Raw genomic sequence first — 123,543 nt, 5'->3', positions numbered from 1 at the left:
TTCCTTCTATCTGTCCAATGTTGAGCTATATAAATTGTCAGTTAGAATGACATCAGCTACAATAATTCACTTCATGTTCCTTTATATTTTCTTTGTAGAGTACATATTCTATTATACAGTTCAAGTATTTCACAACAGTATTGTGATTCAACTGGGTGAGACTATCAATGGAGGCTGCTGAGGGAGGACGGCTCATAATAATGGCTAGAACAGAGTCAATGGTGTGGTACCAACCATATGGAAACTACGTCTTTTATGTGTTTGATACTGTTCCCTTGACTCCATTCCAGCCATTATTATGAGCCGTCCTCCCCTCAGCAGCCTCCATTGCTCTCTAGAACAGTTTGCCCTATGCATACACAATACATACACAAGGCCAGTATTTCTCAGATGTCACCAGCTAAAAACAACCGGCTGTTCCAATGTCCTAGTCTGTAACCAAAGTATGGCTCTTTATCATACAAATTAGCCTGCATGCCACCCTGTTTCATCCAGCCAGTGGGACACCAGCAACGGTAAGTTAGAGGGAGTACGGCATAGCACACAAAACATAGGCATCTCATTATTGAGTATGTTACAATTTAATGTTTAATTATGTGCTTATTCATGCATATAAATGACCATTTAAATGAATGTTTAACTCCTGTAGGAGGACTGCAAGCTAGATAAAATGTGAAACATAAGACTACATATTGTAGAGACTGTATAAAATGTGAAAACTCATAAGCATATATATATATATAGGAGTGGCGAGACACTCTTAGATGCAAAATCTATGCTGTGTGACAATCTCTCTCAGTGTGATATACGGTTGAGCATTTCTGTGGCACAGAAGCATCATTCTCTCCCATGTATAATGGATATGGATTAGATGGCGCCTTAATCCAAATCAATCTACTCACCTCACACATCACCTCGTCGCTATGTGTGTGGTAGGCAACATGTAAGCTACTATAAAAAGACACTTTGATGACTAATTTCCAGACTCTTTACTTTTAGTAATATATTTATCATTTTCTTATAAAGTGATAGGTATTTGTCTATCTGTTCTAATGAGTAAGCAGTAAGATGAATGGTTGTGTCAGTACATGCAGTAGGGCGATTTTTCTACTGAACTTGACCAGTTTTTCTTCTTGAGTGCATTACCTTTAAGACTTCTGTACACATTGGTGGGTGATAGTCATGTTTATTCATGGTTTTGAAAGAAGAAAAAAACACAGTAGGCACATTTTTTGAATTTGTCACCTGAATGTGGTGACATTCTAACAGTGCAAGAGTAATGCAATAGATACAAATGTTCCTCTAACAAAACAATCAATAAACCAATATTGTTCGACATTGCACTTATTGGCGTCATTAAGTCTACGTGCTGACTCACAAATCTATACAGAATCTATATAAACGATATGGTTGTTCCTCATGTAGAAATATGAGTACAAGTATGGTTTTACAAACACCATGTCGTTTTTGTAGAAAATAATGTGTTTTCAATTACTTAAATGCTTAAATAAAGGCAATTAACACCATGTAGTATATGTAGAACAGACATAAACACTGAGTATACAAAACATTAAGAACAACTGCTCTTTCCATGACAGACTGGCCAGATAAATCCAGGTGAAAGCTATGATCCCGTATTGATGTCACTTGTTAAATCCACTTCAATCAGTGTAGATGAAGGGGAGAAGAAGGATTTGTAAGCCTTGAGACAATTGAGACATGGATTGTGTATGTGTGCCATTCAGAGGGTGAATGGGCAAGACAAAATATTTAAGTGGCTTTGAACGGGGTATGGTAGTAGGTGCCAGGCGCACCGGTTTGTGTCAAGAACTGCAACGCTGCTGTGGTTTTTACGCTCAACAGTTTCCCTCATGTATCAAGAATGATCCACTACCCAAAGGACATCCAGCCAACTTGACACAACTGTGGGAAGCGTTAGAGTCCTTTTTTATTGATTTGACCTTTATTTTACCAGGTAAGTTGACTGAAAACATATTCTCATTTACAGCAATGACCCGGGGAATAGTTACATGAGGATTAATGAAGCAATTGGATGCTGGGGATGATTAGGTGGCCATAATGGTATGAGGGCCAAATTGGTAATTTTGCCAGGACATCTGGGTTAACAACCCTACTCTTACAATAAGTGCCATGGGATATTTAGTTACCACAGAGAGTCAACTGTTTAATGTCCCATCCTAAAGACAACACTGTACACTGGGCAATGTCCCCAATCACTGCCCTGGGGCATTGGGATATTTTTTTAGACCAGAGGAAAGAGTTCCTCCAACTGGCCCTCCAGCACCACTTCTAGCAACATCTGGTCTCCCATCCAGGGACCGACCAGGACCAACTCTGTTTAGCTCCAGAGGAAAGCCGGGAGTGGGATGCAGGGTGTTATGCTGCTGTCTGAACATTGGTCAATATGGGCCAGCATCCCTGTGGAACACTTTCGACACCTTATAGATTCCATGCCCCAACGAATTGAGGCTCAATATTAGGAAAGTTTTCCTAATGTTTGGTACACTAAGTTTAGAATACCTAGAATATCCATATACAGTGCCTTCGGAATGTAGTCAGAATCCTTGACTTTTTCAACATTTTATTAGGTTACAGCCTTATTCTAAAATGTATTAAATCGTTTTTTTCCCTCATCAATCTCCACACAATACCCCATAATGACAAAGCAAAAACAGGATTTTAGATTTTTTTGCTAATTTATAAAAAAAATATATATTTTTTTTACATTTACGTAAGTATTCAGACCCTTTACTCAGTGCTTTGTTGAATCACCTTTGGCAGCAATTTCAGCCTTGAGTCTTCTTGGGTATGACGCTACAAGCTTGGCACACATGTATTTGGGGAGTTTCTCCCATTCTTCTCTGCTGTTCCTCTCAAGCTCTGTCAGGTTGGATAGGGAGCGTTGCTGCACAGCTATTTTCAGTTTGGTTGGGTTCAAATCCGGGCTCTGACTGGGACACTCAAGGACATTCAGAGAGGACGTTCAAAGACCACTACTGTGTTTTCTTGGCTGTATGCTTAGGGTCGTTGTCCTGTTGGAAGGAGAACCTTCGCTGCAGTCTGAGGTCCTGAGCACTCTGGAGCAAGTTTTCATCAAGGATCTCTCTGTACTTTGCTCCGTTAATCTTTGCCTCAATCCGGACTAGTCTCCCAGTCCCTGCTGCTGAAAAACACCCCCAAAGCATGATGCTGCCACCACCATGCTTCACAGAAGGGATGGTGCCAGGTTTCCTCCAGACGTGACACTTGGCATTCAGGCCAAAGAGTTCAATCTTGGTTTCATCAGAACAGATAATCTTGTTTCTCATGGTCTAAGAGTATTTAGGTGCCAATTCCAAGCGGGCTGTCATGTGCTTCCGTCTGGCCACTCTACCATAAAGGACTGATTGGTGGAGTGCTGCAGAGATGGTTGTCCTTCTGGAAGGTTCTTCCATCTCCACGGTGGAACTCTAGAGCTCTGTCAGAGTGACCATTGGGTTCTTGGTCACCTCCATTTTAGAATGATGGAGGCCACTGTGTTCTTGGGGACCTTCAATGCTGCATATTTTTTTTTACCCATCCACAGATCTGGGCCTCGACCAATCCTGTCTCAGAGCTCTACGGACAATTTTTTCAACCTCATGGCTTGGTTTTTGCTCTGACATACACTGTCAACTGTGGTACCTTATATATACAGATGTGTGCCTTTCCAAATCATGTCCAATCAATTGAATTGACCACAGGTGGACTCCAATCAAGTTGTAGAAACATCGCAAAGATGATCAATGGAAACAGGATGCACCTAAGCTCAAATTTGAGTCTCATAGCAAAGGGTCTGAATACTTATTTAGGTTTTTAATTTGTAAGAAATGTAGAAAAAAAATTAAAAAGCTGTTTTTGCTTTGTCATTGCGGGGTATTGTGTGTAGATTGCTGAGGATTTGTATTTACTTAATCAATTTTAGAATGGATTAAGATAACAAAATTAGGAAAAAGTCAAGGGGTCTGAATACTTTCCAAAGGCACTGTATGTTCTTGCAATTTCTAGTGTATTAAATTTCAGATTTATATATGAGAAGTAGTTTCTTAAACGATAGGATTCATGAGTTTTTACTCACCAATGTAACAACACATTGTGGTCAAAGACATAGTAACTTAGTTTAAGTCATGATTTGGTTTCCTATAAGTAAAAACACAGTTATGTTTTTGGCTATTACATTTTTATGAACTAATTTCCAGAAATCTTCTACACTATTCACAATACACAATTTCTGAACATCATATGGAGGATTTCCTCTGTGCTAACGTGTTCGTATGCTAGCTCGGTAGCTAGCTCAAGCTGGCTAACGTAAGCCACTAACCATACTAGCATGTATTTACATTCCAGACCAAGTGTTGACGGTGGTGAGCTACAATCCACCGATCACAGGAAATGGAATCTATCTATTTGGGATTTCCCTGACTCTCCAATGACCGGTGACCATTATTAATTATTAATTATTAATTAATTAACCATTATTAATTTCCAAAACTTTGGTTTACTTTAATGTAGCTGTAAACTAGGTGTTGATAGCAACTGGCTGACTCATGTAGTGCTCACATAACGTTAGCAGGCTGGTATGGCTAACATTAGAATGCTAATTGGTTAGCAATCTTGCATGTTGATTTGTAACAGTAAATGTAGAAAGTACTGTATTTGCTTGTAATTTGGCTGAAAATGAAATTGAAACTAGTAGTCATGAGTGCAAACAATTTGGCTTAATTTGAAGTTATACATAGGAAGTTATTTTGGTTGAAATGTACTTTATAGGGAATAGGCTGGCTTGTCAGTTCCTCCATTGTCACGCCCTGACCTTAGAGATCCTTTTTATTCTCTATTTTGGTTAGGTCAGGGTTGTGCCTATGGTGGGTAATCTAGTTTTTGCATTTCTATGTTGGCCTGGTATGGTTCCCAATCAGAGGCAGCTGTCTATCGTTGTCTCTGATTGGGGATCATATTTAGGCAGCCTTTTGCCACCTGTTGTTTGTGGGATCTTGTTTTTGTGTAGCTGCCTGAGAATTCTGAAAGGTTTTATGTAATAACAAAAAAAAACTGAGGTGTAACTTCGCATTGGGATTTTTGATGTGTATACTATTGCAAATCAAGATGTTACATGTGGTTAAATGTATGCTACCTACCCTTCAGCTTTAGTGTAGCTTAAAACTTCTTCCATTATGAAGTAATTGGTAGCTCAACACTGCAGATACACTGAAGATACAATAGTTGGCCATTTGAAAGATTGTAAATTTATGAAGGGTCACTTACATTTGGAAATGTATGTACTAATACAGTAACAATAACAATATGTATGTCGATAACAATTGACAAAGTGGACATATCATGTTAGAGAATATGCCGAGTATGGCTAGGCTACTAGTGGACAAATAACCGTGTAGACAAAATTTGCCTGGAACATTTTACATCTCCTCCCATACATGATCTGTTGATAGCAAATACAATAAAATATGCTAAATGTTAGCGTAGTTTGCTGTAATAAACTGGCAACACTCAGAAATATGTTGAATGTGGAGATTGTGTGGAAAGGGGTGAGAAAATACTGTATGTCATTTTAGAGACGTGGTTTAATCTAACGCAAGAGAGCGCGGACCAATGAGAACCTTTCACGCGCTTCTCTAATACCTGCCTCTTTCATCCGCCTTCATACTCTCACAACTGGTGTCGAGCAACTGCCGTTCACATCTGGCGCCGCGTTGAATATTAGGGTTAACTCTTTAACTTTGTGATTTATTTCGAAAGGAGGCTGCCTTTTTAGATTTAGGTGGTTCTGAAAAAGCTGAAATGCATCAGAGTTTGGTTTGTCACAAATAGCGTAAGTGTGATCTTTATAGCCTGGTTTGCGATTTCCTTGGACTGTCTACACCACCATGCGTAAACAGAGCATGGTTACGTTTGTAGATTTGATACATCCACATAGAATGAATATAAGTATGAAGTTACACTTTTTATAGTTCGATACAATGTCTAGAATAGTTGGTCATTCGTATGCATGGTCCATCATCTATTCAGTTTAGAAATTAATGTCTGGTGGGACAGCCTACACGATAAAATGTTTCGTCATAGCACGAATCTTATTAGAAAAAGTTGATAATTCTATGACTAACATGACGCTTTGCCTTGAGATGCACTTTTCATTTTAACACGGCTTCCCGAGAAAAGATTATGTAATTCAATTGTCCATAGTTCTTCACTGTGACAGATGACATGATGAACCATGCGTTTGTGCACTATATGTAAATTATCTTAGGTCATATAATAAGTGACATTTTCATACGATTTTGTCCACTTAACAAGTAACATTTGGACGGGGTTCTTGGGAAGGAAATTTGGGATATGGCATAAAGGCGCACAGCTCCATACTGAAGTGTTTAAGTTAGTCTGAAGGGAAATTTAAAAGACCTAAAAATACAGCGCTGGTTTCTTCTCCACAAAGAATCATTTGAACTTCCCACCGCAGAACGAGAGCGACATAAATAGTTCTGACATGTGGATGTAATTTCAGAAGAAGTAAAAAAAACACACAAAAAACAGACATGCAGATAAATAAAGTGAGTGGGCTCAGTTTAAACGTATTACAGATTTAAAAAGAGGGAGGGAAAGCGAAGAGATTATAGTTATGATTTTACAAGCCACTATCAAGACCATAATGAGAGGACAGATAGTGAAAGATGACTTGCTCTTTTGAAGACAGTTTAAAGTAAATTAAGTCATTTTAACTGAAGCATCAACTCAACCTTGCTTTCTGAAACGACTATTGGAGGTTCGGCATGGTTGTCTCAGGGATGGGCCCCCCTCTAGTGTTCCACAGTGTGGGCTTTCTTTTCTTCAGCTTGGTCGTCAGTCACGTCTGTCTGGTAAGTTATTAATTTCATTATAGAACATGTTCTGCATGTCATTCTTGTATTTTACCACATGTGTAGGCAGTTCACCTTACAGCCTATTCAGTTGTAATAGGTTGAAGCTAGGCTATATATTTTTTTATAATTGTGACCTTCATTGAACATACCAGCCTATTGAAGCTGGAATTATGTTGACAGATGATCCACGATATGAATAAACTGTCTCGAAAAATGTTTCTTCATAATGGAACAAATTAAACAGACACATTCCTTAACATCTCTTCCCATAGCACTTGTAGAGCAAGGATGTTTTGATAGACATTGTACCTACAAAATTATATTCTGACCTATTCCACTGCCCTGCTCAGAGCATACTGTGGATACATATACTTTTAGAAAAAAGGGTTCCAAAAGGGTTCCAAAAGGGTTCTTCGGCTGTCCCCATTGTAGAACCCTTTTTGGTTCCAGGTAGAACCATTTTTGATTCAAAGTAGAACTATTTTGGGTTTCATGTAGAACCCTCTAGGGAATGGTTCTACCTGGAACCAAAAGGGTTCTACCTAGAACCAAAAAGGGTTCTCCTATGGGGACAGCCGAAGAATCCTTTTAGGTTCTAGATACCACCTTTTTTTCTAAGAGTGTACCCACCCACTCAGTGTATTGCATTCACTCAGGTACATAATGCTATGCAGTGAAATTTCCATGAATTAATGCTATTAAAGAACCTCATAAAATGTAGGCATTTACTTAATTATATGGGAAATTGTTTTACTACAGTAGACTATAATGTGTGTCATTTCAATTATACATGAATCCTACTGAAGCCCCATCACACTGAGAGATAGAGTGCATGTGTTAAATCACTTTTCCAAGCCTAATCAATAGTAATGTTGACATCTCTGTTCAACTATGTTGGATACAGTAACTGCATGTACATCATCAGGGGAGACAGAGAGAGTCTAAATACAAATGTAGGTTTTTACCATTCTTTGTATCCGGCATGGGTATTATATTAATGAAAACATGCATTCACATGTCATTTCAGTGTGGTGTTTTCCAAAGGAGAATGCTAGTGTACATGCACCGCATGGGGGCAAATCCTCATTAACATTTTATGTCTGTGTAATATCATGCTCATATAGGTATTCTCATGTTGATAGGTGATGTTAACTTATTAGTAAAGCCACAAGGTTGATGATGCTATTTTCTAAAGTCAGTATAACAGTAGCTCTACTCTGTAGACTACACAGTGGCTTTACCGACAGCAGTACAGGCAACTGCAAGTAGCACTGCTGGTCGTGGTTGTTCTGTGTTTTTTGGCTGAGTGTGTTGAGCGTTCAACAGGCAGTTTGCTGGGGCTGTGAGGTACAGTGCCTTTCCCTGGTGATGTGGTACATCACTGTGCCGCAGCACTGCTGGCATCATTGGTTTAGATGGCAGGGGGAAACAATTCTAACATAGCTAACTGCATTTATAGCTGATTCAACATTTGGTCGTTAAAGGCTGTGTCTGTAAATTTTGTTTACCCTTTCAGTTTTGATGTTTTGTTGTGTTGTTTTTCTCAAAAAAGTTATATTTAAGAGTTGTGTTTTTTTTATAGTATATGTCCAATGATGATATCCAGGTAACTGCCAAAATGATGGAAAGACTTGAGAAAGTGAGGGATACACAGTATATTGAAAGCAGGTGCTTCCACACAGGTGTGGTTCTTCAGTTAATTAAGCAATCATGCTTAGGGTCATATAAAAAAAAGCTGTGCAGGCCATTATTTTGGCTACCATAGGATGACAATGCCCCCATCCGCAGTGCATGAGTGGTCACTGAATGGTTTGATGAGCATGAAAACGATGTAAATCATATGCCATGGCCGTCTCAGTTACCAGATCTCAGCCCAATTGAACTCTTATGGGAGATTCTGGAGCGGCACCTGAGGCAGCATTTTCCACCAACCTGAACAAAATACCAAATTATGGAATTTCTCTTGGAAGAATGGTGTCACATCCCTCCAATAGAGTTCCAGACACTTGTAAAATCTATGTCAAGATCATTGAAGCTGTTCTGGCTTGTGGTGGCCCACCACCTGATTAAGACGCTTTATGTTGGTGTTTCCTTTATTTTGGCAGTTACCTGTAGATATCCCCCAGTTTACGTAGGCTGAGTAATGAAGCACTAACATCTAACATCTATAACTATATTAAGAAAGTCTAAGTCCTATGTCAGTTAGTACTGTATGTATCCTTCCATTAAGCTATACTTCATTTGAAATACTTAAAAAAGAAAATGTACGTTGATATAAACTGATGGTGCTTGCTGTACAGAGGAAGGATCTTAATTTCAGTTTCAGGAAGCTAGGCGTATGTCGCACATCATTACTTCACAGGAGAGACATTTCAATATATATATTTTTGTTGTTGATCAAAATGCGTTTTTTGGTAGAAATGCCTTCTGGAACTTGTGAACTTTCATGTGCCTTAATAACGAACTTGTATTCCATCTGTAAATACGAATAGAATTGTTAAGTTAGGAGCCTAGTTGGTTTAGCCACGGAAAAAGACAGGAACCTTACCACTAGCCATGATTAGCTGAGGTAATGGATGGGCTGGACATGCCAAGAGATGAGTTTGGATTGGTCTTCTATGTAGCATGCTTCTGTCTATAACGTGAGCTACTCAGTATATGTTGATAGTCCTTTCTAACATGGTGTTTTTTGAAAGATTTAATGTTATCCATCGAGAACCATAATAGTTTTGCGTCTTTTCTCATCAACATTGATGCCCTGATGGGCTACTTTCTGCACACGCCACGGTCAGTGTGAACCAGAGTGACTTGACTTAACGCTGCCCAAACAAGACGTAGCTACAAACAAAACGGAGTTAAATGGTTCCAGTCTGCTGTGAAGCATTCATCCATGTATACGGGTAAGAGTCTAGCTACATTTTCAGATTTTATACGTTTCTAATTGTGTCAGAAGTTAAAGTGTAATGTTAGCTAGCATGTGTATGATCTGTGTCGTAATATTATTCTAATCAGAACTCCATTTGGATTGCTAGTTAGAGCCTAATGTAAGCCTGCTAACATTGAACCTAGTTGGTTAGCTTTAGCTACCTGCAGATTCATACTACAGCTATGACAATGTTTATATTGGTAGTAGTATGAGTTGGGACTATGCCGCCTCATTTTTTAGCCAGCTAGCTACATATCTAAACAAAATACTTTGCCAGATGATTACATGACCCATCAATTTAGCCAGGTGTGGCTGGTGGTGATTACGACCATCTATTGTATTTCATGAACGTGTGTACAGTACATGTCTAGACAATAGTGACCCATCCACCTAGCTAGATGTGGCTGGGAGGGTGGTTATAGCATTTCTTTCACATGACCCATTAATTTAGAAAAATGTGTCAGGTAAGCTTCATCTAATAGTTATAAAATATCCTGTGCATGTGACAAATACATTTAGATTTTATTTGATATAGTGTGTGTGTTTACCAGAGACGATAATGTAAAGAACAACATGACCTGTACCAAAGTCAGATTAGGATATAGGCCAAGGACTAGATACATTGTATTTTTACATGGAGTTTTTCCTTACTGTAGGCTACTACTTTTACCACTTTTAGTCTTGAAATCTTTGATTTTTACTACACTATTCACTCTGATTAGCACATGGCCTCACATGTGAATGCTTAAAGAGATGGGTGGGGCTAAGGCTTAAGAGGGTGTGAACGATGCTGAATGGGTGTAGACAAAGAATAACTCTCCAGTAGGTGTACCAAAACATTCAAGGGCAATTTTCTCAAAAGTGGGGTTACAAGTTTATCAACTTTCAAAGCATAATTATTTTCCCATTGTTCCTCAACTATTGTGCAAATATATTTCGTTTTTCTAGCTCTGAGTCTCTACTTTTTCCAATGTTAAAAACACAATTTCAAATGACATAGGACCGAATCCAGGTGGTAGGTCATATTTGATTAGTATTGTCGTAGCAAAAGTATACTGCAGCAAGAGGATTTGAGCGTTTAATCCATAATATTGCTTGATCGGTGTTTAGGGTATTAGCTGGATGAAAATGGGCTTCAAGAAAAGTGCAGTAATGTTAATAAAACCATGTGTTAACATTCTCAACAAAAATGTTATCAAATTAAGATCCTACATTGTCATTCTCTGCTTTTTATTAACCTTGACACTCATAGTTTAGTGCCAACTCACAGACATGGCCAACACACTGCTGCCTGCCTGGTAGGATTGTCTGTTATCAGACTGAGTGACTCAGACTCACTGGGTTATTGAATTTATTAACAGGAAATGCTTCTTTCAGTAACCGCGGTCGGTGTGCATCGCCATCTAATTCCTACCTCATGACTGTGTTTTGGCTGTCTGATGACTTGCAAGTGTCATGTCTTCCTCCCAGAGTGAGAGTTAAACACATAAAGTATCTGTGAAACAGAAGGTAGCCATGTAGGATATGTGATTCAGTCAAGATGTTTATCCAAGAAGCAACTTCATTGTAAGCACTAGTGACAGGGAAAAAAACACTGTTACATGTCGGGATATTATCTTTGACGATATATCGTATATTATCATTTTGACAATATCGCAATATTAATTTGGGGCTAGTTGGCTCTACCTCTTTTTAAACAGGGAGCCAATTATTTTCAGCACTTTTATTTCCATGACTGATCAAAACTTGTTTTCTCATAGGTCTCTCTTGTCGCTCTGCAGCAGACATATCGTGAGCAATATGTTTGGAACATTGAATTGCAATAAAATCACAGTATCGAATCGTAATACATAAAGAATCGTGAGAATCGCAATACAGATCATATTGGCACCTAAGTATTTGTGATAATATCGCATCGTGATGGCAATTCCCAGCCCTGGTAAACATGTTTACATACAGTCTTGCAAAAAAGTATTTAGTCAGCCACCGATTGTGCATGTTCTCCCACTTAAAAAGATGAGAGAGGCCTGTAATTTTCATCATAGGTACACTTCAACTATGACAGACAAAATGAGAGAAAAAATCCAGAAAATCACATTGTAGGATTTTTTTATGAATTTATTTGCAAATTATGGTGGAAAATAAGTATTTGGTCAATAACAAAAGTTTATCTCAATACTTTGTTATATACCCTTTGTTGGCAATGACAGAGGTCAAACGTTTTCTGTAAGTCTTCACAAGGTTTTCACACACTGTTGCTGGTATTTTGGCCCATTCCTCCATGCAGATCTCCTCTAGAGCAGTGATGTTTTGGGGCTGTTGCTGGGCAACACAGACTTTCAACTCTTTCCAAAGATTTTCTATGGGGTTGAGATCTGGAGACTGGCTAGGCCACTCCAGGACCTTGAAATGCTTCTTACAAAGCCACTCCTTCGTTGCCCAGGCGGTGTGTTTGGGATCATTGTCATGCTGAAAGACCCAGCCACGTTTCATCTTCAATGCCCTTGCTGATGGAAGGTTTTCACTCAAAATCTCACGATACATGGCCCCATTCATTCTTTCCTTTACACGGGTCAGTCGTCCCTTTGCAGAAAAACAGCCCCAAAGCATGATGTTTCCACCCCCGTGCTTTACAGTAAGTATGGTGTTCTTTGGATGAGTTTTTACCAAAAAGTTATATTTTGGTTTCATCTGACCATATGACATTCTCCCAATCTTCTTCTGGATCATCCAAATGCTCTCCAAATGCTCTCTAGCAAACTTCAGACGGGCCTGGACATGTACTGGCTTTAGTGGGGGGACACGTCTGGCACTGCAGGATTTGAGTCCCTGGCGGCATAGTGTGTTACTGATGGTAGGCTTTGTTACTTTGGTCCCAGATCTCTGCAGGTCATTCACTAGGTCCCCCCGTGTGGTTCTGGGATTTTTGTGATCATTTTGACCCCACGGGGTGAGATCTTGCATGGGGCCCCAGATCGAGGGAGATTATCAGTGGTCTTGTATGTCTTCCATTTCCTAATAATTGTTCCCACAGTTGATTTCTTCAAACCAAGCTGCTTACCTATTGCAGATTCAGTCGTCCAAGCCTGATGCAGGTCTACAATTTTGTTTCTGGTGTCCTTTGACAGCTCTTTGTGCTTGGCCATAGCGGAGTTTGGAGTGTGACTGTTTGAGGTTGTGGACAGGTGTCTTTTATACTGATAACAAGTTCAACAGGTGCCATTAATACAGGTAACGAGTGGAGGACAGGGAAGCCTCTTAAAGAAGAAGTTACAAGTCTGTGAGAGCCAGAAATCTTGCCTGTTTGTAGGTGACCAAATACTTATTTTCCACCATAATTTGTAAATAAATTCATTAAAAATCCTACAATGTGATTTTCAGGATTTTTTTTTCTCATTTTGTCTGTCATAGTTGAAGTGTACCTATGATGAAAATTACAGGCCTCTCTCATCTTTTTAAGTGTGAGAACTTGCACAATTGGTGGCTGACTAAATACTTTTTTGCCCCACTGTAGACTTGTACATAGACATTTGAACTGGTCAATGCTCATCCTATCACACTGCCAGTTGCAATTGAGGAGACATCAGTTAGTGTCTGTTGGAGAACACTTTGAATGTGTCTCAAGTTAACTGTTTTAGCTGTTTCAATAGATATGTAATTATTTTTTACAACACAGTGTATATACCATGTATATTTCATAAAATAACACATAAGGCACTCAATTATTTCCCATGAAGGCAAAAGAACAGCTGTGAGTTAACAATAGGGGTTTGTTCCCCCTAGTTAAGTGTACCACAGGAGGTTGGTGGCACTTTAATTGGGGAGGAACGTTTCGTGCTAACGGCTGGAGCGGAATTAGTGGAATGGTATTAAATACATCACACACAGGGTTTCCATGTGTTTGATGCCATTCCATTCCCTCTGTTCCAGCCATTATTATGAGTTGTCCTCCCCTCAGCAGCCTCCCCTGAATTGTAGAGTAATTGAATGGTGATAACACTGATAGGATACGAAAGTACAATTATCTACTTACTACCTGCGTTTAGTCAAAACAATTAGCACCTGGCTTGTACCTGCTAACACACTGTCCATTTAGTCAAAACAATGAGCAACTGGCTTGTACATGCTAATATGCTGTTTGGACCACATTACTGTAAGTATTATTAAGCCCCTAAGCTCTTAAGTAAAGACCCATTTTCTCTGCTTGGAATATTCTTCCAATATGTTAGCTTGTGTGTCTTTCGATTCTACACTGAACAAAAACAGGAACGCAACATGTAAAATGTTGGTCCCATGTTTCATGAGCTGAAATAAAAGATCCCAGACATTTTCCATACACACAAAAAGCCTATTTTTCTCTAATTTTATGCACAAATGTGTTTACATCCCTGTTAGTGAGCATTACTCCTTTGCCAAGATAATCCATCCACCTGAGAGTTGTGGCATATCAAGAAGCTGATTAAACAGCATGATTATTACACAGGTGCCCCTTATGCTTGGGACAATAAAAGGCCACTTTAAAATGTGCAGTTTTGTCACACAACACAATGTCACAGATAAATTGACTGATTTCCTCATATGAACTGTAACTCAGTAAAATCTTTGAAATTGTTGCATGATGCGTTGATATTTTTATTCAGTTTAGTCTAATAATCAGCAATATCTGAGATCGATAGAGTGGAATGTTATCGCTAACCATGTTGTTATTACTGTTTTAGAGCCCTAGGCATGTCATATCCCGAGATGCTTTGGGTGAATATTAAAATACAAGCTGTGTTAAAAGTTGTTGCCAACATTTAACCCTTTCGGAATAAGTTACACAATACACTTGAGTGCTTGAGTGCTGAAATGGGATTCACTGTACAGCAGATGTATGATGGACAAACAGTGTTCCACAGTATTATCTGGTACTGGATTGTTTGTTGTCCTTTCAACTGAAGTAGGAAGGCAATGCAGTATCATCAGATGTGCACCAGACAGACATCATTGTCTCATAGCTGTTTCTCTCTTTATCATTATGTGTATACTGTAGGTCCAGCTTTTAAGGTGCATGTAAAGTGTAGTTTTGGAAATTATTTTAATGGGTCAGAAGATTTCTCCCAGACAAAAAAACACAAATGGAGATCTCAAGTGCCTTGAAAATATCTTCCTCAGAGAGGAGAGAGCATAATACATGTAATGATCATGCATCACTGATCATCCTTTGACCAGCATCAGTACAGGTACACAGATTGATTTCTACTGGAATTGCTATAGTAAGACTTCCTGGTTGTTCTCTCTCTATTCTTCTAGAGGCCTACAGAGGATGGCGATGTTAGGACAGTACTAGGTAGTCATCTGTTGCACCATGTTTCTATGGATGCTACTGATAATAGCATCACTGTCTGCACATTCACAACAAGAATAGCTAGGCTTTTCTGTATACATTTGTGTATTGTCATCAGACAGTCACCGTGGACAGTTTAGAACCTGGGTGAGAATTATTCTTGCTTGATTGGCGTTTCCATTTTGTGCATTAATTTCAAGGTAATGATGATTGCGATCAGACTTTTAAATTGATAGCTGGTAACCTTGCTGGCACTTGAGCATTTCTGAGGGAGCCTGTTGGATAACCCTGAATTGACAATGGATGTCACTGAGACAGAGGAGGCCATTTTTGGTTCCAGGTAGATCCCTCCGTGGAAAGTTTTTTTTAAAGGGTTCTCTATAGAGCAAGTGCTTTGTGCTTTTCTTTAGTTCTCTGTCATCATACAGAGTTATTTTTTATCTTTATTTAACTAGGCAAGTCAGTTAATAACAAATTCTTATTTACAATGACGACCTAGGAACAGGGGCAGAACGACAGATTTTTACCTTGTCAGCTCGGGGATTCAGATCTAGCAACCTTTCAGTTACTGGCCTAACACTCTAACCACTAGGCTACCTGCCACCCCATAATTATGTTGTGAATTATAGAAAAAACATCTTCCTGAATGTAAGAATATATAATAAGTGTACTAGAGACTGCCCTGGCTGGCACACAAATGTGTGTGTGTGTGCGTGTGTGCGTGTGTGTGTGTGTGTACGTGTGTGTGTGCTGACAAAGTGAAGAGGACAGGAGGTAACGAAGTAGTCTTCAATCTGTATCTATATAGTATTTTGTGACAATTTTACTGATGTAAAAATGGCTTTACAAAATACATCTGATTGATTGATTTAATCGGCATGGCCGATTAATTAGGTCCGATTTCAAGTTTTCATAACAATCGGTAATCTGCATTTTTGGGCGCCTATTATGGCCGATTACATTGCAATCCACAAGAAGACTGCGTGGCAGGCTGACCACCTGTTTACGTGAGTGCAGCATCAAAAGGACCTGGTGGCTGCAAGGAGCCAAGGTAAGTTGTTAGCTAGCATTAAACTTATCTCATAAAAAACAATCAATCTTAACATAATCACTAGTTAATCACTATTTAACAAAAGCGCATTCGTGAAAAAGCACAATCGTTGCACCAATGTACCTAACCATAAACATCAATGCCTTTCATAAAATTAATACACAAGCATATTTTTTTAAAACTTGCATATTTCGTTAAAAGAAATTCATGTTAGCAGGCAATATTACTAGAGAAATTGTGTCACTTATCTTGCTTTCAGTGCAAGCAGTCAGGGTATATGCCGCAATTTGGGCCGCCTGGCTCATTGCGAACTGTTTGAAGACCATTTCTTCCTAACAAAGACCGTAATTAACTTGCCAGATTTTTACAGAATTATGACACAACATTGAAGGTTGTGCAATGTAACAGCAATATTTAGACTTATGGTTGCCACCCGTTCAATAAAATATGGAACGGTTGAATGTATTTTTGTATTATATTAAGTTAAAATAAAAGTGTACATTGTTCATTCAGTATTGCTGTAATTGTCATTATTACAAATATATATTTAAAAAATTGCCCGATTAATCGGTATCAGCTTTTTTTGGTCCTCCAATAATCTGTATCGGTAGATTTATTGATTGATTTAATGGATGTGACACTAAACACTTAATTCACAACCACACAGCCTAACATATTATGTCTTTAATGGTGCAATAGAAACAATAAAGGTGGAGAAATGTAACCACTCTCAAATTCATAAACAGAGCTGTGGATGCATCCATTATATGTTCGGCCCTAATTTATGTATTTTCTGTCACCTGGAGCTGCATTGAAAATGATTCAGGAACAAAAGGACAATGCCCAACGACTAGTCAGCCCTTCCCCCTCTGAGGGGCCAAAATGTATCACTCTGTTACAGTATCCAGAGGACTGACTATTGTGACAGAATAATGCTATAGTTTCCATGTTTGATATCTATCTGAAACTTGTTCACTGAGGATAACTCTGATGCTATCTTTAAGGATGTATGATCTCTGTGGTTACTTGTATCTATACAGGGTGAACTCTCAATTACTCTATTATGCAAAAAGGTTTTATGGTCTTCTCAGGAATTCTGTCTTATGTACACTGGTCTCATCCCCACACAAGCACCTAGATGCTGTAACATCCTGTAAAACGTTTACAGGTTACTCTGTAAACTTGGTATCTTTTGATTGGTCAATTGTGGTTGGTTTTTGGTTAAAAGGTTACACCTTCAGATGTTATAAATGGAATGAAATGCCTTTGTTCTCTCTCTTATCCTGTATTCAGTTCATGGAGGAAGGTTGTATGATCAATTCTCATTTACTAGGCTTCTAGGCCTTTGGCCGAATAGGCATTTCTTTGTTCATGCTTCGTCCTGTAAATTAACCGTAGAATCTATATTAGTGATGCACCGATATGGCATTTTTGGCCGATACCGATATCCGGTATTTTCCTTGCCAAAAAAACCTGATACCGATAAACGATATTTACAATTTTAATGGCCTTTTAAGCATTCTAGTACAGTTAAATAGTTAACATACACATGGACACAGAGGTCTAAGGCACTGCATCTCAGTGCAAGAGGCGTCACTACAGTCTCTAGTTTGAATCCAGGCTGTATCACATCCGGCCGTGATTGGGACTCCCATAGGGCAGCGCACAATTGGCCCAGCGTCGTCCGGGGTAGGCTATCGTTGTAAATAAGAATTTGTTCTTAACTGACTTGCCTAGTTAAATAAAGGTTACACACACACACCACACTGACCAAAAATATATTTTGATGGCATTTACACTACGGTTCAAAAGTTTGGGGTCACTTAGAAATGTCCTTGTTTTTGAAAGAAAAGCACATTTTCTGTCCATTAAAATAACATAGAATTGATCAGAAATACAGTGTAGACATTGTTAATGTTGTAAATGACTATTGTAGCTGGAAACGGCAGATTTTTTATGGAATATCTACATAGGCGTACAGAGGCCCATTATCAGCTACCATCACTCCTGTGTTCCAATGGCACGTCGCGTTACTTTCAAATAGGTACTTGTATTTTGAATGCAAACCGCAAATTCCACTATTGTGCCTAATCCTTATTGTGGCTAGCTTCACAACACATAACAACGGTCAGGTCGAGCCTCACTAGCCAGATGAAGCTAGCTGACTGCTTATAACATTAGCTTTGGGGAACAGGGTTAAGTAGCTGGCTAGCTTTTCATGAACGGAAGTTCAATTTCAATAGGCGAGCAACAAGTGGCTACCTAGCCAATACTTACTCACAAGGATTACTAAATCATTGCGAAGAATAGTGAAAATGACTGCAGTTTCTACTGGTTATTATTTTCAGGCTGGTTGTATTGGTGCCAGCTACGTACCAAGCTTAAGCTAGCTAGCTACCCCAGAAGTTGCCGTTGAACAAATCATGCTTTATTACCAACGTGGTATTGTTAACACATCGTTCGTGGCCGGTGTTAGCCTGTTTGCAGACTTTTTTGTACAGCTTTGATAGTGCTACTGATAGTAGTGGTGGCACTTGGCTTGTACATGCAAATTCAGAACACACAACATTCTATAATAGAACTGTGTTATTTGACGTGTCAAATTAAAAGCTTATTTAACGCGTCAAATAATGTTATTGTCAAAGACCCAAAGGCATTCCATAGTATGTCGTGAAGCTAATAGCAGTGACTCTATTACTGTGTAACTCCGGTAGGGCAACATCTGAAAAATAGCGCAGTTGGTAACGTTAGTATGTACTGGGGCTCGACCAGTCGTGAAAGCCAACATCACCCACGACAGAGAACGGTTGATTGTCAAGGGCAATGAATTCCATTATCTTGGCATTAATGGGTTTCACCTTTGAGTTGTCTCGCTGAAATGTTCTTACTCTTTGAAATGACTGCTCGACTTGTTGACTGCTTGATCCACACAGCAGACATTGTAGGCTAGGTTAGGAATGCTGTGTTGCACGTGTAGCGCAACATTTTACGCGGCGTCATTACATCATGTACCTACGTTATATAGGTATGCACGTCAGCTTTGACATCGGTGTTGCACATCGACGTTAAACTAGACATCGGGCAGATACCGCTGTTGGCATTTTTAGCGAATATCGACCGATTCCGATAAGTTCACCGATGTATCGTGCATCCCTAATCTACAGTGGGAAGAACAAGTATTTGATACACTGCCGATTTTGCAGGGTTTACTACTTATAAAGCATGTAGAGGTCTGTAATTCTTATCATAGGTACACTTCAACTGTGAGAGACGGAATCTAAAACAAAAATCCAGAAAATCACATTGTATGATTTTTAAATAATTCATTAGCATTTTATTGCATGACATAAGTATTTGATACATCAGAGAAGCAGAACTTAATATTTGGTACAGAAACCTTTGTTTGCAATTACAGCCATCATACGTTTCCTGTAGTTCTTGACAAGGTTTGCACACACTGCAGCAGGGATTTTGGCCCACTCCTCCATACAGACCTTCTTCAGATCCTTCAGGTTTCGGGGCTGTCGCTGGGCAATACGGACTTTCAGCTCCCTCCAAAGATTTTCTATTGGGTTCAGGTCTGGAGACTGGCTAGGCCACTCCAGGACCTTGAGATGCTTCTTACGGAGCCACTCCTTAGTTGCCCTGGCTGTGTGTTTCGGGTCATTGTCATGCTGGAAGACCCAGCCACGACCCATCTTCAATGCTCTTACTGAGGGAAGGAGGTTGTTGGAGATCTCGCAATACATGGCCCCATCCATCCTCCCCTCAATACGGTGCAGTCGTCCTGTCCCCTTTGCAGAAAAGCATCCCTAAAGAATGATGTTTCCACCTCCATGCTTCACGGTTGGGATGGTATTCTTGGGGTTGTACTCATCCTTCTTCTTCCACCAAACACGGCGAGTGGAGTTTAGACCAAAAAGCAATTTTATTTTGTCTCATCAGACCACATGACCATCTCCCATTCCTCCTCTGGATCATGCAGATGGTCATTGTCAAACTTCAGACGGGCCTGGACATGCTCTGGCTTGAGCAGGGGGACCTTGTGTGCGCTGCAGGATTTTAATCCATGACGGCGTAGTGTGTTACTAATGGTTTTCTTTGAGACTGTGGTCCCAGCTCTCTTCAGGTCATTGACCAGGTCCTGCCGTGTAGTTCTGGGCTGATCCCTCACCTTCCTCATGATCATTGATGCCCCACGAGATCTTGCATGGAGCCCCAGGCCTAGGGTGATTGACCGTCCTTTTGAACTTCTTCCATTTTCTAATAATTGCGCCAACAGTTGTTGCCTTCTCACCAAGCTGCTTGCCTATTGTCCTGTAGCCCATCCCAGCCTTGTGCAGGTCTACAATTGTATCCCTGATGTCCTTACACGGCTCCCTGGTCTTGGCCATTGTGAAGAGGTTGGAGTCTGTTTGATTGAGTGCGTGGACAGGTGTCTTTTATACAGGTAACGAGTTCAAACAGGTGCAGTTAATACAGGTAATGAGTGGAGAACAGGAGGGCTTCTTAAAGAAAAACTAACAAGTCTGTGAGAGCCGGAATTCTTATTGGTTGGTAGGTGATCAAATACTTATGTCATGCAATAAAATGCAAATTAATTACTTAAAAATCATACCATGTAATTTTCTGGATTTTTGTTTTAGATTCCGTCTCTCACAGTTGAAGTGTACCTATGATAAAAATTGGAGACCTCTATATGCTTTGTAAGTAGGAAACACTGCCGATTTAGCAGGTTATCAAATACTTGTTCTCCCCACTGTATTTGTTTGAAATAATGCCTTGTAATGCTTGTTAAAGGGGTAATCCACCCCAAACCACTAAATCATATTATTAACGGTGTAAACACTGTTATAATATAATATGTGACAACAATATTTTTTCGTGAACAAATGTAGAATTTTGTTGTGATAACAAGATTGGTAGAAACTTGCATTTTTGAACTTGCAGCTCAAGTCTACTACAAACCCCCAAATGCAATGGTCCCATATTGCTCAGTTGGTAGAGCATGGCGATTGCAACACCAGGGTTGTGGATTTGATTCCCACGGGGGACTTGTATGAAAATGTATGCTCTCAATACTGCGAGTTGTTCTGGGTAAGAGCCTCTGTTAAATGACTAAAACGTAAATGCAATGTTCTCTATTTCGGCTAGCTAGAAAACATAGCTACATACAATAATCCCAAAGTTAATATCAGCATGTGAAGGAACAAGCTAGCTGTAAAATCGCTAAACAAACTGAGCTATCAATTCAAGAGTCTTGCAGTTTTTCTCTGCCACTGGGCTATAAACGGCGTCTCTGCCGAGAGCAGCGTTATGTTGCTTTCACACAGAGACAGTTTTGAGGACATGTGAACTCCATTTGAATCGGATTGTATGATGATTAGCTTAGCAACTGCATGATGCAAGCATGACAACATGAATGCGATTGGTCGACAGTCAGTTGGGTGGGGCGTTTCTCCATTCATTGCGCAATGAGATTCCTCCTATCTCCTCCTGTAATAGATCTGTTTCCTATAGACAGGGCAAATTGCGACATGGTACTTGAAGGAGGAACAGAGGTTAATAATTTGGGACACTGTTTAAATTGAGCACATCTAAGGGAAGTCTATGCTTTGTAATGACGATATAAACTGATGGATGTCTTCTAAACATTTATGGCCATCCATATTGGCTGATTTGACAATCTGGAATGCAGGTCATTGTTTTTAAAGCGTTATGAAATGTGATAGTGTGTAATCCCCTCTCTCCAGTTTCAAGAATTATGTAGTTCCTACACAATTTCCTGATTTTCACAGAAGTTAAATCATGGGGATTTTTTTTACCCACAGATAGAACATAGGCTTTCACCAAATTGACAGGAGTTTCATGATTTTTATTTCTGTGGGTGGATTATCCCTTTAATGCTTGTAAATTAATCTTCATGCCTTGTATGTGAATCCATTCATTCTTACAAAGTAATTAAATAGACTTGTATTTACAATTCCACTCTCAGACATTTCTTGATGGCCTATTACTGTAACTCAACTATAGTGTTTCTGCATATTGCTGATTATATTTATGGAGTCAGATAAACATTTTAATAGGTTAATTGCTTGGTCTTAGTACGAGTCACATGTGAAGTAGATATACTGTATATACACATATCAAATATTATTACTGTACACTATACCATGATATAAAAATTATAGTTTTAACCATGTTTTGAGGCTGTATTGTTTTTGTTGATATTTTATTCATTTACAAAAGTTGTAGTAAAACCAGCTAATATTTGGGGTTCTGATAGGGTATGACAGTTGAACAAAGCTTATCAGACATTTGTAAGTTATATTATTCAAGAATCAATGGGCACATATTATTATTTATTAGTCCAAAAATGGATGTAGTAACTGCTGATTGTCCGTTTAAGAGTAAATGTTAATTATTAGTCAACATAAAGTTTATAAATAATTAATAAATATTTATAGCTGAAATTGTGCGATCATCATTGGGTGCTTGCCTAAAAGTGATTGTATGTATTGAGAGTTAGTTGTTGACAGAGTAGAAGCATACAGTGTTTATGAAGATCTTACTGTAAGATTGAAGGCCCATTCTTGGGTTGGAGAGGAGGACATTTCTTATAGGTGTGAGAAAGTCACCCACAGTCGTCATTGCCTGGTCTCTTGGAAACGCGAGTTTATGTGATTCTTGGGATGAACTTTAGATTCCTCACACACAAGTAGACTTTTATGGGGTTAAACACTCCTTAGACATGGTTATACAAAACAACTTAGATAACAAAATAAAAATATATATTTTTTTTACTGTTCGTTCCATTTCTTAAAGGGAAATTCTTGGTGTTTGTTTCATTACTCCACTGTTGATTCAGTCTCGAATTGATTTCAGTCAGTTATCAAGTTTTCAAGAAATATAATTAGCAAAGTACAGAAAGTGTCACAGCATGATGCGTTTTGCAAATGAGTTGTATTTTCCTTTAATATTTGTAATTCTTTATTAAGAAATGTATCCTCAGCTCTCACACAATTGTTGTTTTTTATGTTGACTCACACATAGCAGGGCTTTTGAGAAGGCCCCTGACTCAGTCTCATAACAGACCTGTTAATAGTCAAGTCTTCAGTTTCCTTGGCATGGTAAGGTTATACCATGGCTGTGTTTGACTCAGGAAAGAGCTTGTTTTCTTGACTTCTCTTGACCTTCTCTTTTTTTCTCAACTTTTCCATTTAAAGAATGCAGGAGTGTGAGTAACTCAATGCCACTTTTACACCCCACTGAAAAAGTTACACCACTAACACGGATATTTTAATGATGTCTCTCTCTTTGCCGTAGTACTTTTGGAGGGTCTCTCTAATGCTCTTTCTAGCAAAGGTAAACCTGTTATTTGGGGTTTTGAAGGGACCATTTTTACAGTATATTTATTGACATTTCTTGACAGGATTACTCATGGCACCATACCATATTTTGGGTAACTGACTAAATTCATATATTTTATTACAGTATACAGTACATTTTGGAGAAATGTTGTTGCTGAAACCAGTACAGCAAGAATAGTGCTGATGGTGTTTACCTACCAGAAAGTAATGTCACAAAACTACTCACTCAATGTGCTCCCGCATTGTCTTGTATTTCCACCACCAGTGACTGCATTGCACACAATTATGTTAAATCATCCCTGTTCTAATATTTAACATTCCCAAAATCATAGCACGCTGCATAGGTGCATTTTAAGAAGTTAATACCCAAATCATAGTTTGAACATCATGAATTTAAAGCCTAGGAAGGGCCACCATCTTTATTAATACCTGTATGAAGAGCCAGGAGTATGTGAACAGGTATATAGTGAATATGACTGGACTGGTCTTTTGTACAGACAACCTATTGGAGGTATAGAAATAAATAGGTAAAGAAATGAAAAGAGTGGTTTTGTCACATGGGCAGTTGCCGTGTTTCAAAATAATAACAAAATGTATATGTGGGGCTGGTTATCTCTGAAGCTGTAAATGTGTGTGTCAATGGTTTAACTAACTTGTAGGAATTATCACTCTTTCAGTGTGAATATTTGAGTCATTTAGCAGACATTCTTATCCGGAGTGACTTCCAGGAGCAAGGGTTAAGCGCCTTGCTCAAGGGCACATCAACCAAATTTTCACCTAATCGACTTTGGTATTCGAACCAATAGGGCCAGTAACCGAATCCGACTCGCTTAACCGCTAGGCAACCTGCCACCCAATATTAGATAAGATATCCTGTGTTCATGATCCAGGATTAATTGATCTTAAATTGTTCCAAAGATACCTATGAACAGTGTTATTTTGTTTTACAACATGAAACAAAAGAATATTACATTTTGTATTAGACTATGAAATAAACCATTTTTGATGAGTTATTAATAATCACTAAGCTAATGTCTTGTCCTGTGGGGCTCTTCTTCCCTCTACCTAGCTACCGGATGAAAATGCTGCGATAGATTCCATGTGGTGTGCATTCCATAACTCCCAGGGTACCTCAATTGCGTGTTCTTAGCCATGTTGCTGCCTTCCACATTGACATAAAGTCCTGCAACGCCCTCCCCCACCAGCAGCGCAAGGGATAACATTTCAAACACATAGGAGAACCCATGACATATTATGACATAGCCTCCCACCCCCAGCTCTCGTCACAACATCAAATGGGCTTTCACAGAATCCATTTCTCAGATCAATGCAGCACCTGAGATCTGTGGTTACTAGGAATTCTCCTCAGTTATGATCCAGTTGTTGTTGATGTGATTTGAAGGCAGCTCTAGTTTTGGGCAGGTCTAACCCGCTTTCCTTGGCTGGCACATGGCTTATATGCAGAGAGGAGGGAGCATTTCTTAAAAGGACCTTTATTAGTTTCATTGCGAACCTCTGGGGTTTATGGGTTAGTAAGTATGCAGTTCACAGCTCCCAGATTTTCCAGCAAAGAGTAAGAACAGCACATTACAGATCCAAGCCAATTCAAATTAAGATAACAGTGAGAGGCCTTGCCTGGATTGCTGCAGTAGCGCAATTGCATTTAGCACATGATCCAAAGTGAAAAGAAAATATACAAGCTGATGATCCATGTTTTTGTCTAGGGAATATATTGTAATTTCTTGAGTAAAATGGTACTTACATAGCATTGTGTTCACAATGTGAATGATGTGGATGGTGCATTGCATCAGTGTTAATCTTGGAAGCTATTTTTGTTTTCGTCTTAGTTTTAACTTTAAAATGCAATTTAGTCTTAGTCACATTTGAGTGATTTCATCCTCTGTTCGTTTTGTCTAGTTTTAGTCACAGCCATTTTAGTCACATACTATTAAATAATAAATATTCACGCTACCTCTACCTCTAACCTACTATCCCATCATATACCTTAACTGGCAACATTGATATTGTGGCAGATTGTAACCAATGACAGCCTTATTCTAAAGTGGATTACATTTTTGTTTTTTCCTCATAAATCTACACACAATACCCCATAATGACAAAGTGAAAACATAAATACCTTATTTACATAAGTATTCAGACCCTTTACTACGAGACTCAAAATTGAGCTCAGGTGCATCCTGTTTCCATTGATCATCCTTGAGATATTTTTACAACTTGATGGAAGTCCACCTGTGGTAACTTCAATTGATTGGACATGATTTAGATATGACAGTGCATGTCAGAGAAAGAAACAGGAAGGAATTGTCCATAGAGCTCCGAGACAGGATTGTGTTGAGACACAGATCTGGGGAAGTGTACCAAAACATTTCTGCAGCATTGAAGGTCCCCAAGAACACAGTGGCCTCCATCATTCTTAAATTGAAGGAGTTTAGAACCACCAAGACTCTTCCCAGAGCTGGCCGTCCGGTCAAACTGAGCAATCAGGGGAGAAGGGACTTGGACAGGGAGGTGACCAAGAACCCAATTGCCACTCTGACAGAGCTCGAGTTCCTCTGTGGTGATGGGAGAACCTTCCAGAAGGACAACCATCTCTGCAGCACTCCACCAATCAGGCCTTTATGGTAGAGTGGGCAGACGGAAGCCACTCCTCAGTAAAAGGCACATGACAGCCCGCTTGGAGTTTTCCAAAAGGCACCTCTCAGACCATGAGAAACAAGACTCACTGGTCTGATGAAACCAAGATTGAACTCTTTGGCCTGAATGCCAAGTGTCACGTCTGGAGGAAACCTGGCACCATCCCTACTAGAGGTCGAACGATTAATCGGAATGGCAGATTAATTAGGGCCGATTTCAAGTTTTCATAACAATCGGAAATCGGTCATTTTGGATGCCGATTTTGCCGATTTTTTTAAATATATTTTTTACAACTTTATGAAACGAGGCAAGTCAGTTAAGAACACATTCTTATTTTCAATGACGGCCTAGGAACGGTGGGTTAACTGCCTTGTTCAGGGGCCGAACGACTGATTTTTACCTTGTCAGCTCAGGGATTCAATCTTGCAACCTTACAGTTAACTAGTCCAATGCTCTAACCACCTGCCTCACGAGGAGCCTGCCTGTTACGTAAATGTAGTAAGAAGCCATGGTAAGCTGCTAGCTAGCATTAAACTTATCTGATAAAAAACAATCAATCAATCATAATCACTAGTTATAACTACACATGGTTGATGATATTACTAGTTTATCTAGCGTGTCCTGCGTTGCATTTAATCGATGCGGTGCGCATTCGCGAAGAAGGACTGTCGTTGCTCCAACGTGTACCTAACCATAAACATTTCTTCAACAAAATCTGAATAAAGGATCTGAATATTTATCTAAATGGGATAATTCTGTTTTAATTTTTAATAAATACATTTTTGCTTTGTCATTATGGGCTGTTGTGGGTAGATTGTTGAGGAAAAAACTAACATTTAATCCATTTTAGAATATGGCTTTAACCTAACAAAATGTGGAAAAGGAATAATGAATCATTTCCGAATGCACTGTAAATGTAATGGTTGGGAGCAACTCACTGAAAAACACAATTTCAGTGATGTTGTAGGAAAACACTGGGTCTCATTTATCCCGGGCAGTGGGAGGCTTCATATGTTTCAATTACTGGCTGCAATGCTGTGTGATTGTCACTTGAAAATAAAGTATTGCAATCAAGCCAAAACATGACAGGCATTGCACTCAGTTTTCTGGCCTTTGAGAAGAAATTCTCCAATGAAGATTTATGGAAGTCTTCAAATTGTTTGAGCATTACTGTTTGATTGAAGCTGGTATGTCTGAAATTGTATTTTTTTACACTTTTCTTTTTCTCTCATGCTTGAAAAGTAAAATCTACTTTATAGGGGCAGTGCAGTCAAAAACTTGATTTTCCAGTTTTTTTTTCTTCTGATACTTCTACAATATGAGGTCAAAATAACACTCTGAAATTGTGAAAATTATGTTGATGCCCTTTTATTAAAACATTTTGAGTGGAATTTCAGCCTGCTCAGGTGGGATGGAGTTTTTGGCCCACAGCATGACATCATAATCTGATCTGATTATTCTGACCATTGACCAATCATCTTTTTATTTTGCATATATATTCTCCTATTTTGAAGGGGTAAGTGGGGTAGGCTCTAGAGTTTAGAAAATCCTATCTTCCAATGGGCTGTGTATGTAAATATATTTACATTTGTATTAACACACCCAGACTGAGAATTTAAATTGCATAAGGAGGCTCAAGGAAATAAATTATCAAAAATATATTTAGTCATTTTCATGAAATTAACACACACAGTGATTTATTAGGCATACAGTGATGATTTAAAACATTTAATAAAAAATACTGCATGGGGGCTTTAAAGACTAACATTTATGAAAATAACTAAATGAATCAAAAACCAAATATTTTAGGCTTATTTATAATGATACATGTCAATTCTGGTCTTCATTTTGACAGTCCTTTGCAAAGGTGATACATTTAGGTATTTTAATAGAAATCTAGCTCTTTTTGCCCCTAGCGGTTCAACTCTACCATTGAAATTGTGATGTAGCTGTACCCCTCTCAGTGGAGGGGTTCGGTATGAAATACACTACCTTCTGGATGTGCTGGGTGGTGCTGGGTGATACCACCTCAAGGCTTACTATAAAAGCAGGTGACAGCGCGCCTTATTTGGCAATGGTCTTGGTGAGTGGAGGGCGCCAATATATTTTGCATGATGCTTCCTTGACTAGACTACTGACGTTACACAAAATATAAAAGGAAGTAAGGCACATTTCCACAGATGACCAAATTCAAAGTTTTTGCTTACCGTTTCATACACATAGCTTTTTCAAATAAAACAACAGGTAGGCTATGAGGATTATACATTTATACTCATAGCTACATCCATTACAACAAGAACTAGATGAGAATGGAGGTCATGTCAAGTTGGTATATTTTTTCTCAAACTGCTTTTGGTTGTGCAGTCTGCTAAGAAAGTTGGCTCATAGTTCAATTACTGTGAGTTCTAACCCCCAGATATCTATTTTTTCTTCAAATCCTGCTGAGCTTTCTACCTTTCTACCCAAGCGCTCTTTCTTAATTTGAGCTTTCACATAAATAAACCATCTTTGATTTGACTCCTCAGTTTTAGTTGGTAAAGAGCTCCTGTGTAAGCACTCCAGGCTGCGTTTGACCTTCCCATCAAGGTTCACTTGCAAAAGACCCTTTAACAAGCTAATCAAAGGGGCGGGATGTTTGGGGAACAAGAGACACCTCGGATAATTAAGCAGACGCTGATTATACTCCAATTTGGGAAGCTGTCGCTTATTAGCGAGGCAAGCAGTCATAATTAGGGGCCTTACACAAATGCCTGGCCCTGTTCGGCTCCTCTGCTCTGCAGGAGTTTGTGCCCTTGGATGACAGTGAAAAATGTGTATTTAAGTAGAATTTTCACTGCTCAATTCCCCATTTTTCATCCAACAGTTGGGGCATAAACAGTTCCAAGGAATTGTTCCATACGCTTGGCCCATTCAGAGAAAGAGATGGTGATGGTAAAGATGCCGACAAAACATCTTGATTGATAAAGCAGTGTCGTGAGGATTGTGGATTGTGGAGGTTTAAGATGGTTAAAATATTTCATTTTCTCTATAATGGGCATGTTGGCATTGCACCGTTGCTTTTATGGGTTATCGCTTATCAAATATTCCAAACAATGTGCATAGCACAAATTCCATTATGGGGAAAAAAACTGAGATTACCAACAACATTTTGTATGTGCAAAAATCTGACTATTCTATTAAAATTTTGGGTGCCATTTTAGTACTAGCTCAGTTATGGTGGTAATGCCAATATATTTAAATTTTTCCTTTCCTGAATTATACCCTTGAACATGTGGAATCCATGTAATTCTGAAAAGCATGAACAAAGATAACATCTCACACGTTCTGAGGAATGTTTTGAAACATATGAACTTAAAAAGCATGCTTGAATTAAATCAACCTTAATGTACTGTAAGGGGTGTGTTCATTCATCTGAAATCTTCTCTGGAGCATGACCTAATGCTCTCTGGTGGAAAATAGCTTAATATTTCATAATGTCCTATAGTGTTCTTCCTCTGGTTAAAACTACCTGACCACACATGATATCTGAACAATCTATACTGAATAAAAATATAAACGCAACATGTAAAGTGTTTCCATACCAAACGCTTATTTCTCTCAAATTTTATTCACAAATTTGTTTACATCCCTGTTAGTGAGCATTGCTTCTTTGCCAAGATTATCCATCCACCTGACAGGTGTGGAATATTAAGAAGCTGATTAAACAGCAGGTTCATTATGTAGTTTTGTCACACAACACAATGCCACAGATGTCTCAAGTTGACTGCAGGAATGTCCAGAGCTTTTGCCAAGGAATTGAATGTTCATTTCTCTACTATAAGCCACCTCCAATATCGTTTTAGAGAATTTGGCAGTACTTCCAACCGGCCTCACAACTGCAGACCACATCTAACCATGCCAGCCGAGGACCTCCACATCCAGCTTATTCACCTGAGAGATCGTCTGAGACCAGCTGATAAAACTGAGGAGTATTTCTGTCTGTAATAAAGCCCTTTTCTGGGGGAAAACTCCTTCTGATTGACTGGGCCTGGCTCCCAAGTGGGTGGGCCTATGCCCTCCCAGACCCACCCATGGCTGGGCCCCTGCCCATTCATGTGAAATCCATAGATTAGGGCCTAATGAATGTATTTCATTTGATTTCCTTATATGAACTGTGACACAGTAAAATCATTGAAATTGTTGCATATGCGTTTATATTTTTGTTCAGTATATTATAAACACTTACTACACTGAGTGCCCCAAAAACAGACATAGAAAACCTTTTAGTTATACTTTAACAGTGAGTTACGAACTGGCTCATAGCTCGTAACAAAGAGGAAGACAATGTGGAGATAGAGAAATAACAAACATATTTATTAAATTAAGTAAACTACATCCATGTAACAATGGTGTGTATGTAGTCAGTAGTGCGAGTGAGTGGATGCGTGCATAGATGGTGATAATGAGGGTTGTTGAAAGGTGCCAAAACAAATGAACACCAAACAACAGTGTCTCTGCGTGGAGAGAGTCTCCTCGATGTATGGGGGAAAGGTGTATTTATCCCCGGGACACACCCGAGCCCACATGTATCCCATTTCGCTGACGACCCTCCCAGCTCCGTCCCCCGACATCCTATTAAGGAAAACAAGAGCAGAGAGAAAGGATTCGGCAGACAGAGTGGGATGGTCGTCACACATGTAAACTTATTACAGTTACGTTACAAGCAAAAATATTGTAATAAGATTACAGATACTTTTGAAAAACTAGATGAGTCGTTTTTTTTGTAATTATGTTTTTGGAAAAGTACATTATGACACCTTTCTATTTTTTCAATGACATTCAATTCAGCATTGAAAAAAAGTTGAAGTCTGTTCCACCTGAGCGAGTCTGACCTTAAGTCAGAGACCACTATGAGGACACACCAAAATGCATTTGATGGATTCTTTTTGTCTTCTAATGCCTTTTTTCTAATGCCTTTTAAGGGTTATATAATGCATTTTAAGGGTTATATGATGCCTTTTAAGGGTATAATGCATTATTACTAGTTATACGCATTTATGACTCTTTATTACTCTCCTTATGGGACTAATTATACTGTATGTTATGTCTCTATGTAGCAAATTCATTATAATTTACACTTGAAAGTGTTACTAAGTTTTTCAAAACAGGCATCCTAGAAATGTGTAAAATCCCTGTTAAATATGACAAGTCTGAGAAAGCAGTATGATACCGCTCAGCTGCAATAGAGCGACAGGTAGCCTAGTGGTTAGAGCATTGGACTAGTAACCGAAAGGTTGCAAGATTGAATCCCTGAGCTGACAAGGTAAAAGTTTGTTGCTCTGCCCCTGAACAAGGCAGTTAAACCATCGTTAAAAAAATTGAAATGGCTGTTGGAGGCCTTTTCATACAGTTAATGGCCTGTGGAATTACCTGTTTTTTAACAATGTGGACAACCCTTCAGAGTCACAAAGTGTGAACTGTTGCAATTTTGGCTAGGTCGCCGTTGTAAATGAGAACTTGTTCTCAACTGGTCTACCTGGTTAAATAATTGGTCTTTTGACCAATCACATCACATATTTTCACATCGGATCTTTTTCAGAGCAGATCTGATTGGATAAAAGACCAATTTGGGAAACTAAATATCAGAATTGGGTTGTGTGAACGCAGCCTTAGAGACTAACCTGGAACGCTAATGGACTGGTAATGTGTTTTTGTCCTAAGTACACACACAAGATACCACAAGACTTATTGAATTAGACTGAGCCAGCAGCAGAATGTTGATTGGTTATATTGTGGTCTTGGATTGTCAGTAGTGGGAAAATCTGATGAAATGAAAAAGGAAGTGAAAGACATTGATCTCAAATGATGACAATGCTGTCGATGTGAATGGTGAAAATGAGTTATGATGAAACTTGAACCATTTGGGGATATTCTAAATTGAATTATCGTTAACCTTTGAGTTCCACTGTCCTGGCACTGGGCGTTCATTCACTGTCATCATTCATTTATGGTATTTTCTGTAAGGTAAAAAAAACTACCTGTGGAAAGCTTTCAGATATTTCAGGCGTCCTCTTTTTTCTTCTTAATGGGTTCTTTTTTTTATTTTTACATAACTATCTTTAAAAAATTGATGGAGCTACTAGAACTCACCTGCTGTTCATCCATGGTAAATATTGTAGCATCTGGCTTTCTGACTCACGTATTGTAGTTCTTTTTCACAATGAGGCCATGGCTATGTGCAAGCGATTCAGTGAGTTTGGTCCACAATAGTGTCTCTTTCCTCTGTTATCTCTGTTTCAACCAGTCTCCCCTACATATAGTGTACTGAAACGCACATTTGAACCATGGCATCATTCATGTTGGGAATAGGGCTCTGATCATGTACAGGTATATCACAGCAAAGAAGATAAACAAGAAAAAGAAAATATACAACGGATACGTCTGTAACACTTTACACTAATTAGCAGATATACTTGTGCAGTAATGCTATTATTACTTCAGTATCAACATTGAATTTCACCAATGGTGTAGTAATGGAGTTTTTCTGTCATTACAATTATGTATCTTTCTCAAGGTGTAATGCCATTTGTATTATGCTTTATCTTGGCAAGGTCACAGTTGTAAATGGGAACTTGTTCTCAGCTAGCCTACCGGGTTAAATAAAGGTGAAATATTTAAATACAAAAACGTATGAATATTTATATGGAATCGATAACATACTGACCTGTATGAACAATGTCATTTGAAGGTTGATTTATGAAACGTAATGGGACACTGTGTTTCGTTTCTATCAGAAATGACACACAGAGATGTATGATCTGAAAATACAGTTAGAAGGTAATGGACTGAGGTGGTAATGTTGTGTTACAGTGTCACAGTATCAAGAGTAAAAAGACCAGGATCTTAAAATAGAAAGCTTTTAGGAATATAAATAAATAAATGTAAATATATTTCATCCATAATCTAGATAATCTGTCAAGTGTATGTCAAAAGGATCACTCCCCTTAACAACATACTTTGCAGATACTGCATTCCCCAGATGTATGTAAATATAACCTATTGTCATGCTGGCCACCCCCACCCTTCATCCATCCTTCCCTATGTGATTTATTGAAACATTTCTGAAACATCCATTAGGATATTATGAAATGTCTGGTGTCTTTGATTGTTATATAACCATTAGTAGTGTTTAAGCTTTTGATGAAAATTAAAATGTGGTCATTCTGGCTGGCATTGCTTTAGTGACAGAGAGACAGAGAACTCATGCATGCTCTCTGTATTAAAGGCAAAGCGCTTATATAACTTAAAAAATATATATAAGTGCTCAATTTCCAATAAAAGGGAACCACACAGACAGAAAGACCTCTTCTGGCCCCATGGCCCCATGATATGTAGGGCTCTGCTGGTTTCCCAAAAGCACACATAATGTTTCCATCAGGGACACAAGTGCTGTTCTTCAGGCATATCTGGCCAGGCCAGGGTATAATTAGAAGCTGAATGCTGCTTTAAGTCAGAGTGTGGTTTGCAGAGCATTTCCAAAGGACAACTAGTCTAGTGGTCTGTGGTTTTTTATCATCAAATGCAAATTGCACATTTAAGGAGGAGTAGCACTGACTCATAGAGTTTATAATATCCAGGAACTTGCGTCCGCTAAAACATTCATGTGGTGCAATATGTCAAAAGTAAAATATTCATGTTTTCTTTACAGATAGTGGACAGGCCATTAAAAACAAGATTCGGTGGAGCTATAATTGACAAGATCCCCCTATTATTTATTTATTTTAAAAAAGGCGTGGAAATAGGCCAACAATAAGGAAGGACATGTTATTCAGTGTAAACAAATTGATAGCCATAATTGATAGCCATAATTGATAGCCATAATTGATAGCCATGATCTGTATATTATTTATCTATGTGACGAAGTGTGATCTGAGCCGAGACGCACGCAAACTTAGATAAAGCATCTGAGTGAGAAAAACAGCTGCTGTCTGGACAAAAAGAGTATGGCATGCTTATTTAACCAGGTGGGCCAGTTGAGAACAAGTTCTCATTTACAACTGCGACCTGGCCAAGATAAAGCAAAGTAGTGCAACACAATTAAAAACACAGAGTTACACATTGAATAAACAAACATACAGCCAATAACACAATATAAAAGTATATATACAGTGTGTGCAAATGAGGTAAGATAAGAGAGGTAAAGCAATAAATATGCCATAGTGGTGAAATAATTACAATTTAGCAATTAAACACTGGAGTGATAGATGTGCAGAAGATGAATGTGCAAGTAGAGATACTGGGGTGCAAAGGAGCAAAAAATAATAATAACAGTATGGGGATGAGGTAGTTGGATGGGCTATTTACAGATGGGCTATTTACAGATGGGCTATGTACAGGTCCAGTTTGACGGTGAATATGAAGCAAGGGCCAGTCAACGAGAGCATACAGGTCACAGTGGAGGGTAGTATATGTGGCTTTGGTGACAAAACAGATGGCACTGTGATAGACTGCATCCAATTTGCTGAGTCTATAACAGCTTATAGATACATGTAGGTGGTTTCTTCCCTGTCTTCTCTCTCTGGCGGTGGCACACATGATGAAGAAGTGTAGGCGTGTGTGCAGAGGCCCGTCGGTCAGATGCTTGACTACTCTACTTCGAGCGTGCCAAACCCGATATAACAAGAACAGCCACAGACAGAAAACTCTACCAGGGCAGTGGAGGCTATCTCATAATAATGTCTGGAATGGAATTAAACCATGTGTTTGATTTATTTATCTAGGCAAGTCAGTTAAGAACAAATTCTTATTTACAATGATGGCCTAGGAACAGTGAGTTAACTGCCTTCTTCAGGGGAAGAATGTCAGGTTTTTACCTTGTCAGCTCGGGGATTTGATCTAGCAACCTTTCGGTTACTGGCCAAATTCTCTACCTGCCGCCAAGGTGTTTGATACCATTCCACTTATTCCACTCCAGCCATTACCACGAGCCTGTTTTCCCCAATTCAGATGCCACCAACCTCCTGTGTATCAGGGGTTGCTAAAACGGGTGTCCACAAAACAGTTTGTTATGGACTTGGAGCTCATGTACGACGCACTTCAACTCGCCCAACTGTCAGAGTGCTTAGCTTACAGAAACGTACCACCTCTATTGTGTATGCAGACAAACTGATCCCCCGCATGAACCTTATCATCACACCAACGAGATCTAGGATCCAAATTCACAGTGTGTCTGCATGGATGTTAATAAAAGTCCATGAACACCTCTTACGCAGTGGAACCCAGAACGATATGTGACGACTTGGTTATGGTGCTGTCCTTTCAGCACCATGAATAGAAGGGAGCTCAAATCTCTTTAAATAAGTTCTGTTGTCTATGCCTAATAGTCCTACTCATCACTTATTATTATTATTAGAAATAGAAGATTTTCACTTCTCACAATGGTGTTTAGTAAAGTTAGATCAAAGCAAGATCACATAATGATTAGAGGTCGACCGATTAATTGGAATGGCCGGTTAATTAGGGCCGATTTCAAGTTTTCATAACAATTCATAACAATCGGAAACCGATTTTATTTAACTTTTTAACTGGGCAAGTCAGTTAAGAACACATACTTATTTTCAATGACTTCCTAGGAACGGTGAGTTAACAGCCTTGTTAAGGGACAGAATGACAGATTTTCACCTTGTCAGCTCGGGGGAGCCAATCTTGCAACCTTACAGTTAACTAGTCCAATACTATAACCACCTGCCTCTCGTTGCACTCCACAAGGAGACTGCCTGTTACGCCAATGCAGTAGAAGCCAAGGTAAGTTGCTAGCTAGCATTAAACTTATCTTATAAAAATCAATCAATCATAATCACTAGTTATAACTACACATGGTTGATGATATTACTAGTTTATCTAGCGTGTCCTGCGTTGCATATAATCGATGCAACGCTGGGGGATGATTTAACAAAAGCGCATTTGCGAAAAAAGCACAATCGTTGGATGACTGTACCTAACCATAAACACCAATGCCTTTCTTAAAATCAATACACAGAAGTATATATTTTTAAACCTGCATATTTAGCTAAAATAAATCCAGGTTAGCAGGCAATATTAACCAGGTGAAATTGTGTCACTTCTCTTACGTTCATTGCACACAGAGTCAGGCCGCAGCTTTTGTGGAGCTATGGGTAACGCTGCTTCGAGTGTGGCTGTTGTCGATGTGTTCCTGGTTTGAGCCCAGGTAGGGGCGAGGAGAGGGACGGAAGCTATACTGTTACACTGGCAATACTATAGTGCCTATAAGAACATCCAATAGTCAAAGGTACAGTATTTGAAATACAAATGGTATAGAGAGAAATAGTCCTATAAATACTATATTAACTACAACCTAAAACCTCTTACCTTGGAATATTGAAGAACCACCAACTTTCATATGTTCTCATGTTCTGAGCAAGGAACTCAAACGTTAGCTTTTTTACATGGCACATATTGCACTTGAACTTCTCCAACACTTTGTTTTTGCATTATTTAAACCAAATTGAACATGTTTCATTATTTATTTGAGGCTAAATAGATTTTTATTTATGTATTATATTAAGTTAAAATAAGTGTTCATTTAGTATTGTTGTAATTGTCATTATTACAAATAAATAAATAACAAACGGCTAATTAATCGGCATCTGCCTTTTTTTGGTCCTCCAATAATTGGTATCGGCGTTGAAAAATCATAATCGGTCAACTTCTAATAACGATTCATTAGTATTTCACATAACAACCGAATATAATAGCATACACTTTACCATAGAAGGCCTATAAAATGTTACACCAAAACACATCCTCAGTCAGTTCTTCTCTCCTATTCTGAAAAGTCGATAAAAGTCCTCATGTGGCCAAAACTTAACAGAGCCAGCCACTATACAGGATATATGCTTTAATTAAAACAAAATATGCATACAAGAAAGGCTCATAGTTTGTAAACACAATCTGCTTTAACTGGCTCACGAAACAGAACTTCAAGAAGATCTTAATGCGCATTCTCATGAAACTGATTGAGATCAAATGATTGGCATGCAGACGCAGTTTGGACATTTCACTGTAAAAACGTGAAGAATTATCATTCACACTTGACAGTGATGATGGCTGAATTTTGAAGTAAGGTATTCCTAACTTGGTGTATGAGTCTAATATTCTTAGGGCTATTCTACAATGATATTAAACAGGCTATCAGACAGTCTGTCGGTGCAAACTTTGACTGACAAATTATGACAATGTTTCTAAAAGAAATGTTGCGCTACCTCACCAAAAGAAGATAGACTACACCAATGGAATTGAAAGAAAGTTGGCGCCATGCACAGATACTGGGATTATTTTGGACGAACATGCGAAGGTAACATTCTTTTGGAAGTGATTTGTTTGACAATCAGATGAAAACATCATGACTGCTTGTGTTCATGCCACATTAAAAGGTAATACATTTGTAAAGTTAAATTGCATGTCTTTATTATAAAACCCATTAAAAAAAGTTTTGCACATGCAAGCACGTGCACACATTGGAGGCACCATTGAAAAACGTGCCCCCCCTATGGAAATCAAATGCCTGTCCAATGCCTGTCCAACACACCTAGTGGCATATTGGTCTGCAGTAGGCTATTCTATCTCTCACTTTCATCTTTCTTAATCTTAACCATCCCAGGTTAGGTTTAGTTCCTATTTGTTCTGTATGGTCCCCAATCCCCATTGTAGTATGCATGTATTTTTTATTTGTGCAATAATATGATTTCAGCAACAACTTACTTATCTGCTGTTGCATTTTATATAACATAATGTTAATTTAATCTGCTTGGAACACATACAGACATTGCAGTTCTGTTTTTGGATGGGAGTCGATTTATTCCACTTTCAGCATTTGAGTCACAAATACACAGAGTAGACCATTTCAGGAAATGCTTTGGTTTACCACAAGTTTCTAAAGAAATGTCCTGCCATTGTATAAGGCGGTCTATAATCAAGACTGTGGGTAATGCAGCTGAACCCACTGTCTCCACTCAGAGCTCAACTCGTTCTTCTTCTCTTGTCACTCTCGTCTTCACCCACTTCCTATCACATGTATTTCATTTGCAACAAAAGCTAAATCTTTACTTTCTGCAGCATTTTTGTAGAAACCAAATCTATTCTCTCCTGTTACTCAAACAGCATTGACTGACAACCTGAGTGAGATGTAAAAGGGTGCAGTATGGCCACAGTGTAAAGCTTTCATTCTAGAAACTTAATAAAGCAAGACTAGCCATAGTTGGCTGTTCCAATGGTGTTGTCCCTTCAGCCTATATGCAGCAAACTCAATATTGGTCCACACATTTCCTTGAAAGGAGAGATTTTCTTTCATTATTTAACCTGGAGTCTGAAGACAAACAGAAACGAGTGGTTTATTCAAGTAATGTTTATATTTAGAGGACTAATGATGAAAACGCATGTTTACTGTATGTGGTGTGTATTTAAAAAATAAAATAAAATGGGCATGCTGTCAAAAGTATTTTACAAAAAGAATACTGTATTTTTGAATGGAATGCTGGTAAATAAGAATGTGCAACGCTTCTCAATGTGAGAGTTATGTTTGCTTTGGTGGTTTGGAGCCCAGCCAGTGGAGAAGGAATATAGTTTTCAAAAATAATCAAGAGGCACGGGCTTATTAACCATGATCCTCCTCTAGGGGATGGCTCTAATCCGAAATTATACATCATGATATCTCGGCATGTATCTTCCTTACAAAGACGTGTGCAAGCTGCATTGTCTGCTAGTGAAATATTGACGGCCTCTTATTCTCTTTTACCTATTTCTGACTTAACACACTTTAAGGTCCAATGCAACTGTTTTTATCTCAATATCAAATAATTTCTAGTAGTGATGCACCGATATGATATTTTTGGCCCCCGATACCGATAACCGATATTTAATTTTTTTGCAGCCTTTTAAGCATTCTAGTACAGTTAAATAGTTAACACACACACATGGACACAGCAGTCTAAGGCACTGGGATGCCTTTTAAGCATTCTAGTACAGTTAAATAGTTAACACACACACATGGACACAGCAGTCTAAGGCACTGCATCTCAGTGCAAGAGGCATCATTACAGTCCCTGGTTCGAATCCACATCAAGCTGTGATTGGGAGTTCCATAGGGCGGCGCACAATTGGCCCACCGTCGTACGGGTTTGTTATTTTAACTGACTTGCCTAGTTAAGTAAAGGTTACACACACACACAAACACACACACTGACCCCAACATTTTTTTGGGGGGCATTTACGTATGTCCCCATTACCAGTAAAACATAATCAAAACCTAATTCTTTCACTTACTTGCAGAGCTGTTTCGTTGTTCATTTGTTCGTTTCATTCTCAACCAGGATTTCATCATACATGTCAAGCAGTGAAGTTTCAGCTGTCTGTCCATGGCTTCTTTTCCTCAGTGTGCACTGTCACTGTGTCTGTTTCCATCTGGTCCAGCTGTGTATGTAACATTTCACGTAAACCCTGTTTCTTGTCTGCATCTAAGTAGCGGTCCTTGTACATAGCATCGAGCATGGTGGCGACACAGTAGAGAGAATGCCACCGAGTCGCTTGTTCACAGCCTGTGTCTGCTGTTTTGTTGACAGGCGTTTCAATGCCATGACAGAGGGTATCACGTCTGCTGCAGGTGCAGTTGATGAGCAAATTTCTCGAGCCAGTTGTTTGAATGGAGCTAGCTAGTGTGTTCAAGTTTCAAACATGTTGTCAAATGTCATTGAAATTGCAACAATGGTATGACAACCAGCACATTCATGAGCATGCAATATGACTTTTCTCAGTACGAAATACTCAACGACCCACTGTGCTGTCAGACTCAGCATGCTCATGGGGCTGACATTGCTGGTCCAAATGTCAGTCGTGAAGCTCATAGCAGTGAAGCCATGTTTAATTTATTTTCAGTAAAAAAATATATCTATTTTATTGTTTAAAAAAAAAATCGGTTTTGCACATCGGCATTAAACTAGACATCGGGCAGATACCGATGTTGGCATTTTTAGCTAATATCGTCCGATTCCGATAAGCTAACCGATATATTGTGCATCCCTAATTTCTGGGTAACAATTCCGTGGCTTGTCCATTAAAAAAGCCCCATTTTCTTCCAGGCAGCCCTAAAAACACATTGTAATATATTTCAAGTAAATAATTGCGCTCTCTATACCTTGCAGTTATGTCTAAGATCTTCTTTCTCCTTCAACATCCTTGTGCATAGTTTGTTAAAACCTCGGATGGTTACTTAATGTCAACGTAAATTTTTTGCTGAATCTTTAGATTTTACCTTTATTTAACTAGGCCAGTCAGTTAAGAACACATTCGTATTTTCAATGACGGCCTAGGAACAGTGGCAGAACGACAGATTTGTACCTGGTCAGCTCGGGGGTTTGAACTCGCAACCTTCCGGTTACTAGTCCAACGCTCTAACCACTAGGCTACCCTGCCGGATGAAGACACCTGTCTAAGATGATGAAGACACCTGTCTATTCAAGGGCTGTTTTCATGTTTTTCTGCCCTGTCACTGCCATTACCCCTGCATAAAGTAACAGAAGTCAGCAGCGATTTAGATGTGAACATTATCTTTGCTTCTCTGGAATAGACCTGTGGAACATTCTATATTGGCATAGCCAGTACAGTAAACAGGTTGTATCTATCCTTGTTCGCTGTGTTGTGATATGTTGTTCCATCTGTGGTTGTTTACCATCCTAGGCCATACATTTCTCTTTTCCTCTGTAGCCCCATTCAGCTCTCAAAATGGACATTCTTATTTCAACCCTTAAACTTGTGAAAATATTGATGGATCGAGCATTATGGTGTCAAGTGTTGCAGAGCAGCCCTGTGTGTGGCTGTGGGCCTGGTTTTTGCCATTTTAATATTATATCCCCTCCCTGAAAGGTCTGGCTATCTTATTTCCCAATTTATTAAAAGTAGATTTATTTAAGTCATGCACAACATGGTGTTTAACTATACAGACAACAAGAGTAGACATAGACTGTCCTAAAAATAATATATAAATAAGAGTCAAGTTGATTTTACGAAGGTACCTCTGAGAGTAGGCCTGCATAAAATATACAGTATATTAGTCCATGTAATTTACTGTTAAACCAAACGTCTCTTTCGGGTCAACGTGGTGGCACATTGGATCATACTAGCGTCTCCTTTAATGGTGTTCGAATCCATATCTGTGTAAAACATATGCTGACACCTGCAGGGTGTGACTTAACTGAGCTTGTACTGTACCACATGCTTAGATTCTCACAGTGGTTGAGGGATTAAAGTTATATCACTTCTTTAGTCACTGTGGGAGGATAGATACTAGGCAGTGTTCACCAACCTTTTCTGAGTCAAGATCACTTTAGCAGTCAATAGGCAAGCCGATATCTACCGCTCGGATAAAAGAAAAACATGCAATATTAACCTAATAAAACCAGTTGTGTAGGAAAAAGGTTTGTGCAGTAGGCCTAATACATTATCACAGCATATTGGCTATATGCCTGGCCTGCCAATGTTCTTCTCAGATCATATTATATTTCAAAGCCTGAGCTTTGATATCAAAATAGATCAGTTGGTGTAAGCCTTGCGAGGCACAGCTGAGCATAAATTTAACTGGACTGATGGTACCTGCATCTGATGGTCAGTCTCAGCGGACAAAGGGAGGGAGAGAGCATAAGAGGGAGAGACCACACCTCCGCCTTTCACGGTCCCTGTTCTCTCCTTTCCTCCAGTGAGATTGACCAGAGAGAGGGGACACTGTCTTCCACCTGATGATGAAACTCGAGTCGCACCACATCTGCCTCATGCACAAATTCATGTTGTTCCCGTGGCTAGAGAAATTGAAATATTCATTGATATTAAAAAGATAGGAAGTGCTAATAATAATAAAAACGCAGGCCTATCGATACATTTGGCTACTCATTGATTGCAGCTGAAATGCTAATGGAAGTAGGGAGAAGTGCGTTTTGTTTTGTAAAAGTGTTGACAGTGCTGATTTAAAAACTTAAACATGAAATCAGAAAAAATCCTCATAAAAACAGCTGCTCTTTTGCTGTATTCTTTGACATTCTATCTCTGGTCATGGTTATAAAAGTTATGAAATCTCATGTAGGCTGGTATCAAACTTTGCTGTGGGGTCGCGGAAGCAGTAGGCATGGTGATTTGAGGTAAACGATTGGCCAGCGCAGTAGGCACACTTGATTTAGCCACAGCTCTCCTGGTCTGCTGGGTAGGCAGAAATGTTCCCTTCAGTCAAATGAAATGGTTCAAAATGGGAACACCTTGCCTACCCGGTGCGCAGGGCTTCTGAATCTATTGCACCTACCAACAACAGCGCAAGGCAAATAAAACAACAAAACAAGGCTTTATCCTTGGCTTTTCTACAGAAATGTTTGGTGATCGAATAGGAATGCCTTGAAGATCGATCGCGATCGACCGGTTGGTGACCACTGGTCTAGGGTCAACCTTTTTATAACCTTTAACATTATCACGTCACTTTGGCTCAGTTAGACTGTTCTTCCAGCACGTACAGTAAAACCTTTTATGAATGAACTACTTTACAATGATTAGAAATAAAAAAAAAATGAGTTAGGTGCCACTCGTTTAAGTTTACAAGATATGCAAACATGAGTTTGCATGAACAGTTTGAAAATGGGTCTGCTGGTAAATGTTTTTGTCACGAATGCCAATGATGACACAAAGTCAAGGGAAAGCTCCAGCCAAAGGTACCTATTAGGAGGGGGAAAGTTTCCTAGAATAGAAAACCACACCTGGATATTATGGCTCTCTTTCCAGAGCTGTGTTTGAAAGCTGAGCAAATGTTGTGAGGTGTAAGAGGAAACCGTTTGGTATAAAATGTATTTTTCCCTTTTCTGTGTCATATCTGATTAGTGCTTCAGGGTACACAAGCCACAGAGTGGCTAAAATCACAGGAATACCAGCTGGGTCTATAAACAAAGAGCGAAACTGATACTGTTTAGACAAGAAACAGAAACCGCAAGGTCTTTTATAACCCTTTGCCTTCATGGGCAGCTAAGACAGAAATAAAAATATGTAATCGGCTTTACGTTTACACAACTTATTGTGACTTACAGTTGGCCAAATGCCTTTATTTTGGTTCATCTCAAATGTATCATAGAAGAAAACACTGTCTTATGTTTGAGGAAATTGTTAGACTGAGACAATGAGTGACAGGGTTTTGATAATTGGGTTGCATTGCATGCATGCACACATTACACACACTACCACCTGCTGCTGTTCTCTAGGCTAGTTGTTTATATACAGTGTGTGTGTGTGTGTGTGTGTGTGTGTGTGTGTGTGTGTGTGTGTGTGTGTGTGTGTGTGTGTGTGTGTGTGTGTGTGTGTTTGGGGGGGCAGCTGTGTTTAATATTGTCTATTTGATGTATTTCACGAAGCTGTCAACCTCACTTAAAATGCTTATTGATATGGGAAATGAAATGTGGTTTCACACCGATGCATTGCTCCTCCGCTATCTGATGTTTGTTACAATTCAAGTTTCATGTTGTTTCAGATGCTTCACTTTTCCATTGTGTTGATGGAAGAATGATTGCTCCTCGCTCCACTAACTCAGTGTCATTGTACTTTCTATGCAGGTGGAGGCAGATGATGTGCTCACCAAAGAGGAACAGATCGGTCTGCTGTTTAAAGCCAAACGCAAGTGTGAGGTGGCCATCAGTAACAAACACAAGCCTGGTGGTGAGTAAAAAACTAATCTCAGATAAAAGTTATGTAAACCTGACGTGTCAACCTACCTGACGTTGTGTTTAGTTTTTTTTCATTGACATGAAAACAGTCCTGTCACATTGGTAATGGATAAATGACATCTGTGGCTTCCTGCAGAGTTAATCTGTTGGTTCACTGCCTGCTCTGTTAACCATGCACACGTCTAGTTCTGTCACATTGGCACCTGAGGACACACCAGGAACATAAGCATTATTTTGTCTACTAGGTTGTCCAAGCAGAAAAATAACTCTGTTTGAACTGACAACATCACTACAACAGTGTTGACACAGAGCAGAGGAAGCAGTGGATTTAGAGGCTGAGATGTACAGATTATTGAGTGGGTCAGAACTAATATGCATCAGACATGGAAACAGGACAGGGTTTCTGTAGGAATAATAACCCGGCTCTGACAGAAAACCAGAAAATGTCGATGTGTTTTTAGAGCCTGTCACAAGATGAATTATCTCAGGTGGAGAAAATGGTTTCCTTTCTTTGTCACCATTGACTCACATTATTCCAATTAGTGTGACTGCTGCTGGCATTGATCCAATATCAGATTGTAGCTTTAATATGAGGCATTCATACTGGACAAATACAGATACCGTGGCTGTACTGTAGTCTGAAATTAAGAGGGGGAAATGTATTATATTTCTTCCTGTATGGTTAGGAGGTTACGATGGTCAGGGGGGCTTTTTGAGAGAATCCGGTCCATATTTGTTTACTTGTGGTTATGTGAAGACTGTCACATTCAGCCAGACCCCAGAATCCCCCTGTCTCTGTGGTCACTGTCATTTTTTCTGGTTGATTATTCTAAAGAGGTTTTGGATTCCATATCCAGCCAGTCATATTATTTTCTCTTTAACCCTGGTTCATTGTGGTCTTCTTGGGTTCTTTCTGTGTTGGGTTCTCAGGCTTTCTAATCAAAACTTCTCTGTAAATGAAACACAGCATTGCAAACCTTTATTTTAAAATTAAGAAAGCAAAAGGTATTGTTGATGGATTCCCAGTAGTTATATTATCTCTCACCACATTCCCCAAATGTGCACATATTCTGCAAATGTTCACAGTTTTAGGTATAACTGGAAATAGAACATAAAATAACACATTATATGGTAATCTATTATCAACGGTCATCAAAATACTTGTTTGAAGGTGAGGGTTTCAGTGTTTAAGAGGGAAGGTGTAAAGCCTGTGTGTCTTTCCTCGAAGTGTATTGATCAGAATGATCCTAGACACTTGACACTAAGCAGGGCTGTTATAGCCACATTAGAGTGTTCTACGATGACAGGCACCTTGTCTCCCCTGACCACCGTCACCTGTAATGCAGCCTGACATTTGTTGCATGTCACTATTGTATGAGGTGTTACTCTTTTTCCAGGTATCTGGGGTACATTTCCAGGGTTCATTTCAGCCTTCAGCAGTTTCCTTGGACTAGAAAGTTATCCTTCTTCATTTGGGAGAGTATTTTAAATGAAATTGTCTTGAGTAAGCATAATACTTTATAAACATGGAGAATACACATCTTACCTCCAGTTTTTGTCGGTTTCTTTTTAAATGAGTCAATTTGTGAAATGAACAGAAATGCATATCACAAATTGAAATAATTGTCTTTAAAGTGGTGGTAAACTCTGAAATATACCAGAGACAAATTGAAATGTTTTAATTATATGTCTGGAACAGAGCAAATGGAATGGCATCAAACCATGTGTTTCATGTACTGTATTTGATAACATTCCATTCATTCCTCCATTACCACAAGCCTGTCCTCCCCAATTAATGTGCCACCAACCTCCTGTGCTCTTGATGGTTACTTTTGCTGATATGTTCACATATGCCGTATTTGACTTTTTATCACCTGGGAGAATAGGACTGTTACCTTCAGTTTGGGTCCGTGTATATTTAAATTAGTCATTTTGTGTAATGAATAGAAATTCAGAAACTGACAAATGTGGGTCATTTAATAATTTATTCAAAGACCAATTAAAACTCATGTTTCAATGATTTCTCTTGATGGTCTACCTTTTCTAATATGTTCTCAGGTACATTTATGTTACTTTTTTAGATACACTTCTTTAGAGATCTACTTTGGATATGGTTTCTATACAAAGCTGTTGCTGGAGGGACAGTTTTCGGGCAAACGGTAGATGCGTCAGAGATGACCACTACTTGACCTGTATACCTGATGACGCTGTCAGAGAGTAGTAGACTCGACATAGCCTTTATCTGGTGGCTGTATCCCGGCCCCTTTTGGAAGGTTGCACACGTCTTTTGAATCATAGCTCAGTTGATGCTGAAATTAGCGTAAACATATGACCTACCTCTCAAAGAGAGGGAAAAGGCCCTGGTATACTTTCTGCCTGAAAAATAATTCAAGACCTCATGTTGTGCGCTCTTTGCGTTTTCATTTGAACTTCATTTCAACCTAATGTGCACATCTGTTGATCTGTTTATTGCAATTTATTTTATGTCAATATTCAATCAAATTTTTTATTTAGATGCCTATTACAAATATAATTGATTAAGGTAGAATGGCAATATATTATATTAGGTGGCAAAGACTTCCACAGCATTATGTTCTGGAATGTTACAGCATAGCCTATGGTGTAGTGAGTCTAATGATGAACCCTGTAGAAATGACGATGGAAACTGTTGCTGTTAACAGGCAATTATATTTTATGAATCGTTTTTATTTTTGTAATGTTGCATTGGCCAAGAAAAGAGTTCCCCTTTTTTTAATAGGCTACTGCTAATTGTGGTCTCCTCTATTGTGGAAAAACCATGAAACCTGCATTCTGACTCAAACTCAAAGAATAGCAACTGAATGCAATTTTGAGGACTTTTCTTCCAGATTTGTCTTGCCTATATTGTGTGTCACCACCCTTGGGGTTCTGTGCCACTGTAAACTCTTGGTTAGCCTAACTATTATTACTGTGGAGGGGAGACTGTTTTGCAAATAGTAATGAATTGATCTTGCTATTCTAGCTATTTTGAAAGTGGTGGCTGGTAGGGTGGTCGGCCAACCTCAGCCCAAGGAGAGGGTCTTGCTTAGTATTGCGGTGTTTCACTGTTGAAGCCCATCTATTTGTTATTATTTTTCATTTGTGCCTTAAATACTTGAGTTCTCATTACTTCCTTGACACAACGTTTTCATTGAGGGAGACACTGAGGTTTGCCTGGTTAAGACAGTAGACGGATGTGGGTTCAAGGCCCTAGACCTTGCAGTGTTGAAAATAGCTCAGCATTCAAACCTGTAGTCCCAGTGTAAAATAACATCAGCACTCATCGTAACAGCTTGTACATATCAAAACTCTACTGCGATATATGTTTTGACATCTGCAAGGCCTGAATCAAATGATTGCAGGGAAAAGAAAATGTTATTTAAAACCTCTAATAGATCACCAATACCAACGTCCCCCACAGTCACGTTTATATTTAAATCATGGTCATGGAATTTATAGGAAATGATATATGTGTGTGTTCTGTGTTTAATTTGAGTCTGTTGGTAGGTGGTCCAATGAGTATTAAAAGTACAGCCAAAAAAACTAAAACCTAAGACCGATTTCATTCTCACTTCACTCCCAGGACCATGTGGTCATTGTGATTTTGAAAAACGTGAAGCTTCTTAGGCAATTTTTTCAACCCTGTCATCTCTCACAATCCAAAATCAGTCTAAATCATACAACGTCTACGCTTTCATTGAGAGCTGGGTGACAGGCCGTTTTGAAGGCACATGAAAAGCATTTTGTCATTGCCTCTGATGTTTCTTTGTAACTTTGATTACAGGAATGAGACAATAATAGATGTAAAGCAAGGAGAAAACAGTTTTAGTTTTATCCTCAACTAGTTATTAGTGGTGAGTGTGGGGCAGATGTTTTCAATAATAGAAAATAAAAGCGTAGCCAGAAACCGGCGTCTGCCAGGGATCTGTGGGGAGAGGGGACTACACTCCCACTATTGCAGGGCTAGGGTTAATAATAACGTTCTAAAATGCTACTGCTGCCCGTATTAACGAACGTGAGGCTGCTGATCCCAGAAAAGTAAGGCTTCTGCCTTCCACTCACAACAATTCATTGTGAGATAAAGGCATTTTCGCAATCCTGTACAAATAGCAACTTCACTGCACATTACACACACTCAGGGGACGGAGAAGAAACATTTTACAAGAGGGTGGATTTGAGAGTGGTTAGCAGAACAACAATTCTGCTTGACTCTGCTCTTCCACTGTGGTAGACTAGACTCGTGTTCAGTGTTGCGTCATAGTATCTTTGTTTCTTCCCAGGGAGCCAGAACGCTACAGCCTTGTCACTGTTGTTTTCTGAATTTTGCATGGAATCTCCACAAATAAGATCCATATTAAAACCACTTTGACAAAACAGATGCACTATAGCGTGTGAGTGCTGCGGTGAGATCATAAGCTTTCAATAAATTGCCCATTTAGGCCTATGCCGCTCCTATGGATCATTAGAAACATGTCTGCTTAGACCTACTCAGTTATTTAATGATTACAACATTGCATGTGTCCATTTCAGGCAGAGGAAGCAACGTAGACTAGCAAACACGTCTTTCTTGTGGGGTGGACATAAACAGCCTACCATGACTGATTTGATATATCGGATGGGATTGAAGCGGATTCATGCCACAGAAAATTAAAATAAAAACATTGAAATGAACACACATTTGCTTGCAAATGTAGACATTTCAGAGGTGTTTGGGGAATTCAATGCTGGTTTGTTGAGCCTTACTTGTAAAGACCAAACATATCCAGCAGACAGAACACAACACTGCTCTGGATGGCTGGTGTTGTGAACATTCAGCATCACAAAGGACATTGCATCTGTTTCCTGCATACCCACCAATTAACAGGCCCCCAGGGCCGTCTTTCTCTACATGCTATTTATGATCATAACATTAGGCTAAAGTTAATTTGTGTATCGTCTTTAGACGACAACACAATAAAAAAAACAGCTACTCGCTGGTGCTCTGGAATTTAACAAAGAAGCCTCCAGCAGTGTAATGTTGGAGCCAAGGCAGTGAACACTCAAACTCACTACACTTAAATGTCACCATTGCTTTGTCTCTACTCCTGTAGATGGTTACTGCTCGCCAGAGTGGGATGGCATTGTATGTTGGCCTGAGGGGTCTCCCGGGAAGCTGGTGTCCACTGCCTGTCCAGACTACATCTATGACTTCAACCATAAAGGTAACACTGGCCCCTTGATAGCCTGCAGTTCAACAGTTCTCTTGCACAGAGCTCATTTTCCATTTTAGGTCATGGTGCTCAATGCCCACATTAGTAAGATAGCCAATAGGCCGCTGAGATAGTGGATCATCTTTTATCTACTTTAATCTGTAACACAGCATGGAGCATTTCTTTTCAATATATTTATATAGCTATGGCAATGCAACCAGATATTGTAATTTTTTATGTAAGCACTTCATTTTACAAGGCTGTTGTGAAGTTGTTGAAATGCCCATGATTTCTGATGTGATTAGACAACGGCAATATGCACTTGCAGGTGAAAAGAAATTACATGTGCATTGTGTCATTCTGTTGTTTTCTGTAATTGTGTTGTATTCTACAGGACTAGCCTATCGTCGCTGTGACAGCAATGGGACGTGGGAGCTGACCACCTCCAACAACAAGACATGGGCCAACTACAGCGAATGTGCAAAATTCCTCTCGCACTATAACCAAAACAATGAGAAGGTGAGAGTCATGTCCATCCCAGCATGCATTTCTCCGCACCATTAGACAATGCCAACTTTGTCAGAGACGTGACACAATAGTAGTAGACAGGGACAGTGGCCATTGTGTGTCATTTCTGAGAAAAAAATGACATTTCAATCTATCCTATACTTTGGGGGCTGTTGTGGCATTAGCATACATAATCAATGTGAAGGTATTAGAATGTTAATGATATTGGACGTGTGATTTGATTGGTCAGAACAAAGGTCCTTTTCACTACATCAGTATGCAGTGGGATCCTTTTCATTTCTGTCACACATCAGATGGTCCTGGAGGGGGCTTTGTGTCTAAGCATACTGGAGCAGTACCTGGCTCACATTCTCTGAGTGTTCAATCATTCTATAACCTTGTCTGTAACTTAATGAGCATCTACAGTGTTCATTGTCTGTCTGTCATCCCCTTTGTTAGACTAATTTACCTTCTGCTTTTTCTGATGTTTCTACTCATTTGTAAGAAACCTAACAATAACAATATATATTTAGAAGATGAACATAAAAACCCTGTTTATAATTTAGATGAAGTGTCGCGTAATGGAACAAAAGACATGTCCCCTCAGAATTGTTGGACTATTTGAAATGAAAACCAGACATGACAATTGACTTATTTCCCCCATGGAGATTATGTGAACAACACAACAGTAGGCAGGTAGCCTGATTGCTCATTTGAATCCCTGAGCTGACTAGGGGGAAAATCTGTGGATGTGCCCTTGAGCAAGGCACTTAGCCCTAATTACTCCTGTAAGTTGCTCTGGAGAAGAGCATCTGCTAATACTTGTGTTTGGAAGTGACTTACAGGAGCAATGTTTCACCTAGTTAAACTTGTAGTGTATTTGAGCTTTAAAACGGCTTATGAAGTTTGTAATATCCACTTTGAAATACCAGACTGGATTTTCCCTTATGAAAAATGTATCAACCCCTACAAAAATGTCCATTAATTATAATCCACATAATAATTGATTAAGTTGTTTTTTTGTGTCTTACGACTCAACTACCATACACTCACGTGGTAGTCGGGACTAGAAATATCCAACTAACTGGTTGAATGAAGCACGTGTATAACTACAATCAGTTAGCAGGTATAACATTTCAGAGTTTCCTAGTTTCAACTGGCACGTGAACGTGGCATGAGCTACCGTACAGCGAGAGTTTGGACTTGTGTTTCGAGTCTTATTTAGTTTTACACAAATAATTGTACATTTTCAGTAATAAAACTGACAATGATTTATTTTTGATTAAAAGTACTGAAGATGGGAGTACAGTTGCTTCTTGCATTGTATGCATGTGCTTACTGTCACCCTGATATTGGCTACTAGGTAGCTACTTCCCCAGCCTTTGCCGGACAGAAGTGCTTGTCAAGCGGAGTGAAAGGCACTGTGTCCCGGTGATGTTGCCGTTCATGCCCTCCCCATTGAGTAGTAGCCTGTATGTATGTATCAAGGTGATATCTATATGGTTATCCATGTTAGTTATTTATTGTGTAGGCTGCTATCCTACTTGAAATAAATTGATGGGAGGTGAATCAATTACCATGTTAGCTACCGCTGGTGACACGACCGTGATACAATAGGAAGCATCTCAGGTCGGCAGGCACGTCAATACAACACTGGTTCACTGGTCGCTGGCTTATCGACTCGTCGTGCATCCCAATCAGCCACACAAAATGGTGTTGAGTGGCAACAAATTATCCGAATTAGCTGATTCGCTTTCCACACACCTACTCCTTTCCACACACCTACTCCTTTCCACACACCTACTCCTTTCCACACACCCAGTCACCCATACTCCAGTCTCCATGGGCTGCAGCGACCCATACTCCAGTCTCCATGGGCTGCAGCGACCCATACTCCAGTCTCCATGGGCTGCAGCGACCCATACTCCAGTCTCCATGGGCTGCAGCGACCCATACTCTAGTCTCCATGGGCTGCAGCGACCCATACTCCAGTCTCCATGGGCTGCAGCGACCCATACTCCAGTCTCCATGGGCTGCAGCGACCCATACTTGCATTCAGGGGCTGATTAACTACCGCCTCCTTATGAAGGCCCAGTGACAGAGCAGACAAACTAACCCATGGCAGCCCACTGTCCACTGACGTAGAACTGAGTGTTAAGGAAATCCATTCGATCATTGAAATGAACACCTCTAATAACGGTTGTTGAGGGCCAAGGGGTTTAACCCGTTACAATCGTGGGAATTGGCCTATATGGATAAGGCCAAATAGAAATGTTTCTAACATACGAAATATGAGAAGCATATGCATAACCATGATTACAATTTAAATGGGACATTTTGGAGATTATTGGGAAATTACTGGACCAAAATTGAGGACGCAACAGTTCACCTGACACGAGACTGAATACAAACATTACGCTGCACTTTTCGCAGCATTTGACAATTATGAAATCTGAAAATACTCTGGACATATTCAATAACATTATAAGAATATTCATGGCAAATGTGGGGTAGGTGCAACATGACAAAGAAATTACAAGGGAATGAGTGAGGCCTAATTGGTGTGCACAGGTAATTTCAATGCAATTTTATGACTCAAAGAACAGTCTTAATTTACTTCTTTTTTTTTCTCTCTCCTAGCTATGTATGTCCTTGAGGAACTGAAGCAAGCACACCTTTGTTTGTAACATAGGCCTGCACTGCTACCAATTACTGTTGTTGTTCACGCAATCTAAAAACCGTCCATTATAAATCACAATCTGGGTCAGGTGGGCATCATATGAAAGCGTTTAGGCTCATTCTGTTCAGAACAACCCAGGGTATAATGCCATGTTATCCTTGGAACTGCACATCAAACAAAGTGATCAGAAGCATTGATACTGTAAATTACATGAGTTTTATCATATTGAAATATGAATTGCACATTTGGACACACGGGTGTATGGTTTGCTTGTATGACATCAAAGCGGTATTTATTATAATGTTCAACGTCTGATATTTCAGAACACATCAAATGCTCTTAATTTACAGCATTCCTCTCGCTCAGACAACAAAATAAAAAATAAATATTAATAAAAAATGCCAATTAGCAGGAGGGATGGGAACATCTTCTATTTCGGCATTATACTAACAATTAGAACATGGTTCGAATCTTATACAACTCTGTATAGCAGAGACCCTAAGCTTTATCATACACTTAGTTTACAAAACATTAGGAACACCTGCTCTTTCCATGACATAGACTGTCCAGATCAAAGCTATGATCCCTTATTGGTGTCACCTGTTAAATCCACTTCAATCAGTGTTGATGAAGGAGAAATAATGATTTTTAAGCCTTGAGACAATTGAGGCACGGAATGTGTGTGTGTGCCATTCAAGAGGGTGAATGAGGGTATCAGGTAGCCTAGTGGTTAGAGCATTGGGCCAGTAACCAAAAGGTTGCTGGATCGAATCCACAAGCCGACAAGGTAGAAATATGTCGTCCTGCCCCTAAACAAGACAGTTAACCCACAGTTCCCCTGTTGGCTGTCATTGTAAATAAGAATTTGTTCTTAACTGACTTGCCTAGTTAAATAATGTTTTTTTTTTTTTATGGGTAAGTCTAAATATGTAAGTGCCTTTGAACAGGGTAAGGTAGTAGGTGTCAGGTGCACCAGTTTGAGTGTGTCAAGAACTGCAATGCTGCTGCAATGCTCAACAGTTTCCTGTGTGTACCAAGAATGGTCCTCCAGCCAACCTGACACAGCTGTGGGAAGCATTGGAGTCCACATGGGCCAGCATCCCTGTGGAATGAGTTTGACACCTTGTCGAGTCCATGCTCCAACGAATTGAGGCCGTTCTAAGGGAAAAAGGGGGTACAACTCAATATTAGGAAGGTGTTCCTAATGTTTTGTACACTCAGTGTATTTTTTTTAAATATTAATTTTACTATTAAGAACAGATTTAACATTCGTGGAATAAGTTTAGAGGGTGTAATACTATACAATACAATGTAATATTATTAATCTACAATTTCTGTTCTTAACCCTGGGCAAAATGGGCCTGGTGGGCAACATGAGCCTCGTAGGCTCACAGGGATATTGTGAGCCTACCACAATACTCCACCAATTATACAAATTTCAATTTAATACTTATTGCATTCCCCCAAAACATTTTTGGGAACATGAATGCACTGTAATTTAAAACTGCAAAGTCTTCTCTCTGCCTCATGGCAACATTTGTAGAATTGCAGGATATTAGCTTTAAAGCTACAACAACAAAACATTTCTCTGCCACATGACAAAATGTGTAGAATTTTTAGGAAATTAGCTTGAAAACTGCAAAATGTTCTCTACATTGCCAAGAGCCGGGATTTTAAAATGTTATTTTCAAGGGCCCGAGAGTTGCTTCATACTGCCATGCACTGCCGACGTCTTTGTATGCTATTTTTATCTCACTCGAGTTATGTTCTGATTATGGAGGGGGTCCCTAATGAATTTGCGACCACAAAAGGGATCCCCGGATCCAAAAAGTGTTGAGAACACCTGATGTATAGCATGTTACTGTACAGCCACTGTGTTCCAATTTAGGTGCTTATCAGTGACCAAATCTGCCATTTTCATACTGAGTGAGTGAATGGAAAGGACTACTGAATGGAATGGAATTAAATTGGAATGACCTCTGTGATAACAGCAGAATAAAGCAACGGAGATAGATATCAGTATCAGTCATTTCTGTGATTAAAGTTGCTTTGAAAAAAATCAGTGTTGAAAAAAATCTATTTCCACATGTTGAATTTTTCCCTCAAAATCCTGGCTACAGCACTTTGTATTATTTTGGGAGAGAGGTGCCTGTCATGTACCATTTTCTTCTGACAATCCAATCCAGCTCCAATCCATTTAAGTCAGGGGAAGAGGCTTACAGGAATCATATCAGATTGTAAGAATCCGTTTAATGAAGGTAAAGCTAGGGTGACAGGTAGCCTAGTGGGCCAGTAACTGAAAAGTTGCTAATTTGAATCCCTGAGTTGACTACTAACTTCAGAAGCCTTTTTAAACCTCAAATACACTACACGTTTGCAGGAAAGTTCTACTGCAACAGGGGGATAAAATGAAGATCCTAGGTTGGATAGTGATGAGATCTGCTCAGCTGACAAGGACAGGGCCAGAGAGCACAGGAGAAGTAGGCCATCAGATAAAACAAAGAGCAGACATTCAGCCTTTGTGATTTTTACTGTCCAATGTTTTTTCTTCCCAATAGGATCTGTTTTCTCTTCAGTGCTGCTCAATGCAGCTTTTTCTCCTGTTAACCCCAACATTTCTCTGGTCTCTCCCCACCTGCATTCTTCTCTCCTTCTTTTAAATGTGGCTCTCAACATTAAGGTTTTGGGTGGAGGAGATTGTGGGTATCCATCCACATTTTGATGAGGCCCCCTAATTTTCCTCCTTTTTCGACTTTGAATGTTTATGCCAATGGTCTCCCGGTTCCAGGATTCATAGCAGCAGCAATGAAACCCTTCAGCCGCGCACCACAACTTAGGAACCCTTTGGTTTGGCGCTGGTTCTCCATCCCTAAATGATAACAGCAGTGGAGGAGGCTCTGGTTACAGCAGGCCCCAGAGTAGCCCCTCCACTAGGCTGTGTTGATACAGGGACCACGGGTAGCTAGCTGGAGGCCAGACCTAGATTCAAACAGTATTCGTTTTCTTGCAAATACTTTCAGGGTTGATTGAGCCTACCTGGAGAGCCAGATGGGCAAAGTGTATTATTTTGGAACTATGCTGTTGGTTCCATTACGCCAGGCAAGCTCAATCAAGTGCAGCTAAAGTATTTGAAAGAAAACAAGTCCTATTTGAACCCAGGTGTGCTAGCTTCTCACCTCTCCAGCAGTATGTCCTCTGGCTGCCTGCTCTGTGTTGTAATCTCCTGCTGGAAGCCCCAGCACTCTCCGCACCTCACCCAGGCTTTTGTGAGCGCGGCACATCTCTCAAGCCAAATGTTCAGTTTATTAGAAACCTGGAGTCATCTCAGTCAGTCTCTTGGTGGGCAGCCTTATTGCTTGGTGGGCTTTAGTCGTCTGGTGGGCAGCTCGCTGTCCGAATCAATGCACCCCATTTCATTCAGAAACTAATTAGAGGCCTGGAACGGTCGCACACCATGGCATGACCTTTGATCTTGGAATGGTTGCACACATTGACATAAGCTTCTGTGACCTTTGGTGTGCAGGCTGTTTAATTTTTGGTCCACAGCAGTTTTCTATGTTGCAATGTGTAGCCTGCAACTGTATTGGTATTTGGTATTTATTAGGATCCCCATTAGCCGCTGCAAATGAAGTAGCTTCTATTCCTGGGATCCACATGAAATATGACATAATACATAGTACAGAACATTATTAGTCAAGGACTGAACTACATATAGTTCAAATGTCACACACAGCCTACATGTCAGTACATACACACAATATATAAGTCTAATACATAGTATATTGCAAATTAGAATACAAGATATATAAAATGACTGTGAGTCATTTGTCAAGACTAACATTATCCTCAGTGCTTCTGGAAAGCATGAAATGTGTAACTTATTTATCACAGATTTATCGGGACAATATTGTGTCATTGGAATGGTAGGTTGTATATATTGTAAATTATAAATGTAGCACACAAGGCACAGAGGCCCATGATAGCTTGACATTATCAACAAATGTATGGGGAGAATATTGTGTAATTGGAATGTCATCGGTCAGTGACTGTATAGCCATGTTTTATGTATTGTAAAATGATCAATCTAACACACCAGGCACATACAAGTCATGGATTTATGAAACATCTATCACTTCTATCACTTCCTCAACCAAACTACTGTAAGTAGGCTGACACCTCTGAGTACACAGTACATGATATGACAAACAACATTTATCCTTCATATGTCCTTGTCTCTCTTGTCCCAACAGGAGGTGTTTGACTGATTGTACCTCATCTAGACAGTTGGGTCCTTCATCTCTCTAATGTTTCTCCTTCATATGTCATTGTCTCTTTCAACAGGAAGTGTTTGACCGTCTGTACCTCATCTATACAGTAGGATACTCCATCTCTCTGGGATCACTTATGGTGGCTGTGGTCATCCTAGGTTATTTCCGGTGAGTGATCTACTTGTTGCCATTGGGAATATTCCTTTCTCAGTTAATATTTTATCTTCCACCAAATCCCACCTGGGCTTGAGGGCTTGGTGAATTAACGGTCCGAGTGGGACAGAGATTAGGGTTAGTGTCACAGTAATGATATTGGTACCTTCCATTAAAATCAGGACAACTGTGGTTTAATATTTGATGGGGTGCTGCTGAGCGTACATATTTAAACAATGCCGTTGGGAAATAGTAAAAGTACTGTGAATATGACACAACAAAGAGTAAGGAACAATGAAGAAATATATTGTCAAAGATGATTTTGATGGCAGTGAGTGACTTTCTTAATGGGAAAAACAGTCAATAGCACTGGTGGTGTCTTGCTACTGCCCTAGACTGTTTTTTTAAAACCTTTATTTAGCTAGGCAAGTCAGTTAAAAACAAATTCTTATTTACAATGACAGCCTAGGAACAGTGCATTAACTGCCTTGTTCAGGGTAGAACAACAGATTTTTACCTTGTTAGCACAGGGATTTGATCTTTCAACTTTTCAGTTACTGACCCAACACTCTAACCACTAGGCTATTTGCCACCCCAGGTAGCCTAGTGTTTTGTGTGGTGAAACAAAGAAACAAAATGTGCAAAATGTGTATGTAAACTCAGCAAAAAAAGAAACGTCCCTTTTTCAGGACCCTGTCTTTCAAAGATAATTCATAAAAATCCAAGTAACTTCACATATCTTAACGGTCGTTAAGACACTAACAGCTTACAGACGGTAGGAAATTAAGGTCACAGTTGTGAAAACTTAGGACACTGCTCTGAAAAACACCAAAAGAAAGATGCCCAGGGTCCCTGCTCATCTGTATGAACGTGCCTTAGGCGTGCTGCAAGGAGGCATGAGGACTGCAGATGTGGCCAGGGCAATAATTTGCAATGTCCGTACTGTGAGACGCCTAAGACAGCGCTACAGGGAGACAGGATGGACAGCTGATCGTCCTCGCAGTGGCAGACCACGTGTAACAACACCTGCACAGGATCGGTACATCTGAACATCACACCTGCGGGACAGGTACAGGATGGCAACAACAACTGCCTGAGTTACACCAGGAATGCACAATCCCTCCATCAGTGCTCAGACTGTCTGCAATAGGCTGAGAGAGGCTGGACTGAGGGCTTGTAGGTCTGTTGTAAGGCAGGTCCTCACCAGACATCACCGGCAACAACGTTGCCTATGGGCACAAACCCACCGTCGCTGGACCAGACAGTACAGGCAAAAAGTGTTCTTCACTGACGAGTCGCAGTTTTATCTCACCAGGGGTGATGGTCGGATTCGCATTTATCGTCGAAGGAATGAGCATTACACCAAGGCCTGTACTCTGGAGCGGGATCGATTTGGAGGTGGAGTGTGCGTCATGGTCTGGGGTGGTGTGTCACAGTGTCATCGGACTGAGCTTGTTGTCATTGCAGGCAATCTCAATGCTGTGCATTACAGGGAAGACATCCTCCTCCCTCATGTGGTACCCTTCTTGCAGGCTCATCCTGACATGACCCTCCAGCATGACAATGCCACCAGCCATACTGCTCGTTCTGTGCGTGATTTCCTGCAAGACAGGAATGTCAGTGTTCTGCCATGGCCAGCGAAGAGCCCGGATCTCAATCCCATTGAGCACGTCTGGGACCTGTTGGATTGGAGGGTGAGGGCTAGGGCCATTCCCCCCAGAAATGTCCGGGAACTGCAAGTGCCTTGGTGGAAGAGTGGGGTAAAATCTCATAGCAAGAACTGGCAAATCTGGTGCAGTCCATGAGGAGGAGATGCACTGCAGTACCTAATGCAGCATATTTACACATGTTAAGTTTGCTGAAAATAAACTCAGTTGACGGTGAGAGGTAATGTTTTACCTTTGCCTTTTCCATGAGCGTTTGACTTTCAAAAGGATTAGAGATAGCTGCCTTTGAGGTTGTTGCCTTGGGGCCAGTGTGTGATTGTGGTACGTGCCTCATCGTGCTGACATTTATATTCTTAGTTATTTTCATACTTATTGATCTCAGGCCATAGAGATCTATAGGAGAGCTGTGGTTAGTGTTTGCTGTTATTCTGTCTACTTAGTGGGATGTTTATATGAAGATATCGTTAATATATTGGTGTGCAGGTTCAGCCTCAACAAAATACTGTCATCTACAGGCTGAAACCTTTAAGGCGGGCTGAAAGGACAAATTTATTCTGACAGTCAATTTTATATGTAGTGAATTGACTGGTTGGATTTTATAGAGAGAGTTACTTTGTTCTTATCATTGCCTTAGAACAACGTATGACTCATATTCAACAGCATAAATGCTAATCCTTGAATTCATTTGATATTTTACAGTGAATCAGGTCCAGGAATTGGTGTAAAGTCGTGTTTACAAACATTCCGCTCAACTTGACTTATTTTAATAAGGCGTCTCAGGGGTCCGTGGATGTCTGGGCTGAGGATCCAGCAGCATGTTCAGGAGCACTCCAGCCACGGCTCCCTCTTCCATTTAACGTCAGGCTTTTAAAACCCTTGGACACGAGAGAGACAGGTTCATAAACGTTTTCTGGGGAGAGACCAAGTGATATATACTGCACATTAGCAGTAGTGTTCCTCCTCTTCACCCAATGCACTGGGGGACTGTTCACCTCACAGGAGACTGGTGGCACCTGAATTGGGGGGCACGGGCTCGTGGTAATGGCTGGAGCGGAATCAGTGGAATGGTATCAAACACATGGGTTCCATGTGTTCACTCCGTTCCAGCCATTATTATGAGCCGTCCTCCCCTCAGCAGCCTCCACAGGTTCACATACAATATGATTTTCCCTCACAACTTCATAAATCAATATTCCCCAAAGCAGAGCTTTTTCTAATAACCAGGTTACCTATTGGTTTGACTACAGAGGTTATTCACAAGCAAATAGTGAGTGAATAATGATTCATGACTTTTCTGCTGTCACTTATTATATAGCTCCCTCTGATTTAAAGATGTTGACAAGGGATATTTTGAGTGTAATGTGACAGATGCACTTGCTTGTCTGGGAGGAAATGCACATGCTCTTTGATCTGCTCAATACATCAGGGCTTGACATGAACGTTTTTAGCCACCTGTCCTTCAGACAAGTAGAACTGATCTTTTACTTGTCCGAAAGCTTAAGTCACTTGTATGGTCGTCACACCATGGGCCAAAAAGGTGACTGAACATTGTGTTTTTGATGCAAGAAGTCATTATGATCACTGGTGTTGACAATGGAACGCTGCTGGTCTCTGAACCCATGTATTGTATCTCCTGCCATTGTGGCCTTGAGCAAGGCACTTAACCCCCCACAAAGTATAATACTGCACTGATAGGCTACTGTATAAAATACATGTGGTCCGTCAACCGTCCATCTGGAGAGCAACTGGCTGTGAAGAATCTTCACCCAACCCTGCTCAAACACACCAGTCATCTTAGTCATCTTATCAAGGTTCTGTTGAGCAGCTGATTTTTTATAATGTGGGGTTTTCGAGCAGGGCTGGAGCAAATGCCTGCACGCACAGTAGCTCTTCTGAAATCTCCAGGAGGATGTTGGCCACCCTGCAACATTACAATTACCACCAAATACTTTTTATGTCTTTATAAAATAATTCCCTCACTCAATGAACCAGGGACCAAATGGCTAAGGTGGGCGAGGTTCATTCAATATTTGTGCTTTTCAATCCCCTAAATCTCTAGAATGTGTTATAGTCTGCGAGGAATTCAGCTGGCTCTAATTATGATGAGTACTCTTCTGAAGAGTGTGAAAACACACACCCACATTCACACACACATACTGTTCACACACACACTCACTGTGAAAAACCTTCACCCATCCACACACTTACCACCTTGATAACATTTCAACATGGGTTCCTAGTGTAGTAATGGCTTAGTGGCAACACATTCTCTGATGTTTTGCACAAGGATTTATGTATTTTTTTCAATGATTGTCTTTGGTTTGAAGAAGCCAACAGTATAACTTACAATTACCCCAACATGATGATTGCATATCTCGGTGCAGATTATATCATCATTTATATGATCTTTTTCTCCTCTCCTCTCTTCTCTTCCAGGCGGTTGCATTGTACCAGGAACTACATCCACATGCACCTGTTTGTGTCCTTCATGCTCCGAGGCATCAGCATCTTCGTAAAGGACGTGGTGCTGTACTCAGGCTCTGCCCTAGAAGATATGGAGAGAGTCAGTGTGGAAGATCTCAAGTCCATCACTGAGGCTCCTCCAGCTGACAAAACCCAGTTTGTAAGTACCTAATCTTTTCTCCCCAGACTATAGGAAGTTTGGTGCGCGAGAATAGTAGGTAGCAGGCTAATGTAGTTAAGTCACTGACCAAACGCAACTGTGAATTATTTCCATAGAAAACAAATTCTGGAATACTTGCTGTTTACAAATTCTATAACTTTGTTATTTTGAAAGGTCCATTGTAAATTGGTTGGATGGTTGTAAAAGGCCTTCCTCTGAGGATATAGTGATCAGTGTAATCCAGGGACTATTGGATATGACTTACTAAAGTCCTTCCAGCCACCAGTCATCAGTCTTTTCATTATAATTGTTATTTTTTCATTACTGTCTGTCGCAGCATTTCTAAATTAGAAAAAAAGTCAATGCTACTGGGAAAGACTTGCCTAATGATTATAAAACAGGGAGAGCGAGAGAGAAAGAGAGAGAGAGAGAGAGAGGCTAAGTCTCTCTTGGCTCATGTGTATCATCCCTAGCTGGAGTGAGCATGCAAGGCTGAAGGAATCAGCTATGGACTTCAAAGTACTCTGGTAGAATAGACAGGCATAGAGGATGGCTTCTCTCGGGGCACACACAGGCTGAACCTCCAGGGATTCCCTGTTGTTTACAGTTGATCAGCATCTACAGATTGGAACAGTATTCATTAGGATTAGAATACATCTTTAATTGTACAAACCATGATTGGAACCTAGAGGTTAAGGTTTCATCCTGGACAGGCTTGAATGTTGGTTTACTCGCCACAAAGGGATTTCACATTTATCAATGTACACACTACCCTTAGAGTTTCTGTATGTCGCACCAACCCAGCAGTAGAACTATATAACAGTGCGAAGCAAGAGAGGATTATAAGGATTCCAAATGGCTTCAGGTCACTATAAGAAGATCCAAGGCATTCTGAATTGATTCTGCGATTGACAGGTTGTGACCTTGAGACTATAGTGCCTCGATCACAACGACAGCGTCATTGCATTTTGGTTCACCAGAACTACGTTCACTTCCAATGGAACGCTGTGTTTGCCTTGCAGCATGTCGTTGCAGAGGCCGTTGCAGTGCGTTCTGTGTGGTGCATATGTTGGATTCATTCGAACGTATGCGTCAAAATGTATGCTTAGACGGCTCTACAGAAATGGTAACAGAAGGTGAATGTTAAACTTCTGTTTCACACATATCCAGATGCTGCTGCGTACCATTTTGCGCAATGATGCTGTAGGTGTGATCAAGGTGCAAGGTTCTATCTGCCCAAAGCATCGTTCTGAGATATTGAGCATAAAAGTTTTCACATGCCAGATCTCAGAACTGTTTTGTAGTGAATTCTTATTTTGTTAACCATTAAGGTCCTCAGCTTAAAGGTACCTAAAGTGCAGAGTATCAAAATCTGTTTCTTTAGGGGGGTGCAATCGCAGATATAACCTTATGGCTCTGAAATGTCAATCTGGGTTCAGTCTGACACTTCTGAATTAGACATGTTCGGTTTTTAAGAAGACTGTAGCTATTTGAATAGCATAAATTATAGAATAACACTATTGTATCAGGATAGGGTCAGAACACATCATCAAATACATTAAGACATGTATTATGATCCTCAGATGAGTTACTGTCATCACTGAACAACGATGTGATATCATTTACTGTAAGATTTCTGACAGTGTTGTTTTTTTTGCTTGCGTGCCTTTATTGCTGGCTAGACTAGCCTAGATCATACTTAGAGGGAGATGGCAGAGACATGCGTTCTGATTCGTTTTGTATATGTTCAGGCATGTGATTGGATTGCAGATAGAACCTTATATCACAAAGTTCAAATTGGTTCATGCAGATAGAATTGTTTTTTTGTTTTGTTTTTACTTTAAAATGTACTTTTTCAAAATGTTTACTTCACAGAGATATGAAAAACCATCTAAAGATCAGATAGAACCTTATATTGCCTAGGTCTCAAGGTGTTGGAAGTCATTAGTCATTCATCTACAAGTGCTTGTGACCATGAAATAGGCTGCTGTATTTAAGGATGCTTAGTAAGCTCAGTATATTTGATATATTTGTCTGTTGTGTTTCATTTAGATTGGCTGTAAGGTGGCAGTGACCCTGTTCCTATATTTCCTGGCTACCAACTACTATTGGATCCTAGTAGAGGGTCTGTACCTCCACAGCCTCATCTTCATGACCTTCTTCTCAGACAGGAAGTACCTCTGGGGATTCACTCTAATTGGATGGGGTGAGTGTTCCCAGAATTCTTTGGAGTTTTTACTGCAGATTCACTGCTACGAAGTCAAAAAATAAGCTAAACAAACTATCCCAGACAGATGTATTAATCAATCAATTTCAAAAGCCATTCCAATGGTGTCATGTTTCGAGGAAGGTTTAGAAGAAAGCTGATAATATTGTTGATTCCACAATTGTCTACAATTCATTGGTTTCACACATACTGTGTGAGTTCTACTATAATCAGAACTCAAGAAGAGTTCAGAAAACTTGGCTGTACGGCTCCTGCATTGTACACACTGTGCGTATCTGTTATGTAAGCACAGCGCATACAATGTGGATGCCGTGTCACCCAATTGCCTCACTGCAAGAATCCGAAAAACTACATTATATTAGCAGTATATTACAAGGGTAATTTTGACTTGAATCCACAACGATAATTGAAAAAAAATGACTGTATTTTGTTTCTGAATCATTGTTTGTGTGATTGCAAATAATTATGCTCTGTTCTGCAGGGGTCTAGGCTGTTTAGTTGTTTTGAGATCTTTTTTATGTTTGTTGTTGTTGATTTACAGGGGTCCCAGCTATGTTTGTGACAGTGTGGGCGAGTGTGAGAGCCACCTTGGCAGACACAGAGTAAGTACTGCACTAAAATCCCAATTCGTCATTGATGATGTCAGCTCTAAACACATAGTACTGTACATTTGCCAGAATCTTTCATGGGAATGTGAAACAGGACCTTAGAACATGTTCCAGAATCCTCTTAGATTCTTAGAACATTTAAGGGTGTGAGTGTACATCCTCAATTTCATAGAAACACGCAATGCAGTATTTACACAGTAGTACCTCTCACAGATAGATTCTGACAGTTTTCAGGATAGGAAATGTGTGTACGGAGGCAGTAGTTTGTGTACAAGGACCATGTGTAAACATAGCCATGGCTGGTTGGATTGAATTCCAGCCTTGGACTCGGAGCCTAGGAACAGACTGTAAGCACTGCCAACTTCCCCATGTGTTGTTGCTACACTAGGATAAACCGAAACAGATCAGATCCTGAAAGCGATTAGTTAAACAATTATACCTACCTGTATTAGTTTTTCATAAATGCCCTGTTTATCACTTGCAGGTGCTGGGACCTAAGTGCCGGCAATCTGAAGTGGATCGTACAAGTTCCCATTCTAACAGCAATAGTGGTAAGTAAACATGTCAATTGAAAATCTTAATTGGCGTAATGGCATTTAACGTTTTCGATTGACACGTTTACTTACCACAATTACTTACCACTATGACCACCATTTGCTTTTTGAGAGATTTGGCCTTGGTGTTCTACATTGTGTCATTTTCTGTTTTCAAAGGTGAATTTTATGCTGTTCCTGAATATAATACGAGTTCTGGCCACTAAACTTCGGGAGACAAATGCTGGCAGATGTGACACAAGACAGCAGTACAGGTAAGAAGCATTACTCCGACTGACTGCTCCTCCTTCCCTGACTGCTTTATCATGACATTTGTATTCTGTTTTATCTCCAGCATGCTGATAGAAATATTGACTCTTTATCACACCAAAATATGCCACCAATAATGTCAGTGATACATAGTATGTATGAAAATGCATAATGCAGTGAATGACCACGATAATATCAAACTTAATCTCCTCATTACAATAAATGTCACGCACAGTAAATCTAAAAATAAATGTTAAAAGTATAATAATAATGATCACATTGAAATCTGTACAGAACTGTAGAAATCTGTACAGAACTGTAGAAATCTGTACAGAACTGTAGAAAACTGTCAAGGTGCAGTAGATGATCTTTGTAGCTGGCAAAAAAATAATAATGAACAATGGGGCAAAATGCCAATAAATACACAGAGTGTACAAAACATGACAATGTATGTATTTCCATGACATAGACTGACCAGGTGAAAGATATGATCCCTTATTGATGTCACCTATTAAATCCACTTCAATCAGTGTAGATGAATGGGGGGAGACAGGTTACAGAAGGGTGTTTAAGCCTTTAGACAAGACATGGATTGTGTCTGTGTACCATTAAGAGGGTGAATTGGCAAGAAAATATATTTAAGTGCCTTTGAAAGTGGTATGGTAGTAGGTGCAAGGCGCACCAGTTTGAATGTGTTAAAAACTACAACGCTGCTGGGTTTTCAAAGCTTAACAGTTTCCTGTGTGTATCAAGAATGGTCCACCACCCAAAGGACATCCAGCCAACTTGACACAACTCTGGGAAGCATTGGAGTCAAAATGGGCCAGCATCCCTGTGGAACGCTTTTGACACCTTGTAGAGTCCATGCCCTGACACATTGAGGCTGTTATGAGGGCAAAAGGAGGTACAACTCAATATTAGGAAGGTGTTCTGTTTTGTACGCTCAGTGTAGATTGTAAGAAAAAATAATCTTATGAACATTTGCTTGTATTTATTCAGGAAACTGTTGAAGTCTACATTGGTCCTGATGCCACTGTTTGGTGTCCACTACATAGTGTTCATGGCGATGCCATATACTGAAGTGACTGAAGTCCCATGGCAGATACAGATGCACTATGAGATGCTATTCAATTCATTCCAGGTACCGACTTATGTTGTACAGCATGGATGGATGGATGGATGAATGAATGAACAAACTAATGAATGAATGCACAAACAAACAAAATAATGAATTAATATACTACTGCATATGGGTTTAGTCACAGGCAGCCAGCAATGGATTCCATACGATGGGCTACTACAGTACTTTAAAAAGATCCACTAAGGGGCACTGCATCTGTTCTAGTGGTGTGCTACACATAATTAGCTTTTGAGTTGTGATTAAACTGTGATGAGTTAAGATTTGGAGAGAGCACAGCTCAGTGTTTTCAGAGTAAGCAGCTGGTATCAATGACGTGAAGAAGTCACTTTAGATTGCATGGCATTCTTCCAGAGTGCTCTGGATAGATGCACAGGTCAACCTGTGAACTTTGAGGCTTAAGCAAAAATGTAATAATGTTTTTTTTTATCCTTTTCAGGGATTCTTTGTTGCAATTATATATTGTTTCTGCAATGGGGAGGTAAGGACTACTTTGAACAACTTTGTTAATATATTTCTTTGAAAATGTCTGCAATGACTCATAATAGTATTTTATTTAAGACAAAATATGTAATCCTGAAAGATAATATGATGTTCAAGATGAATTGCAGTCACAGCATGCACAGACCTGAGACGCAATTATTGTATGTCACAGTAGATTAGATCTATTTAGTGACAATCTCATTTCTTTCCATCTTTAGGTCCAAGCGGAAATTAAGAAATCGTGGAGCAGGAGGACACTAGCGCTGGACTTTAAACGTAAAGCCCGTAGTGGCAGTAACACATATAGTTATGGACCTATGGTGTCTCACACCAGTGTAACCAATGTCACTGCCCGGGGGCCCCTGGCACTGCACCTCACCACACGCCTTGGGGGCCCCGTCACCGTGAACGGGCACCGGAATCTCCCGGGGTACGTGAAGAATGGTTCCATCTCCGAGCACTCCATCCCTTCCTCAGGACAGGAGTTACATGTTCCCGAGGAGGAGCAGCCATCCAGTAACGTGCCACCGCATTCTGTTGAGGAGGAGAAACCCTCGCCTGTAGTGGAGGAGGAGCGGGAGACCGTCATGTGACAATCATGTGACCTCTTGCGAGAGACCTTCAGGCAGCCTATAGCGCCTCCACTGTGAGGACGATCTCTGTCGGAATGAGTCATGGGAAAGATCTCAATTACATACTCCTTGTGTCCTCTCTCCTCGTCTCCAGAGGGACCTCTGGCTTTCTCATCCAATGAGTTTTGAAAAGGAGAAGAGGAGAGAGGGCGCAATTGAGAGCGTCCCATGAAACATAGCACCACATAGACCAGTCAAGCTTCTCAGTTGATTTTATTTTGCAGCAAGTACTTTATAATGGAAGAATACCAACCATGGTCTGTGGATGAACAGTAGGCTAATGTGTCTGACTGAAACAGACAGCATTGATTGTCTACAGGTCCTGTGGCTGAAGGTATCAACCGTATACTATAGGTCCTCATTCTGGCAGGAGCATGTTAGCTTATGTTAGTGTAGCAGATGGCTAAGTTAGCATACAGCTCACTAGCTCACATCTGCTACATTAGGCACTCCTAGTGATATGAGAATATGCCTGGCTGCAGTTGATTCTGCCTGCGTAGTTGGGGAGATCTCACTACGTTTCAATTTGTTTGAAAATGTGGATGTACATTGAGATGACCCAACCCACTTTGATGTAGCTAAAAGGGAATAAAACTCAGGTCCTCTAAACCCTCCATTCTAGTGCATCAGTTGGAGCTAGTCTGTAGTTTCAGAGGTGTGCTGGCTTCTAGAGTTGATTTATATGGAGAAAGGCCCAATGGATTACTTTTCCCCATGAGTATCAACTTTTTGTACAGTTTGTATTTTTGCTATTTAAAAGAGACTATCCTAATATTCAATGGCTAATGAAGGTTATGCTTTTTCCATGATGTGTTGATGATTACATTCTTCAATAATAATATTATATTTCACAATATATAATGCCACAAAAGTAACCAAAACTTGGAGCCCATTGGAGTCAAAACGTGATTTTCCTGTGTTTTATATATATTTCCACACTCTGAGGTTTGAATAATACTGTAAAATTGTGAAAATTATGATTATGCCCTTTTAATGTAAGAGCCGTTTGAAAAGACCACCTGAAATTTCTGCCTGTTTTGGTTGGATGGAATTTTGGCCTGCCTGGCAATATCACCAGGGGGTAAATTAGTTAATAGACCAATAAGAAAGAGAGTTCCAAACCTCTCTGCAAATAATAGCTCGTTTTCAGTTTTCCTCTCCCAACTCAGACTACTCCCAGATAGTCCTAGCAAAATTCTTGCTTGAGAAATTACTCTTTGCTAAGAAGGAATTTTGGTTTATTTTTTACCATTTTAATTGAAAACAATCACAGTAAGGTACTTAATTGTTACCCGGAAATGATTTGTTATTGAGATACAAACGGCTGCATTGGACCTTAAGTTTTGGGAGAAATGGAGTGGTAGAGTCAGCTCAAAGAGGACAAAAAATGGCTATTATTATAATGGAATTGTAGAAAAATACTTTATTAACGTTTTAAAGGGAGGCACCCTCTCCAAAACTCAGGGTGCAGAAAACAGTAAAAAAATAAATACGGAATGTTAATTAGATGAGGAACTCCTAGGGATTCTCAAATTCCACAGGAGAATTCCCAGGGAGACTTATGAAGAGACGGACAGTATGAAGGAACACCAGAACTGAATAGTACACAACTGTTATGTTTTATATAGTCCAGTGTTTTGCTGCTCTTTTTGTATATACAGTATGTATGCATTTGCAAAGAAGTCACAATGTTTACAATGATAATAAAATCCATTCTAGCTGTGAGCTAAAATAGCATCAAAGGTCATGTAAATGTATTAGAACTATAATTTGATATTTGTACAGACTGTTGAAAATGTTAAGGGATGTTGAAAATGTAGAATGATTTATATTGTATTTAGTGGTAAAAACATAGAAACTGGATATATACTATAGGTGAGGGACAACATACTGTATGAGGATTCAGGACCATATAGTCAAGATTTCAGTAGAATGCCTATCAGAGGACATAACATTAGACAGCTATTTACACTATACTCACATGTAATTCTGCGAATATGGCAGTTTAGGTTGATGGGAGTCAAGAACTCAATTGCACTCCGCTACTGTATATCCACATGTATACACTTTGACCCTACAGTTCCCTCCCCCACTACTCTATATCCACATTTATAAAGTGGGAGGTTTGAGCCCTGAATTCTGATTGGCTGAAGGCCATGGTATATCAGGCCATATACCAAGAGGTATGAGAAAACATTTAGTTTTACTGATCTAATTACGTTGGTAACCAGTTTATAATGGCATTACGTCTCCTCTGGGGTTTGTGATATATGGCTAAAATACCACGGCTTAAGGGCTGTGTCCAGGCACTCCGCGTTGCGTCGTGCATAAGAACAGCCCTTAGTCGTGGTATATTACATTGGCCATATACCACACATCCCCAGGCCTTATTCCTGAAGTATATACTTTGCGAAAATATTTCTAGTTACACTTTACATTTCAGTTCCATCACACTGCAGTTTGCTTCCAAGACAATGTTCATGGTGTGTAGTGAAGGGATAAAGTGATTTGTTTGTTAGTTTGTCACAGAAGCAGAATGTGTGTCTTTTAGAGTGTCAAGTAGCCTGGTCCTATACAGTACAGTATGTGCTGTAGCCAACTCTTCTAGCATTGTCATGCCTTAGTGTATGTACTGTATGTTTGGCATGAAAATTAATGAACACATAGAACACAGAGAGGAGTTGGCTAAAGCACAAACAGACTCATTCACCAGGCTATGTGTAAAGATGTCAAGGTCCCAACATGCAATGTCTGTTTCATTCCAATCCGTCCCAATAGGTTATGTATATATTTTCAACCCTGTCCATCCCAATGTCTGTTTCATTCCAATCCGTCCCAATAGTTCATATATATTTTCAACCCTGTCCATCCCAATTTCTGTTTCATTCCAATCCGTCCCAATTGGTTATATATATATTTTCAACCCTGTCTATCCCAATGTCTGTTTCATTCCAATCCGTCCCAATAGGTTATATATATATTTTCAACCCTGTCCATCCCAATGTCTGTTTCATTCCAATCCGTCCCAATAGTTCATATATATTTTCAACCCTGTCCATCCCAATGTCTGTTTCATTCCAATCCGTCCCAATAGGTTATATATATATTTTCAACCCTGTCCATCCCAATGTCTGTTTCATTCCAATCCGTCCCAATAGTTCATATATATTTTCAACCCTGTCCATCCCAATGTCTGTTTCATTCCAATCCGTCCCAATAGGTTATATATATATTTTCAACCCTGTCCATCCCAATGTCTGTTTCATTCCAATCCGTCCCAATAGTTCATATATATTTTCAACCCTGTCCATCCCAATGTCTGTTTCATTCCAATCCGTCCCAATAGGTTATATATATATTTTCAACCCTGTCCATCCCAATGTCTGTTTCATTCCAATCCGTCCCAATAGGTTATATATATATTTTCAACACTGTCCATCCCAATGTCTGTTTCATTCCAATCCGTCCCAATAGTTCATATATATTTTCAACCCTGTCCATCCCAATGTCTGTTTCATTCCAATCCGTCCCAATAGGTTATATATATATTTTCAACCCTGTCCATCCCAATGTCTGTTTCATTCCAATCCGTCCCAATAGGTTATATATATATTTTCAACCCTGTCCATCCCAATGTCTGTTTCATTCCAATCCGTCCCAATAGGTTATATATATATTTTCAACCCTGTCCATCCCAATGTCTGTTTCATTCCAATCCGTCCCAATAGGTTATATATATATTTTCAACACTGTCCATCCCAATGTCTGTTTCATTCCAATCCGTCCCAATAGGTTATATATATATTTTCAACCCTGTCCATCCCAATGTCCGTTTCATTTCTGATCTCGGTGTGGCTTGCTATTCCTATTTATTGTCATGATCTTATATGGTTAGGGCACATGAAGAGTAGAGCTAAATATAAAGGTGGAGATCATTTTCTGCCTCACAAAGATCTGTTGCGTGATATAAGTGTGATGTAAGGATACCATTAGAGAAAGTGTTACCTAAAGATGCCATCTAAGCCAACAAGAAAATGAAAAATACAGTAGAATATCCCCATTTTCTTATACAGTGGTTATCTTAAACCAACCTACAGCCAACAAACATTCCACTGGCAAGTAGATACGTTTGGGAGTATTATTAGTATTATGTTTTGTAGGTCTGAACTTTAACTGTCCATGTTTGGTTCGGAGGGGGCAATGCTAGAGCCAGTGTTGATTAGGAAAACATGTTTTATTTTTATATATTTGAGCACTTTAATACCCTATTATATTTCCTATTGTTGGAGCTAGGAACACAAGCATTTCATTACATCCGCAATAACGTCTGCTAAATATGTGTATGTGACCAATAACATTTCTTTTGATTTGATTTATTGATTGTATCATGTAAATGTATTGTTTTTTAAATTCAGTATGTAAACAGGCCAATACTTAACAGAGCTAATATTGTACTCGTTTTTTTGAAAGTTACCTCTCATGGAAGTAAAAATTACATGATATTTTCATTGTTTTATTATTTATCTTATATTGAAAATGTGTCTGTCCTCAAAGAGATAGGAGTTGTTATTTTTCATGAATAGTCTTTATGCCATGTGTAGAGAGGGTGTGACTGTTTGTGTTTGAAATAGGACACATCATACCTGGTTGATTTCACTCAAAGTCGGTTGATTGAAGTCAATGTTGTAAACGTGAGTTTAAAATAAAATAAAATTCCAATCTAATGTTCATCATTGTATTGTGAATAAGACATTAAAATATATAATTGTACTGTAACTGAAGTGTTCATTGAATTTGAAACATGACTGCAATCCTATAGTAATTCTTTTCTTGTTCGAACAAGAACTTACATACAGGTTGAAGAAATTAATGTACTTTTATTCTCATTATATACAATATTATACGCATTCCATATTTACAAAAAGTATAAAAAAATCGACGAGTAAAAAAATAAATGTGTGTTTCCGGCCCAGTGTTCACTTTTTCACAGCAGGTTTTTTGGCTCCCCCCTTTGCACCTCCTTTTGCACCTCCTCCTTTATCACCTCCTCCTTTCTCTATCTTCTTCCCTTTTACTTCACTTGCTTCTCCTTTCTTCCCTCCTTCCTTTTCACCTTTTTCTCCTTTTTTCTTAGTTGATCCCTCCTTTTCATCATCCTTTTCCTCCTTGGCACCCTTGCCCTCTTTCTTTCCCTTGGTCTTCTTTTCCACCTTGTCATCGTCTACTTTTCCTGAGACTGTTGTTACTGCTTCTTTTTTCTCCACAACTACAGCTGGAAGGATAAAAAGCACAAGAGGGAACAATCACTTGGAGGCCGCAACAACAGCATTTGTTATCATCAAGACCTCTGACAGCAATAATATCTGGTAAGTGGAAAGGAAAATATATAATCCCGGCAAAGAGAACCCTACCTTCAGTGGGTCACAGTATTCTAATGAATGCGCATCTGTCTTTCTCCATTCTAATGAACACGGCCTATATATTCTACTAATGAGGATTCATACGTTTACTGGGCTGGCTGGGAAACAAATTATGGGTATTTGAAATAGAAAAATATTTGATTAACTACGTTTGAATCTACCAGAAGGCCATAAAGTACTGTAGGCAATCTGCACTCCAGAGGATTTCATAATCCTGGTAACTGATCACGACAAACATAACAATCTAAATGGCCTCTGTACTACACAACATCCAAATAACTATGTTTGTTCTATGCTATGAGTTTCGTTTGCTCCACCTCCGAGAACCAATCTAAATGTAAGGTGAACCCAGGTCAAGGTAGGAACGAGCTTCCCGCTGATGCTAGGACAGCAGAGTTCCTGTCCATCTTCTGAAAATGTTTGAAACCCTAACTCTTTAAAAAGTATCTTAAATACCCCCCCCCCTTCCCCCAAAATACCTCCCCCCAAAAAACTATACAAATTAAAACTTAACACCCTTGCCTTTCATGAACTAACACTCGCACTTCATCTTTTACTACTCACACTGACTTTGCTGATAGCTACTTTACTGAGGAAATATGTGCTTACACTGACTGTGAATTGTGGTTGTCTCACCAAGCTATCTTAAATTGAATGCACTAACTGTGAGTCGCTCTTGATAAGAGAGTCTGCTAAATGACTAAAATGTCAATCGAATGAGACTTTACTGCAAAGCAAATAGATCTAAAATATATGGAAATAATTCAAGACGTACAGTGCCTTGAGAAAGTATTCACACCCCTTGAATTTTTCCATGTTTTGTTGTGTCACACCTACCTACAATAACACATCATTTATAAAAAATGGGGAGGGATGGTAGACTTAGAGGGGAAGGATCATAGGGTTAGAGGAAAATAATAAAGGAAAATGCATTTACAAAATCTAAATAGATATATATTTGATATACAGTACCAGTCAAAAGTTTGGACACATCTACTCATTCAAGGGTTTTTCTTTATTTTGACTACATTGTAGAATAATAGTGAAGACATCAAAACTATGAAATAAAACAATTGTTTACAGAGATATTATTTCACTTATAATTCACTGTATCACAATGCCAGTGGGTCAGAAGTTTACAAACACCAAGTTGATTGTTTCTTTAAACAGCTTGGAAAATTCCAGAAAATGATGTCATGGCTTTAGAAGCTTCTGATAGGCTAATTGACACAATTTGAGTCAATTGGAGGTGTACCTGTGGATGTATTTCAAGGCCTACCTTCAAACACAGTGCCTCTTTGCTTGACATCATGGGAAAATCAAAAGAAATCACCCAAGTCCTCAGAAAAATAACTGTAGACCTCCACAAGTCTGGTTCATCATTGGGAGCAATTTCCAAATGCATGAAGTTACCACGTTCATCTGTACAAACAATAGTACGCAAGTATTAACACCATGGGACCACGCAGCTGTCATACCGCTCAGAAAGGAGATGCGTTCTGTCTCCTACAGATTAACATACTTTGGTGCGAAAAGTGCAAATCAATCCCAGAACAACAGCAAAGGACCTTGTGAAGATGCTGGAGGATACGGGTACAAAAGTATCTATATCCACAGTAAAACGAGTCTTATATCAACATAACCTGAAAGGCCGTTCAGCGAGGAAGAAGCAACTGCTCCAAAACCGCCATAAAAAAGCTAGACTACGGTTTGCAACTGCACATGGGGACAAAGATTGTACTTTTTGGAGAAATGTCCTCTGGGGGGACTGGGGGGACTGGTGCACATCACAAAATAGATGGCATCATGAGGTGGGGAAATTATGTGGATATATTGAAGCAACATCTCAAGACATCAGTCAGGAAATTAAAGCTTGGTTGCAAATGGGTCTTCCAAATGGACAATGACCCCAAGTATACTTCCAAAGTTGTGACAAAATGGCTTAAGGACAACAAAGTCAAGGTATTGGATTGGCCATCACAAAACCCCAACCTCATTCCTATAGAAAATGTGTGGACAGAACTGAAAAAGCGTGTGCGAGCAAGGAGGCCTACAAACCTGACTCAGTTACACCAGCTCTGTCCGGAGGAAAGGGCCAAAATTCACCCAATTTATTGTGGGATGCTTGTGGAAGGCTACCCAAAACGTTTGACCCAAGTTAAACAATTTAAAGGCAATGCTACCAAATACTAATTGAGTGTATGTAAACTTCTGACCCACTGGGAATGTGATGAAAGAAATAAAAGCTGAAATAAATCATTCTATCTACTGTTATTCTGACATTTCACATTCTTACAATATAGTGGTGATCCTAACTGACCTATAACAGGGAATTTTTGCTCTGATTAAATGTCAGGAATTTTGAAAAACTGAGTTTAAATGTATTTGGCTAAGGTGTATGTAAACTTAAACTGTATATGGTTGTCTAGCAATGATCAACAACCAATTTGGCAGAGCTTGATAATTTATTTTATAATAATGGGAAAATATTGTACAATCCAGGTGTGCAAGGCTCTTAGAGACTAATCCAGAATGACTGTAAACACTGCCAAAGGTGATTCTAACATGTATTGACTCAGGGGTGTGAATACGTATGTACATTTCTGTATTTCATTCTCATTAAATTAGCAAAAATGTATTGAAACATGTTTTCACTTTGTCGTGTTTTTTGTGTGTAGATGGGTAAGTAAAACAATCTATTGAATCCATTTTTAATACAACTGTAACGGAACAAAATTTGTGCTAAGTAAAGGGGTATGAATACTTTTTGAAGGCAATGTGGATGGTTATATCCCTTCCTTGATCCAGCATATCCATTGACGTGTATTTATTCATTGTTTTACATGTATTTATTCATTGTTTCCAAAGTGAAATGGCATTTTGAGATAGATGAAAGTATTGAACCTATTTAGATGAAGACTGTTGCAGATACAGGTATTCTGTGTGTGTATCCTGTGTGTGTATCCTGTGTGTGTATCCTGTGTGTGTATCCTGTGTGTGTATCCTGTGTGTGTATCCTGTGTGTGTATCCTGTGTGTGTATCCTGTGTGTGTGTGTGTATTTCTTTTCTCTCCTTCTCCCCTCCTCACAGGTGGCAATCATCATTCCCCAATCAGTCAACATGCAGTCATCAATCAGAAGACACACCTCATTTTCCCTTACCCTATCACATTTCCTTTCCCTTGGTTTAAAAAACCAATCAGTTGTTTTCTCAGGAGCTCGATCTCTTTGTGTTTCAATCTCTCTGTGTCGCAATCTCTCTTTCTCTGGATTTAGCTCTTTTGTTTTGTTTTAGCACCTCCATATCACGTTGTCCCCACCTGTGAGTATTGGTTTTGTTATGGTGTTTGATGGTGGGAAAAGAGGGGACCAAGACAAGTTGCCCATGGGCATACACTACCCGTAGGACTACTTTGTCTAAGAACACTAGTTAGAACTGGGTGGACCACCCACTGTATTTTTGGTTAGTTAGTTAGCTGTATGGAAGTAGGCTAGTCTAGTTTAGGGGTATTTTTGGATATTTGTTTCTGTCCTTGGGTCCAGCTCAGCCCCTTTTTCCTGTTACGGGTCTCGATACCCCCCCCCCCCCCCCCCCCTAGACTGCCGGGCCAAAGGGATTTTTAACAAAGACAAAGCTGTTTATATGCCATCTGTTACAACTAAACATGTGAATCAGCATGAAGACAAACACAGTGTGCATGTCTTACAATGTCCCCTCCATGCATGAGAGGATTTCTGTACTGAAAAATTCAACAGCTCCCACAATCTAGAGCTGTGAAGATTGCGAGGATTACCTACCTCCCGAATGCCCCCTCCCTCTATAACATCCATGGTAACACCCTGGGTGTGCTAGTTCCTGCTCTAGGGGAAACCACTGCTGAGAGGGAGAGGATACTGCTGCTTCTTACTATACCTTCTTAAAGCAATTGAGCGGGACCTTAAGTGCAACAAATGTGTCAAATACTGTATGAATAACATATCATAACATAACATAACATATCACATGAAAAAAGGACGTAACATACAGGAAATGGATGACGTAGTAGATTGTGCAACATTTTCGGGGACCCGTTTTGGTTTGTGAGCAGTACTTTCAAAGCAGTACTTTCAAAGCTAATGGCTAAAATTATACAAAACTTGTATAACGCAGCTTGAATACAGTAACAGAGGAGCAAACACAGAGAAATAGAATGGAAGTCCCCATTCAAGTCAATGATGGCATAATGGGTGGACCGGCAGCCATTTTGAGTGAACTCATTGGAGCAAAGCAGGAAGTAAAAACAGGAAGTAAAAGTAGGAAGTGTACCCATCAATCTGTGCTGTGATTTGTTGATTCAACTCAACTGACATGCCATTATATGAGCCACATCAGTTCACATAATTTGAATGAACATTCCACATTACATCCAAGATGGTGTAGCAGTCAGACGTCTTTTGTCCTTGTCTTGTCGTGTCCCATGTATATATCTTTTAAAATATCTTTTTTTTTTGCATATATTTTTTAAATATTTTTCTTAACCTCAACATACTCTCCTACAATCCACCTCACCCAATGTGGTATGGATCTGCTATTTTCTTTACTCTTTGAACCGTAATCCCCAACATAAGCTAGCCAGCTGACTAGCTACTAGCTAGCTACTGCTAGCGGTCATCAGCTACCTTTAGCCCAACTCTCGCCAGTCTGCACAGCGTGACTCAAACCAGAGCAAATCGGACTTATTTTTCTCCATATCTCTGGATTCCTACCTCAAGCTCTGAACCTTTTCACCTGGATCATCGCAACTAGCTAGCTGCTATTCGAGTGGCCACTCCTGGCTAACGTCAATGTCCCGAAGCAAGAACCAATTAGCCTGGAGCTAGCCGTTGCTAGGCCCAACTCAAGGCTAGCCGAAGAGGTCCAACAGCCACTCCTTTGGCTACAATACCTATTTTGACAATTGGCCTGGACCTCCGCCGACCCATCATGACTGGACTACCGACGTAAATCACCCGAGGGAGTTTTTCAACTGGCTCCTCCTTCGCGACGTCCCCTGAATGCCCATCTGCTAGCCTGCTCGCTGCGGCCGGGTAGCTGTCTAGAGCATATCGGATTGTTAGAGGCCCATCGGACAAATTCTTTGGCCACTATACCTATTTTGCCAATTGGCCTGGACCCTTTTACCACGTGGAGCCCTGCTGATACCACCCTAACCAAATACACCATCCTAGCCCTCCAAATACACCTCTGCTGTCTTCAACCAGGATCTGTGTTCACTGCCTCATTGCCTGCGTCCGTAATGGGTCTGCGGTCAAATGACCTCCCCTCATCACTGTCAAAAGCTCCCTAAAACACTTCAGCGAGCAGGCCTTTCTAATCAACCTGGCCCGGTATCCTGGAAGGATATTGACCTCATTCCGTTAGTAGAGGATGCCTGGTTATTCTTTAAAAGTGCTTTCCTCACCATCTTAAATAAGCATGCCCCATTCAAAACCAGGAACAGATATAAATCAAATCAAAACAAATGTATTGATAAAGCCCTTCTTACAACAGCTGATATCTCAAAGTGCTATACAGAAACCCAGCCTAAAACTCCAAACAGCAAGCAATGCAGGTGTATATCCCTTGGTTCACTCCAGACCTGACTGCACATGACCAGCACAAAAACATCCTGTGATGTACTGCATTAGCATCGAATAGCCCCCGCGATATGCAACTTTCAGGAAAGTTAGGAACCAATATACACAGGCAGTTAGGAAAGCAACGGCTAGCTTTTTCAAACAGAAATTTGCATCCTGTAGCACAAACTTCAAAATGTTCTGGGGCACTGTAAAGTCCATGGAGAATAAGAGCACCTCCTCCCAGTTGCCCACTGCACTGAGGCTAGGAAACACTATCACCACCGGTAAATCCGCAATAATTGAGAATTTCAGTAAGCATTTTTCTACGGCTGGCCATGCTTTCCACCTTGCTACCCCTACCTCGGTCAACAGCCCTGCGCCCCCTACAGCAACTTGCCTAAGCCTCCCCCATTTCTCCTTCACCCAAATCCTGATAGCTGATGTTCTGGAAGAGCTGCAAAATATGGACCCCTCCAAATCAGCCGGGCTAGACAATCTGAACCCTCTCTTTCTAAAATTATCCGACAAAATTGTTGCAACCCCTATTACTAGCCTGTTCAACCTCTCTTTCGTATCGTCTGAGATTCCCTATATTCCCTATATCTATCCTACCCTGCCTTTCTAAGGTCTTTGAAAGTCAAGTTAACAAACAGATCACCGAACATTTTGAATCCCACCTTACCTTCTCCACTACGCAATCTGGTTCTGAGCTGGTCATGGGTGCACCTCAGCCAACCACGCTCAAGGTCCTAAACGATATCATAACCGCCATCGATAGGAGACAATACTGTGCAGCTGTATTCATCGACCTAGCCAAGGCTTTCGACTCTGTCAATCACCACATTCTTATCAGCAGACTCAACAGCCTTGGTATCTCAAATGACTGCCTCGCCTGGTTCACCAGCTACTTCTCAGACAGAGTTCAGTGTGTCAAATTGGAGGGCCTGTTGTCCGGACCTCTGACAGTGTCTATGGGGGAGCCACAGGGTTCAATCCTTGGGCCGTCACTTTTCTCTGTACACATCAATGATGTTACTCTTGCTGCTGGTAATTCTCTGATCCACCTCTACGCAGATACACCATTCTGTATACTTCTGGCCCTTCGTTGGACACTGTGAACTAACCTCCAGACGAGCTTCAATGCCATACAACTTTCCATCCGTGGCCTCCAACTGCTCTTAAATGCAAGTAAAACTAAATGCATGCTCTTCAACCAATCGCTGCCCACACCTGCCTGCCCGTCCAGCATCACTACTCTGGACGGTTCTGACTTAGAATATGTGGACAACTACAAAGTCCTAGGTGTCTGGTTAGACTGTAAACTCTCCTTCCAGACTCACATTAAGCATCTCAATCCAAAATTAAATCTAGAATCGGCTTCCTATTTTGCAACAAAGCATCCTTCACTCATGCTGCCAAACACCCCTGTAAAACTGACTATCCTACCGAACCTTGACTTCGGCGATGTAATTTACAAAATAGCCTCCAACACTCTATTCAGCAAATTGGATGCAGTCTATCACAGTGCCATCCATTTTGCAACCAAAGCCCCATATACTACCCACCACTGCGACCTGTATGCTCTCGTTGGCTGGCCATCGCTTCATATTTGTCACCAAACCCACTGGCTCCAGATCATCTATAAGTCTTTGCTAGGTAAAGCCCCGCCTTATCTCAGCTCACTGGTCACCATAGCAGCACCCACCCATAGTACTGGTCACCCCCAAAGCCAATTCCTCCTTTGGCCGCCTTTCCTTCCAGTTCTCTGCTGCCAATGACTGGAACGAACTGCAAAAATCACTGAAGCTGGAGTCTCCCTCACTAGCTTTAAGCACCAGCTGTCAGAGCCTCTCACAGATCACTGCACCTATACATAGCCCATCTGTAAATAGCTCATCTAACTACCTCATCCCCATACTGTTATTTATTTTGCTTCTTTGCACTTAAGTATCTCTACTTGCACACTTGTCCTATAGGAGACCTCCTCATAGAATTCCAACAAGGATGCAATTCAGCTGCCTATTATGGCTTTAGGGAGTAGATGGGATGAGGTTGCTTTACTTACTGTCTATCAAAGAGGGCTCATCAGGGAATTTCAGGCAGAGCTGGCCTGTGAAGGTGAACTTCAGGATTTAAATCGATACATTCGTATGTCCATTTCCATCGACCACCTTATTGCCGACCATCGAAGAACTCTGCCACCCAGGGACCCGAAACCTTTTCTTTTCATGATCCCGTCCGAGTCTTCCTGAGCCTATGCAATTGGGCCATGCTCCTCCCGCATGTATCGAACGTCAAAGGCGGATCCATAAAGTGCTCTGCCTATACTGTGGAGGGAAAAATCATCTACTCAGCCATTGCCCTGTTCACCCCCCCACAGAGATGAGAAGGGTCCCCCCGCTGCCATGCAGGTATGCGTGTCCTTATTTCTAAATGTCTCCCAGAATCAATTCTCCATTCCAGTATTGATAACCGTGAAGGGGGTTACCAAGTACGTAGAAAGCTTGATAGATTCGGTACCATCAGGTAATTTTATCGATCACCAGCTAGTACAAGAGCTTGATATTGATCTGTCACCCCTCCCTTAAGGATTAACACCCTAGATGGGCAGCCATTGGGCACGGGCTTCATCACGCACCTGATACAGAGCGTCACCTTCCAGATTGGAGTTTTCCACGCCGAAACCATTCAACTCATGGAACTCTCATCCCCCAAACAGACACTCGTTCTCGGACACCCCTGGCTTTGTCGTCACAACCCTGCCATCTCGTGACAACAAGGTGAACTACTGTCCTGGTCTTCTACTTGCTTCTCCAGTTGTCCCAGCCTACCCTGCAGAGCCATCACCATTGAGGACTCTGCCTCGGCAGTGCCACCCACCATACCATCTGAATACGCCCAGTACAGCAATGTCTTCAGCAAAATTGAGGCCTCCACTATGCCACCACATCGCTGAGGGGACTGTGCTATTGACTTACTTCCTGGAGTGTCCCCACCGAAGGGCCATGTTTACCCCTATCTATCCCAGAAAATGAGGCAATGGAGAACTACATTGAATCACTCAAACGGTTTCATTCGTCCTTCTTCACCGGCTGCGTCCAGCTTCTTCTTGGGGAAAAAAGTCAAGAACCATTTGCCTCTTCCTCTGATCTCAGCGACCCTTGAACAAGTGGGCCGCGCCGACAACGATACTAAACTCGACCTGCAAAGTGCATATAACCTTGTCTGTATACTTGAAGGTGATGAATGGAAGATGGCCTTTATCACCGCTCGAGTGCACTATGAATACCTGTTCATGCCTTACGAACGCCCCCGCCGTCTTCCAATCCTTTATGAATGAGGTTTTCTCATCTTCTACATTGTTGACATCTTGATTTACTCCCACTCCCTGAAGGAACACATACAGCATGTGCAAAAGGTTCTTCAAGGGCACCTTGACCATAACCTTTATGTGAAGACTGTGTAACCTCAGTAAGCATCTTACGGACACCTGGAGGGGTCCGAATGGATGAGAACAAAGTCACCCCCATCAATAACGGGCCCAAACCCACCATCGTTAAGGAACTCCAACTTTTCATTGGGTTCTCCAACTACTATCGCCGGTTCATTCAGAACTTCAGTTCTACTGCCGCTAACCTAACTGCCCTTACCAGCCAAAAGACCCTGACCCTTCAATGGACTGAAACCGCCCTGACTGCGTTCAACAACTTGAAACACCTCTTCACCTCAGCTCCTGTCCTTTGCCAACCTGATCCGTCCCTTCCTTTCACCCTGGAGGTGGATGCCTCTGGAGTAGGAGCCATACTCTCTCAGCGGGTGGGAACACCTCCCAAATCACATCCCTGTGCCTTCTTCTCCAGGAAGTTATTCCCAGCTGAGAGGACTTACGATGTGGGGAACTGCACTTCTCACCATCAAGCTGGCCCTCGAGGAGTGGCGCCACTGGTTGGAGGACGCACAACATCCCTTTCTCGTCCTAACAGATCATTGTAATCTGGAATATATCAGATGGGCCAACAGATTAAACTCCAGAGAAGCCTGCTGGTCTCTTCACACACTTCCATTTTCATGTTACTAACATCCTTGAAAAGAAAAACGTAAAAGCTGATGCTCTCTCCTGCCAGTTTGACCTTCTGACCAGTAACTCCGACCCTACACCCATTCTTCCTCCCTCTTGCGTTATGGAACTGGTACAGTGGGAGGTTCACTCTGCCATACAAGAAGCCCTAACCTCAGACCCAGCTCCTCCTGAGACACCAGCTATGTACCAGCAGCTGTTAGACCTCAACTGATGTAATGGTGTCACACGTCCTTGGGGTCAGGACATCTGGGCATTACACGAACCACCGAATTTCTCGCCCGGAGGTTCTGGTGGTCCTCACTGGCATCTGACGTAAAGGATTATGTACTCTCCTGCTCAGTCTGTGCCCAAACCAAAAGTCCTCGTCATCTCCCTTCCGGGAAGCAACTTTTGCCAACCCCTCACAGACCCTGGTCCCACATTGCTGTTGACCTCATCACAGACCATCCTGAATCCTCTGGCAAAACCACCGTCCTTGTCATAGTAGACTGTTTTTCAAAAATGTGTCTGGTTCCTCTAACGCCATGGAATTGTCTGAGCGTATGTTCCAGCAGTTGTTCTGTATGGGATTCCGGAGGACATCGTCTCTGGAATCCAGTTTGTCTCCCAGATGTGGCGAGCCTTCTGTGACCGACTGGGGGTCACCCTCAGCCTCTCCTCAGGGTACCACCCCAGACCAACGGGCAGACGGAACGCGTGAACCAAAAGATGGTTCTGCAATGTTCTGCCTCTCCACACGGCTGGAGTCGGTATATGGCCTGGGCTGAATACGCTCAGAACTCACTCATGCACTCATCCCTCCACCTTACTCTGTGTCAGTGTGTCCTTGGTTACCAACCCCCCCATGTTTCCCTGGGAGGAGGAGCCTGGTACTGTCCCAGCTGTCAACAACTGGTTTTGGCATAGTGAGCTGGTATGGGAGACCACTCACCGGAATCTGCAGGAAGCCTCTAATACCTAGAAATGCTTATCCAACAGACGCCGCCGACCTACGCCACTCTTTCACCCCGGACAACGTGTGTGGCTCTGCCTCCCCTGCAAAAAGTTCTGTCCTCGCTTCATTGGTACCTTTAAGATATCGCATCAACCCTGTCACGTACCGCCTCCAGGTACACCGTCAGTATAAAATATTCTCGTCCTTCCACTTGTCCCTGTTTAAAATTGATCACCTTCAGTCCTCTTCATCCTCCAATCTTTACCCGCAGTGCACCCCACCGTTAGATGTTGGAGGGGAACCTGCCTATGACATACTGGCCATCCTTGATTCCAAACACCTGATGGGTCGCATCCACTACCTAGTGGGCCTGAAGCCCAGTCTTGGGTCCCCGACCAAGACATCCCCGACCCAGAGATGATTCAGACATTTCACCATAATCGTCCTGCTCCCCGACCTCGGGGTCGACCGACTAGAGCCACTGGACATCAGCCTCGACTCAGACAGTTGGGTCAGTCTACGACCTCGTCGAAGCAGCCTGCCAGACCTCGCCCCCGAGGTGCTAACCTACAAAGCATTGCATGGGCTTGCGCCTACCCATCTTTCCGATTTGGTCCTGCTGTACATGCATAAGCTACATTCACAAGACGCAGGCCTCCTTATTGTCCCTGGAATTTATAAGCAAACAGCTGGAGGCAGGGCTTTCTCCTATAGAGCTCAATTTTTATGGAATGGTCTGCCTATCCATGTGAGACGCAGACTCTGTCTCAACCATTAAGTCTTTAATGAAGACTCATCTCTTCAGTAGTTCCTATGATTGAGTGTAGTCTGGCTCAGGAGTGCGAAGGTGAACGGAAAGGCACTGGAGGAACAAAAACCCTTGCTGTCTCTGCCTGGCCGGTTCCCCTCTCTCCACTGGGATTCTCTGCCTCTAACCATATTACAGGGGCTGAGTCACTAGCTTACTGGTGCTCTTCCATGCCATCCCTAGTAGGGGTGCGTCACTTGAGTGGGTTGAGTTACTGATGTGTTCTTCCTGTCCGGGTTGGTGCCCCCCCCCCCCTCCCCCCCACTTGGGTTGTGCTGTGGGGGAGATCTTCTTGGGCTATACTCGGCCTTGTCTCAGGATGGTAAGTTGGTGGTTGAAGATATCCCTCTAGTGATGTGGGGGCTGTGCTTTGGAAAAGTGGTTGGGGTTTGGCCCTGTCCGGGGGTATCGTCGGACAGGGACACAGTGTCTCCTGACCCCTCCTGTCTCAGCCTCCAGTATTTATTCTGCAGTAGTTGTGTCGGGGGGCTAGGGTCAGTCTGTTATATCTGGAGTATTTATCCTGTCTTATCTGGTGTCCTGTGTGAATATAAGTATGCTTTCTTTTTCTTTCTTTCTCTTTCTCTGCTCCTCAGATGACCAGACACTTCTGTGGGAATTAAATGTGGTTGCGTGTGCATTTGTGACCATGCGTATGTGTGCATCAGAGCCAGTAAACTGACACAACGCAGTGCATGACTGATCAAAGTGTGCTGGAATAATGTCTACTTTCCATTTGAATAGCTTTTCCACTTGTCTGTAAGGCAAAGAATTAGGGGAGTGAAGTTGCACTTTGTCCCTAATCCTCCCCTCATCGTTTCCTCCTGTCTGGTGTTTGCTTTACCGTCTCCTGTGAATGTCAAACACTTACGGAATTTAACATTTAGAATGATCTTTTCACTATCACTTTAACCAAGCTGTCTGAAACCATTTTTTAAAAATTTAGGCCAGGGGGGAACCGTGAGGGCCTTCTACATCTTCAGAGAAGGCCTAAGGACTTATAAAATAATTGTTTTTAATTATAAACGTCGTTTGAATTTATATTTCATCTTTTCAATACGATTTCAATTGTATTCTAATTTTATTTTTAAATGATATTCTGATTAAATCTCTTCGAATAGTGTTGGAAAGGGTTAACACTGAAAATATATATGTTTTTACATACATTCATACAGTTTCTTTACTGTGTCCAGTTTGCTAATTAGCCCCGAAATGAAAGCTAGACAGTCTAGATGGAATTTTTTTCATCACATTTTGACAGTGAGGATATAACAAATTGTCAATGTGGCCCTCAGGACATTGTTGAAGACCGAATGCAGCCCCCGTGAGAATTGGTTTGACACCCCTGAGCTTTATAAAAGGCATGTGCCATTCAATTTACAAAGGCCTTCTCGAAGGCCAAAATAGCGAGCAGTAGTTTTCCGACAGTCTAGCTAGCCAGCTTTTATTGAAAGCTAGTAAAAAGTGTGTAGTGGCTGCAGCAGCTGTTATCGATAAAGATGTTGCTAATTTGTTAGATTCGCCCTTTTCAAGATGAACTTTAAACAAATTAAGTTTCAAATGATTATCATCTGGTGAGTGGAACCGTGTTTTTTTTATTGCAGCTTGATTGCTGTTGGTAGCTATCTCTTTGAAAATAGATTGTGTGTTGAACATTGTTCCACTTAAACTTTAGATCACCGGTTAGGCTACTTTATGTGCTGAATGTGAAAAATATGTTTGCAAATGGAAGTAGTAATTTCACATTTCAATTGGGAAATGCTTAGTCTAATGGTTGTGTTTTTTGTTTTCTTATGTGATTGGGACCTACTGGCTTATTATGTCTGAGTGAATGGGCTGCTTATCTTTCAACTTCATGCTGTGTGTGACTGCTGTCTTTCTATCGACCTTATGTGTTTTACAAAAAGTCTGCTCTCCTACATGGTGATAGTGATGGCATTAGGCTACCATAGGTTTTGTAAGCTGTGTGGTTGTTGTTGCTGGTAGCATTACCCGTGCGGGTGCTGTGTCTGTGAGTGGAAGCCATTAGCATGGCTCAGCCTCAGGCCTTTTTTATTCAGTTGGGCGCATTAAGTGATGTTATGTTCCTGTTATTTTACTTGATTTTTGAGTTTGGTACAATGTGTTGGAAGATTTTCTTTCCACACTTTTTTTGTTCTAGGTAGAACCATTTGGGGTTCCATGTGGAACCCTCTGTGGAAAGGGTTCTAAGTGGGACCCAAAACGGTTATTCTTGGAACCAAAAGGGTTCTACCAGGAACCAACAAAGCTATTTCAAAGGGTTCTCCTATTGGGACAGCCAAACAACACTTTTAGGTTCTAGATAGAACCTTAATTTCTAAGAGTGTAGATCCAATTGCCAATGTTCCCAACTGATTTAGGTCATGCAGGTAAAGTGTGCAGTAAAACTTTTGAGAAGGAAGGGATGTCAGTATTACCACAGCCTCTTTGCTGTAGAGGCCGATTCCAATTGAGGAAATTGAATGGATTCTTGAATGGATTCTTCATTCTTCAGAATGGATTCTTAAAGGTTAGGCTTGGATGAATCCCGGGGTAAACAGATAGAGTTGTGTGAGTTTCATGAGTCTCCACGATTATAAACCATATCTGTTAATCCTTTCCATTTATAATTGCCACACAGCCTCTGCCTGCCTGCCTATGGTTAACTGCAGAGGTTTTGCTGCGTAAATGACTGCATATTAGATCCAGTATCCCCTTATGCTGCATTATAATATACAGCTGTAGATTATGATTTCTCTCATGGATTAAGCTTGTCTCTGACTGACACTTCATTATGGTAGCAATACAGAGTCGGTCCCCAAAAAGCATACTTTTGTTCATGTTATTGTAAAAATAATTATACCAATATTGTGGTACAGTACTGATATTGTGCATTATATATATATATATATATATATATATGTATGTGTGTGTGTGTGTGTGTTACTGAATAAGCTTGCATTAAAAGGGAAGCTATATTTATTCAAAGCCAAGCTTACAGATTGAGTCAGAGGAAGAGAAGGAAAAACAACGAATGACAAGGAATAGACATGCAACATCACTGACAGAAGCCTTAAAGATTAATCTACATTTTTTCATAATCCAGAGTTGGCTACCAAATACTGAACTTGCAGTTCTGTGTCCAATGTACAATCAATGTACAGGGTAGCCTAGTGGTTAGAGCGTTCAAACCCCCGAGCTGACAAGGTTCTGCCCCTGAACAGGCAGTTAACCCACTGTTCCTAGGCCGTCATTGAAAATAAGAATTTGTTTTTAACTGACGTGCCTAGTTAAATAATGGTCAAATAAAAAAAAAAAAAAAATGTGTGATCGACAAGGATGAGTATATCAACAAAGAGCAGATGAGGAAATAGTGAAAACCCATTTCAAGTACTTAACACCTACAATTGTAACTCTTCAGCCGGCAATATTCTCAACAATCTCCAAGTCATTCTTTCTAGGAAGTAATGACTAACGCTGAGTTACTCAATGAACTATTCTATTCAGCTATTCATTCCTTTTTTGTGAATTACTGAATGCTGAGCTTCATGCTCCAATATTCCCTCTAGTGGCTTTCCCATTTTGTCAGAACATAAATAGGAATGTGGAGAGAGGGAAGTTGAGAAGAAACAATAAGAAGTAGGAAACGGAGGGATGGACGTAATCCAGTCTCAGGCTGAGTGATGGGGACCAGAAGGAGGAGAAGGAGGGAGGAAAGTCATCCAGTCTCAGGCTGAGTGAGGGGACCAGTGAGCACCAGCTCCTCTCTCACCACTGGGAGCTGGCTGCTGCTGGCGCTGCGAGTCTGGACCTGCTCAAAGACCGTCGGGAGGGATGCAGTGTCCAGGAGCGCTGGAGGGACAGGATGAAGAGGAAGAGATGGAGAAGGATGCGGGGGAGGAAGAGAGGGAGGATAGAGTGGAAGACAAGTGTGAGGATACAGAGTAGGAAGAGGAGGACAGGGAGGATGAGGAGGAAAAGAGGGAGGATGAAGAGAAAGAGGATAGTGAAGAGAGAGAGGAACACAAGGAAGAGAGGAGGAAAGACAGGGTTTGGAGAGGAAGGGTACAGGTCAAATGGAAGGGATAGGGTTGGAAGATGAAGGATTGCGGGAGGAAGAAGCCAAAGGGAAGGCATGAACGTTAGAACAGTTGCAAAGGAGACAGACTCTGACATAGAAGAGGAAAAAGCTTTAATGTAAAGTCAATGAAACTTTGAATATCCTGTATTCATTCATGCAGAGTGTGTTTGTATCTCCAAGACTATATGTCTATGTGGACTCCATCTACATCTTCAGTCAGATAGGACAGGGACAATATGGCACATTAAACTAATTCAAAACACCATTTGCATCCAGAGAGATTCAGACAGAGGTGTGAGATTTCGTGCTGCTTGTTATCCATCGGAAATGAGAGAAAACATATCTTAGCTTCGAATGATTGGAAGTGATGACCATTAGCATAATATGATGAAATCTGAGAGAAACATCAAATTAATTAATACAAAAGCTGTCAGGGTCCCAGTCTTGTTAGTGTGCCAAGTCAAACAGCTATGATTCTCCTACTGTATAAACAGACCTAGCAGGTGGTATTTCATTAATAGCATCCAGAACTCGCACTTCATTTTCTCCTTGCTGTGGATTTATTTCACCAAGGAGAGATGAGTGTGTAACTTTTTTACCATTCGTAAAGTTATAATGTAGTTCAAGAGAGTAGGGACATTTGTCACAAGGAGAAGGGATGTGCTAAAATATACACCACAACTAACTCCTTGGGACTTTTGTCATGGGCAGAAGGTATTTTCTATAATGTGCACCATAGTATTCTTGAGGGGATCCTGAGAGGAGCTTTAGCCTACTTACCTCCTGGGATCTCTGTGAGCTCGTTGAGAGGAGGCACTGTCTCCAGTGTGTTGGCGTAGTCCTTAGCTGCTACTCTCTGAGCATGTCGCGCCTCAATCTCCTTCTTCGTCCTGGGGATACGGCATTTGAAGATGCAGCATAGGGTTATGACTTACAAATGGAGAAAGAGGGAGACAAAGAGAGAAAGAAAATATAATAGTATTTCCTATGTGGAATGTTATGTGTTTCTGAAGTACATCTGAAGACGTTTTGAATTAGACACTACTCAACTGTGTCACATTACAGCTATTATATAACTGGATACGTGACACTTCATTATCCGCTGTTATCAGACTATTTTCCTTTTTGTTGATTTGGGCTCTGTCATGACATGGTAAATTATTACTGTATAGATGTCTGATGGATTATCACTAAACTAGAATGCCATCATTGTCTTGTGAAGTGCAATTGCTGTCCTCCACCCCTTATTGAACCATGCATCATGTGGTTTGATAAACCAATCACAAACAGACGATGCCATTACCATTTGGAACCCTCCCTCATAATAACCATCATGACAATTCAGCGCATATAATATTACAGGACCATGATATTTATTTTACCTTTATTTTAGCAGAGTCCCCTTGAGACCAACGTCTCTTTAGCCAAGTACAAACTCAACTCCACACATTGTCCCGTGTAATTGAGTACTGTTCTTTGGGTGCTGAAACCCATAGTATTGAAAAAATATATATTTTTGTACCCTTTTTCTCCCCAATTTCACAGTATCCAATTGGTAGTTACAGTCTTGTCTCATCGCTGCAACTCCCATATGGACTCAGGAGAGGCGCAGGTCGAGAGCTGTGCATCCTTCGAAACACAACCCAACCAAGCCGCACTGCTTCTTGATGCAATGCCTACTTAACCCGGAAGCCAGTCGCACCAATGTGTCGGAGGGAACAGCGTACACCTTGCGACCGTGTCAGTGTGCACTGCGCCCAGCATGCCACAGGAGTAGCTAGTACACGACGGGACAAGGACATCCCTGCCGGCTAAACCCTCCCCTAACCTGGACGACACTGGGCCAATTTTGCGTCGCTCCATGGGTCTCCCGATTGCGGCCAGCTGCGACAGAGCTGGGACTCGAACCCAGAATCTCTAGTGGCACACACCACTGCGTTACTCGGGAGGCCCGAAATCCATTGGTTTTTATACAAACTTTTATGTGATGTAGGAGCTCCAGTCCGCCCACACTAGTTGCTGCTCAACTCTGTTGATGTGAAGTACATAATAGAGTTCAGTTTTACTTGGCTAAGGTCTAAAGCCTGCATCTCACAATTAAAACAACAAATTACACATTCGCCTCTCCATGCATCATGCAATATATCTGTTCAGTATGCAAACTAGTTGCACCATGAAGCCAAATACAGTGCCTATCATAAGTATTCAACCCCCTTGGATTTCATCACATTTTGTGTTACAAAGTGAGATTAAAGTGGATTTAATTGTAATTTTTGGACAATGATCAACACAAAATATTCTGTAATGTCAAAGTGGAGGAAAAGTTCGAACATTTCTCTTTGATTAATGAAAAATAAAACACTAATATACCTTAAAGTATTCACCCTCCTGAGTCAATATATGTTCAAAACACCTTTGGCAGCTAATTACTTCTGTGAGTTGTGCAATATTTGCCCATTATTCTTGAAATAATTCTTCAAGCTTGATCAAGGTGTTGGGGATCATGGCTAGACAGCCATTTTCAAGTCTTTCTATAGATTTTCAAGAAGATTTAAAACTGTAACTTCAAATCAAATGAAATGCTTTGTAACAACAGGTGTAGACGATAAGTGAAATGCTGACTTACGGGTCCTTTTCCAACAATGCAAAGTTAAAGATAAAATATATAAACTACCAGTCAAAAGTTGTTTTTTTTTTTGTTTCATCTGTACAAACAATAGTACACAAGTATAAACACCATGGGACCACGCATCATTCATACCGCTCAGGAAGGAGACACGTTCTGTCTCCTAGAGATGAACGTACTTTGGTGCGAAAAGTGCAAATCAATCCCAGAACAAAAGCAAAGGACCTTGTGAAGATGCTGGAGGAAACCGGTAGAAAAGTATCTATATCTACAGTAAAACTAGTTCTATATCGACAACCTGAAAGGCCGATCAGCAAGGAAGAAGCCACTGCTCCAAAACTGCCATAAAAATGCCAGACTACGGTTTGCAACTGCACATGGGGACAAAGATCGTACTTTTGGGAGAAATATCCTCTGGTCTGATGAAACAAAAATAGAACTGTTTGGCCATAATGACCATCGTTATGTTTGGAGGAAAAAGGGGGATGCTTGCAACCTAAAGAACACCATCCCAACCATGGGAAGCTTGTGGAAGGCTACCCAAAATGATTGACCCAAGTTAAACAATTTAAAGGCAATGCTACCAAATACTAATTGAGTGTATGTAAACTTCTGACCCACTGGGAATGTGATGAAAGAAATAAAAGCTGAAATAAATCATTCTCTCTACTGTTATTCTGACATTTTACATTCTTAAAATAAAGTGGTGATCCTAACTGACCTAAGACAGGGCATTTTTACTAGGATTAAATGTCAGGAATTGTGAGAAACTGAGTTTAAATGTATTTGGCTAAAGTGTATGTAAACTTCTGACTTCAACTGTATATATATATATATATATATACAGAGTGACACGAGAAATAAATACACTGAATAAAAATAATGAGTAAAAATGGCAGGGAGTATCAGTACCTAGTCGATGTGTAGTGGTACGAGGTAATTGAGGTAGCTATGTACAGGTAGTGGTAAAGTGACTAGGCAACATGATAGACAATAGACAGTAGTAGCAACGTATGTGATGAGTGTGAAAGTATGTGTGTGTGAGTGTGTGTGGTGTCCGTATCCTTGTCTGTGTGTGTTATGTGTGTGTTTGGGCGTATGTGTGTGTTAGGTTGTCTATGTACGTATGTGTGAGCGTGTGGGTAGAGTTTAGTGTGTGTGCATAGTCAGTGCAGGAGAGAGAGTGAAAAAAATGTATGTGTTGGGGTGTGTATGTGTGTGTTGGGGTGTCAGTGTAAGTATTTGTGAGTGTACCTACCCGCCCCCAGGTGGTGAGGGTAAGTAACAACATCTTCACCCCGCTGATCCTCAACACTGGGGCCCCAAAAGAGTGCATTCTCAGCCCTCTCTTGTACTCCCTGTTCCCCCACGACTGCGTGGACATGCACGCCTCCAACTCCATCATCAAGTTTGCAGATGACACTACAGTGGTAGGCTTGATTACCAACAACAACGAGACAGCCTACAGGGAGGAGGTGAGGGCCCTCGGAGTGTGGTGTCAGGAAAATAACCTCACACTCAATGTCAACAAAACAAAGGAGATAATCGTGGACTTCAGGAAACAGCAGAGGGAGCAGCCCCCTATCCACATCGATGGGACAGTAGTGGAGAGAGTGGAAAGTTTTAAGTTCCTCGGCGTACATATCACGGACAAACTGAAATGGTCGACCCACACAGACAGCGTGGTGAAGAAGGCGCAGCAGCGCCACATTGAGTGGCTGCTGCCAACATACTGACTCAACTCTAGCCACTTTAATAATGGAAAAATTGATGTAATAAATGTATCACTAGCCACTTTAAGCAATGCCACTTTATATCATGTTTACATACCCTACATTACTCATCTCATATGTATATACTGTACTCTATACCGTCTACTGCATCTTGCCTATGCTTTTCGGCCATCGCTCATTCATATATTTTTATGTACATATTCTTATTCATTCCCTTACACCTGTGTGTTTATGGTAGTTGTTGTGAAATTGTTAGGTTAGATTACTTGTTAGATATTACTGCATGGTCGGAACTAGAAGCACAAGCATTTTACTACACTCGCATTAACATCTGCTAACCATGCGTATGTGACATATAACATTTGATTTGATTTGAGTTTGTTTTGCTAGAGTCCAGTGTGTGTGCAGTGTGCATAGAGTCAGTGTAGGAGAGTTAATGCAAAAAGGGTCAATGCAGTTAATCCGGCTAGCCATTTCATTAGCTATTTAGCAATCTTGTTTAGCAGTGTTATGAATTGGGAGTAGAAGCTATGGAGGGTCCTGTTGGTTCCAGCCTTGGTGCACGATCAGCTCCTTTGTTTTGCTGACTTAGCCAAGCAGGAACATTCACTGTCTTCTTAGTAAGCAACTCCAGTCTAGATGTGGCCTTGTGTTGTACAGTAGGTTATTTTCCTGCTTAAAGGTGAAATTCCTCTCACAGTGTCTGGTGTAAAGCAGACTGAAGCAGATTTTCCTTTAGGGTTTTGCCTGCGCTTAGCTCTCTCCCATTTATTTTTATCCTGAAATACTCCCCAGTCATTGCCAATGTCAAGCGAACACATACAATGATGCAGCTACCACCATGCTTGAAAATAAGGTGGCAGTTACTCAGTGACGTGTTCTGTTGGATTTGCACCAAACATAAGGCTTTGCATTTAGGCCAAAAGGTACATTCCTTTCTGGTGTTTTTGCATAATTACTTTGGTCCCTTGTTTCATGTTATAGAATATTTGTATTCTGTATAATTTTTTTCACTTCATTTAGGTCATTATGGTGGAGTCACGACAATGTTTTTTTTTATCCATCCTCAGTTTTCTCCCATCACAGCCATTGAACTCTGTATCTGTTTTAAAATCACCAATGACATCCCTGAGCAGTTTCCATCCTGTCCTACAGCTCAGTTCAGAAGGAGGACTGTATCTTTGATGTGTCTGAGTAGTTTAATTCATCATCCACAGCATAATTATTAACTTCAGGTTTCAAAGTTTCAAGTTCTAAGTTTATTTGTCATGTGCACAGGATACAACAGCTGTAAAACAAACAGTACAGTGAAATTCTTACCTTAAGAGCTCTTTCCGAACAATGTATTAATAGTAATAATAATATATACGGTGTCATGATGTTGGCCTGTGGGTAAGGTTTATGACCCCCCCCCCCCCCATAAATACCTTTCTCCCTTCCCTCTCTCTTGACTAGCCTTTGTTAAACATAGAGAGTCTGGGAACATCAAACAAGTTGGGGAAAGGAACCATTTTTCGGTAATAGAACCAGTTGAAAATATGTGTTGGTACTTAATGAATATGATGTCAGTTCGGTTCTCATCTGAGACATTATGACTGATGACAGGATGACATAAACTGTATCTGGGAAAGTCTACACATTATAGTTATCAGATTCACATGGAATTGTTGTGCAATTCAAATGTTTAAATATAAAATTATTTGTGAAAAGATTAAATGGGGCGGCAGGGTAGCCTAGTGGTTAGAGTGTTGGACTAGTAACCGGAAGGTTGCAAGTTCAAACCCCTGAGCTGGCAAGGTACAAATCTGTCGTTCTGCCCCTGAACAGGCAGTTAACCCACTGTTCCTAGGCTGTCATTGAAAATAAGAATTTGTTCTTAACTGACTTGCCTAGTTAAATAAAGGTAAAATAAAATAAAAACATTTTTAGCTTCCAAATGAGAGATTTGGGTTTTCATAAGGTTAGGGCTCTGCTCAATCAGTGGCCTGCCCCTGTGAAGAGACATGGGTTGTAAAACTATGAAACACACCCTTCTCTCCTTCCACTATATAAGCCCTTGACGAAAATGTAGCCTCCTGTTCCGGATAGGATGACGGTCTGATGTCAGAAGGATTCAGATAATAACTACAGAACGAAGCCAACCTCAGCGTGAGGCTTGGTTGCGAATGGTATGAACTTTGAACTCTTATTCGCTACAGAAGTGATACCTCCTAGCCGTTGAGTTAGCAGCGGTGGGCTAGGAAAAGACGGACAGAATATCCCATCTACCACACAACAACTTATCCCGTTCACCACCAGAGACACTCTTCAAAGGACAAAGGACTCTGTTGGGCAACACGGCCATCCATCTACCACCAACCAATTGAAGCGGAGCTCAGAGTAAATATAAATATAAATAAATATTTAGAATGCATAGGATATTGTATTTGTTCCTCAGTCTTCCCGCTCTTTCACTCAAACCCAACCCACTTCCCTTTGTGTAACCAGCTGTCATATCTGCTCCGTCCGTAGGGACGTTTTCCTTTATGACATAATTTGTATCAAGGTATGATTCATTCTCTGTATATGTAATTCTGTGTGATTAGTTAAGTATTTAGTAAATAAATAATTCAACCCAATTTTGTATTTTGCTGATTCAACTTGTTAGCCAGAGTTCGTGAAGATAACCAAGAATTTACAACTTTCCGATGAGACTGAAATAAGGTGACGATTAATATTGACTGCTATTGATGAAGGTCTTTAAGAGTTTATTCGGAAGATAACAGCTCTATAAATATTATTTCGTGGTGCCCCGACTTTCTAGTTAATTACATTTACATGATTAGCTCAATCAGGTAATATTAATTATAGAGAAAGGATTTTATAGAATAGCATGTCATATCACTTAATCCGGCATAGCCAAAGACACGACAACTGAGTTTACAAAACATTAAGAACACCTTCCTAATATTGAGTTGCACACCCCCTTTTGCCCTCAGAACAGCTTCAATTCGTCGGGGCATGGACTCTACAAGGTGTTGAAAGCGATCCACAGGGAAGCTGGCCCATGTTGCAATACTTCACACAAACCGGTGTGCCTGGCACCTACTACAATATATTACTACAATATTTAATTCAAAGGCACTTGAAGCTTCTGCTTTGCCCATACACGTGCGCAATGTCTCAGTTGTCTCAAGGCTTAAAAATGATTCTTTAAGCTGTCTCAGACGCCTCACAAATCCTCAACTGGCCTCACAAGTCCTCATTAAATAGTACCCACAAAACACCAGTCTCAACGTGAACAGTGAAGAGGCGACTCCGGGATGCTGGCCTTCTAGGCAGAGTTGCAAAGAAAAAGCCATATCTCAGACTGGCCAATAAAAAGAAAAGATTAAGATGAGCAAAAAAACACAGACACTGGACAGCGGAACTCTGCCTAGAAGGACAGCATCCCGGAGTCGCCTCTTCACTGTTGACATTGAGACTGGTGTTTTGCGGGTACTATTTAATGAAGCTGCCAGTTGAGGACTATTCTGGTTAGGGCCAGTTTGCGCTGTTCTGTGAGGGGAGTAGTACACAGCGTTGTACGAGATCTTCAGTTTCTTGGCAATTTCTCACATGGAAAAGCTTTCATTTCTCAGATCAAGAATAGACTGACGAGTTTCAGCAGAAAGGCCATTTTGAGCCTGTAATCGAACCCACAAATGCTGATGCTCCAGATACTCAACTAGTCTAAAGAAGGCCAGTGTTATTGCTTCTTTAACTTCTTATGGCTGCAGGGGCAGTATTGAGTAGCTTGGATGAAAGGTGCTCAGAGGTGGCCAGAGTAAACGGCCTGCTCCTCAGTCCCAGTTGCTAAAATATGCATATTATTATTAGTATTGAATAGAAAACACTCTGAAGTTTCTAAAACTGTTTGAATGATGTCTGTGAGTATAACATATCTCATAAGGCAGGCAAAAACCTGAGTAGAAATCCAAACAGGAAGTGGGAAATCTGAGGTCGGTCGATTTTCAACCGAGGCCCTATTGAATACACAGTGGGATATTGTGGCTTCCACTCCTAAGGCTTCCACTAGATATCAACCGTCTTTAAAAACTTGAATGAGGCTTCTACTGTGTTGTGGAGCCGGATGGGAGCTGTTTGAGTCAGTAGTCTGGCAGAGAGCCAGGTCCTGGTCACGCGCATTTCACATGATAGTGACCTGCGTTCCATTGCTTCTCTACAGACATAGGAATTCTCCGGTTGGAACGTTATTGAAGATTTATGATAACATCCTAAAGATTGATTCTATACTTAGTTTGACAAGTTTCTTCGACCTGTAATGTAACTTTTTGAAGTTTTCGTCCGACGTTCGGCTGGACCTGCACAAGCGTTTGGATTTGTGTACTAAACACGCTAACAAAAGTAGCTACTTGGACAAAAATAATGGACATTATCAAACAAATCAAGCATTTATTGTGGAACTATGATTCCTGGGAGTGCATTCTGATGAAGATCATCAAAGGCAAGGGATTATTTATAATGTTATTTCTGATTTCTGTTGACTCGAACATGGCGGATAATTTTTTTTTTTCTTAGCGCCGTTCTCAGATTATTGCATAGTTTGGTTTTAACGTAAAGTTTTTTTGAAATCCGACACAGCTGTTGCATTAAGGAGAGGTATATCTATATTTCCATATCTAACAATTGTATTTATCAACATTATAATGAGTATTTCTGTAAAATTATGTGGCTCTCTGCAATATCACCGGATGTTTTTGGAACTAGTGAACGTAACGCGCCAATGTATACTGAGATTTCTTTATTTAAATATGAACTTTATCAAACAAAACATGCATGTATTGTGTAACATGAAGTCCTATGAGTGTCATCTGATGAAGATCATCAAAGGTTTGTGATTCATTTTATCTCTATTTTTGCTTTTTGTGACTCCTCTCTTTGGCTGGAAAAATGGCTGAATTTTTCTGTGAGTTGGTGGTGACCTAACATAATCGTTTGTGGTGCTTTCTATGTAAAGCCTATTTAAAATCGGACACTGTGGTGGGATTAACAACAAGATTACCTTTAAAACTGTATAAAATACATGTATGTTTGAGGAATTTTAATTATGAGATATCTGTTGTTTTGAATTTGGCGCCCTGCACTTTCACTGGCTGTTGTCATATCGATCCCGTTAACGGGATTACAGCCCTAAGAAACAGGACAACAGTTGTCAGCTGTGCTAACATAATTGCAAAAGGGTTTTCGAATGATCAATTAGCCTTTTGAAATGATAAACTTGGATTAGCTAACACAACGTGCCATTGGAACACAGGAGTGATGGTTGCTGATAATTGGCCTCTGTACGCCCATGTAGAAATTCCATAAAATATCTGACATTTCCAGCTACAATAGTCATATACAACATTAACAATGTCGACACTGTATTTCTGATCAATTTGATGTTATTTTAATGGCCAAAAAATTTGCTTTTCTTTCAATAACAAGGACATTTCTAAGTGACCCCAAACTTTTGAACGGTTGTGTATATATAATACACAAGAGTGGGGCTTCCCAAGTGCCGCAGCGGTCTAAGGCACTGCATCACAGTGCTTGAGGTGTCACTACAGACCTGGGATTGATCCCAGGCTGTGTCACAACAGGCCGTGACCAGTAGTCCCACAGAGCGGCGCACAATTGGCCCAGCTTCGTCCAGGTTAGGGGAGGGTTTGGCCGAGAAGGCTTTACTTGGCTCTTCGTGCTCTAGCGACTCCTTGTGGCAGGCTGAGCGCCTGCAGGCGGACTTCTGTAATCAGTGGAGCGGTGTTTCCCTTCAACACGTTGGTGCAGTTGGCTTCCGGGTTAAGCGGGTGGGTGTTAAGAAGCGTGGTTTGGCGGGTCATGTTTCGGAGCACACATGACTCGACCTTCGCCTATTCCTAGCCCGTTGGGAAGTTGCAGCGATGAGACAAGATTGTAATTGGATCGCAGTTGGATATAACGAAATTGGGGTCAAAAACATATATAAATGAAATAAAAAAATAACAAAAAAACAAGTGTGACAGTGAAGGTGTTTGTGTCAGAGTGGGTAGAGCAGTAGCTGTTAGCCATTTAACAGTCTCATTGCCAGGGGATAGAAGATGTTTAGGAGTCTGTTGCTCTGAGCATTGATGCTATGGAGTATGGAGAATAGTCAATGTTTTGGGTGGCTGGAGTGTTTGGCAATTCTTTGAGCCTTTCTCAGACACTATCTGGCATGTCCTTAGAAAATCATTCAACCCCTATCATTTAATTTTTCAATCCCCCTTTGTAATGCAACAAAATGTGAAAAGGGGTATGGATACTTATGATACCCACTGTAGCTGAGCTGTGGCATTGTGGCTTAATTGACTGACTGACTGACTGATTGACGGACGGACTGACTGACTAATTGACTGACTGGCTAACTGACTGACTAACTGACTGGCTGACTGACTAAATGACTGACTAACTGACTGACTTACTAACTAACTGACTAACTAACTGACTGACTGACTGACTGACTAAATGACTAAATGACTGACTAACTAACTGACTAATTGACTGACTGACTGATTGACTAACTGACTGAATGATTGACTGACTGACTGACTAATTCACTGACTGACTAACTGACTAACTGACTTACTGACTAATTGACTGACTGGCTGACTAACTGTCTGACTAACCGACTGACTGACTGACTTACTTACTGACTAACTGACTGACTGACTGACTGACATTGAATAACTGATGGACTAACTAACTAACTGGCTGACTAACTTACTAACTGACTGACTGACTGACTAACTTACTGACTAACTGAATAACTGGCTGACTAACTAACTTGCTGACTGACTAACTATCTAACTGACTGACTAACTAACTGACTGACTAACTATCTAACTGACTAACTAACTAACTGGCTGACTAACTATCTAACTGACTGACTAACTAACTGCAGACTGACTGACTGACTGACCAACTGACTGACTAATTGATGGACTAACTGACTGACTAATTGACTGACTAACTGATTAACTGACTAACTGACTGACTGACTAACTGACTGACATTGACTAACTGGCTGACTAACTAACTAACTAACTGATGGACTAACTAATTGGCTGACTAACTAACTGACTGAATGACTAAATTATTGACTGGCTGACTGACTGACTGACTAACTAACTTACTTACTAACTAACTGATTGGCTAACTAATGGACTAACGAACTGGCTGACTAACTAACTAACAGATTGACTGACTAACTAACTGACTGACTGACTGACTGACTAACTGACTAACTGACTGACTAACTGACTGATTTATACATTAATTTTATGAATGTGATTTATGTAAAATAGAATTGGAAGGGAGAATTGATGTGAGATTGATAGATACTTAAGTGAATGTGTGTGAATATTCTCATCTCATAAATCATCGTGAATGAGTCTGGCACACGATTATGACAGGTTTGGAGAAATACTTACTGACTGCTAGAATAAACATAGAGAAGATGCCAATAACCTGCCATAACCGCAGTCCCCAGAACACGACTGTTTCTGAAGTGACTGGGTCTGGCTTCTTTGGGGGATCTGTCGGTAAAAGCTGAGGAAAAAGAGTCAAAATGTGCATTAGTTACTTATTGTGTAATCTAGACAGGTACTCTTCAAATCACTATGCAGTTTGAGAATCTTCATATAAATTTGTCTAATGCAAATTGGAAATATACCGCAATGGAAGTAAATATCAATCTGAATGAGAGAAAAATAGTTTTCGCTTCCTTTCAGTTTCTGAAGAGACATGGTGGAAAGACAACTGGAGGAAATACAGAATTGGAAAAGACAACACACTGGGCACACACTGGGCACACACTGGTTGAATTTTCTATGAAATGATGTTGAACCAACATGGAATAGACATTGAATTGACGTCTGTGCCCAGTGGGAAGTTTATGTCACTATGTGTTTAGGGAGAAAACAACAGGGAAGATAGGCTTGGAATAAAACCCTCAAAAAGAGGATTTAGTAGATCATGCAGAATGTGGAACATGCCAGTCTGGTGTGACCCCTCATGACCCATTCATATTCTGAATATCTCAATCAACCTTAGGCCACTTGTGAGAGCTACCAGCACAGGCCTAAAATAAATCTAATCTGCCTCACAAATTGCCTCGAAAATAGAGAACAATGGGTTGAATCCCAACCCCCTTTCACAGAAATAGAAAGATGACTATCTGAATAAGAAAAATTGAAGAAAAAAAACAAGAGCATTGAACAACAAGCAGCAATAGACAAAGAGCAACATTATGTTTGTCGTGTCATGCCCAATCACTTCGAACACTGTATTAAGTCATTTTTTCCCACCAATTTGTTATATTATGTTGACTAAACGCAACTTTGCAGAAAACTCAAGCTACCGAATGCTGAGAAATACTGTAAGAACACAATGAAAACAAAATAATTGCCTCACTGAGTGAATGGCACTGATGGAGGAGAATGAATCACACATCTTGGCACAAGGAGTGAATGGAAGAAAACATTAAACACTCTCCCCCTAATTAGAGGGATCCAAACACTGTTTGTTAGGTGGAGAGGAAAAGGGCACTTTTAAACTGAACATGCTCCTTCTTTTTTAAATTTATTTTACCTTTATTTAACCAGGCAAGTCAGTTAAGAACACATTCTTATTTTCAATGACGGCCTGGGAACAGTGGGTTAACTGCCTGTTCAGGGGCAGAACGACAGATTTGTACCTTGTCAGCTCAGGGTTTGAACTCACAACCTTCCGGTTACTAGTCCAACGCTCTAACCACTAGGCTACCCTGCCGCCCCAGCAGTGTGACAACAATCTTAAGATATTGTTTTTGAGATATTGATCTGATATGATTGGAAGCATGTTTTTTGCTGACTAAAAATAGTCTCTAAAGTGTTGAAGGTTAAAGTGTTAGTCTGAGTATTCACATTTCAACACTTGTTTTTATTTCAGATAGGTCTTGAGAAAATGGGGAAATTCAGCGCTAGCAGACAGACATGAATCAAGAAAGATAAGCCAACTCCTCTTAGATCTGACTCAAAGTTACTAGTCCATTTCTTTGACATCACAATTAGACTACAGAGGTTATGCTGTTTTATTAATACAGTCATCATTATTATTAATTCAAAGCCCTGGTGAGGAGCCTTAAATTATCTATAGTGTGTGAAATGTTTGTTAAATTGATAGTTAACACAAACTACAAAATTACATGTTGGTTTAGTTTATACCCTGTAACCAGTCTAACAAACAAACAGTGCCAGAGAAATAAAACCAAAGCATGAATTGCTGTCACAACATGTTCATAGACTGCTTACAAGCAAACAAATGTGTATTGTGTGAATTTGTGTGAACTATCCCTTTATGTGAATAGAGGTTTCAACACAAATCCCCCTATCAGTCAACTAGTGTGTATACAAATCATTGGTTTAATCTAGCCCCATAGTTCATGTCTACTGATCAATACATGATGGGTCAGGACATGAACACTTATTATGTTTTCTGCCGTTGTAAATAATCTAATCTCACACTGTAATGGAAAGACGGTTTATGAAACAATACATCTGGGAAAAAGCCAAAACACTTACTTCAGATGACTGTCAAGCAAATGGGACTTTCATGTGAAAAATGACATTCTTTAAAAAAAAATTCAGAATACAATATTAGAAACATTCATAATAGCACCTCCTCCCAGCTGCCCACTGCACAGAGGCTAGGAAGCACTGTCACCACCGATAAATCCACAATAATTGAGAATTTCAATAAGTGTTTCTCTATGGCTGGCCATGCTTTCTTCCTGGCTACCCCAATCCCGGGCAACAGCTCCGCACACCCCGCAGCTATTTGCCCAAGCCTCCCAGCTTCTCCTTCACCCAAATCCAGATAGCAGATGTTCTGAAAGAGCTGCAAAACCTGGACCTGTACAAATCAGCTGGTCTAGACAATCTGGACCCTCTCTTTCTAAAATTATCTGCCGCCTTTGTTGCAACCCCTATTACCAGTCTGTTCAACCTCTCTTTTGTATCGTCCGAGATCCCTAAAGAGAGGAAAGCTGCCGCGGTCATCCCCCTCTTCAAAGGGGGTGACACTGTAGACCCAAACTGTTATAGACTAATATCCATCCTGCCCTGCCTTTCTAAAGTCTTTGAAAGCCAAGTTAACAAACAGTTCACTGATCATTTCGAATCCCACCGTACCATCTCCGCTGCGCAATCTGGTTTCCGAGCTGGTCACGGGTGCATCTCAGCCACGCTCATGATCCTAAACAATATCATAGCCGCCATCGATAAAAGACTATCTACCTGGCCAAGGCTTTCGACTCTGTCAATCACCAGACTCAACAGCTTTGGTTTCTCAAATGACTGTCTCGCCTGGTTCAGCAACCACTTCTCAGATAGAGTTCAGTGTGTCAAATTGGAGGGCCTGTTGTCCGGACCTCTGGCAGTCTCTATGGAGGTACCACAGGGTTCAATTCTCAGGCCGACTCTTTTCTCTGTATATATCAATGATATTGCTCTTGCTGCGGGAGATTCCCTGATCCACCTTGACGCAAACGACACCATTCTGTATACATCTGGCCCTTCTTTGGACACTGTGTTAACAAAACTCCAAACCAGCTTCAATGCCATACAACACTCATTCCGTGGCCTCCAACTGCTCTTAAATGCTAGTAAAACTAAATGCATGCTTTTCAACCGATCACTGCCCACACCTGCCTGCCCGACCAGCATCACTACTCTGGACGGTTCTGACTTAGAATATGAACTACAAATACCTAGGTGTCTGGCTAGACTGTAAACACTCCTTCCAGACTCATATTAAACATCTCCAGTCTAAAATTGAATCTAGAATCCGCTTCCTATTTCGAAACAAAGCTTCCTTCACTCACGCTGCCAAACATACTCTCGTAAAACGGACTATCGTACCGATCCTCGACTTCGGCGATGTCATTTACAAAATAGCCTCCAACCCTCTACTCAACAAGCTGGATGCAGTCTATCACAGTGCCATCCGTTTTGTCACCAAAGCCCCATATACTACCCACCACTGCGACCTGTATGCTCTCGTTGTCTGGCCATCAGTACATATTTGCCGCCAGACCCACTGGCTCCAGGTCATCTATACGTTTTTGCTAAAGATCCGCCTTATCTCAGCTCACTGGTCACCATAACATCACCTACCTGTATCACGCGCTCCAGCAGGTATATCACACCGGTCATCCCCAAAGCCAACACCTCCTTTGGCCGCATTTCCTTCCAGTTCTCTGCTGCCAATGACTAACGAATTGCGAACATCGCTGAAGTTGGAGACTTATATCTCCCTCATTAACTTTAAGCATCAGCTATCTGAGCAGCTTACCATCCCAATATTGTTTTTATTTTATTTTTTTTGCTCTTTTGCACACCAGTATTTCTACTTGCACATCATCATCTGCGCATTTATCACTCCGGTGTTAATTTGCTCAATTGTAACTGGCGGCAAGGAAGTTAGAAGCGGTAGAGGACTGGGTAATAACCGGCGCAGTTTAATTGTCAAAACCAACGGCATCCAGAATAACAAAATATATATATATTTTTTTTAACCTTTATTTAACTAGGCAAGTCAGTTAAGAACAAATTCTTATTTACAATGACGGCCTAGGAACAGTGGGTTAACTGCCTGTTCAGGGGGCAGAACAACAGATTTGTACCTTGTCAGCTCAGGGGTTTTGAACTTGCAACCTTCCAGTTACTAGTCCAACGCTCTAACCACTAGGCTACCCCTCGCGCACCAGTCACAAAGTGCACAAGTACTTACAACAAACAATTTCACACACAGACATGGAGGGAACAGAGGGTTAAATACACGACAAGTAATGTGAACCAGGTGTGTGGGAAAACAAGACCAAACAAATGGAAAATGAATGGTGGATCGGCGATGGCTAGAAGACCGGTGACGTCGACCACCAAACGAACAAGGAGAGGAACCGACTTCGGCGGAAGTCTTGACACACACTGTATATAGACTTTTTTCTATTGTGTTATCGACTGTACGTTTGCTTATTCCATGTGTAACTCTGTGTTTTTGTTTTTGTTGCACTGCTTTGCTTTATCTTGGCCAGGTTGCAGTTGCAAATGAGAACTTGTTCTGAACTGGCCTACTTGGTTAACTTCTTGGATATAGGGGGCGCTCTTTTAATTTATGGATAAAAAAACATGCCCGTTTTAAGCGCAATGTTTTGTCACGAAAAGATGCTCGACTATGCATATACTTGGCAGCTTTGGAAAGAAAACACTCTAAGGTTTCCAAAACTGCAAAGATATTATCTGTGAGTGCCACAGAACTCATGCTACAGGCGAAACCAAGATGAAACCTGAGGCTCTGTTTTTCATTGTCTCCTTATATGGCTGTGAATGTGCCATGAACGAGCTTAAGCTTTGTGCCGTTTGTCCAAGGTGTCTGCAGCATTGTGACGTATTTGTAGGCATATCATTGGAAGATTGGCCATAAGAGACTACATTTACCATGGGTCCGCCCGGTGTCCTTTGTGTAAATTGGTGTGTAATCTTCAGCTGCAGGCATTTTCTCCTGGGATTCAGAGGGGAAAGCACACTTCCACAAACGATATATCATTGAAGAGATATGTGAAAAACACCTTGAGGATTGCCATGTTTCAGTCGATATTATGGAGTTAATTTGGAAAAAAGTTCGGCGTTTTGAAGACTGAATTTTTGTTTTTTTTTGGTAGCCAAACGTGACGCACCAAATGGAGCAATTTCTCCTAAACAAATCATCTTTCAGGAAAAACTGAGCATTTGCTATCTAACTGAGAGTCTCCTCATTGAAAACATCTGAAGTTCTTCAAAGGTAATGATTTTATTTGAATGATTTTCTGTTTTTTGTGAAAATGTTGCCTGCTAATGCTAACGCTAAATGCTACGCTAGGTGTGCTAGCTGTTACACAAATGCTTATTTTGCAATGGTTGAGAAGCATATTTTGAAAATCTGAGATGACAGTGTTGTTAACAAAAGGCTAAGCTTGAGAGCTAGCATATTAATTTCATTTCATTTGCGATTTTCATGAATAGTTAACGTTGCATTATGGTAATGAGCTTGAGGCTGTATTCACGATCCCGGATCCGGGATGGCTCGACGCAACAGGTTAAATAAAGGTGGAATTAAAAAACAGAATGAACGGAACAGAATGAATGGAATGGTCTCAAACACATCAAACATCTGGTTTCCATGGGCTTGATACCAATCACTTAATTCACTCCATTCCATTAATTATTATGAGTCATCCTCCCCTCACCAGCCTCCTTTGGGTGAAATGTAATATAACAGTCAATAAACAGGATGGGAACAATTTACAACTATGACATTATCAAAACATAGATTACTGTACATCTTGAAGCCATTGTTATTTATGTAGATGTGTTGTTTAGTCATTGGTGGATTGACCAACAAATAACATCATATGTTGGAAATGACTTTGGGCCAAACTCTTCTAGACAGCACACATGCTGAAAGACCATTGCCTTGGGGTACTGTATATTTCGTAAGGGAATTGTAATTCTTTGAAATGTTATATTGTATTTTTTCCCAGTATTATTGCCATGTTGTCTCTCATCTCAGTGTGACAGACAGGGGTGTGTCTGAAATGGCACCCTATTCCCCATAATACAGTGCACCTTTGACCAAAGCCCATCTATTCCCTACGTAGTGTATGACTTTTGACCAGGGCCCTAGGGCTTTGTACAGGGAATAGGGTTCCATTTCACACTCAGCCAGGGTCTTACAGGGCTGAGTGTTTGGCCTCAGTTGGGAGCTGCGTGTTAGAGCTGATTGGCTTTGGTGAGTCAGCATGTTAACGAGATGTCATGGGCCTAACCCTGTCTGACTTCCCAGCCAATCTCCAAATATCAGCAGTGTACCGTATGAGTATGTGTTCTATCTGCCAAGGCCATCAACCTGTTGCCAAAACCAAAACTAATAATGGATTTTTGATTAAAATTGTTTGTAGCCTGACATGACTTTACTCCAGAGTGTAATGCCACTTTAGGGGGGGAAACAGATTGTAACTCTGCTGCCCTTAATTCAAAGTAGTGAATTCATAGTATTTCAACATGATTATGTAATGCTAAAATGTCTTTCTCGCTCTCCTATTTGATGTGGTGGGATTAGTAGATGAGCCAGATAGCTTTGGTAAACATATTGAGCCAACTCAGATCCAGTGGGAGAGTTGACTGTCTGCAGCTTGCAGTTGCTATGGTTGTGGAATTTTCGATGTCAAACCTGATTCAGGAAAGGCTTAGTTGAGATAATTCTGACTTTATGCCATAAAATGAACACACTCTTAGCATATTTTTTTCTATGTAGAACCATACAGAGTTCTTTGGTTTGTCTCCATTGGGGAACCCTTTTTGGTGCTGGGTAGAACCCTTTGCAGAGGGTTCTATCTAGAACCCTCTATGTAGGTTTCTTCAAAGAATCCCCAGTATCCTCTATGAAGGGTTCTACCGAGAACCCTTTTATCTTAGGAGTATTCTTCCTAGAACCCTCTGTGAACGGTTCCACCAGCCTTATTAGCCTTAAATATGTTATTAGTTATAACAATATATTACAAACTGTACATCATAAGGCCTTTCTTTGAGGGCCTAGTTATACCCTAACACAGTGGTGTTAGGAATCTCCTGGTTTACAGGCCATATCAGGCCTACAAGTCACATTATACTGGCTTATAAAGTGATGTGTAATTCCTATTGGAATCCAGCCAGAGTTAGGATATCCAACAAGTGGAAATGTTAATCACCCGCAAACTGCATTCAGAATAGGAAAGGTTGAAAAGGTTGAATACTGAGACTACCTCAATCATCTAAACTGGAACAACCATCTCAGTAACTGGTGCAATAAATCCAATTACTAACAGTTGAAATTATACAATTCATCAATCAACCAATCAATGTACTGCACATGCAAAAACACAGATATTACAGTAAAACAAACAATTCTGAAAATCTCCCTGCAATAGAGCATGCTGGGAAATATTATATATGGTTCTATGTATAACCCTTCATGCCTTCTAAATCATTCTTCTTCTCTTCTAAAGAATCAAATAACTCTTTCTTCCAAAAATAGTTATTATGATGTTAAAGGTTTTAGGTAGAACCCTTTGCCTTACAAAACCCCATGTCTTCCAAAAACGGTTCTTCTGATCAAAACGGTTCTTGGTAGAATAACCCTAGCCCACTGCAAAGAATCCTTTTGGAACCCTTTTTTCTAAGAGTGTACATGAGAGAATATTCAAACTGAACCGGATGTCATTCTTCAAGAGAGTATACATCACATGAGTATTGTAATTCAAATGATTTGGGAGAGGTGTCATGTGCATGCTGGTTCTCTTTCTTTGTTATTATCTAAATGATTATAATTTCTCTAAGATTTCCCATTATTTAGATCCCTCTCGGAACATAATGAAATCTACCCCCTAAGTGAATGAAAATACATTGAGTATACAAAACATTAACGTAAGGGAATTTAGTCTTTTTTTCACCCACATTTTTACCTAAATCCAATGACATGGTGACATTTTTTTGTTGGTTTCACGTTAGTTGACAACTTAACCAAATGTAAATCAAAACTAGATACTGAAATGACATCTGTGCACAATGTAATATGATTGACCTTGTTCACCAAATTCCAATTTCATTACAATCAACAATATATATAACAATAATATATATATTTTTATATATATATTTATATATATATATTTATATATATTTAATATATATATTTTTTAAATGGTTCATTATATTTATTAATGAATCAGCTTTTCCTACTGGGTCTGTCACCTATTCTCTATTAAACTCTCTACCAAAATCTTCTGAAATCAACATTTGAATATCAGAGACTGATAAGTACAAATACATGGAGCAACCACCTTGGGAAAACTCTGGATCTATTGAAGCAAAGTCAGGGAACTACATGAATATTAAAGCTACTCTTCCTCATCGGAGGATTTCATCACTAACGCCCACAAACTACAAATGCTGCTGGCGCTGCTGGTGCAGCATATCAACACAGAAATTGTCCACATGATCAACAGTCTGGGTATCCATCAGCAATAACAGTGCATGTGTTGTCACTATATCAAGACAGACATTTCTAGGACTTTCATGTTTATTCTCTGATCTAGCATGGAATTGTGTTGCTTGTTTTGTACAACACCCTGTATGTGGTATAACATGGTGTCATGGTCGTCGTAAGGAGGAGACCAAGGCGCAGCGTGGTAAGCGTACATACTTATTTAATGAAAGAACGAATACTGAACAAACTATTCAAAACAACAAAATGAACCGTGAAGCTAATATGAGAAGTGCAGAATAGACAACTAAACATAGAATAACAACCCCTAGACATACAAAACCCCCTAGACAATACAAAAACAAAACAAACCACCCTCGTCACACCCTGACCTAATCAAAATAATAAAGAAAACAAAGATAACTAAGGTCAGGGCGTGACAGTACATCCCCCCCCCCCCCCCCCCCACCCCCCCAAAGGTGCGGACTCCCGGCCGCAAACTTAAACCTATATGGGAGGGTCTGGATGGGCATCTAACCTCGGTGGTGGCTCTGGTTCTGGACTCCGCCCCCCTTCTTTACACTGAGTTCGCTCTTGAAGCACTGACCCGTGGATCATCGCCGGAGGCTCTGGACTGCGGATCCTCGCCATAGGCCCCGCGCTGGGGACCCTCACTGCATGGATCGTCGCCGGATGTTCTGGACTGGGGACCGTCGCTGGAGACCCCGGGCTGGGGACCGTCGCTGGAGGATCCGGACTGTGGCCTGTCGTTGGAGGTTCCGTTCTGTGAACTGTCGCCGAAAGCTCTGGACTGGGTACTGTCGCCGGATGCTCTGGACTGCCGAGGCTCACTGTAGGCCTGGTGCGTGGTGCTGGCACTGGTAGTACCGGGCTGGTGGCACGCACCTCAGGGCGAGTGCGAGGAGCAGGAACAGGGCGTACTGGACACTGGAGGCGCACTGATGGCCTGGTGTGTAGTGCCGGCACTGATGGAACTGGGCTGGTGACACACACCTCAGGGCGAGTGCAGGGAGCAGGCACAGGACGTACTGGACTGTGGAGGAGCTCTGGAGGTCTGGAGTGTAGAGCTGACACAACCCGTCCTGGCTGGATGTTTATTCTTGCCCTGCAAATGCAGGGCGCTGGCACAGGACACACTGGGCTGTGCAGACTCACCGGAGACACAGTACGCAGAGCCGGCGCAGGATATCCTGGTCCAAGGAGGTACACTGGAGATCAGGAGCGCTGAGCCGGCACCCTCCTTCCTGGCTGGATGCCCATTCTAGCCAGGCCATTGCGAGGAGCTGGAATAGAGCGCACCAGGCTAGAATAGCGTACTGGAGACACCGTGCGTTCCACCGCATAACACGGTGCCTGACCTGTAACACGCTCCCCACAGTAAGCATGAGGAGTTGGCTCAGGTCTCCGACCTGACTCATGCAATCTCCTCGTGTGCCTCCCCCCAAAACAAATCTTGGGGCTGCCTCTCGGGCTTCCGTGCTAGCCGTGTACCCTCATATCGTCGCCATTCCTCCTGTGCTATCTCCACCTGCTTCCATGGCAGGGTCTTGTCCCTTGCCATTACCTCCTCCCAGGTCCAGGATGTCCTCCACTCCTCTTTCTCCTGGGTCCAAGATGTCCACTCCTCTTTGGCACGCTACTTGGTCTTTTTTTTGGTGGGCTGTTCTGCCGCGGTCGTCGTAAGGAGGAGACCAAGGCGCAGCGTGGTAAGCGTACATACTTATTTAATGAAAGAACGAATACTGAACAAACTATACAAAACAACCAAACGAACCGTGAAGCTAATATGAGAAGTGCAGAACAGGCAACTAAACATAGAATAACAATCCACAAAATACCCAAGGAATATGGCTCCCTAAATATGGTCCCCAATCAGAGACAACGATTAACAGCTGCCTCTGATTGAGAACCAATCTAGGCAACCATAGACATATAAACCCCATGACATACAAAAACCCTAGACATACAAAAACCTCTAGACAATACAAAAACTAAACAAACCACCCTCGTCACACCCTGACCTAACCAAAATAATAAAGAAAACAAAGATAACTAAGGTCAGGGAGTGACACATGGAGTCTCACATTTCAAAACAATGCATTAGCTCCCTTCTATATTCTGACGTGGTGCTCTCAACTGCCTGCCACAGTATTTCATTTTTGATTCCGCCACTTACGGTATTACTCCCAGCTTTAGAAAATACAAATGGCGGCAAATGGCTATCACTACGTCTGTGCATGCTGCAACGGCCCGTATTCGCCATGCTACTCTAGGAAGAATGCCACCACAAAGTATCCCATTACAACACATGTAGATTGACTATTGTCTAAGGGGCCGCCCAACACTATAGCTCTATAGCGAACAGGCCACATTCATTAATCACATGAAAACAAGCAACCAGCCTATAAACAGGGGAGGGAGCGAGTGTGACAGACATCCACACCTCCGTAAGCAGTAACCCGATGATGAGCCTCAACCAGTGGACAAAGACATGTATGAACAAACACTTTCTTACCTCTGGGTCTGGGACCTGGGAGAATACAGTGGAGATGCAGAAGGAGAGCAGCGCTGCCTCCAAGCCCAGCATCACTGGCTGGAGAGGAGGACAGGAAGAAGGCCGTTCCCCGGCTGCCATTATTTTCCACTTTCCTTTCTCCCTGAAGGCTACAGCTCCTTGCCCCCTCTCTCCTCTCCTCTCTTCTGCCTGCCTGGCTGGGTGGCTGGGCTGTGTGGTTGCGCTGCAGGATACCCTGGACAGGACCACAATGGCCCTGGATGATTGATGGTCAGAGAGGGGTGCTGAAGAGGAAAGAGGGCGTCCTCTCTTCTCTCATCTGGTGTACTGCCTCTGCCTCTCCTCCCCTGTTCTCCCCTGTACACCACTATAGCACATCACACTGTCTTCCTGTAGACAGCTCCACGAGCCACTAGCCAGCCCCTTCAGGTAGGGTCATTAATTAATTAATAGGACCGGTGTAGTTTACAGCCCATTCTGCCAGGAACAAGAGGTAGGGAAGTTATAACACTGCTCTGTCTGGGAGACGAAAGGTTAGGGAGATTATAACACTGTTCTGTCTGCGGGACGGGATGTAGGGAGGTTATAACACTGCTCTGTCTGGGGGACGGGAGGTAGGTAGGTTATAATACTGCTCTATCTGGGGGACGGGAGTTAGGGAGGTTATAACACTGCTGCCTGCTTGTGTTGAACAATCAGGGGAATATAGAGAGGTGAATGACATCATCTTTCAGTTCTACTGTCCTTGTCCTCTGTGTGGCAGGATATAATATAAAGCATAGGTCGTAGGTGTCTGGCTTCAGATCACAGTGTTTGACTGACACTGTGTTGTTGCCAATGGACTGTTGACAGGTATTTTGCTCCTGAAATTACAGATGGATAGATATAATCAATCATTTGGGTAATTTACTGACCTCAGAGATGCAAGTATGTTATAACTTAGTTCATGTTTTTGTCCAGTTTTTTTGGTCTACAATGACCAGATATTCACACAAATCTGACTGGTCCATTTCACAGGATTGGTTGCTGCATTTATTTGTAAAATCGATGTGGAAATCAGTTGACTCTATACTCTGCTTTGACCATATGTAACACCCCCACCTCCACAGCAAGCAGGCAGAGGCAGAGGTGGTTAGCTAGTGGTCATGGAACACACAGATGATGGCTCAGTTACACAATAAGAGAGCTGAGGCATAGTGACTGTCACTGTAGCAGCAGCATGGAGGAGGATCCCTTTCCCTTTAATCCCAGGCTCACATCCACATCACAGGAAGAGATCAACTGGTTGATTTAGTTTAGTTTAGTTTTTAAAGATATCCATTAGTCCATCAGGGATAATACTCCCAGAGTCTTTGTCTGGCTAAGCCACCTTTTCTCGACTGGCTAAGGAGTCACTTAGGCTACTTAGGCTCCATTCACATTTTTTTCTACTAATTGGTCCTTGACCAATCACATCAGGATCTTTTCACATCAGATATTTTTCAGAACTGATTGTTGAAAAGACCAATTAGTGGAAGAAAAAAAAAAACATCAGAATCGGGCTGCCTGTCTAAACGCAGCCAATGCCCTAGATCTGTGCTCTTGAATATTAAGCTGTCATGCTCTCTATGATTAACCCTTACAGGATGTGAGAGGCCTACAGTACTCAATATGATACATTAATGTGCTGCTCTTAGTTTGAATTAGGTTGCATCTTGTTATGTAAAACAAGACACAATTAAGGATTTCATAAAGGGGGCCTACAGCCTAGGTGTTTTTCTTGGTCTTTTTAATGATCAAATAACTCACTTTGACATGTAAGTGCCCTTACAATGTGGAAAAAACTGCATTAAATTACTCATCATTCCCTTTTGAGTGTTTTGTGTACTACCAACTACCAATGCGCTTCTGATAATGTTATTCTCGAATGTCAAATGGTGGTAAATGTACAGGTTATTTTGGATCTGGATTGCGCCGGCAGCGTGAGGTAGCTAACTGGGTGACAACATCACTTCCTGTGGGCAGCCATCTGGAACACAAGAATAAAGGGGTTTAAATACATATCACTTAGGTCAATTGTCCAATGGAAACACCTGCTGATTTCACAGGAGCAATTAGTCACACCTGTGACAGAACAAGTGACACAATCTGGCCTGATTCCTCTGATGGTTAGATGGCCTGATGGTTAGATGACCTGATTCTTCTGATGGTTAGATGGGAGGATAAGGGGGTTAACATGACCTAGTGTAAGTGACACAAGCAAATTGGTTGAAAGGTGATTACTGGTTATTTTCTTCCAAAATAGATAATTTTTAAAATGTATTTGATATAGATGAATGTGGTGATTAGGCAATAATTATTTCAAGGCATCATACAAACATTTGATCAACTAGTTTTATAATCCCCTCAGCACTAAAATGATATGAGAGTCAATAACCACAGCATGAATGGCATTGGACGAAGCTTTTGGACATTTGCATGGTTACCAGAAGCCATAGCAGCGCAACAACTAAATGGATGTCAATGGTACCTTTTATTCAGCATTGCCCTTGGTGCTACAGATTTTGTCACACAATTGCACATTTGTATTGCTCAATTTGTATTTCTCAATACAAATTGCTGGCATGATCAGTTATCCACTCCAAGCCTTTGCTGTACTCCGTGTAGACACTAGACAGTGGGCAAGGCCTTGACTAGACGATATACAGCTACGAAAATAATGTACTTTTTTGTAGCAGGTTAGGAGAACTTATGCAGCAGGTTAGGATAATTAACATAGTAGCTTAGTAGAAATAGGTTAATGTTAGGAAAAGGGTTTGAGTTAGGGTTAGTTAAAATGATACATTTCTCCCCGACCACTAGACCTACAGGCAACATGGGAATGAATAATTGGCCAATTAGGTTTTATTTTCTATAGTCACAAGATGCGAGGGGGCAGCTGTCATCTTCACAGCTCACAACAGGAAATAGGCAGCAGTCACGCTCAAAGACGTGCTGATATTCTGTTCTCTAACAGCTAGGTCTGGAACAACATGTTTGTGGAGGAGGATTTCCCTCATGCTCTTTTCTTCTTCATGACAGTTCCCATTATGGTCTTTTTCTATATATATATAACCATTACTTACTGATTGATTACTCACAATGTCAGTCTTACATACTGTAGCTATATACTGTATCTTTATTTGATTTTTAACATATCCTTATTAGATTTCTTGTACATTGGGAAATAGGGTTCTTCACTGTTTGACCCAGTGTACTTTGCACCCTGACTTCTCCTTCGACCTACTCTTCCTCAGATCAAGTGGATTACATCATGTGCTAGAAACACACACACACACACACACACACACACACACACACACACACACACACACACACACACACACACACACACACACACTCATTAGCCTATGAATTATTATTCATCTGACAATTTTCAGGGGATCTGACATTTCCTGGTCTGATCTATTTCTCCTTCGGACTAAGATCAGCATTCTTATCTGAGCAGGGACTGGAAAGACAAACTGATTTCTACAACCACTGAGAGAGCTTGACAAGCCAAAATAACCAAAGGAAATACCAAGAGAAACATGCAAAAACTAGCCTGCATTCTTAAAATACAAAATGAAATAACTTTGAGGAAAGAGAATATTCCCTTGATCAATGGTACTCTTCCTGCCGTTTGCTATAAACAAGGCAATTCCCCTGTATCTGTTTTGCCACGGCACTGTGATATAACACAACACCAGTCATATCCACCAACCATCTGTCGGTGGGGCGTCATGGACAGCAGTGTGTGAATGTGAAGAGGAGTTGAGCTAAAACGGTCGCCAGGCCTTATCCCCATTTATCCTGTCTTGCTTGTTTAACATATGACTCATGGCTGTACTTACATGTCAACTGGGGTACAAAGGGTATCTGCGTCAGTGGCTATGGCTATCGCTGTGGCAGACACATAACACAGTCAATCATTCAGACTTCCAGGCAGCTTGAGTTGGGCCTATTCATCCTTACTACCTCAGCCATAAAAAGTATATGCCCCTTTGCCATGAGGGATGATTGGTAATAATGTGTGTGGTGTCTTCTCAGTGAAAGGTGAAATACACTACCGTTCAAACGTTTGGGGTCACTTAGAAATGTCCTTGTTTTAGAAGGAAAAGCACCTTTTTTGGCCATTAAAATAACATCAAATTGATCATCAAATTAATGTTGTACATGACTATTGTAGCTGTAAATGGCAGATTTTTTTATGGAATATCTACGTAGGTGTACAGAGGCCCATTATCAGCAACCATCACTCCTGTGTTCCAATGGCACATTGTGTTAATTGTGCTATTCCAAGTTTATAATTTTAAAACGCTAATTGATCATTAGAAAACCCTTTTGCAATTATGTTAGCACAACTGAAAACTGTTGTTTTGATTAAAGAAGCAATAAAACTGGCCTTCTTTAGACTAGTTTAGTATCTGGAGCATCAGCATTTGTGGGTTCGATTACAGGCTCAAAATGTCCAGAAACAAAGACCTTTCTTCTGAAACTCATCAGTCTATTCTTGTTCTGACAAATGAAGGCTATTCTATGCGAGAAATTGCCAAGAAACTGAAGATCTCGTACGACGCTGTGTACTACTCTCTTCACAGAACAGCGCAAACTGGCTCTAACCAGAAGAGAAAGAGGAGTGGGACGCCCCGGTGCATAACTGAGCAAGAGGACAAGTACATTAGAGTGTCTAGGTTGAGAAACAGACACCTCACAAGTCCTCAACTGGAAGCTTAATTAAATAGTACCCGCAAAACACAAGTCTCAACGTCAACAGGGAAGAGGCGACTCCGGGATGCTGGCCTTCTAGTCAAAGTTGCAAAGAAAAAGCCATACTGTATCTCAGACTGGCCACTAAAAATAAAAGTTAAGTTGGGCAAAATAATACAGATACTGGACAGAGGAAGATTGGAAAAAAGTGTTATGGACAGACGAATCTAAGTTTGAGGTGTTCGGATCACAAAGAAGAACATTCGTGAGACGCAGAAAAAATCAAAAGATACTTGTATAGTTTGGAGTGCTTGACGCCATCTGTCAAGCATGGTGGAGTTAATGTGATGGTCTGGCGGTGCTTTGGTGGTGGTAAAGTGGGAGATGGGTCATTGTCCTGCAACAGGACAATGACCCAAAGCACAGGACCAAACTATGCAAGAACTATTTAGGGAAGAAGCAGTCAGCTCGTATTCAATCTATAACGGAGTGGCCAGCACAGTCACCAGATCTCAACAATATTGAGCTGTTGTGGGAGCAGCTTGACCGTATGGTACGTAAGAAGTGCCCATCAAGCCAATCCAACTTGTGGGAGGTGCTTCAGAAAGCATGCGGTGAAATCTCTTCAGATTACCTGAACAAATTGACAACTAGAATGCCAAAGGTCTGCAAGGCTGTAATTGTTGCAAATGGAGGATTCTTTGGCAAAAGAAAAGTTTGAAGGACACAATTATTATGTCAATCAATTATAACCTTGTCAACGTCTTGACAATATTTCCTATTCATTTTCAACTCATTTCATGTATGTTTTCATGTGACCCAAAAACTTTTGAATGGTAGGTATAGGCGACATGGGCAGGGGCGGCATCTTGCCGGGGGCGGCACAGGGCGCCCGCACAAAAAAAATCGTAAGGGTGACATTTGTGCGATCAGTTTTCTGTTGCTCATTTGCATGTCACATCAATGATATCATGTCACCGTGTGGGACTGTAGGTCAATTAACCTTGTCGGAGAGGGCGCCCTGATTCTAGTTTGTGTGCTTTTTTTTGTTGTTGGGTGGGGTGGGGGGTTCGCCCAGGGAGCCATACAAGCTAGAACTGAGAAGTCATTTTCCAAAAGGATTGCTTTGATGGTAGCCTCTGTCACAGGCTACTATGATAGAGTTGGGGTCAGCTGCCAAGGTGTGCATCCGTTAACATCTGATAAAAACAGGTATAACTAGAGGACAGAGTCATATGAAGACAAAACAGAGGAATTGTCCAAGATAACATACTGATGTATTGCAGCCTATGGTTTAGCAATTTGACCAAATACGTGAGCTACACAAAATGGGTGCTCCCTTTCATTTTCCGAATAAAAGTGTTTATTTGAAGACTCGGAACATTGCTATTCGTTGAGGCCTCAGGCAACATCTTATCTTTGATTATTTCCCAGAAATGTTTTCTTCTTGGAAATAAAAGCAGTGCTTGCTGTACCTGTTGAAAATACAAGATAAGTCTGGAACACATAGGCTATGAATTCAAATTGGTAATTGAAGGGATAATCTAATTTATTAGAATAGAAAGCTGCACAAATGAATGTATTTTGTCCATTGTGAAATCAATGAGATGTTCATCACACGAAATTAAATAATAATTCATTGTCAAAATAATTTCATCAGAGGTAGAAAGTTGAAATACAGAATTGACCATACTGCCATCTAGTGATATGCACTGAATGTAAATGTTGACCCTGTCCCGTCTGTTTGTGCTTAAGCCAAGTCTCTGTGTATAATATGTTTGTTATCATTCCAAAGATGAGTTGGTTACAGCACAATATGGTTAGTACTGTTTGGGTGCAGAGCTGGTTTGTGTGCGCAGTTTAAAACCCTGAGAACTTCCCTTTTAAAACCAATGACAGGGAGTGACTGACTGTGATATCAACTTCTATATATATTGTACATCATGATATATTGAATATCAATAGCAATGTCAAGATCAGTTTCAATTACCTTTTCCAAGTCACGTAGGGCAAAACGCCAATGAAGGTTATTCCATAAAAAAATAAATTTTCATTGTTGTAACATTGATTTATTTTTATCTAGCCTAAATACCTTTGTTGTAAAACCACAGTCTTGGCTTGCTTTCCTCCTTACTTACTGTAAATGACCAGATTAGGACTCATCTGGGGCAGCATATTTATTTGCTTTCCATTGCATGTAAATGAGAAAGTTGTTACAGTGGGAATGAATAGACTCATAGAGGGGCACACATACCGTCCGTTCATTTTCAGGGCCCAGAGAAATGTTCACACACACACACACACACAGTATCCCTCAAATACTGATGGCTAACTTAAACCTCTGCGTTCACAGCTTCGGTGGTTGACTTTAGTTTCTGGATGCAGTGAATGGTCTGGAGGAAGCACTGATCCAGAATGAGGGGGAACACCTCTGAGGAGAAGGATGGAGAAAGGAGTCATTGAAACCTGGAATGACAAATAGGTCAGCATGTTTACGTACTGCTGTGTTTACACAAGCTTATGTTTGGCTTGGTGGGTTATTGGGCATTTTGGAATAAATCTACACCTTTCTGCGTAATCCAACTTTTATACAACAACATTAAAATCGTTTGGTTGAAATGTAATTTATTTGAAAGTGATGACAGTGACATCCCTGTAATTACTGAAGTCATCAGGAATAGACATATTAATGTTAATGCTGCATTTGTAAACAAGAGGTGGGAATTTACCTGCTGTGAAGTTGTAAATACCAGTTGGATGCATTCACGTGCCTTAAACTCATTCAAAGCATTCACGTGCTAATGACCAACAAGCTACATAAACCATAAACTAAAAGTACAGCTATCACGCTTGGAAACAAATTACAGTGTTCAAAAACCATATTAGTTTTATAAATAATGTTTTGTTGCCTCATTTAACTGCTGAAAATGCTGTTATTGAGGTCATTTCCTTAGTAGGTGATGTCAGAGGTCAAAATGTGGGAGAAGTGGGTGAAGTTGGTCTGGATGATAGAGGAGTTTCCCACTAGTAATTTACCAGTGGAAGGGCCGTTGAAGATTTTTCCCAGTCTTATGTGGTAAATTCTCACTTCCCACTTGGTTACAAATGCAGCATTAGACAACATGGAGGTTTACTACTTGGCGACATACAGGAGTGACTGACAGCTCATTTAAGTTGCAAATCAATGCAATATAATGGTACAATTGTATTCATAACTGACTTACACAGAATGTAAAAAACATTAGTCCAGTGTTGCTCAGTTGGTAAGAGCATGGCGCTTGCAATTGTAACATTAGGAGAGTGATGGGTGTGGAGTCACGCGCAGAGAGCAGAAGTTTCACGGGAAAAAACGCTTTAATATCCACAGTAAACAGGAACAGGTAAAAAAATGGGTGAAGCCAAAACACAGGTGCAACACAACCCAAAGACCACTGTTACATAAACCGGACAGCGAAAACCCAAAATGAACAATACACCTCCAACGTACAATGACAACAAGCCCGCACAAACACAAGCGAGCTAAACAAACTTAAATAACACCCACCCCAAAACCCCAACAAGGAACAGGTGAAAACAATTAGACCAAAACAAACTAAAAGGAAAAAAAGACCGCCGAGCGCCACCCGAACAGGAAGGGGAGCCACCTTCTGTGATATTCGTGACAGCAATGCCAGGGTTGTGGGTTGATTCCCATGGAGAACAAGTATGATAAATCTATCCACTCTATCCGCTCTTGATAAGAGTGTCTGCTAAATTATTCAAATGTACAAATGATTTAGGAAGACATGCTCTTTCCATGACAGACTTGTCACACCCTGACCAGAGAGCCTTTTTATTCTCTATTTTGGTTAGGTCGGGGTGTGACTAGGGTGTGTAATCTAGGTTGTTTTATTTCTATGTTGGCCTGGTATGGTTCCCAATCAGAGGCAGCTCTTTAGCGTTGTCTCTGATTGGGGATCATACTGTATTTAGGCAGCCATTTCTCCACAGTTTTTTTGTGGGATATTGTTTACGTGTAGCTGCCTGTGAGCACTCCATAGCTTCACGATTTTTTTATTTTTTTTATTGTTTTGTGCGTTTCACGAAATAAAAGATGTGGAACTCAAAGCTGCGATTTGGTCAGAATGTTATTTCGACGATCGTGACAGAAGATCCCACCACACCAGGACCAAGCAGCGTGCCGAGGAGGAGAAGATATCCTGGACTTGGAAGGAAATAATGGGAGGACACTAAAGCCTTCCTTGGAAGCAGACACAAAGAGAGAAGGCAAGACAGCGACGACGCCGGGGTTCGCGGCCACAGCGAAAGCCCAAAGAACAGCCCCAGTCCGGTGGCACCTGTGCTGGCTCCACGCACCAGCCCTCCAGTGCGCTTTCCCAGTCCTGTACATCCTGTGCCTGCTCCTCGCACTTGCCCTGAAGTGTGTGTCACCAGTCTGGTACCACCTGCACTAGGCCTCCAGTGCGCCTCCCCAGTCCGGTGCGTCCTGTGCCTACTCCTCGCGCTCGCCCTGAGGTGCGTGTCACCTGTGCCGGCTCCATGCACTAGGCTTCCGGCGACGGTCCCCGGTTCAGAGCTCCCGGCGACGGTCCCCAGTCCAGAGCTTCCGACGACAGTCCCCAGTCCAGAGCTTCCGACGACGGTCCCCAGTCCAGAGCTTCCGGTGACGGTCCCCAGTCCAGAGCTTCCGGAGAAGGTTCCCAGTCCAGAGCTTCCGGCGAAGGTCCCCAGTCCAGAGCTTCTGGCGAGGGTCCCCAGTCCAGAGCTTCCTGTGACGGTCCACAGTCCAGAACCTCCTGCGACGGTCCACAGTCCGGAACCTCCTGCGACGGTCCACGGTCCAGAACCTCCTGCGACGGTCAACGTTCCGGAACCTCCAGAGAGGGTCAACGGTCCGGAGCTTCCAGGCAAGGTGTCCAGTCCAGCTCCAGGGCAGGAGCCTTCCTCTGCGCCGGTGTCCATTACAGGCACGGTGTCCAGTCCCACTCCAGGGCTGGAGCCTCCCTCTGCGCCGGTGCCCAGTCCAGGCACGGCATCCAGTCCTGCTCCATGGCAGGAGCCTCCCTCTGCGCCGGTACCCAGTTCGGGTACGGTGTCCAGTCCAGCTCCATGGCCAGAATCTTCCTCTGTGTCGGGGCCCAGTCCGTTCCAGCTCCAAGGCCGGAGCCTTGGACCCTGGACTCGACCCCAATCGAACATCTGGAGAGACCTGAAAATAACTGTGCAGCAACGCTCTCCATCCAACCTGACCTAGCTTGAGAGGATCTGCAGAGAAGAATGGGAGAAACCCCCCAAATACAGGTGTGCAAGCTTGCAGCTTGCAGCGCCGAAAGGAGATGGCTGCCGTTTTACGATCCTGCTACCAATTGTGCTTTTGTGTATGTTTTTCACGTTATTTGTAACTTATTTTGTACATAATGTTTCTGCCACCGTTTCTTATGGCCGAAAAGAGCTTCTAGATATCAGGACAGTAATTACTTACCCTGTACTGGAGGAATACTTTCTCTTCAATGAGTCGGAAGGCAAGTATTTACTTCAGAGACGGAGGTATGGGAGATGAAGGTCTGGGTGACTTGTAAGGATCTCTCGCCGAGAGGGTAGTCTACCTTTACCATCAGTCCTATCAGCCAACATACAATCAATCAATAATAAAATAGACAAAGTACGATCACGTGTATCCTACCAACGGGCCATTATTAAAAACTGTACAATTTTATGTTTCACACAATATTGGCTGAACAACGACATGAATAAGATACAGCTGGCGTGTTGTAAGCTTTTTCAGAAGGATAAAACAGCGGCCTCTGGTAAAGACAAGGGATGGCAGTCTGTATATTTGTAAACAACAGCTGGTGCATGAAATCTAAGGAAGTCTCAAGGTTTAGCTCACCTAAGGTAGAGTATCTCATCATAAGCTGTAGACCACACTATTTACCAAGAGAGTTTTCATCTGTATTTTTCATAGCTGTCTATATACCACCACAAACCGATGCTGGCACTAAGATTGCACTCAATGAGCTGTATACGATGTTACAATCTGGCACAAGAATGTAACAAACAATGGGAAACCACACACTGAGTAAAGGAATAACAAAATTAATTTATTCCATAATCAGATGGGACATGAAGGTCAGCAAATTAGGTGTCAACTGCCAAAGTCACAGCGAAACAAGCAAAGGTACGCATGGAGAGAGGTATCTCTTGCTGAATTGGGAAACAGTGGCTTTATGCCACATCTGAGCTTTCACAGGTGTGCCCCATCAGCACTGACGACCCTCCCAGCACCGCCCACCTCTCCTAATCCGCCCAGCAAACTCCTGCTGGAAGTAAGCACAGCAAAACCCAGTAGACAGAGCAGGGACATAAGCAAACAGGAAAACACTCATTCAGAGGTGGCGCTCCTAGTAGCCGGGGACGTTAATGCAGGGAAACTCGAATCCGTTTTTACCTCATTTCTACCAGCATGTTAAATGTGCAACCAGAGGGAAAAAAACTCGAGACCACCTTCACTCCTCACACAGGGACGCGAACAAAGCTCTCCCTCGCCCTCTATTTGGCAAATCTGACCATAATTATATCTTCCTGATTCCTGCTTATAAGCAAAAAGTAAAGCAGAAAGCACTAGTGACTCGGTCAATAAGAAAGTGGTCAGATGAAGCAGATGCTAAGCTACAGGACTGCTTTGCTAGCACAGACTGGAATATGTTCCAGGATTCTTTCAGTGGCATTGAGGAGTACACCATATCAGTCACTGGCTTCATCAATAAGTTCATCGATGACATCGTCCCTACAGTGACCGTAAATACATACCCCAACCAGAAGCCATGGATTACAGGCAACAACCGCACTGAGCTAAAAGAAAAAGAAGCGGGACTCAAACCCAGAAGATTTTAAGAAATCCTGCTATGCCCTCCGACGAAAGCATCAAAGAATCAATACAGGACTAAGATTGAATCGTACTACTACACTGGCTCCGACGCTCGTCAGATGTGGCAGGGCTTGAAAACTATTACGGACTACAAAGAACAGCCGCAAGCTGCCCAGTGACACGAGCCTACCACATGAGCTAAATTCTTCTATGCTCACTTCGAGGCAAGGAACACTGAAGCATGCATTAGAGCACCAGCTTTTCCCGGAAGACTGTGTGATCACACTCTCCATTGCCAATGTGAATAAGACCTTTACACAGGTCAAAATTTACAAGGCAGCAGGGCCAGATGGATTACCATGACGTGTACACCAAGCATGCGTTCACCAACTGCCAAGAGTCTTCACAGAAATGTTCAATCTGTCCCTGACTGAGTCTGTAAAACTAACAACTAACAACTATGTTTCAAGCAGACCAACATAGTCCCTGTGCCCAAGAACACTAAGGTAACCTGCCTAAATGACTACCAACCCGTAGCACTCACGTCTGTAGCCATGAAGTGCTTTGAAAGGCTGGTCATGGCTCACATCAACACCATTATCCCAGAAACTCTAGACCCACTCCAATTTGCATACTGCCCCAACAGATCCACTGATAAAACAATCTATATTGCACTCAACACTGCCCTTTCCCACCTGGACAAAAATAACACCTATGTGAGAATGCTATTCATTGACTACAGCTCAGCATTCAACACCATAGTGCCCTCAAAGCTCATCACTAAGCTAAGGACCTTGGGACTAAACACCTCCCTCTGCAACTGGATCTGGACTTCCTGATGGACCGCCCCCAGGTGGTAAGGGTAGGTAACAACACATCTGCCACACTGATCCTCAACATGGGTGCGTGCTCAGCCCCCTCCTATACTCCCTGTTCACTCATAACTGCATGGCCAGGCACGACTCCAACACCATCATCAAGTTTGTCGATGACATAACAGTGGTAGCCATGAACACCAACAATGATGATACAGCCTATAGGGAGGAGGTCAGAGACATGTCCGTGTGGTGCCAG

General features: G+C 41.0%; 2 protein-coding genes and 1 long non-coding RNA gene across 3 annotated transcripts; 1 reads left to right on the top strand and 2 right to left on the bottom strand.

Annotated features, from left to right (window-relative positions):
* The first annotated feature begins 5,742 nt into the window (after nucleotides 1-5,742).
* Nucleotides 5,743-71,752, top strand: LOC109874725 (parathyroid hormone/parathyroid hormone-related peptide receptor-like). Its single transcript, XM_020466744.2, has 13 exons — nucleotides 5,743-6,911; nucleotides 43,870-43,972; nucleotides 49,089-49,199; nucleotides 49,582-49,706; nucleotides 56,716-56,810; nucleotides 60,899-61,085; nucleotides 63,138-63,291; nucleotides 63,854-63,914; nucleotides 64,405-64,471; nucleotides 64,634-64,728; nucleotides 65,723-65,864; nucleotides 66,301-66,342; nucleotides 66,563-71,752. Exons 1-13 carry the CDS (start codon nucleotides 6,825-6,827, stop codon nucleotides 66,935-66,937), a joined length of 1,644 nt encoding a protein of 547 aa, XP_020322333.2. The 5' UTR covers nucleotides 5,743-6,824; the 3' UTR covers nucleotides 66,938-71,752.
* A 15,669-nt stretch (nucleotides 71,753-87,421) lies between these two features.
* Nucleotides 87,422-110,993, bottom strand: LOC109874724 (transmembrane inner ear expressed protein-like). Its single transcript, XM_020466743.2, has 4 exons — nucleotides 110,874-110,993; nucleotides 99,730-99,847; nucleotides 88,679-88,828; nucleotides 87,422-87,669 (listed from the first exon to the last, which is right to left on the bottom strand). The coding sequence occupies exons 1-4, from the start codon at nucleotides 110,991-110,993 to the stop codon at nucleotides 87,536-87,538; spliced, it is 522 nt and encodes a 173-aa protein (XP_020322332.1). The 3' UTR covers nucleotides 87,422-87,535.
* Nucleotides 110,994-117,765: 6,772 nt separating this feature from the next.
* On the bottom strand, nucleotides 117,766-121,203 carry LOC116358566 (uncharacterized). Its single transcript, XR_004206313.1, has 2 exons — nucleotides 121,084-121,203; nucleotides 117,766-118,032 (listed from the first exon to the last, which is right to left on the bottom strand). It is a non-coding gene; the product is annotated as an uncharacterized LOC116358566 (long non-coding RNA).
* Between the last annotated feature and the right edge of the window lie 2,340 nt (nucleotides 121,204-123,543).

The sequence above is a fragment of the Oncorhynchus kisutch genome, linkage group LG30 (assembly GCF_002021735.2).
Source record: "Oncorhynchus kisutch isolate 150728-3 linkage group LG30, Okis_V2, whole genome shotgun sequence".
NCBI classification, from domain to species: domain Eukaryota; kingdom Metazoa; phylum Chordata; class Actinopteri; order Salmoniformes; family Salmonidae; genus Oncorhynchus; species Oncorhynchus kisutch.
The sequence above is the reverse complement of the archived record's forward strand: the minus strand, read 5'-3'. Positions and strand labels throughout refer to the sequence as shown.

Excerpts from the sequence above, each read along its gene's own strand:
- LOC109874725 (XM_020466744.2), top strand. The coding sequence starts at position 6,825 with ATGGTTGTCTCAGGGATGGGCCCCCCTCTAGTGTTCCACAGTGTGGGC. Across the intron at positions 49,707-56,715 it reads ATAACCAAAACAATGAGAAG|GAAGTGTTTGACCGTCTGTA; the intron begins GTGAGAGTCATG and ends CTCTTTCAACAG. Across the intron at positions 56,811-60,898 it reads GTCATCCTAGGTTATTTCCG|GCGGTTGCATTGTACCAGGA; the intron begins GTGAGTGATCTA and ends CTTCTCTTCCAG.
- LOC109874724 (XM_020466743.2), bottom strand. The coding sequence starts at position 110,993 with ATGGCAGCCGGGGAACGGCCTTCTTCCTGTCCTCCTCTCCAGCCAGTG. Across the intron at positions 99,848-110,873 it reads CCCAGGTCCCAGACCCAGAG|CTTTTACCGACAGATCCCCC; the intron begins GTAAGAAAGTGT and ends CTTTTTCCTCAG. Across the intron at positions 88,829-99,729 it reads TATGTTTATTCTAGCAGTCA|TCATAACCCTATGCTGCATC; the intron begins GTAAGTATTTCT and ends TCCATTTGTAAG.